The sequence below is a fragment of the Nannobrachium achirus genome (genome assembly GCF_963921795.1).
Source record: "Nannobrachium achirus genome assembly, chromosome: 13".
Classification (NCBI taxonomy): Eukaryota; Metazoa; Chordata; class Actinopteri; order Myctophiformes; family Myctophidae; genus Nannobrachium; species Nannobrachium achirus.
Window position 1 is genome coordinate 52,548,331 of NC_137833.1, and position 127,068 is coordinate 52,675,398.

Here is a 127,068-nt window from a genome sequence, read left to right on the forward strand (position 1 = left end):
TCAAAGTGGATTCCAGGGACTCTGTGGGTTCCTATAGGGGGGTCATAATGGACCCATACAAGTCTGTAACAAATGGAACCAAATGAACCTGTTAGGGTTCATTTGGTTCAGAGTTAAGGGGAGACCTTGACATTTGAAAGTTTGAGAAACACTGAATTAAATTGAAGGCCTGTTACTCTACGCTTATTTTACCCCCCCTCCCGCGGTACATGCACAAACATTTTGCAACTGGATGGAAAGCATGGCTTGACTTTCACTGGCGAAACTGAGTCAGGAACCAGGAGGGGAGGGGAGGGGAGGTGGAGGGTGGGTGAGACACCACCAGTGCTGACAGACGCTGCTCCGCTTGTGAGAGCGAAGTCAGCCCTCTTCACTCCCCTCCTCGTAATGACTTTATCCCTCCCTCCCCTTCACTGTCATTCTACTCCAGGGACGTGCAGAGAATGTTAGAGAGGCAGGGTCTGACGTTTCTAAAAGGGCCTTTTGGTGAAAATATCAAAAAGAGCAGACCTCCAAGCTTGGAGGTCAGCTCTTTTTGATGCTTTATTTCTACACAGAGAGGTACCTAAGGTACGCACTTTTAAACTGTACACTGTTACACTGTATGGTATTGTATGTTGTATTGTTGGGACTTGTCTTGGGTGGCCTGCATGGTATGTGGGTCCACACTCTTGTCGGTCACTGTGACCATGTATTTGTGTAATAAGGCTGAGAGTGCTCCTGGCACAAGCATTTCACTGTCTGTATCTGTACCTGTTATGGATATGTTGTGACAATAAACCTGAACTGAACTGAACTGAACTGAGAGGGCAATTCTTTCAACATATGATGCTGCGTTCAAGTTCAGGAGAGTTTGGACAAGGCAATCTCTTGAATGCTGCCTTCGGGTATGGCATGGAAAGAGGGCATTTGCATTTCTTTCACCATAATAAAAACTGCTTTCATGGTCTGGAGAGGGCACTTTTTACAGGTGGATAAAAGGGCAGGGGCTCAAGCCCCGTTTGGTGTCTATGTGTGCATGTGCCTGTTCTCCTCTCTCTCTCTCTCTCTCTCTCTCTCTCTCTCTCTCTCTCTCTCTCTCTCTCCATGTCTTTCCCCCGCTTGTCGTCCATCCCCCCCCCCCCCCACCACGAAGTAGAATTAACTGCCCGGGCCGTCCTCGTTGAATGGCCCCTTAATGGCTGCCTCTAGTTTGATATTTTTGCCTGTAAGGGCATGTAATTGCGTTTATAGCCCACGGTGTACATGCACTCATTAAGCCGGTCGGCGGTGTGTCAGGGCCCATTACATTCCAGCGCCGAGCAGACAGGGGTACCTGAGGGCCCTCTCTCTCTCGCTCCGCTTTAAAACAATTCCGGGGGACAGGAAAATGAACTGCATGTAATAAAGTCTGTTATTTCTGGGAGAGGGGGGACTTTCCTCCGCAAACTAAAACGAGTCACTTATTATTCTGATGATCACAATAGGGAGAAATAAATGTGTATTCAGTATCATTCCATCGTGTAATTGGATATTATTAGGCAAACATGGGGCAGGCAATGAACTGTTGATCAAATACGGCCAAATAGACCCGTAGCAGCAACAGGATGGTGCACAGTAAATCCTGAGTGCTATAATGCAGTGTTTCTCAAACTTTCACCTTTCAAGGTGTAGTATAAAAATAACAAAGTATAAATTAAGTCAGTGTTTCTCAAAGTGGATTCCAGGCAATCCAGGGACTCTGTGGGTTCCTTTCGGGGGGTCTAAATGGACTCTGACTCTGACTCTGAAATGTAACTCTGACAGTGTACAAATGGAACCAAATGACCCTGTTAGGGTTCATTTGGTTCCATGTGTACACTGCCAGAGTTACAGACTTGTATGGGTCAATTTAGACCCCCGTAAAGGAACCCACAGAGTCCCTGGAATCCACTTTGAGAACCACTGCTATAATGTAACCAGTAGTGCAGAGTAACTAAGTAGTAAGTACATTTACTTAAGTAATGTACTTGAGTAAATCTTTGAGGTATTTGTACTTGACTTAAGTATATCCAATTTCCAATACTTTTACTTCTACTCCACTGCAGATCCAAATATTGTACTTTTACTCCACTACAATTATTTGAACACTTTAGTTACTAGTCACTTTGCAGATATAAACTATAACATCATAAAACATACATTAACCACTTTAGTCCTATTTTATACCTAAGCTTTTTGAAAACAGCCGATCTACAAGCTCGTTGTGAGCTTGTAGATCCGCTATTTTCAAACATGTTGTACTTCTACTTTTGGTACAGTATACTTCAAGCATATTGATGCCAATACTTTTGTACTTTTACTCAAGTGCATTTTGAATCCTGGACTTTTACTTGTAACAGAGTATTTCTATGTTGCAGTATTGATACTTTACTTATGTAAAGAATGTTACACTCTCTGCGTTACATTAACACTCAGGGCTTGACAGAGTGGGCCGGGTTAGCTAGTCCTAGTGTTGCACCTCAGGGGATATAAGATCTGCTATGTTGGGACCTGATCCATGCCGGGATCAGATGCAGAATTCCAGAAATGCCCATGATGCGCGCACGCCAAGATCCAAGTGTTTTGGGCCCCGCTTTTTGGTTTGGTTTTCTTATCTGTTCTGCGTTTTGTTCCGGTATTTCTGGCCTATGATTATGAGGATATAACTTTTTTTTTTACATTTTTTTATTAAAGCAGGGGTCTTCAACGGGGGGTCTGGGACCCCTAGGGGGTCCTCAGAGTTACTACAGGGGGTCCTTCAAATCTCTGTGTGATTGAATTTGTTTTCTACTTTTTATATTAACCACTTGAACCCTTGTGTCAATATTCTGAGAACTTTAGCCAAAATGTTTTGGCAAAGACCTTTGTTGTAGAAGGGAAAAAGAGCAGACTAAGTACAGAGTGAAAGGTCAAGTTTATTAAGTATTGACGGTTCAAGTGGTTAAATATCTGAAAACACAAATCGACATGAATCCAAAATACATGATGATCGTGCTGTCAAACGATTAAACTATATGTAGGCTAATCTATGAAAAGTTTGTGGGGGGTCCCTGCTTCATCTCTCTCTCAGTAAGGGGTCCTTGGCCTGAAAACATTGAAGACCCCTGTATTAAAGGGATAGCTTACCCCCAAAATGATCTTTTTTCTACCGATTACACACCCCACAGAGATTTGAATTCATGGATGTTGTTTTATATATTTATCACATTCCTAAGCCAATAATGTGATGATAATAATAAAGAACCTCAATTATCTGGTAGGAGACACAAAGAGTCTCCCTTGTGTCTCCTACCGGATTGCCTACATGAGGGTCTTTAGGTTATAAAAACAAAACATATCCATGAAAAGAAATACGTATTTTTTGGGTGAACTACTCCTTTAAAGTGCTGTAGACCTACAGTAACTCAAACTGGATGGAGTGGCGTTGGTTGGTTGGTTGGTTGGGGGAACATGGGGGTTGTGTGTGTCATGCAAGCTGAGTTCAAGTGGGGGAAAAAAGAAAGGAAAAAAAAAAAACTATACAGATTCCTTGAAACCACAAAAACAGGCCTAATGTTCTCAGGGTTTCTTTCAGGTCCAATCTCCATCAGTCATTGTGATAAGTTACGGTCATGCTGGGTCCATTGTTATGACTGGACCCTTCTCTCTGCTGGCTGAGACCAACCAACAGCCCCTGGTAGGTGGACCTGTGTGCTTTGATTGTTAGACAAAAAGAGAGATTTTACCGGACGGACATTGCACTGCTTGTTCCTCGTAAACTTTTACTGACACACCAGTAAAAACATTTATTTTTATTTTTATGGGATCAAATATAACAGCTATTATTATTCTACTGGTGATTCAATTGTCATTGTCCAATTCCATGTGCAACTGTTTGGAGCGCTGCCTGATGCTGGCTGATGAACTGAAGGTAAGGTCTGACACCTAGTGCTCAAACTACATTGCTACACTACACATGCTAGCTAGATCAGTGGTTCTCTAACTTTTGGGGGTCTCAAAAGGACCCCCAAATTGACACTTATGCCAGGGACCCCATAACAGCAGATTTTTGCGGCTCTAGCAGTGATTCCCTTTTCCCAACCATTTTAATTTCAAGAAGGACCCCCAGTTTGACATGCATTAGGCTAGTACGGATCCCCATTTAATGGCATTTATATGTCTGGGTCCCCAATTTATATTGTGTTACGGGTCCATTTGGTTCCATTTATATACTCTCTGAGTAAGAGTTACATACCCACTAGTAAGACAGGCGTCTGAAGCCGGCATCATAGTCGCCTGGGCGGTGGAAGGCTTTACACCGCGGTGTAGTCTTTTCGAGTCTTTTTGAGTCATGAAACTACAACGTTACATCATTCCTCACGGTGTAGAGCTTTCCACCGCGAGTTCCAACACATCTCTCTGTTTTTACTATCAGACAGACAGGCTCTACACCCCGTTCACTGATTGGTCAATCTAGACTAGTCAGTCACGGTGAATAGGTCTCCACCGTGGCGTACTATGATGGCCTGCACTTATTTTCTGACTTGAGGTGGAAAGCTATCCACCTCAAATTTGCGGTGGATAGCTCTCCACCGTACACTCTGATACGGGCTTTATAGTGGGGGGCGACATTGGCGATCTGGCCAGTGATCTATATCGGACCATCTGGCCAGTGATGTATATCGGACCAGTTACCCATATAAGGAGACTGCATGATAGTCAACAATGTTCTGTCAAAACATGCCCATATATGGACATTACCAATGCCCATATATGGACATTACCAAATATGGGCATTCCCAGATGTGTCCTTAATATTGATGACATTGGGACAGGGATCTCCATGTATGGGCATAAATGTTTGTTATTTAGTAAAGCCAAGCAGGGCCTTGGCGAGTTAGGGCCTGGGTTTGATGCCTGGGGATCTCGATATAATGGCATATAGTAGGGCAGGAGAGAGGGGTCTACCAGCACCCCAATGACATGTTTTCGAAACCTGTTTTTTTTGGACCGTTATGATGTCTAGTTATGATTTCTGCTTGTTGCCGTCGCCAACTAATACCCCATGGGGTTCATTTTTAACCTTTTCTCACAACTATTCCCGATCTGAACCATACAATGGTCATAACAGAAAATGCCATAACGCTTGATGTAAACAACCTACAGGGACAAATGAACACACTTTTCTATATGATTTTGACCCAGGGAATTCATTAAAGTGGTTATTTTTAACATGTATGCACATCTTGACCCTATTTCAGGACAGAAACGGTGAAAAATAACCCAAAAATGTTCAAAACACGTCTATACTTCTCTTTGTACAGATAAATTAAGGTGTATTCTTTTGATACCACAGGTTTTTTAGGACCCTTATGATGTCTAGTTATGATTTCTGCTTGTTGCCGTGGTCAACTAATGTCCCATGGGGTTCATTTTTAACATTTTCTCACATATCCCCAATTAGTGTGGGGATTTAGGGGAGCAAATGCTAATTTCGTGCAATTTTGACTTAAAGCGCGAAATTTTGCACAGATGTAGCCCAGGGCTTGCTCTAATGATTTAGCTAGGGCGCCCGAGTCTGCGACCTTCGGGGTCGCCACAGCGGTCAAATCAAGTTGGGCTTCCATTGACTTTCTATACAGGAGGAAAATACCCAGAAAAAGATTTTTTTTCTGGGTATTTAAGGAGGATCTGAGGGGTCTAACTAGGGGTTTGTCATGATGCTGAATCCATTGCAGGCATTTGTTTTGCACAAAAAACATTCTGTGGGCTAGAAATGGCCTCAGAAAACAATACACGTATGGGTGAGTATTCATGTTAGTCGGAGGCCTTAGGGTTTTTTTTTCTTGTGCTAATCAGTCTAAAAGTTCAAAATTTTGCACAGATGTAGCTCAGGGCATGTTCTAATGATTTAGCTAGGGCGCCCGAGTCTGCGACCTTCGGGGTCGCCACAGCACCCACACAACTCTGAAAAGTGATGACTCATCACTTTTCATCACTAAAGTCGATGGGAGCCCAACTTGATTTGGCCGCTGTGGCAACCCCGAATGTCGCAGACTCGGGCGCCCTAGTTAAATCATTAGAGCATGCCCTGAGCTACATCTGTGCAAAATCTTGAACTTTTAGACTGATTAGCACGAGAAAAAAAAACCCTAAGGCCTCCGACTAACATGAATACTCACCCATACGTGTATTGTTTTCTAAGGCCATTTCTAGCCCACTGAATGTTTTTTGTGCAAAACAAATGCCTGCAATGGATTCAGCATCATGACAAACCCCTAGTTAGACCCCTCAGATCCTCCTTAAATACCCAGAAAAAAAATCTTTTTCTGGGTATTTTCCTCCTGTATAGAAAGTCAATGGAAGCCCAACTTGATTTGACCGCTGTGGAGACCCCGAAGGTCGCAGACTCGGGCGCCCTAGCTAAATCATTAGAGCAAGCCCTGGGCTACATTTGTGCAAAATTTCGCGCTTTAAGTCAAAATTGCACGAATTTAGCATTTGCTCCCCTAAATCCCCACACTAATTGGGGATATGTGAGAAAAGGTTAAAAATTAACCCCATGGGACATTAGTTGACCACGGCAACAAGCAGAAATCATAACTAGACATCATAAGGGTCCTAAAAAACCTGTGGTATCAAAAGAATACACCTTAATTCATCTGTACAAAGAGAAGTATAGACGTCTTTTGAACATTTTTGGGTTATTCTTCGCCGTTTCTGTCCTGAAATAGGGTCAAGATGTGCTTAAATGTAAAAAATAACCACTTTAATGAATTCCCTGGGTCAAAATCATATAGAAAAGTGTGTTCATTTGTCCCTGTAGGTTGTTTACATCAAGCGTTATGGCATTTTCTGTTATGACCATTGTATGGTTCAGATTGGGAATAGTTGTGAGAAAAGGTTAAAAATGAACCCCATGGGGTATTAGTTGGCGACGGCAACAAGCAGAAATCATAACTAGACATCATAACGGTCCAAAAAAAACAGGTTTCGAAAACATGTCATTGGGGTGCTGGTAGACCCCTCTCTCCTGCCCTACTAATAAGGGGTACCCTAACAGGGCATCATCTGGGAATGCCCATAATTTATATGGACATTTTATTTATTTTATCCTTTATATCCATATACATGGACTTAATATTAATGTTTTCGGGGAAGGTAGGGTGTAAATCAGATTAAAGCAGGTTCTTGGGTGAGTTAGGGCCTGGGATTGATGACATCAGAAATCTCCATATATGAGCATAAAACGGATTTTGCTTTTGGGAATGCCCATATATGGATTTTATTTTATCCTTTATTAATAATAATAATATGTATCCACATGCATACAATATATGTTATGCCCATACATGGAGGTCCCTATCTGAACCAGCCACACAGATATGGGCCATGGCTTGGCCATCTGGCCAGTGATATATCGATGACATCAGGGATCTTCATATATGGGCATTAAAGAAAGTCTGGGGAATACCCATATATGGACTTTTACATAGGTGATATCACCTGTGATGTCACAGTGACGCCACGTATCACGCTCTGGCTTGATCTCTCTTTTATGCCCATATATAGTCGACAAGGTGATGTCAGAACATGCCTATATATGGGCATAAAACGAACAAGGACGTAATTAATTTGCAAGTGTGATATGGGAATGCCCATATATGGGCATGTTCTGACATCACATTGTCACACTATATATAATACAGTATCTGGCTTAAAGTCCTGTTCGCAATTTGGTGTTAGGGGAGTTTCTCACCTGAACTGAGTCAGTGGGTCCCTAGACATTAAAAATCACAGAGGTGCTCGTCCGCCATAGTGCCACGAATGGCGCAAATGGCCAAATCAAATATGGCTGCCATCGGCTATGATGAAAATCCAACTTTTCTGTTTCTGGGTGTATATGCACATGTAATACCTCTATTTGGACCAATTGTGGTGTGGGGAATTCATTTCCGATATTGTTTTGACCATTTTGGGTGATTAGGACCTCAAAAAGTCATGGTCAAGGTCATTTTGCTATTCCGAAGACTGTGGGCCATAACTTGGCCATTGTTAGGAGTAAAAACAGGTGCAGTAGGTCTAAATCAACTAATGCTGACATGTATAATTCATTTCTGACATTGTTTTGACCATTAAGGATCATCTTGTCTTTGAAATATCAATGTCAATGCCATTTTTCAAAAACGATTTTGTTCATTACTTGCCCCTTTATTGTATTTTGTGTAAGTTTGTTACTATTTTATAGTAAGTTTGTTTTGTTTATAACAAAAGACATACTAGTGAGAAATACAACAAGTAAGCATCCACGTTTAACTTTAAATTGGGGTTTAAAATGGGTGTTTAAATGAGCAAATAAGACTATTTACGAATAAAAGTGACAAACAAAATCACACACAAATTAAATAACAATTTCCGTCAAAGTGCACCATATTGGGATTGTGTGCATGCAAGTTAGTATGAGGTGTTTTTACAGGATGGATTTGGCATTGTTCCATGGCAAAATATGATGCACAGAACTCCATCAGTGTCGAGTGTCTTGCTTCAGACATGGCAGGAGTGTACTAAAGTCAAAGTGCTCCTTCCATCCATCAGAGCTTGACATTGACTTTTTGAGGCAGTTGTCCTTTGGACAAGTATATTTCCCATTCACTTGTCCGGAGACAAAAGTCACTTGTCCGGATAAAAAAATTCATACATTGAAATAATAACAAAAGGACGGCTAATGACCCCCCTTGCTCCCTCCACTCCATAGTATGGGCACTTGTCCCGGACAACAGGACAAGCCTTTATGTCATGCCCTGTTCCATGTTCCATTGGTTCTAGTCTTTCCTCAGGTTCCTTGGCTGTTCAAGCAGGTGGCAAGAAATGCGCTAGAAAGGTGCCTTGTTGGTCTCAGCAGTTGTACTTCTCTGCTACCAATACTGTGTCTTGTTCTGTCAAGGTCTTTGCCTCTCCAAAGTTTGTTAGACATTGTACTCGGTCAGAAGCCATAACTACATGTTTAATCCTCACCTGGCCCATGCAGTCATCTCCTGTCTCCAAGGCATATGTGCCTTGATCACTGTCTTGGCTAGTGGTGCTCCAAGATGAGACTGCTTGATGCAGTGCAAGTGAGTCTCACCAGTGCTGCCAGATCTCCTTCATCCCCAGTGCTTGGAAATATGGGGTGTAGTATAGCAGTAATGTGAAGGAGACAACAACTCTCTGGGGTCCGCTCATAGTTCCGACATCCCATTATTCTGACCATTAGGTTAGTGAAGGTTAGGGATATACTTAGTTATAATGGAGGCTGTGTCAGCCTCCTCAATCCTATTCAAGATGTCTGGGATCTCTTCTCCACTAGCGACATCATCAACAGAGACAACAGAGCTGATAATGGTAAATGGACTGCATTTACAGTATATAGCGCTCTTCTCCAAAGCGCTGTACAATGTATTTCACATTCACCCATTAACACACACATTCACACATACATTCACACCAAGAAACCATGCAAGGTGCTCACAGGGAGCAGTTAGGGGTTCAGTGTCTTGCTTAAGGACACTTCGACAAATAAGCAGGAGGAGACATAAATTTGGCTCGACCCTGGAACCTTCAGATTCCAAGGCAGCCGTTCTACCTACATCGCCACAAGCTTGAATGGACACCATATTCCGAACACACAGCTGGAGAGCTGGTTGTTCTCCTCAGACACCCAGGATTTGTAAAGTTGATGAGGGATGGGTGCGTCTATCGACTCTGTTATCTCTGATGATGATGAGTGGCTCCCTGCAAAAGGGGCTGGAGGTGAAGAGATCCCAAAGATTGAACTAGATTGAGGAGGCTGTCACCAAGCTGCTGGTACATGTGGAGTCAACTGGCCCTATTATAACTAAACCTACCCATAACCCTAACCTAATGGAGTGAATAATGGGTCGCCAGGATTATGAGTGGACCCCAGAGAGTTGTCGTAGTGATACTTCCAAGCACTGGGGATTAAGTAGATCTGGTAGCAGTATGGCACTGTGTGCAGCGGCACATGCTTCTACAGCATCAAGCAGTCTCTCATCTTGGAGCACCACTAGCCAAGACAGTGATCAGGGGACATATGCCTTGGAAACTGGAGATGACTGCATGGGCCAGGTGGGGACTAAGCATGCAGCTATGGCTTCTGACCGAATACAATATCTAAAAAACTTTGGAGAGGCAAAGACCTTGACAGAACAAGACAGCATTGGTAGCAGAGAAGTACAACTGCTGCCTGAGACCAACAAGGCACCTTTCTAGTGCATGTCTTGCCACCTGCTTGCAACAGCCAAGGAACCTGAGGAAAGATGGAACATGGAACATGGACGGATGCAAGGAACACTTCGACTCTCGAGGATATGGCTGCCTTGCTGAATACATCCTGTAAAAACACATCATACTAACTTGGATGCACACAATCCCAATATGGTGCACTTTGAGGGAAATTGTTATTTAATTTTGTGTGATTTTATTTGTCACTTTTATTCGTAAATAGTCTTATTTGCTCATTTAAACACCCATTTAAAACCCCCCTTTAAAGTTAAATGTGGATGTTTACTTGTTGTATTTCCCACTAGTATGTCTTTTGTTATAAACAAAACAAACTTACTATAAAATAGTAACAAACTTACAAAAAATACTATAAAAGTGCAAGTAATGAACAAAATCGTTTTTAGAAAATGGCATTGACATTGATATTTCAAAGACAAGATGATCCTTAATGGTCAAAACAATGTCAGAAATGAATTATACATGTCAGCATTAGTTGATTTAGACCTACTGCACCTGTTTTTACTCCTAACAATGGCCAAGTTATGGCCCACGGTCTTCGGAATAGCAAAATGACCTTGACCATGACCTTTTGAGGTCCAAATCGCCCAAAATGGTCAAAACAATATCAGAAATGAATTCCCCACACCACAATTAGTCCAATAGAGGTATTACATGTGCATATACACCCAGAAACAGAAAAGTTGGATTTTCATCATAGCCGATGGCAGCCATATTTGATTTGGCCATTGCGCCATTCCTGGCACTATGGCGGACGAGCACCTCTGTGATTTTTCATGTCTAGGGACCCACTGACTCAGTTCAGGTGAGAAACTCCCCTAACACCAAATTGCGAACAGGACTTTAAGCCAGATACTGTATTAATATGGGCATAAAATATATGGGCATAAAAGGGACATCAACTCAGAGCGTGATGTTGTGTTATCCTTTTAGCCTTGCCTTATTAATGCCTGACTGTACCAAGTTGCTGTTTACATTTCTGACTAATAAATAATCAATCAATCAATCAATCAATCAATCAATCAACCAACCCCGTTTCCGTTTGGGCACCAAACCTCATACAGAAATCTACTGTCATGCTGGTTGAAACAAACATTGTAATACCACGACCATCCAACAGATGGCAGAGTCTACTCAATCATGAGGACTCCTGAGACCTGGATGGTACATGTTATGCAGCCCTGTGTGCAAAACTGTAAACAACACTGGCACCCTTACACGCCCTATTCATGAGACACGACTTTATCAATTACTAATTATACTAATAAATAAATAAATAAATCATAATATCCATTTCTTGTTTTATTAGAGAGAGACAGAGAGAGAGAGAGAGAGAGAGAGAGAGAGAGAGAGAGAGAGAGAGAGAGAGAGAGAGAGAGAGAGAGAACCATCCATCCCTCCCTCCATCCATTCCATCCTTCCTGTGTGAGCTCGTTCCCGTGCGTATGGACGGAGAGATGCGCCGTATAGCGCTGCGCCGCACTCAAACACACACTGCGCTGCGCAGCAGAGTCAGACACGTCCGTCCGTTCCTCTGGCGGTGAATGTGGTGTGAACACGTTCCCGTTCCTCCCGACACATCCTCCTCCTCCCAGTGGCGTCAGTTCAGAAAAAGGTAAGGTATGGCAACATGACTGGTGTCTTGCACGCGCGCCTTCACCAGTCATGTTGTCATACCTTAGCAGCAGGCATGATACATTTATTTTAAGAAGTAGGCCCACATTTTATTTTTTCCCCCAAAAAATGTCTATGGTTTCTTGGGCTGGATATGGCAGTCTGGAACAGTTGTTCAAGTGCAGCAAACTTGACATATAAACGTGCCACAATTAACAATAATGCATTGCACCTGTGCAGCTGACCTGCGGAACCTGGGAATTCTGTCAAGATGGAGAATATAGTCTAATTATAATACCATTAGTAGTTATTTTACTGTAATGTAACAACATAATAACCAGCACAGATAGACAAAGAAACATTCATGGATTTATATTTTAAAGTAACTTGTATTCTCCCCCCCAGGCCAGGACCCACCCAGCCAGGTTATGGTGTACCCCTGCCATACCCAATTGACGCCCCTGCCTGCCTCCTCCTCCTCTCCCGGCCTACTGCCAGTGCTACCCTTCCTCTCTTCTCTCCTTGTAGGGCTTTCATCCACACACATAGAACGCAGCCCCGCCGGTACCAACCAACCGACCTGAAGCCAGGCAGGCCGGCCAGGGCGTCACGTTCAGGGACCACACCGACCGAAGACAGTTCGGTTCCCTCCTCTCCTCTCCGCATCCACCACCGGGCCCTGGGCAGCTACTATGCCGCGGTGAACAGGCCCACTGGTTGGCGGTTACAGACTGGGGGATGTAGACGGAGCTCCTCTGTTGCTCTGCCCTGCGCGCTGCTGCATCGCTGAGCGGCCTACACCACACAACACAGACAGCACAAGATGTCGACCAGAACGCCATTGCCGACGGTGAACGAGCGTGACACGGAGAATGTGAGTGTTTATTGTGTGAAGAAGACGGTAGTCTAATGTCCGTGTGTGCCCCCCCCTTCTCCCTCCATTCGGTTCAATTAGGCTGGACACAATGTAGCGGAATTCTCTCTTCCAAGAGGAGGAGGAGGGGTTCATTCAGGTTGTTTTATATCGCAGGACGTGTTTTAGTGGGCCGCCGCTTGTAGAGAAAGAAGCCCTGGTTACAGTGTTGCAGAAGGACCACATAAACCAAGATAAAGCGGTGGTGGTTGTGTTGTGTGTGTTAGCTTGGATGTGCAGGTTTCGTCATGGTTTCACCTTAGCTTGTGTTGCTGCACAGCAGCAGCAGCTAGGGTAGGTTAGGTTAGGTTGTGTCCAACGCATTGCGTCAGCAGCAGCGGTGGTGCTCGAGAAAAAAGTACTCAATAGAGGTGGGAAAAGTACTCACATTTTGTACTTGAGTAAAAGTATCAATAGATGTACTCCGTTGCAAGTAAAATGTCCAGAATTCAAAATGTACTTGAGTAAAATTATGAAAGTATTTTGGCATCAAAATGTAGTTAAAGTACCAAAAGTAAAAGTACAAAATGTTTGAAAATAGCCTAGGTATAAAATAGGGCTAAAGTGGTTTATGTATGTTTTATAATAGGCTATATATCTGCAAAGTAACTAGTAGCCTAACTAAAGTTTCAAATAAATATAGTGGAGTAAAAGTACAATATTTGGAGCCGAGATGTAGTGCAGTAGAAGTAAAGGTATTGGAAATTGGAAATACTCAAGTAAAGTACAAATACCTCAAAATTGTACTTAAGTAAATGTACTTAGTTACTTTACGCCACAGTAAAAGTGAAATACTCTGTTTTACGAATAGAAGTCTGTCTGGTATTCTTGAGTAAAATTATTGTATCAGAATGTAGGCTACTTAAAGTACCATAAGTAAAAGTACCCATGTTCCCATTTCATATTTTCAAAAATGTTTAAAATGACTTGACAATAGCAGATCCATATAGCCGAAGTCCGTATAGGGCTGAAGTATGTTTGTGATATTTAAAAATCTGCTAAGTAACTAGTATCTAAAGTTTTCAAATAAATGTAGAGGAATAAAAGTATTGGAAATACTCAAGTGAAGTACAAATACCTCAATTATACTCAAGTACAGTACTCGAGTAAATGTACTTAGTTACTTTCCACCACTGTGCAGCAGTTCATGCTGGCTGGCTGCTCTCTCCCTCTCAGAGCATTTAGAAGGAAGGGTACAGCCTCCACCAGTGGCCCTTGTGTGTGTGTGTGTGTGTGTGTGGGGGGGGGGGGGGGGGCTGGCTGTGAGAAAATGGTGTTGCTCCGCTTTTTGACTGCAAGAAGTGGGGGCATCTTTTCTAGTCCAGAGACTGAGCGTCAATATTTGGGGGATGGGGACTAGTAGTGAGGATGTTGTCCTACTTTTTCAAAGGCAAAGCAACAAACGCTGCCTGTGTGCCTGCACGAGCCACACAGCATCGCAATGTGACATCACAGAGAGGAGGATGATGATGATCCACCGTTTAATTGGCCCCGGTTGTAGCGGCATAGAGCATAGCATAGAGGCTATTCTCTAGCTTCTGTTTGTGTCTGTCGACCGTTCTTTGTTTGTTCGGCGCAATGATACAGCAAAGCAGCGTGACATTAATTAATGAATAGGGCAAACTGGATGACTTGCGGCATTTCCTTGATTTCCTCTGTGTGATGGAATGTTTATGAATGAACCAGCCCCTCCTTTTTCCACACACACACACACACACACACACACACACACACACACACACACACACACACACACACACACACACACACACACACACACAGGAACAGCCAGCCATTCTCTCCTCCCTCCCCCCACCTGTCTCCCTTTATATCTTTCTCTCTCCCAACCAACCCTCGCCCCCCCCACACACACAAACACACAGCGAGAATAAAAAAAGCCTCATTTGAGAACAGACTGCATGTTGACAGGGTCTGACATATCTAGGGTTTTCTCATTTTCCTGGAGAGAAGAGGAAACGGCACACAGATTGAAACTACATCATTATAAATCAGGCTCCATGTACGTATTATTGTGCCGTGTGCCTAGTGCCTATAAACCCACCATGTAAACAACCAGAATGCACTGTCTGTGTGGTTCACAAGCAAAACATTTACTTCTAAATTATATTAGATTTATAAATGACGGTGCTGCCATGTCGTTTCTTACTGAATTATATTAGATTTAAATGATGGTGCTGTCATGTCCCATGATCGTTTCCTACTGAATTAGATTAGATCGAAGTGATGGGTGCTATGATCATGTCCCATCATTTCTGCTATATTATCAGGAATGGCAGTTTGTTCTCACATCAAGTTTCATACAAAACAGGTCATTTTATGTTATGTGTTCTTTTTGTCATTGGATAAAAAAGTAATGTTTATGGTATAGCCAATTAGCCATATATCTCATACTAGCTACTGGCAGAAGTGCGGAACTGTGGAACCATAGATATCTGTTAGTGGAACTGTGGAAGGCACTCTGCCCCCAGCGCTGGGAAAGAGGGATTGTCCAGCGCCAGTTCCACATCTGATTGGCCTACCGAGCATTCTGTGACACCCAAGGAAGCGTCCTTCAGAATTCCTGAAGCTTGCCAGTCCTCTATTACCAACGCCCCAGAGCCGAGGAGGCGTCTACCTTTCTATGTCTATGCTAGCTACAATACCACTGTAGCCACAGGATAGCGGCTAACTCATCATTACCGGTATATACCATGAACGCTAGCCAACATTGAGTGAAAATGGCAGATCCACAACTCACAGCGTGATGCTTTGTCCGCTTTTTGATTTCCAGCGACGGGGGAGAAAAAGTAAGGGCACCTAGTGTAGAGCCCTGGAGGACTCCGGTCAACGGAACTTAAGTTTTAATTGGTTAAAGGGGTAGTTCACCCAAAAAAGTACTATTGTTCAATTAATTTCACACCCCCTGAGGCCCCTGAAGCCCTGAATTCATAAGCCAATAATTTGATGCTGGTCATCAAATTATTGGCTAGTCAAAAACAATCAAACAAACAAACCAAAAAAATCTCCATGAATTCAAGGCTTCATGGGGTGTGTAACTGATGGGAAATAAGTGGAAAATAAGTGGTAGAACTACTCCTTTAAGCACAGTCAAATCCTCCTGGGTCCCTTTATATTAGTCTCATGGTGCGTTCAAATCTGGATAGTTGGCGCAATTACATACAAAGTCAATGCAAAGACGAGACGACGCGCGACTGGGCCAAACGGTCGCCTCTGTATCTTCGCCCCAGCTGGAAAGATCCAACTGAAGCGACCTTCTCCCCACTCCACCCATCGCGTCTTTCTTGACAGCCAATCGGCGTTGATGTTGTCCGGAGACACTGAAATATTTTGGGTGTTTGGTTTTGGGACTTTGGGTGTTTCGCCTTGATTCTGAAGTGACATTTCTTTCTTCAAAACTGACCGGCGCGACCAAAGTGAAGCGATTGAAGCGACTAGAAAGAAATACAATTATACTGTATCAATTCAGGTTTGAATGCACCATTAGAGTTTCATCAACACCCATTGATTTTACTGTGAGGGACTGCCACTGTATTCATAACTCCTTCTAAATAGCTTTAGGTGTCACATACCGTACACATCGATTTTGCTTCTCTTTATAGAAGTTAGTATTAAAGGGGAAGACCACCCATTTTCAGTATTGAACTATGTCATTTATATAACTTAGAGGAGTGGTGTGGAAATAGAAAAAAGTCCCCCCTCCCCCCCCCCTTCTGTGTTGCCTAGAACTGGAAGATTGATTTTGGGGTTTGTATTGTAAAGTACAACGGTGTGATGTCATCAAGTTGTACTTTACAATACAAACCTCCAAATCAATCCTAAAAAAAAAAAAAAAACTCCAAATCAATCCTCCATTTCTAGGCAACACAGAAGGGGGGGAACTTTTTTTTCTATTTCCACACAACTCCTCTAAGGTATATTAATGACATAGTTCAATATTGAAAATGGGTGGTCTTCCCCTTTAAGTAAAGAAGTACTAGTAAAGTAAAGTACAGTATCCGTTTAGCATTCCCACAGCAGGACTGGCAGGGCAGTCGTCAACGAGCCCTAGCTAGCATCCCTCTCCGTTCCACTATAGCACACAGCCCTAGGGTCCACTGACGAACTGCATTGCATAACAGCTTATTACGGCAAAAGAAGAGAGCCTTTCAGAGTGCAGTAAAAAAAACAGGCTCTCTCTCTACGCTTCCTGATTTGTATGCCAAGTGTGTATTGTATCTTTGTGTGCTTCCTGAAGGTGAGGAGGAAGCAACGTTTTTGTTTATTAATCGAGAGCCTTTTTAAGTGACACTCTTAAGATGACCCGCGTGTCCCAGATATGCGCTCCTCCTCAGATAAGTGTGATGAGTTGAACGTGGAACCATCACCAGTGCCAGCGGCGTGTAATCGTGTCAAGTATGTGGGTGTGTGAGAACAGTCCGGTACGTCGGATGACGCGGTCATTATGAGTTTATGACAGATCTGATCTTCAAGCTGATGAAAAAAATAGGCAAAAGCTTCTTGGATTATTATTTTTTTATTTGATTTATTTGAAAAGCAGTAAAAAAAAAAGTAAAAAACACATGGTTACAGCAATTTGAGGATTACACAAGTAAGTCGTGAGACTTATTTCCGTTGAGGTCCTCAACTGTTATTTTTCAGGATAAAAAAACGAAAAAAAAAAAAAAAAAAAGTAGCAGATCTGCAAGATCGAAACCCGTCGCTTAGCGCCATGTTTTGTGCTTGTGGATCTGCTACTTTGTGTGACGCTGTAGTGTGATCAAGTAGGGTGTGATTTACAAAAAAAACACAAAAGGTTAGATATGGAGGTTTCTGCTCGATTGCGATGATATGTTACAGGCCCATAACTCAAGAAATTGCTCTTAATGTAACCAAATGGGTCCTTGAAAATAAAAGGTTTGACTAACACTTCTTTATCACAGCAAATAATGGGTAAAGGAAGGCAGTTGCTTCAATCAGAGCACTGGAAGCTGTAGCAAGCTCCTGGCTGGCAACGTGTCTGACCAGGACACAGCAGGCTCAGGGCTGCATTCAGTCGCAATCCCTCTCCACTGGAGCTTGACCGATGTAACGGTCTGGCATATATATATTTTGGAGTTGGTTTCTCATATCGACCTTATGTATGCAGTCAATGTGTCCCAATCTTTTTACCTTTAAAGGAGTAGTTCACCCCCAAAATTACTTTTTTTATTGATTAGTCACGCCATGGAGACTGGAGTAAATTTACCCCCATTGATTCCGGATGGGGACCCATTTCGAAACTGGTCCCCATCCGGAACGAATGGGGGTAAATTTATTGTTATCACGTTTTTGTCTTAGGAATGCGACAAAAAACTAAAAATATTATTGAACTCTAGTCTCCATGGCGTGACTAATCAATAAAAAAAAAGTCATTTTGGGTTGAACTACTCCTTTAATAATGGGTCTGCTGCTCTCACACTCTGGCTTCACTGTGATGTCACACTAACAGAATCCCTTTTATGGCCATATATGGAGTTCCCTGATGTCATCAATATTAAGCCCATATCTAACAGGACTTCATATGGGAATGCCCATATATGGAGGCCACATCGACCACATACCACACTAACAGAATCCATTATGGCCAAGACAGCCCATATCTGTGTGGCTGGTTCTACAGACAGGGATCTCATGTATGGGCATACAAGGGGTAAGGGTATGATGTCAGATGTTATAGACGTCATAGGACTTTCACATAACAAAATAACTCAGTAAGCATGTTTGGGCTCTCACAGCATATCTCCATATACAGTACATGGATCTCCATATATGGGTACCAGGGTGCTCCATAGATGGCCAAGAATGATGTTGCCCTGAGGCGTCTTACTAGTACAAATACATTATTGCGACAGAAGGTTGCATATACTCTGAAGAACCGTGTCGCTTGAGTGACCTTCCTTCCGTAACCTCTGTGATGTCAGTGTGATGTCAGCAAGTTGTGACATCACTTCCTGTACAGGGCGGCTACACGAATTGTGGATAACACTATATATGGAGATAGTCCAGTCCATCATGTCATATGGGATTACCGTCATAGAAAGTAGCCATTGTTAGGCCGGAGTCAATGGCTGTCTGTCTGACTGTCTGTACAGGAAGTGATGTCACATGACATACTTTTTATATATATATATGTAAATATGAGGGCGTCTGTGTTAAGAACGTTTCGTTGTCAAGCTCAACGTTGGGCATTTGGACCTATACATGGAGAAATGGAGCGAATCTGTTTGGCCTAAACATGGAGATGTGGAGAACACTATATATGGAGATAGTCTAGTCCAATATGTCATATGGGACTACCGTCATAGACAGTAGCCATTGTTAATCCGGAGTCAATGGCTGACTGTCTGTACAGGAAGTGATGTCACATGACATACTTTTTATGCCCATATATGAGTCCTAACATGGAGATGTGGATAACACTATATATGGAGATAGTCTAGTCCAATATGTCATATGGAACTACCGTCATAGACAGTAGCCATTGTTAGGTCGGAGTCAATGGCTGTCTGTCTGACTGTCTGTACAGGAAGTGATGTCACATGACATACCTTTTATGCCCATATATGAGTCCTTCTGTACCACATCTCCATGTTTAGGCAAACTCCACACAGAAAGGCCCTATCGCCAACCCAACCTAGGGTGTGAGCGATAGGGCCTTTCTGTGTGGAGTTTGCATGTTCTCCCCGTGTCTCCTAGGGTTGATACCCTCACAAAAACATGAACAAACTCCCCCCAGAATGACAACAACTAGAATCGTCAGAGAAACGCTGTGGTTGGCCAGATGGTCAAGAATTGGCGCGACCTCGCCCTTTAGGGCGAGGTTGCATGTCACCCTGAGGTCGCATTCCACCCTCAGGTGGAATGCGACTGTGCAGTGTGCACTGTGCACACCCCATAACCCAAACTGCACATAATTCGGAGCACATATGTTCGAACGTGCAATGACTAGTTTATATTTATTATATCAACAGCTATTACTGTTGATTATAAATAGCTATAGCTGATCACATAGTTATTTACATTTAAATCAAATAGAAACTTTAGCCAAGTCAAATTCTTTTCAAACTGATTTTTAGATTTTGCCCCTATTTTTTCTCTTTTACAAAATATGGTTCCAAAACATGGGTAACTGGTGGTATAGGCATTCCAAAATCAGGATTGGCTTCGGACCCCAAAAAACGTGGCATCGCCATCGGTCAGGCTCAACTCTCGATTTCCCTCTCCCTTTCTCCTCTCACTCCCGTATGCCCCCCCCCCCCCTCCTTCTCTCCCTCTCCCTCCTATTTTTCTCCTTGCTGTCTGTCTGTCTCTGGCTGTCCCTGCCTCTCTCTGTGCCTCTCAGCCATGCTCACTGTGGATCATGTGCTCTGGGCCGGTCCCTGCCAGGATGTAGGCTAGCTGATATGACGCGCACCCTGCTGGGTGTAGCGTTACCTCTGCTGAAAGCGGAGAGCAGGGGAGCCTGGGTAACCAGACCGACGCTTTATTCTCCAGGCTTTTGGGTGTGGCAAAGCGCCAGAGCAATGGATCATGGGATCTTTGACCCAGAGTGACATCAGCAGCTGTTATAGCGACGGGACGATGAGCCAGACCTTTATATTGTACGCGTACTTGTCCTCTTATTGCGATGATGCGTCCGCTGCAAACCTGCTCCAAATTTCCACCCGTGTGTGCCCGCTCATTACGCCCAGGCCATGACGCATGCATTGCACGCATTATTGCCAATCGGTTACAAGTTGAATTGGCTAGCAAATGTCGTCATGTGCTTCATTGTGGAAATTGAGGGACTGAATCACTTCTGCAGGTCCTGTGAATGCAGACAGAGAGCACAAAGAGTTCAGTGTGTCTTGTGCTGGTCTCACGTAGCTTTGTGGATGATAATGTCTTTAGGCTAACAGCAGATAAAGATACCATGCAGGGAAGGATGGGAACTTGATTCCCTTTCTACTGATGTGGATATGGCTTAGATTCAAGGTATAGCCGTGTGTGTGGTAAAGCTTTGTGTGTTTAAGTCTTTGTGTGTATGTGTGTGCACACATGCACGTCCGCGTGCACCCCACACACAAAGAACACACTGGATCATCTTTCTGGATGTTGAGCCCAGTTAACAGGTTCCCCTCTGATTGCAGCAGGGAATACCTTCCCAGTCTCACCACGCTCATAGTCTAGCAGAACCGTTGCAGTCCTTTTGTATACTATTATTCTTATATTATTCTGTGTGCCCTGGTCGGCTTCAGAGGGGGCTTTGTGCCAACGTGCAGCGTGTGCGTCTTCTGCTCTTGAGCGTCAGGCGGGGCAAGTGAGGAATGTTCCTAATCTCTGCACGTGTGACTCTCCCGCAGCACTCGTCGGTGGACGCCTTCGTGGAACCGCCCGCCCCTCCGACCAAGTCGGCGAGCCGCCACAGCCTGGCGCGATGCCGCAACTCCTTCACCTCCACGGAGGAGCACCCCCACATCGGCAACTACCGCCTTCTCAAGACCATCGGCAAGGGGAACTTTGCCAAAGTCAAGCTGGCACGGCACGTCCTGACCGGGCGAGAGGTGGGTCCGGCTTCGCTTCTACTAAAGCCATTTAGGCCTAGAACTATTGAACGCTCTAACCATTGAAGAATAGCAGATATACAAGCTCAACAGCCGCGCTGCGAGCTTGTAGATCTGCTATTTTTGAAAAAGTGTGCAAATCTTTGAATATATGTATTTTCAAAGCGAACGTTTGTAACAAAAAAATTGCTTCTGAGGGGTCCCAAGAAAATCATTTTTTGAGATGGGGGTCCGTGGCCAAATACATAACATTTTGGGGGTCCTTGACATGAAAAAGTTTGAATACCACTGACATAGAAACATACGTTTTTCAAAAAACCTTAGAAGGATTTAGAAGACACATCTGGTCAAAATATCCAACGACTTGCACAAATGTTCACGATTTTTCAAAGATAGCAGACCTACAAGCTCGCAGCGCGGCACCGAGTGCTGCGCTGTGAGCTTGCATATCTGCTATATTTCAATAGTTAAAGCATTCAATAATTCTATGCCTAAATGGGTTGATATTTTAATGTTGTTTTTTCTTTTTTTTCTTTTTCTTTTTGGCTATTTGTCAGTTTAATTCCAAAATAAGCTCCACTCAGGTATTTCACCTCAGTTTATGCTTTAGTAGCAGTACATATTTCCAAAATTGGGATTTTGAGACATCATAAAAAGGGAAATTTGAGTGAGTGACTAAATGCTTCCAATACAGGGGTACTACATGGCTTTAACTTGAGGCATTCTGTGGCTTGAGGTGATAGCTTTTAAATGGTAAACTTACTATGTACAATTTAGGCATTTAGACACTCTTATTCAGTGTGGCTCCTTGATTTTCCTTGTCCACAAATTAGTTAGAATGTAAAGTTATGGTTTTTGGTTTGACGTGGCCTCATTTACCAGGAAAGCGGTTGATGGAAACCCGGTTCGACCCGCCCTGCTCTGAAACAAGGGAGACCGACAGATCTCCTGTCGTGTTCATAATGTACTTGACCGTGTAAGTTGTCCCAGTAAGGTCAAATCACAGTGCTGCGTGTCCATCTCTTTTGTGTCTTTAACACACACACACACACTCACACACACAGCTGACCTGTCAGTGTGATAGACGCCCTGCATTGGCGGTGTCAGTAATTAAAGCTTGTGTTTCCCCGGGGAAGAGGGCGGTCACCTGTGATCTCTTAACCATCTCTCACTCACTCAGCCAGACTCTGTACACATCAGGTCCCTGACAGCGTTGGTACTGCAAACCGTCCTCTTCTCACCAGTTTTCTGAAGAAACAAAAAACAAACATGTTGCGATATTATCAGTGGTGCTCAAACCAAAGGACCCCTAAAACGATATGCGTTTCGCCATGGACCCCCCCGTCTCAAAATATCTTGTGCCAGGGACCCCCAGAAGCATCAAATATTGTACAAATGTAACAACAACATGTAACAAAAATAGCAGATCTATAAGCTCATAGCACGAAGTGATGGCTTATATCGATTATTTCATGATTAATTGATACTTGATAACCTTATCAGTCGATTAATCAATTAATTGATAAGTGGCGTTTTTTTTAGGACCAAAAAGCCTTGATGCATATACTGTAACATTAACGAACACCAACGACCATCAGCTGAACGCACACACACACACACACACACACACACACACACACACACACACACACACACACACACACACACACACACACACACACACACCCCTCCTCCCCTCTGCAGTGTTTTATGGAGTTTGTCTCATTTCTCTCCAAAAAGCCCTTGAATATGATGGAATGTGATTAAGGATTACTGTGATTATGATAAGCTCACGTTTGATATCACACACACCATACCTGTAACTTTCACTAGCCCAAAAAAGTTATTTTTTCCAAATAACTATAATGATTTTGTAAGTAAGTAACCTTGGTAACCATGTGGCCCACAGGGTCTAACGAGATTTGGCATAGACAAAAAAAAGGGGGCCCAGTAACTAGTATAGACCCCCTGGGGGGACTCTGGTCAAAAAAAAGTATTTAGGGTTTAAGTGGTTAATCTCGAATCACGGCACATAATGAATAAGCCTTTTGAGAAAAATTGGCTTTAATCTTCTTTGATCCGTTCGATTTCCTGCAAGGCAAATGTTTGAGCAGATGTATTAGGTATGCGAGCCGCTGCTTGCTGTGATGCTTGCTCGGGCACCGCTCTGTGCTGCTGGTTCATCAGAATGCACAGGCAGGGGTCAGAGAGAGAGCGAGAGAGAGAGGGTGAACAGGTGGAAAACAACACGCCTGACTAGAACCGATGCTATCTTCACTTCAACACTTTCACCTAACGGCTAATACATGGAACTGTCGGCTCTCAGGCGCGACCTAAACCTCTTAAATCCCTGTTTTATTCTTCGTTGGAACGATTGAATGCCCAAAGTCGGGACACCAGGTTTGAACGTGCGTAACTAGGGATGGGAAGATATGAAAATTTCACATCACGATTATTGTGACAAAAGGAAATTGCGATTTACAATATTATCGCGATAATAATCAAAATCCATTATCCTGGGGCGGAACATTAATTTGCCTAAAAAATTGCAGATCTGCGTTGTGAGCTTGTAGATCGGCTATTTTTTGGCAAAGACATTTGATACAAAAAAGACTGTATCAAGTACATACAGTATTATAAGCGCCTTTTACCAATTATAGAGGGTTTAAGTGGTACCGGATTTGCAGCTCGGCAAATAAAAGGTGTATTGATCCCAGTGCATGACGGAGGACGATATCACGATAAATGAAATCTCCACGATACGATTATCGTGAGTGTTTTTTATCACGATAAACGATAATATCGCTTATCGTCCCATCCCTAGTATGTAACACTGAGTAGGGGTTACAGTAGCCCCAGAGCGCACACACACACAAGGCACCGGTCACCTTTAGATCAGTGGGTCTCAAACATTTACTTGTCAAGGAAAGAACAAATTTATGCAGTATGCATTTGTCCACAGGGAGGGAAGCACCCTGGCCTGCACACAACGTGCATCACAGCCATACACAAACGCGCTGACATTCACCTTCACCGGTGGTGACATTGGTGGCCATCATATTACTGTATAGACCTTGCTCTGCTAACCTGCCCGACGACAGAGCAGAGCGTCCTCGCGTTGCACGCCATGACCTTGTGTTGTAGAGTCTGTTCCCTGCAGGATGCTGAGATCATAGTAACCCCATTATGTCATAAAGAAAGACAGTAATTAATACGTAAATAAATTGTGTAGTGACTCACCTAGTCCCCCTGTGAAATTGCAGTTGGAAAGTGACGTGATTTTTTTTTGGTTTTTCATATAACTGCTGTCGACAATACGTGGCACGTTGGCATACAAAACGGAGGAAGAGATTTTTAAGATGCCGAAGACCACCTAGAAGCGGAAATCAATAAGTGTGCGTCTGTGTGTGTGTGTTGTGTCCATAATCTATGCGTGGATTGAACAGCAGCACATGCAACAGCAGTGTGTTACAAATCTAGTGAATAATTAACAGTAAATGTTAACCCTCTTGTCACCACAGAGTTGAATTATTCACCTTTAAAGCCATTAGTAGGGGGAACACACACACACACACACACACACACACACACACACACACACACACACACACACACACACACACACACACACACACAGATGTATCTGATCAGTGCTGAGATATCCACGCATTCATCACATTTCACAATATTATTTGAGAACAGTGCTCTAGTAGAGGAAATTGAGTAGTGTTTTATAACGGTGATTCCCAAGGGCCGTGAGGATATTGCGAGTGGACCTTCAAATAAAAAAAAAACATAACTGTGACATGTGATGTCACAGTGATGTGTCAGGGGAACCACAGTGTCAGGCGTGGTCTGAGGGTTTGCTGCTCTGACATCACACTTTGACATCACTGTGATGTCATGGGAACCACTCTAACAGAATCTCTTTTATGTCCATATATGGAGATCCCTGATGTCATCAATATTAAGCCCATATCTAACAGGACCTCATATGTGAGGTCAAGACATGGCGCGACCTCGCCCTTCCCTGAGGCATCTTACTAGTTATATCAAAGAACGAGTGGTACAGGTGAAAAATTACATAACTCCATCCCAAGCCCACTGTAGCTCCTATCGTCCGCTGGAGTTTAACTTTAAATCGCTTACTTGGTTTATTATAAAACAAAATGCCAGACGCCAAAGTCTTAAAATAAAATTGGTCCCACCCATCTGACCGCTTAACATGGCAACCGTGCGTTAAGTGGTCGGGTGAGTGGTGTGCGAACGCTTTTCAAGGTTTTCAAGTGGTCCTTGTTGGAGAAAAGGTTACCTGGAACCCAACGGAGTAGAGTTTAAAATACAGTGTACAGGAGCGGATATAAACAGAAACTCACCAGTGCAAACGGGCTCGGGAATTTATATGTTCACCAACGCGACCACGCGTGCACACACACACACACACACACACACACACACACACACACACACACACACACACACACACACACACACACACACACACATACACATACACATACACACACGTGCACATGCGTACACAAATGCTTCCCCTTGAGCAGTGTACAGGACAGCAGGAAACTGAAGGGAGGCCTGTCTATGCACCTGCCCACCTAAGACAGGCCGCAAATAGCTCCCACCTGCCTTGTGCATGCGTCTACACACACACACACACACACACACTGTGCAGTGTGCATCCCTCTCTGTTCAGCTTTCTGCTGGCTATTCCTCACCCTCGGCCATGGCTGAATGGGTAGTCTCTCTACACCAGTGGTATTAACTAGATTAGGCAGGGGCCCACAGTTGTAAAATTACTTGAAGCCGGGGCACCATACAAAAAATAATAATAGAAGAAATAAATAAAAAACATCATGGTTGACCGGTTAACTGGAAAATGTTAACACTTAACCCATTCAATATTTTATATTATATATTTTAAGTGCAAGAATGATGGCTGATATTATAGCTAACATTCCAGTTAGCCAATTCTGCCTTACATGTTATACATAGAGAAATAAACAATCATTTATAAAGTACTTGAAAGCCACACTTTAGTATAAGAACATATGTCTTGCTTTAAAAATATTAAATAGATTTTCAGAATATGGAATGTGTTCCAGTTGGAATGTATTACAGGGCCACAAGAAAACTCCACAGGGGCTGAATTTGGCCCACGGGCCTCCAGTTAAATATCACTGCTCTACACCCTCGGCCATAGCTGAATGGATGGAGTCTCTACACCCTCTGGTTCCAATCTCGGGTTAGATTCCCGGCCCCGGTAATGCGTAGAGGTGTCCTAGAGCAAGATAAACCCTAACTGCACCCCAACCCCCTCTGCGCTCAGCCGGGTCAAGCTGAAAACTGCATTTTCCTTGTGGGGCGAAATAGGTCTAATTCATCATTATGTATTATTGCCCTCCTCCACGCGCGGGTTCATCCAGTCTAGTGATGCTACAAAAGAAATTAGTACTTCTTCCAGCAGTGCTTCCTTCCCTGGCCGTGACACACACAGTGCCACTTAGTGTCCAGATTGTGGTTAAAAGGAGCCGATCTCAGCAGGTCAGAGAGAGTGCAGGTCTCTGGGAAAACCCTGATTGGGATGAATAATAATTGCGTTTAGCCCAGGCCTTCCCGTTATGATGACCCAGCGTTGGACCGCCGCCATGCATGGCTTGCGTTTGCTGAAAAGTCACACTAGAGTAGTGCACACACTTATTTTATATGTCTTTTCCAACAATATATTTGCTTTGGCATTGTTCAGTAAATGTATGCTTTCTCAGGTAACAGGTAGAGTCGCCGAAATGAAGCTCGCCGAGAAACGGGGGGTGCGTTCGGAAATGCACACCGGGTGGGGCAACGGTGCACTTTTTCAGCCTGAACTCTGAAGGTAAACTTTCTGAAAAGCAGCAGTTGCTAACCTAACGTTGCTATTGATGTTTATAAACTAGGGTAAATTATAATAGAATATCAGAATATTAATTCATGTTGATACTGAAGAAGGCATACTGTGATTGTGTGTCCTACTTTACATCTTTGTTGTTGCTAGCATTAACATTTATGATACTGTGAGATTAAGACGATAACCATAATTTACCCTAGTTTATAAACATCAATAGCAACATTAGGTTAGCAACTGCTGCTTTTCAGAAAGTTTACCTTCAGAGTTCAGACTGAAAAAGCGCACCGTTGCCCCACCCGGTGTGCATTTCCGAACGCACCCCCCGTTTCTCGGCGAGCTTCATTTCGGCGACTTTACTGGTATTCCTTTCTCATGCCAATATAGCTCCTTTGAATTGGTTAATGCTATTACTCTTTTAGCTTGTAAAAGACGGATACAGTTGTGATCAAAAGTTTACATACACTTGTAAACAACTTTTCTGAGATAGGTTGATTAGAGCAAATACTTCTTTGCCACCAAAAACATCTTAATCACTTAGTTGCCTTAATCATTTTTTGTTTCATCTGACCACAGAAGTCCTCTAGATAGAAGACCTTGTCTTTGTCCATGTGATAAGTTGCAAACTTCAGTCGAGCCTTAAGGTGCCACTTCTGGAGCAAGGGCTTCCATCTTGCATGGCAGGCTCTTACCTCATGGTGATGTAAAACACGTTTGACTGTGGGCACTTGACTCCTGCGTTCCAGCAGCTTCTAATTCATTTCAGACCTGCTTTTTGATGGTTCTAGGTTTACTCTTGATCATCCTGACCAATTTTCTCTCAGCAGTAGGTGATAGACTGCGCTTTCTTACTGATCATGGCAGTGACACAACTGTGCCATCCATCCATCCATCCATCCATCTTCAACTGCTTATCCGGAGTCGGGTCGCAGCAACTTCATCCTGGGGGGTCCCAAGGCGTTTCCAGGCCAGTGTGGAGATGTAATGGCTTCATCTGGCCCTCGGTCTGCCCCGGGATCGCTTCCCAGTGGGACATGCAGTTTATACTTAAAAACAATTGCTGCACAGTTGCTTATTTGATTGACACAACTTTCTACATGGCCAAGGGACATTAGCATTGCTGTACAGTGTATATATTTTCGACCCAGCAGATTTGGTCAAATCTTCAGAAAACCCAATTAATTAAAATAAAAACCTGGTGGTTTATTTTGTGTGACAAAGAAGTCAGTCTCAGAAAAATGCCATAACATACACGTTCTTTACAAGTGTATGTAAACTTTTGATTGCAACTGCATCTATAAAAAGTTGTTCATTGTGCTTTATTCCGTGTCCAACTGTACAGTATATAGGCCAAGCAGAGCACACACTTTGTCATACTGAACACTGTATAGTGGCCACGTTATTGACGTTAATCACATTATCTTATTTGAGTAAGTGTGATTATTTATACACCAAGTGGTTTCTAATACTTCTGAGATCTAGTCAGACAAATTCCATAATTTGGCTTGACATGGCTGTAATTCTATTTTGTCCAATCTACAAGCTCATAATTAACAATGAATCGATTCATAATGTATTTTTGAGCGGTGGTTTCACCGTCTCCTATACGTGGCCGTGTGTGTATGCGTGCGTGCGTGTCTGTATGTAGCCTGAAGTACCTTTTTTGACCACACATGTTAAGGGAGGGGCGCTGTTGTTCAGGCCAGGCCAGACACACACACACACACACACACACACACACACACACACACACACACACACACACACACACACACACCCCACACACACAGGCACCCCCCCCCCCCCCCCCCCCCCCCACGACCACCGCTCAGTTCACACGGGTGTGATTTTTCTAACTCAGGGGAGACGCCAAAAATCTTTTGGCTCTCGGCTGACATGTTTTGGGAACCTGTGGTGTAGTCCTGTGACATTGGGTCTCCCTGTGACCTAAACAAGTGGAAAACAAATTACAGATCTACAAGCTCGCAACGCGTTGCAGAGTTTAAAGGTTAACAGTTGTGGAATTCACTTTAATTGTTTTTATTTGAATTATGAAATTATTTTGAAAATGTATGAAAACTATAAAATGAAATAAAAATGGGGGATATACTTGCGAACCTCAAAACATAATCTGCTACCCACAATGGTTCCCGATTGTTTGGGAAGCCGTGGTGTTGTGTAGACAACCTCTTGGAGGACGTAACGCATGTGGTCAAACACCACAGGTCTCTGCTCCCTGCTGAAGTGGCATCCAGTCCGATCCCTAGGACGTGTTTTTTTTACTAACCATATTTTATACTTCTGCTATTCAAAAATAGCAGATATACAAGCTTGTAGATCTGATATTTTTGAGAAAAAAAAAGCTAATCTTTGAATATTCTTTTGAAAAAGCCAACATTTCTAAATAGGGATGAGACGATATGAAAACGTCATATTGCGATTATTGTGACAAAATACATTTTGTCGATATTATCGCGATAATCGAAATCCATTATCCTGGGGCGGAACTTTTGCCAAAAAATAGCCCATCTACAAGCTCACAACGCGCCACGACGCGTTGTGAGCTTGTAGATCGGCTATTTTTTGGCAAAGACATTTGATAGAGAGTGGAAAAAAAGACCAAGTACCAAGTACGTATATTATTGGTACCTTTTACCAATTATAGAGGGTTTAAGTGGTACCGGATATGCAGCTCGCCAAATAAAAAGGTGAATTGATCCCAGTGCATGACGGAGGGTCCTTGGGCTTGGCACAAAACTTTAGATTGGACCACGGCCAAATACATATCAATTTGGGGGTCCTCGACATGAAAAGGTTTGATAACCACTGCCCTTGGCTAGGAATCGCTAGTGCAGCAACAGAGACCATCATACCCTGTCAGCTCCCCGGCCGCAAGCGCGGCTCGTTCATTGTGTTGCGTCGGATTGTACCTCTCCAGTCTCCATGCTGGTGGGCAGGAACTTTACCCCTTGCGTCTGTGTCTTGAGCAACACTCTAAAAGCTGATCCACGGTGTATTGTGAAAGCGTAATGGAATGTTTTATAAATGACTTTGTAGGCATAATGTGTGCACACCGCACAGTTTTACAGGGGCATGGCAGCGGCCAGCCGGTGGCCTTGTGTTCTTTTTAGACTGTAAAAGGACACACAGGTCTGTTCTCTGTGTGATTCCATAATCAACTGTGGGTTGATTATAGTAATGGATGGATCTGGCTTTAGTCCAGTTTCATTGGGGGGTCCCGGCCTGCCAACGGTAAATTACCAGACCATCTAGGCCAGTGGTTCTAAATCTTTTCAGGCCGCGAACCCCAAAATAATCATGTTTTAACTGGGGACCCCCCCCCCCCCCCCACCCTGATGAGCACTAAGAGTTGAGGAATTACATTATGTATAACACTGTTCTATTGTGAACATAGCACATCTACATGCTCACAACGCCTTGCAACGCATGTGAGCATGTAGATCTGCTATTTTCACAATTTCTTCCTCTAATATTTGAGAATTTGTCCAATGTTTAAATGCTCACTTTAGAGGTGTTAAAAAAGTCCTTAGATTGTCGTTTTAGAAATGTGCAGATACCCTCTATACACTTAAACTTTATGTTGGTTTGTTTACTGTTGAGTGAGAAAACAATGTTGCACATTAAGTTAATCATCTGGAGACCCCGCCAAAATAATTTAGCGACCCCCCCCCCCCCCCCCCCCAGGGTGTCCGACCCACAGGTTAAGAACCACTGATCTAGGCCAGTGGTTCTCAACCTGTGGGTCGGGACCCACATGATTTTTGGGGGTCCCCAGATGACAGCGAAAGACCTTTTTAATACCTTTTTTAAAAACAAAAGACAAGAAAGAGGTAAACATTGTGGAAAATACCCGCTCTACAAGCTCACAACGCCTCGGAACACAAGGTGCTGTGAGCTTGTAGATCTGCTGTTTTCACAATATTTAGTTTGACTCTGTGGGAGTCAAACTGTTTGTAATACCTCAACTCCTACAATTCCAAGTGTTTTTCAGTTCAAATATGATTATTTTGGGGGATCACGGCCTGAAAAGGTTGAGAACCACTGATCTAGGCCATACTTTGGGATAGCCATGACCAATCCTAGTAGCTCATAGCACTGGTTCTCCAAGTGGAGTCTGCAGACCTCCAAGGGCCCTTGAGGGGGTTCCGGGGGGTCTCCAGCAAAATGAGGATAAAAAAAAAACACAATTTCACCTATTTATTTTCTTACAGCATATGAAGTTTACAAGTCATATTGTCTGTATTCCGTGTGTGTGCGCACAAACACTGGTTTGCATGGGAAAGTGTGTAAACAGTGGGCTGTACCGTTTTGACTGAGGCCAATTAAAGCCCTTTTATTCATAAATGACCAAATAAAGACATTCAGCTATGAAATGTTTTGACCAGGGGGGCAGGCATCAGGATTTAAAATGAAGCAGCACGGAACTAAAAGTTTCTATGATTGGCTGCTAGTTGCGCTGTTCTGGCACCAGAAGCAACATGTTCTCCATAGGATTCCATTCTATTCCCCCGAACTTTTACATTCGATTTTCTTACCTTAATAAACATTGTCATAAATACTTTATGGTTCCTGTGGTGAGTTTAAAGCCTCGTTTCAATCACCATGATATGCATTTTGTGCACTGGTTGTGATCATAGGCTTGTGATGGTTCTTCGTGTGCTTTATTTGGCAAGCGGTTGCATGTGACCGTTGGCAGCCAATAGCATTCGAGATGGTACCATTTCTACCAATAAACGTTGATTTCTACAATGATGGCGGCGGTAACATGTCATTAGGTCGAACAACCTTTGGTCCGACCACCAAAAACTAACCTTGACCCTAACCACAGTAAAACTATGCCTAAACCTAACCCTGGTGCCATGGCATTGGTCCGAAGGTTCATTAGTCCGATGGTTCATTAGTCCGAATTTGTTAAGAATACTATGCCTAACTCTAACCCTAACCTCAGTAACCCTAACTAAATTCGGACTAATGAACCTTCGGACTAATGAACCTTCGGACTAATGGGCAGTCCCCCCTAACCCTAACCTCAGTAACCGTGACGCGGATGATTATCTAATCTGCCGACGCTGGTGATTGATTATCTAACCTGCCGACGCTGTTCGACCCAACGGGAGTTTGACCTATGGGGCAGTCCCCGATGGCGGCACCCGTACAAGGGACAAAAAAAGCGTCATTTTCGATGCATGGAAACCAATGGCACCGTCCATATTTCTTTTGATCGAAAATCGAAACTGAATATGCAATTTCAAATGTGCATTTTATCTCCCATCTATGGACATAATGTTTCTCTCTAATAATGTACGACTCTCCCTCTCTCTCCCTTTCCCTCTCTCTCTACCGCCCCCCCCCCCCCCCCCCCCCTCTAGGTTGCTGTGAAGATTATTGACAAAACCCAGCTGAACCCAACCAGTCTACAGAAGGTAAAGGACTTTTCCTCCCTAATGACAGACATCCTGTGTCTCAGTCTACTCTACATCTTCCTGTTACCAGTAGAGTTCTCAAATTCGAGCCGAGTCAGAATCTATTACCCCCAAAAGAGAAATTTCAACTGCCCTTAGGGGCCTAACGATAAGGCCGGCGGAAATGGCAGTGAGTGGATGTGTTGGATGCAGCTCCAAGTGAACTTAACTCGGGTATCTTGTCGTCGCTGTCCGTAAAGAAAGGCGGGCGACAACGTGATCAGATGTAGTCGGGAGAGAGTAGTTGGTTCTCAACCTTTTTTTTAGCTCTGTCTGGAACACTAGCATAACCGTCGCTGTCGTGCAGAAACATCTGCATAACATATTTTCTTCATTTTCTAATATTCTTTTGTGTTTTTATAACTACTCCTTTAACTCGGTTTCCCCCCCGCCTCCACCACTTGTTAATGCATGGAATAAGGTTACCATAAGAAAAGCACTTCCCCCGGAATTCCCCTTTAATGATTTGAAAGCTGGATTCATACATGGTTGTACGTGGTGCCGTGCTCCACAAATAGCAGAGCTACAAGCTCACAATGCATCACACAGTCGTCTGCCAATTTGGTGTCTGACAAACTACACGCAACAAAGTATATCAAGCCCGTAACGGACACTGCATGTCTAATGTCAAGCAATACATTTATTATACATTTAACATTTTAAGTACAATAATATATCTCTGCTGTCGGGGCGAAACTCCAATATGTTCTTTTTTGGGAAAATGAGCTCAGTGGAGGTTTTGACCGAAGGGCTTTTTACTACTTTTCATTGGTCCAATATTATTTTAACCAACACACAGACGTAAAGGGTGTTCAATAGCACATATTTATGAAAAAAAAGAGAGGGCCAATCGGGTGGAGTTAGCTGGTTTGGCAGAAAGTGTGGAGTTAGGGCGTTTTGTCCCAAGCACTTTTTACTACTTTCCATTGGTTCAATATTATTTTAATCAACACTCAGCTGTAAAGGGTGTTCAATAGCCCTGATTTATGCCAAAAAAATCTAAAACCTCAAAAGTGGAGTTAAGAGGTTTTGGCCAGACAGTGATGATATATTTCTAAACACTTCAAAACATTTTCCCACAGACCACCTGTAATTATGCTGTGGTCCACTAGTGGTCTGTGGACCACTGGTTGAGAAACAGACAATGCTCTCTCTCTCTCTCTCTCTCTCTCTCTCTCTCTCTCTCTCTCTCTCTCTCTCTCTCTCTCTCTCTCTCTCTCTCTTTCTCTCTATCTACATCTCTATCTCTCTATTGGTCTGTGGTTAAGAGCAGCCAAAAATACTCCATACCCCCCCCCCACACACACACACACTCACACATGTTCCTTGCTCCTTGTCTGGCAGTCCTAACCAATCACAACAGAGGGTTTGGGCCAGTTTCCCGATTACAGAGTTCAAATCCAGCTCATTGTGCTGATTAAGCACGTACACTCTCTCATACTCTCCTCATGGGGGAGATAAGACCTGGGGGAGCCTGTGGGGAGTTGCTGCTGTGTGTCTGCATCACCCACTGCTATGCAGGCTTTTAATGGGATTTAAGCTCATTCCCAGTAGGGCTGGGATCCTCTAGGATTTAAACCGTTCCGGGAGGTTCCTTAATGATTCCCTCTTAACCGTCCCATTCATAAACAATATTCATAAATAATAATATCCTCGTTGTCGGGTGGAAACCTTGTATGTCCAAAACCGTTCCATTTGTGTTTATCATTTTAGAAATGATTGAAACTAGTGAAAATAGCCGATTTACAAGCATCTGCTGTTTTCACTAGTTTTGTGCGACAGTCTTGTGTGATGAAGCAGGGCTTTACTTTACGAAGAAACATACAAATTTGAAACTTGGAGATGCAAGGTTTCTGCCCGACAGTGACGATATATATATATTAAAGGTGATGCCATGTTTTGTATGTGTATATGGAGTAACATGACTCTATAGACCCCCAGGTGTGGTTATAATATGCAAATATACCAGAAATGGTTCTAAATGGGATGGAACTGATTCCGGTTCCTAAACGTTGGACCTGGTTCCTCTGATTTCTCTGGTTCCGGATCTAATTCTCAGTAAAACTTAAAGAGAATGTTCCAATCATCCGCACAGAAGTAGACGCACATCTCACACTTTCATACAGACTGTAGCCTGAGAGTGAAGTTGAGTCTTTTACAGCAGTGGTTCTCAACCTGTGGGTCAAGACCCCCCACATGCTTTAGGGGGGGTCCCAAGATGATCGCGAAGTAACCCTAACCCTAAAAGAAAAAGACCATGACAAGAGTAATCAACAAACTATACTACAACATCTAGTCAAAAATTGGCTAAATCACATATGTCAAACTCAAGGCCCGGGGGCCAAATCAGGCCTGTGAATGAATTATCTTTGGCCCACGGGATGATATATATATATATATTTTTTTTTTTAAGATTTGTTTTTGGGCTTTTTATGCCTTTATTTGACAGGACAGTAGACTGACAGGAAATGTGGAGCGAGAGGGGGAATGACATGTGGCAAATGTTGTCCGGATCGGGAATCGAACCGGCGACGCCAGCAGGCATCATAGCCTAGTATGTGGTATGCGCCTTGACCACTAGGCCAGCAGACGCCCCCACGGGATGATATTTAATTACTATTAGAACTGTCCCACTGGTATAATGCACGTGAAATGCCTGGGATTCTTATGAAAGTCCAACATCTTAACCATCAGACCAAAGGGATATCCCTATGGACTGGAGGAGATATTAGACTTTTGAGGCCAACCGGCTGAGGCAGTGAGTCACTATGCTACACATGCACCACCTAGGGCTGTCACAATTATTACGTAATCGTCTAATCGTGATTATTTGACATTATCGCAATTATTTTGTCATAATCGTCATAATCGTGAATGTTGAAAAATGTCAGAAATAGTGGAGATAGCAGATCTACAAGCTCGCGTTGTGAGCTTGTAGATCGGCTATTTCCACTATCAATGTAATTTTTTTAAGTAGTAAGTTGTCAAATATGTCAGTAATGTATTTGTATATTTAGGTTATGTGTCATATCTACCATATGCAACTTCAAAGCCTAAAAGCCAAACAGAAATGTAATTATCAACAACAAAAACACAATTAAATCGTTAATCGCCAATTATTTGAGTGACAATTAATCGTCATGTAAAATGTCATATATTGACAGCCCTAGCACCACCATAATACTACAAGTCCCACAATGGCGCGTATCGAGGGCCCGCATTTAAATAAACATTAAACCAGTCCGGCCCTCGACTTTGTACCATTTTTAAAAATGTGGCCCACTGTGTTTGAGTTTGAAATCCCTGGGATAAATTGACAATTAATATGAGAAAGAGAAAAACTTTTTGAAAATAGCAAATTATCTGTGGAACAATTTCCAAGTGCTTGTCAGTTCAAATATGATTAATTTGGGGGATCACGGCCTGAAAAGGTTGAGAACCACTGGGCTACTAGGGCTGTCACAATTATTGCATAATCGTCTAATCGTGATTATTTGACATTATCGCAATTATTTTGTCATAATCGTCATAATCGTGAATGTTGAAAAATGTCCGAAATAGTGGAAATAGCAGATCTACAAGCTCACAACGCGTCGCATCGCGACGCGTTGTGAGCTTGTAGATCGGCTATTTCCACTATCAAAGTTATTTTTTAAGTAGTAAGTTGTCAAATGTCAGTAATTTCTTTGTATATTTAGGTTATGTGTCATATCTACCATGTACAACTTCAAAGCCTAAAAGCCGAACGACAAAAACACAATTAAATCGTTAATCGCCAATTATTTGAGTGACAATTAATCGTCATGTAAAATGTCATATCGTGACAGCCCCTAGCTACAGCAGCATAATAGCTACAGTACCATCATTTGACCATCTCATAGCAGCAGGTCTGCCTTGGATTGTTACGACATCATTATTCCTAACAATCACAATCCTCTGTTCCGTGTGAATGAGTGGGATTTTCTCACTTCCGGTAGAGCCACTGTTGAGCTCCATAGCTGTGGTTATTATAGTTACATAACGGCCGGTGGTAACGTCAAACACAGGCACACAACTCTCTCTTGACCGCTCAGTGGTTGCAGGGTGCAACAATACTTGTTCCGGTATCGAACCGTTCAATACGAGGGTGTACCGAACTGAATGACCCTGTACTGAACAATACAATACAATACCACTCCACATTCACATGTCTTTAGTAAAAAACACATGTTAACGTCTGGGAGCCAATCGGAATAACTTTTATTATTTGTATTAGTATTTTAACCATGATCTAATTCAGGTTCTTGACTAAATCGGGGTCAATCGTGCATAAGAGCGGACATGCTCTCACACTTCTGTGGCGGTTTTAATCTGAGCCAGATGAATTTCGGTTGTGCAAGTCTTTGTGTGTTCTCTTCTATTGTGCGGTTCGCGCTGTAATCTGTGCGTCTAATCTGTGCACACAATGGGACCTGTACGTCCAGTCAGTGTCATGGAGCAGGTTGAAAGTGCACTCTCTCTCTCTCTCTCTCTCTCTCTCTCTCTCTCTCTCTCTCTCTCTCTCTCTCTCTCTCTCTCTCTCTCGTCACAAGGGGGGGGGGGGGGTGGGAGTAGCCTGACTGCAAGCGTCAGACTCTGGTGGTGTTGTGCAGTCTGGTTTATTAACCAGGCTAGGGTGGGAGTGGGACTGAGTTACCCGAGGTGGAGGGGCCTTCATTATTTTATACTTTAGTTTAACTATTGAAAAATAGCAGATCTACAAGCTCACAGCGCGGCACCGAGTGCCGCGCTGCGAGCTTGTAGATCTGCTATTTTTGAAAAGTCGTAAAAATGTGTGCAAATCTCTGAAAATATGTATTTTTTAAGCGAACATTTGTAACAAAAAATGTGCTTCTGGGGGGTCCCTGGAACTAAATGTTTTGAGATGGGGGTCCGTGGCCAAATACATATCATTTTGGGGGTCCTTACCATGAAAAAGTTTGAGCACCACTGACATAGAAACATAGGTTTTTCAAAAAAACCTTAGAAGGATTTGAAAGACTTGCACAGATTTTCACGATTTTTCAAAAATAGCAGATCTACAACCTTGCAGCGCGCGCTGTGAGCTTGTATACCTGCTATTTTCCTATGGTTAAAGCACAAAATAATGCGTTCAAAGTCTAAATGGGTTAAACCCCTCCCCCTATGAAGAACATTCATGGGGGGCCCGCAGTGAATCCTTGTACCCAGGGCCCAGAATTTGGTGTGACACCCCTGTCTTCTGTCTCTCTCTCTCTCTCTCTCTCAGCGAGTAATATTGGCAGCACAGACGCCTAGACGGAGAGCAGACAGATTGGGTCTCCTGTAGTTAATTATTCATTCTTCCCTTCAGATGTCAGCCACAGCTACAGTAGCCTGTGGGGACAGCGCGTAGTCAAGTGTGGGCTTTTTGTCACGGGTGGCCTAATATTCACGTGTGTAATACTTTTGCACGCATGTACGGTATGTGTGTGCGCACGTGCATGCTGTTGCGCGCGCGCGTGTGTGTGTGTGTGTGTGATCTTAGTATGGATGCATGTAGGGCTGTCACGATTATGACATTTTACATGATTAATTGTCACTCAAATAATTGCGATTAACGATTTAATTGTGTTTTTGTCGTTGACAATTACATTTCTGTTTGGCTTTTAGGCTTTGAAGTTGCACATGGCAGATATGACACATAACCTAAATAAACAAAGAAATTACTGACATATTTGACAACTTTACACTTTAAAAAGAACATTGATAGTGGAAATGGCAGATCTACAAGCTCACAATGCATCACATTGCGACGCGTTGTGAGCTTGTAGATCTGCCATTTCCACTATTTTTTAATTGTTTGAACATATATAAACATTTTTCAACATGTAAACGATTATGACGATTATCTCGAAATAATTGTGTTTATGTCAAATAATTGCGATTAGACGATTATGTAATAATTGTGACGGCCCTATCTGTTGTGCTTGTGTGTGTGTGTATGAATGCATGTGCAATAGTAAAATATTGACCCAAATGAACCTGTAAGAATGTATGCTCATGCCATGTCTCTGTGCATATTATTATGTACAGTGCAGCCCAATGCCCTCTGATCAGCACTATAGGTTGCTGTAACGGGATATGGAAGAGCCATCTGCAATGCAGAAGCTTGTCTTTAATGCAGCACGGCAGACGTCTCCTGGATCCTATCGATCGTGTGATCGACTCTCCCGTGTCCTCTCCTTGTAAAAGTTCCAGTATGGATGCATTAAAAGGGAAAAAGAAAAGAGAAGAAATCTGCCATATAACACACAATTCAAACGTTTAGTACTTCTGTGAACACCAGAAGTATTTCCCCGAATCTTGAAACCAGAGAAGCGGGGCGGGCATTAAAAGATTATGGCGACGTTCCAACATGAATGGAACATCAGCTCGACTGTGCTTATGTGCAAGAAGGATGTTGAAAATTCTGTTCTCGTATGAACTCGATTGGATTGTGCCAGAAATAATCGAGAGGCAGAAATATGAAAAGTATTGATGCTCCCCCTGTAAACCCCCAGCGATCATTCCTTCCACAGTGTCCACAAAGACAGCCTGTCTTCCTTGATTAACCCATTTAGGCCTAGAATTATTGACTGCTTTAACCAGTGAAAAATAGCAGATATACAAGCTCACAGCGCGGCACCGAGTGCCGCGCTGCGAGCTTGTAGATCTGCTATTTTTGGAAAAAGTCGTGAAAATGTGTGCAAATCTTTGAATATATGTATTTTCAAAGCGAACGTCTGTAACTCAAATTTTGCTTCTGGGTGGTCCCTGGAACTAGATATTTTGAAATGGGGGGCCGTGGCCAAATAAATATCATTTTGGGGGTCCTTCACATGAAAAGGTTTGAGCACCACTGACATGGTAGTCTCTCAAGAACAGACTAACTGAGTGAATTAAGTGAAAAGGACCTTTTATTTGACGATGGCTGGCCAGATTGCTGACATAGAAACATAGTTTTTTTTTTCAAAAATCTTAGAAGGATTCAAAAGACACTTATAGAATCGGGTCAAAATTCAAATTTTCACGATTTTTCAAAAATAGCAGATCTACAAGCTTGCAGCGCGGCACTCGGTGCCGCGCTGTGAGCTTGTATATCTGCTATTTTTTTATATTTAAAGCATAAAATATTGCGTCATAATGTGTTCAGGCCTAAATGGGTTAAATTCATTAAGTAGCTTATGACACAGATTAAGTGCGGGCACTGTTGGTTTGAGATGAGTAGGCCTAGAGACCTTTTAAATACAGTCTAGACCGAGCAACAACAACTTAACAATTATTGTACAAGACTATTTTTCGGTCCCTTTGAATTTTCACAAATATTCGTTTTGATGAGGTACAGTTACAAAATTGAGGTTTTGGCCAAGGATATTCCATTTTATCGGCCACACTACCAGTGTACATGTTCATAGTCAAAAGGTACCATATTAACTTTAACTAGCTTAGTAGGCACAGGGCTCGAAATTGCGACCATTTTGGTCACAAATGCGCCTAAATTGTAATCTGTGCGACCTAAAATTATAATTGGGAGCACCTGTATGACTACAAATTATTGCTGTGATGCGACCAAAACGGCCGGTCGAGTCGACCAAAACTGCTGCACGATATGAACCAAATTTCATATCTCGATATTTATGCCAAATATTCTGATACGATATTACCGTACACATTTCATATTCAATAAAGAGTTGCAAAAGTGAACACTAAACATTATTAAAAAAAAACTGCATAATAAGTCAATATCGCTCTTGATTTTAAAAGCTATACTTTGTAAGTTGCTCACCTAGAGGTCAGTAAGCTCTATAGCAAACCGCGGTCGCGTCCGCGTATTTCGGCCGTTTTTCGCCGCGGACCACCCCCCGCGTCTGCCTCCACCTCGCCGAGATCTATCTTTAGAGGGGTCCCTGGTTCCTGTGCGTTCAGGCATTCCGGAGAAACTGACTCCTTCGCCGAGTAAATGCTGTTGTTATGTTGAGGCAAGCTACACGGGCGCCTACAAATATGGCCGCCGTATTGTGATAGCGACCCCACTTCAAGATGCGCTGTGATTGGCCGGTAGTGTATGATGACGCAATTTTGCCGCGAAATTCTCCCCCCCTCACGGCTCATAGAAAACATATAAAGAGAAGGCTTCAGAAGCTGAAAATAACGGAGTGGGTGTTCTAAAACTTTTAGTCCAGTAAAAATAAAGCTGAGGTTGGAAAAAATTTGTGTTATTTAGTTTTTTCAACTGATTCTGACAGGAAATTAGGTCTACTAGCCAGGATAAAAAATCTACCATAATCTGCTCACTGCAAATACCCACAGTGGCCAAATCAAAGTTGGGGCTCCCATCGACGTTCTATACAGGAGGAAAATACCCAGAAAAAAAATCTGCTTTAAGTAGGATGTGAGGGGTCTAACTAGGGGTTTGTCATGATGCTGAATCCATTGCAAGCATTTGTTTTGCACAAAAAACATTCATTGGCCCCAGAAAACGCCCCACCAAAACTGATGAAAAGTGATGACTCATCACTTTTCATCACTAAACCATCATTTTTCTGGGGCCATTTGTAGCCCAAGGAATGTTTTTTTGTGCCAAACAAATACTTGCAATGGATTCAGCATCATGACAAACCCCTACTTAGACCCCTCACATCCTACTTAAAGCAGATTTTTTTTCTGGGTATTATCCTCCTGTATAGAAAGTCGATGGGAGCCCAACTTGATTTGGCCACTGTGGGTATTTGCAGTGAGCAGATTATGGTAGATTTTTTATCCTGGCTAGTAGACCTAATTTCCTGTCAGAATCAGTTGAGAAACTAAATAACACAATTTTTTCCAACCTGAGTGGATTTTTTTTCCTAGAATTACTAGACTATTTAGCGATTTAACAGTTAGGACAATTTTAAGATTTGTTTTATAAAAAAGGTTACATGGTATAACTTTAAGTGCTATTGGGTTCCCACACTTGTTATTTTGATATTCGAAGTGTAGCAAAAGGCAAAAGGACGATATGGGCAACGATATAGGCGATATGTGCAACAATATGGATGATATATTGCCCCAGGGCGATGTATCGCGATATAGTTGCCTTTCGCGATACATGATCATACCTCGATAACGATACAATAAAGATATATTGTGCAGCCCCTACTCCCTGCCACCGGAGAAAACAAATGTGCCGTATGGCCGTCCCCTCTGAGCTGCAGTGGCTCTAGAAGCTAATCTAATAGCATGTAGCGTATTGGTTTACTCATTACAACGGAGCAATGCGGGGGCATCGCTGATCGGTTATTCCAGCGCTTTTTATGTGGCGCTTGTCAGAAAGCAGCCTAGTTTATTAGAAGTATCTGTAAGTTGAGAAACAATCCAGCTGCACCACGGCACAGAGAGGAGTAAACTATTTCTCCCTGTGTGGCTGTGAGACAGATGCGAGTCCTGTCTTTGTGTGTGAATGAGAAGAGGCGGGGCTGACCTGTGTGGGTGTGTGTATGAGCATCATGGCAAGTTACTTTATTGGGGCAAATGAGTTCAAAACGGTTGTGAATATTCTTAAGAAATGTATACTGCCAACACAAAAAACCTGATCAGTGGGCATTGTCCACATTTGATATGAGTAGGCTCTTGTAATGCATTATAATGGCATACACCCTCATTAAACCATGTTAAATTTACGTTGCAATTATTTTATAGCTACGAGTGTGAATTAGAGCTGGGATCGGGCCCATTTTTTTCTGTCCGTTCCGAACCCGTGTCCAACCGTTTTTTGTCCGACCCGAATCGACGTCCGAGCATTAATCATTAAAATGCGTCCGACCCGTGCCGAGGCCCGAACCTTATGTTTCCAACGCTTTTTTCCCCTCCTTTCTTTTTCTTTGAGGAAGCCACTGATTTACACTCACTAGCAAACTTGTTCTAATGTGCAGTGCATGCAGCCTGCCTGCTTGTTACCCTTAATGTGAATATTAAGCCACACTGTGGCTTGTGAAATTGTTTAAATAGTAGGCTATGTCGATTACTAAATAATACAAATAATAACGTGCGCTGAGCTGCACTGGACGTCTGACTGCAAGTTTCTGCGCCTGGAAAATAGCAGATCTACAAGCTCACAACGCGTTGCGGATGCGAGGCGTTGTGAGCTTGCAGATCAGCCACATTTTGTCACGGAACACGCCGTGATGAAGAAGTATAAGCCAGGATTTACTTGAGTGATGTGATGTGTGTTGAACGGAACGGACGGACGGACGGACGGACGAGGCTGGCACAGTGCACTGCGACTCCACACAACAGCGCCGAAAAATAAACATCCAATGCAAGGGACAGTAGTGGAACACAAGCTAGGAGCTCCATTCAGCGGCACGCCACTTCCAAACCACTACAGCGCGTTTACCTCAGCGTAGGACTTTTCTCCGTGGTCAGAGATGTCTCCGTGGCTGCAGCACCAGTGCAGCATTAGCGCGAGCCACACACACACACACACACACACACACACACACACACACACACACACACACACACACACTCACAGTGCCACACAGGAGTTGCACGATGCGTGCAATCAGAGAGAGTGCATGATGCATGTCATAGGTAGGCATAGGCTATATCAAAAATCGAATCGACGTCCGACAATTTAATATGAAAATGCGTCCGACCCGAGCCCGTACCCTCGGTTACCGACGGGCCCTGTCGGTTTTCGGTCGGGTATCCCAGCTCTAGTGTGAATTATATTATCCATATTAAGGCTATGAAGGTTAACAAAAAACAGATGAATATGTGATTGGAATCAATGGAAGGGTCTCCTCTGGAATTATTTTATACCTCTGTCAGTGGGTCTCTGACGTGGATGGATGGATGAGGGACTATAGAGTTTAAATTCTGGACCCGGATGATTGCATAAAGCCCCAGAGGTTAACAATTTCACATTATATTGTTTTTTATTCATTTAAAACGCTGTAGATAAATATCAAGTCTCAATCTTTACCCATCATGTAAAATTCCCTGAGTCACCAGTGACTCAGTCACCAGTGAGGTTTGTTTACTGTTGAGTGAGAAAACAATGTTGCACATTAAGTTAATCATCTGGGGAACCCCCAACGAACCCTGGACCTTCTAGCTGTGAGGTGACAGCGCTACCTACTGCGCCATCGTGCTCCAAAAATAAGATCGTTATAATGGTGTGTAAAAACTAAATCTCAAATTTGCCATGGACGAGGCCAAGTCTTGCATGCTGACCCCTGGTCGTCTAGTGTTGTGTTTCTCAACCTTTTTTCTGCATGGGTACACTTTTCATGTCCCAAGAATCCATGGGCACACCAACATAATACGGGGGTGTAAATATTGTCACTGTCGGGAAGAAACCTTGTATCTCCAAGTATGAAATGTGTACGTTTCTTCGCAAAGTAAAGCCCTGCTTCATCATACAAGGCTGTCGCACAACACTAGTGAAAACAGCCGATCTACAAGCACACAACGCCTTGCACCGCGAGGTGTTGTGTGCTTGTAGATCGGCTGTTTTCACTAGTTTAAATCATTTTTAAAATGATGAATACAATACTGGCTTTCGAGCGGTTTCAAGGGGCACACTTGACCCTTCTCAGTTGAGAAACACTGGTCTAGTGTTGTTCAATGTGTTCCGGGGCACAGGTTTCATTGCCCAGTATTGTTGTGGTGTATGAACTGTGTGTGTGAGTGTGGTTTATGGGTTGTGTTGTGATGGCATCACTCCTCTCCTCTCTCTCCCTGTCTGTTACTGGCAGCTCTCTTTCATGTTGTTTCACCCTGTCAACTCAAAATGTCACCCATGTCTCTGTTTATGGGCTTAGAAGAGGCAGGCTGGTGGGCGCACCATCTGGCGCGATGCACACGCACACTAGTGCATCACATACACAGTTACGCACTCGTACACACACACACACACACATGCACGTGCGTGCACCATTAAATGTGTGGCATCAGGTAGGGCTGGGCAGTTAACTGAATATATATGGAATTGGAAACTGACATTTAGAATAGCCAGTAACTGACTTAATCTTTGCTCATGTAGGTTAATCGAAAGATCTACCGTATACATATTTTTCGATATATCAACGAATCGACGTGCAACGGTTTGAATAGATCATTTATAATCGACTAAATGGATTGGTCTCATTTACCACTTGACCCTGTATTGTACAGAACTAGTGAAAATACCCAATCATTAGGTTCCTTTTTAAATAATGAAAATGGCTATTTAGATGGCCTTTTTCACAATTTAAAAATCTCTCTTTAGCCTAAACATAATCGAGGCACTGCTTTGAAGTAATTGTGACACTAGGGCATCACACATAAAGGAATGCAAACAAAACAAATTCCGTCAGTATAAAAACAAAAACAACTACTGGTATGTATTTATTTATTTTTTGCCTACTGGTCTGGCGCCGTAGTCGCTCATGTTACACCAATATTGATGACCTATTGATTTCTGTGGCACTGTAGGGAACTTCCTGTGTAACATGAATACTTTTATCTTCACCAACACTAATTGCAGACTAATTTGTTTATATAATTGCGTTTGCATTTGTTTATGTGCTAAATCTTGAGTCCTGTCACAATTACTACTGTACCTATAATTGCCTGATCAAATTTGTTATTTACATAATCGTCAAAATTCTTTCCATTCATCTGTATAAATTAATCTGCTAATAGATAACGTCAATAACTGATCTAAGTTCGCTGTAAAAACATTTATAATTGAACGTATACTATTTTTATTATTGGTACCGGTCATTGTCAGTCATTTCTTTACGTATATTTAACCACCTAACCCATGTGCTTGAGCGGAGTTCCTCGGGGCTTGTCGATCTGCTGTTTTACTGTGAAAGCTTTCCCCACAATACAGTTGCTGTGGTTATTTGTCATAGACGCACTCCGCAAGTTTAGTTTACAAAGCCCACAAGGCAAACAGAAATGTCATTTTGAATTATGTTCCAATGTTCAATGACAAAGACAAAATTAATTAACACAGTTATTTTTATGACAATTAATCGTCAACTAAAATGTCATGCTGATGGTGGTAGGCCTAGCTACCTGTACCACTGGTTTTGTGTGTGTGCTTGCGCGTGCGTGTGAGCGTGTGTGTGCCCGAGGCACTCCAAAGGTCAAGTCAAAAGTCAAATCTCAAGGCACAATTGTATTCATAGCGAAAATAGCCGATCTTCAAGCTCACAACGTTTTGGACATATGAGGTTTCCACCTGACGGATACGATACCTGTATATTTTTTGTTTACGGAATACACCTCTGTATAGGGGAATAGTGCACACAAAGTACATAATGTAATGTATAGTGTTTATATTTATAATTAAGCCATTTAGACTGGGTACACATTGTTGCGTATTATTATTTTGTGCTTAACTATTGAAACATAGCAGATCTACAAGCTCACAGCGTGGCATAGAGTGCTATTTTGCAATAGTTAAAGCATTCAATAATTCTAGGCCTAAATGGGCTGAATAATATTTGTGATTCTCACCCTGATCTTGTCTCAGGGCACAGCAGTGTGCCTCCACACACCATCTGGGAACCACTGATCTGTACAAACCCCCAAATCCACTTAAACCCTCAGTCTGTGTCTGCATCTGTGCTGTACAATGCAACACCTTTGGGTGCTTGTAGATCTGCTTTTCCCCCCTCTATAATAGGGATGCTGGGCTTCAAGTGGTTAAAGATGCTGTTGTTGTGCACATGCAGCATCTCAGCACCACAACATACTCTGTGTGTGTGTGTGTGTGTGTGTGTGTGTGTGTGTGTGTGTGTGTGTGTGTGTGTGTGTGTGTGTGTGTGTGTGTGTGTGTGTGTGTGTGTGTGTGTGTGTGTGTGTGTGTGTGTGTGTGTGTGTGTGTGTGTGTGCGTGTGTGTGCGCGTGCGCGCGTGTGTGTGTGGCTGGCCTGCACACAACACATGCACACAATTTACAATTTAGGCATTTAGCCAATGCTCTTTATCCAAAGTGACTTAGGGTAAACACGGTAAATAACTACATCAAATGCAGAGAGAAGGTGTAGTACCTCAGTAACAGGTAAACCGAGAACCTAGCATCAGTAAAAAAAACATGAAAACGATATATCCAAAAACGTATAGTCTGTACATTGAAACTATTCACGAAACTATTAACTTCATGTTTTAACCTTTGCATAAGACTGCATGGTCGTCAATGCCAGGTCAAGTTCTAACAGGCTATAGTGGAAGGAGGCAGGTCTTCAGATTACAGCGGAACACTGGGAGTGAATCTGCAGTTCTAATGGACAGATTTCGAACACACACACACGCACGCACGCACGCACGCACGCACGCACGCACGCACGCACGCACGCACGCACGCACGCACGCACGCACGCACGCACGCACACACACACACACACACACACACACACACACACACACACACACACACACACACACACACACACACACACACACACACACACACACCTCCTCACTCCTGATAAGGTTGACAGCAGGGTGTTGAATAGCACCCTGCAGGACAGAACGCAGAGACAGACTGTGTGTTAGAGGTGGGACGTTTGCGAACAAATTGAGTCTTTTGAACGGCTCTTTGAAATGAACGATGGGATCCGGTTTGCAGTGGCTGGGAGACGTTCCTTTCTAATGAACAGTGGTGTAAAAAGTACTCAAATGCTTTTAAGTAAAAGTATCAATACTGCAATGTTGAAATACTCTGCCACAAGTAGAAGTTGGGAATTCAAAATGTACGTTGAGTAAAAGTACAAAAGTATTGGTATCAAAATGTACTTAAAGCACCAATACAGATTGTCCCATTTCACAAGTTTTCCAATGAATACAATTTTGAAAAATCATTAGAAATAATAGCCGATCTAGAGCTTGTAGATCGGGTATTTTCAAATGGCAGAAATGTATATCCACAAGTTTCCGTGGGAGTTTACTGGAGACCATCGGGACCAAACTTCCGGGTTTAACAGCAGACATACAAGCTCACGTCGCGTCGCCGATGCAACCCGTTGTGAGCTTGTAAATCGGCGCCGGAAGCTCGGTACAGACGTCTGCGCAATGCACTATGGGGCGTTGGAAACTCGTGGATAGGGTTTAAGTATTTTGTAATCATAATCAAAATCTACAAAGTAAGTATATTAGCTAGTAACTAAAATGAGACAGTCTTTTGAACGGCTCTTTGAAAGGAACGGATCCCAGAGATCCAGCTCACTTCAAAGAACCATAAATTCCATCTCTACTGTGTGTCCAAAGTAGTATTTATATTTTTAGCCTTTGAGTGAGAGAGAGAGATTAGAATTTTAACACTACCGGTATACACATGGTGGTAGAGAGAGGTTAGGGATTTCCCCCTCATTAATGAACCATGAGTGAAGTTGCCAGAAGATTGCGTTATAATGACTTATACATACAGGGTTATGTCTAATTCATGCTGCATCATCGCATGCTGGAAATAGAAATCACAGCACATCACTGGATGCGTGAACTTATAGGTCTATTTTTGGCGTGCTCATGCGCCCGTTGAGCGTACGAGTACGAATCGTGCATCAGAACTGTGGTTCCCAAACGTTTTCATGTCAAGGACCCCCGAACTGATATTTATTTGGCTGCGGACCCCTATTTGAAAAGATTGTGTAGAGACCACCAAGCAAGATTTGTGTAAAAAAAAAAGATATCGTCGTCGTTGGCTGGAAACCTTGTATGTCCAAAACCGTTAATTTTGTATTTATCATTTTAAAAATGGTTTAAACTAGTGAAAACAGCGGATCTACAATCACACAACGCCTCGCAGTGCGAGGCGTTGTGTGATTGTAGATCTGCTGTTTTCACTACTTTTGTGCGACGGCCTTGTATGATGAAGCAAATTTGAAACTTGGAGATACAAGGTTTCTGCCCGACAGTGATGATATATCTATCCGAAGACCGAAGTATAGAATAGGTTTAAAGTAGTTTTAAACTGATTATGATGCTAATAATGCTATATTAACTAATTTCTGCTGGGGACCCCCCCTTTCAAGGATCCCCTGGCCAGGGGAGGGGGACCCCAGACCCCACTTTGAGAACCACAGCTTTAGCGTGGGCAGAAATGAGGTCAGCTGAGCTTCCTGGGCGCCCCATGAGAGCCACACCGCCACAGGAAGTGCATCACATGTCACCCGTGGCCACATGCTCTGACGTCATGGTGGTTTTTCAAGGCATTTCAGGACAGAAATAGAACCTCTCTCTCTCTCTGTTAATCCCCGCTTTCACCCACCAAACTCTGATCCCAGCCCCCCTCTCCCCTAATCGGTAAAAAAAAGAATATTGTCCTTTCATTGCCCAGAAACACAATAGAGTAGAGAAATGGCAAGAGTTGAGATAGGCCTACCTAAGTCAGGGGTGCTTCAACGTTTTTCAAGTACTAAGGACCCCTCTCTTCACTCAAGTTGAAATATTGCTCACTTCGCTAGTTTGGCGGAATATATCTTCGACCCTTCAGTGAAAGCAGCTTTATAAGTTCAGTGTATTGCTCAGTGTGTTGGTGGAAGGGAAACCGAGAGAGGGGTCTCTTGAAAATCTTTAACTCTTTTTTTTCCCGCGATTTTTGGAAACCTTTTTTTCACCCGGTTCCAATTGCCTAAGCGGTAATCCTGGGCGCTACTCCCCCTCTGCCTAACCTGGGGAGAGTCCCGAACTTAGCCAAAGCTTCCTTTAATGCATGAGGAGTGAGCAGGCCGCTTCTTATCACCTGACAGGCGTTCGGTGTATTGCTCAAGGGCACGGGTCCTAGGGTGGTGCAGGACTAGGGGGTCAAGTTCCACAAGGCCGCTGCTTATAGGGTGTTGTTGTCTGTCTTATAATAAGTTGTCATGCTTATAATAAGCATGTCTGCTTATTATAAGCGACCTTGGGCTTGTTTTTTTCTCTAAAGTTGCTTGAAATGTTGTTTTTGTGGGCTTGCTTCTAAAGTGTAGTTGCTTATTTGGGCTTGTTTCCTACTGTTGTTTAAACCAGTGGTTCATGGCAAATACCCCCAGATTAATGTCCGCAGAACCCCCATCTGAAAATATAAGGCAGGCAGGGACCCCCTCTCCCGCTATACCATCAACATGTGGAACGCCCTTCCACAAGCCTTAAAGGAGAGCAAATCCCTAGCCTCCTTCAAAATTGGTATGAAAAGTCACCTTCAGACAGCTGCTACCCGTGACTTGTAAATAGACTAAGCCCCCATGCCCCCCCCTTTTCTTTTTTCTGCCTTTGTATTTGATGTTATGCTTTTGAAACAGATATTATCCTAGATAAAGTACTGTAAATGGTAAATGGTGCATTTATATAGCACTTTTAATCCAAAGCGCTTTACATAGATTGTGCATTACATTCACCCATTCACACACACATTCATACACCGGTGGCGGAGGAAGCCATGCAAGGCACCAACCTACTCACCGGAGGCAATTAGGGGTTCAGAGTCTTGCCCAAGGACCCTTCGACATTAACTCAGGGGGAGCCCGGATTCGAACTGGGAACCCTTCGGGATTTATACCCTTCGTGCTCTAATACCAGTTTCTCTACCCCTGAGCTATGCCGCCCCCGGCGTATGTTCTATCCGTCTGTCTTTCAATGTTATATGAGATACTTAAAGTGTGGTTCCTGTGGAAATAAGCCTTGGCTTTCTAGGATCTCCTTTTAGTTGACCTTGTACCAGTGATTTGTACTGTCATGAAACTTTTTTCTATTGCAAACTTCTAATAAATTCTTCAATCAATCCCATAAAGATTTGTGGTGTTAGAATGTGTAAAAACAATGTGTCCCATTGTGTACATCTGCTATTTACAAAAGATTGTTATACATTTTAATACTGTACTTGAACAGTCTGCATAATGAGTACTTTCTGCTTTTGGTAATTTAACTACATTATTGATTCCAATATCTTTCTGCTTTTACTCAAGTACATTTTGAATTTCAGAAATATACTTGTATCAGAGTATTTCTACATGGCGGTATTGATATTTTTGCTCAAGTAAAAACCAGTGCTGTCAGGGGAAAAGAAGGGCCAATAGAGGTCAGCTTGAAGATCAGCTCTCGTCAGCAAGCCGCACTATCGTGAGATGACTATAAATTTAACTTGGGATAAGCTAAAACTCTAGTCGATAGGACTGAACAGGCTTTAACCCCAATTTGCTTACACGTTGGTCTGTGTTTTCATTGTACATATTTGAATGCATTTAATGCATTCAGAATAATGCCCCTATGAGGATTTCTTTCCGTGGTCGCTCGCTGTACCACTTGCTGTTATGGACCAGTAATGGTGGGGTGAGGCTCTCCTAATGGCGGCTGTTTACATCTGTCTTGTGGCAGCAGCAGCAGCCGCACACACTGCCTGTTGCCAATGAAATGCCGCCATGGCCGCAGGCGAGCACAGCGTTGGTCCACGTTCAGATGAGCAGAATGTGATTAAACAGACAAACACTGTTTGTCTGAGAGGTGTGTGAGTCACGAAATAGAACCGCATTCTGATTCACATTGACAGGAAGAGGAGAACACTTTCAGAGAGCATTGATGCAGAGTGTGATGCTTAAGTGGTTAATGTTACCTTAAATGTAACAACACTTATTGCACCTCTTATCAAAAAGCGCTTTACAAAATTGAATTGAATTGATTGGAGATCCCACCCTCCCTCCCCGGGACCTTCTAGCTGTGAGGCGACAGCTACCGACGGTGCCACCGTGCTCCCCCTCTTGAAAATCGTGAAAGCATTCGTGGCCCACCCATCTGACCACCTGTGGTCATTTGGATTCTATCCACCTGTTTCCGCGAGAATTTTCTGTAGAATTATGCGTGGGACACAACCGGAGAACAGCAGACATACAAGCTCACGTCGCGTTGCAGATGCAACCGTTGTGAGCTTGTAGATCACTCTCGGCTGCGACGCCGGAAACCTGCACATACCTTCTGCGCAATGCACGATGGGACGTTGGAAACTTATGGATAGATTCCTGAAGATTAGTGGTTTGAAGTGTTCAAATTAGAAATATGTTCCATCAAATCGTAATAGTCTGGGATATTTCATAGAAAAGCAAAGGTTAAATGGAATCCTCAACCTGTGACTAACTCATCTGGTTGGCTGTATTTGGAACAGCAGGAAATATTAGGAAACGGCGCTAGTGTGCAGGGCTCCTTTTCACACTTGAATTTCACTTTAATCTATGCGTACCCTTTGTACGAGGAGCCGTGTCCATTGTTGTTGGTAGTATAGGAACCAAACAGCGGGTCATTTGAACCAAGAGGGGGGGGGGGGGGGTGGCAGAAGAGAGAGAGAGAGCGAGAGAGAGAGAGACGGAAGAGGTGGCTTTTATTTTCGTCACACCATGCCATGTGCGTCACGGCACATGGTGGCAGCGTGAGGGAAAGCCACCTCTCTGTCTCTGGGTGGATTGTCTCTCTCTCTCTCTCTCTCTCTCTCAATCTCTTTGTTTCTCCTCTTTTCTCTTTCTCTGCCTCTTTATTTTTTCTTTCTTCCTTCCTTTAACATTCTTCCTATTCTTTTCTTTCTTTCTTTCTTTCTTTCTTTCTTTCTTTCTTTCTTTTCTCGTTCTTTTTTTATTTTGCTTTCTTCCTCTCTTTCTCTCCTTTCTTCCTGTCTTTCCTTCTTCATTTATTCTTTAAGATTTTCTCAGTTCTCTTTGTGTACGTGCGTGTATGTGTGTCTGTGAGAGAGATGCAATTTACAATTACAATTTAGCCATTTAAGCAGGCGCTTTTAATCCAAAGCTACTTACAATAAGCAGATAATACATCAATATAATAAGCAAGATAATATGTCAGTGCATCAACAACAATATAACAAGGCATAGGAATGTCAATCTAGAAAAAAGACCACGCACCTAATCAGTAAAACACGTTTCTAAAACCTAAAAATGCTATCTTCATGTGTGGTCATTGAGGGAAGGGGAGTGCTACAGTAGTGCTATGGGTTTAGGTGGAGTCTGAAGAGGTGAGTCTTCAGTCCACGGCGGAAGCTAGGGAGTGAGTCTGTAGTTCTAAGTGCGACAGGGAGTTTAATCCACAGTTTGGGGGCCAGGAGGGCAACTGTCTAGGACGAGTAGAGATGGTTGTTTTATGAAGACGTCTGGAGGCTTTTTCCATGTCAATTTCATATGATGTTTGAATGAAGAACAACAAGTCATCAAGTCTTTCTTACTGCATATTCTTCCTCCCTTTCTTTTTTCGTCCTTTCTGTCATTCCCTATCAAAAAAAAGGCTTGTTTATCGGCAAAGAGGGTTAGGGTAAGTGAGCATCAAAAATACACTTTTAGAGGGCACAACCCTCCCTCTCTCTCTCGCTCTCTCTCTCTCTCTCTCTCTCTCTCTCTCTTCCCCCCCCCCCCCCCATTAACCCATTTAGGCCTGAACACATTATGACGCAATAGTTTATGCTTTAACTATTGAAAAATAGCAGATATACAAGCTCACAGCGCGGCACCGAGTGCCGCGCTGCGAGCTTGTAGATCTGCTATTTTTGAAGAATCGTGAAAATTAGATTTTTGACCCGATTACATAAGTGTCTTTTGAATCCTTCTAAGATTTTTTGAAAAACCGATGTTTGTATGTCAACAATCTGGCCAGCCATCGTCAAAGAAAAGGTCCTTTTCATTTAACTGGAGCTCACTTAGTCTGTTCTTGAGAGACTACTATGTCAGTGGTTCTCAAACCTTTTCATGTGAAGGACCCCCAAAATGATATCTATTTGGCCACGGACCCCCATCTCAAAATATTTAGTTCCAGGGACCACCCAGAAGCAAAATTTGAGTTACAAACGTTCGCTTTCAAAATACATATATTCAAAGATTTGCACACATTTTCACGACTTTTTTTCAAAAATAGCAGATCTACAAGCTCGCAGCGCGGCACTCGGTGCCGCGCTGTGAGCTTGTATATCTGCTATTTTTCACTGGTTAAAGCATTCAATAATTCTAGGCCTAAATGGGTTAATAAACCCCATAGTGAATGAGCAGCTGGGTTTCTGCATGGGACTGAAGTGGTTCCGTCCAGCTTTTATCGTTGCTGTCGGGCAGAAACCTCATATCTCTGCGTTTCAACATTTTACGCTGTTTCCGCGAATTACGTTATCTCACAAGAGTGGCACAAAAGTAGTGAAAATAGTAGATTATTGTCACTATTCTAATGCTAATAAAAAAGGAAACGGCAGTGGTGTAAAGTAACTAAGTACATTTACTCAAGTTCTGGACTTTAAGTACACTTTCACTGGAGCGCTTCCAATTTTGTGTACTTTTACTTTTACTCCACTACAGCTCAGAGGCAAATAGTGTACTTTTACTCCACTACAATTATTTGAAATCTTTAGTTACTACTTACTTTGGAGATTTTGGTTATTATTACAAAATGTACATTAACCACGTCAGCTCTATGTACATTTTGGTTATTTTCAAAAGATGTTTATACAGTTTTATACATTTTAAAACTTTACTTTACATTTAGGTGCCAATACTTTTTTGTACTTTTATACTTTTCTTTTTTTAAAGATATTTTTGGGGCTTTTTGCCTTTACTGAAAGTACAGTACAGGTAGACAGGAAACAGGGAGAAATAGATGGAGATTGACACGCAGCAAAGGCTGTCGGGATCGGGACTCGAACCCACAACGGGCTGTCAGCCATCAGAGCTTATGTGGTATGCACCTGGACCGCTAGCCCAGCGGCCGCCCCTCTCAAACACATTTTTATTACCGGACCTTTACTTGTAAGAGAGTATTTCTACATTGCAGTATTGGTACTTGTATCTAAAGGTAGGGTAAGTGATTTCATTTAAGTTTCAGTTTTCATGTAGGTGACAGGCAGGGGCCTTCCTCCAATCATGATCAAGTGGGGGTAGGCCTTGGTGCGCGTAAGGCCCGCCCCCACTATCCTGATTGGAGGAAAATCTGTCTCCTCCACCAAAACTGAAACAGCATTTTTCTCCTCACAGGGGATAAGGATGAAGTCCAAATATGGACCAAACACTATAGTAACTAGTACTATCAGAACATAGACCCATTTTGTTATTTTAATTTTATGAAATTACCCTTTAACTAACTAAATAAATAAACAAGTGTACTTTTACCACCACTGGGAAACGATTTCTGGACATACAGGGTTTTCCATCCAACGGCCGCGATACAGTTCCATCCAGGAGCTGCTATCTGCTCCTCTCCTGCTGTTGCATGATGGGACGCTGGCTGGCAGGCTGTAATTAGTGGAAGGCCAGTTTGGAAGTCTGGCCGGCGCCCCTGGGTGGCCGCAAGTAGGTCACTGGCACACACACACGCGTTGGGCCCCTTAGACACAACATGTTTACATGTATGAGATACACAATTTTATATACATTTATTAGAATCTACACGTATTATATATGGATTCTACAGTATATTGTTGCTGCTGGGCAGGTTTGAACCTTTTGTGTTTTTCTCATAAATTAGCTCCCTTCTTGATTATACTGCAGTGTCACACAAAAGCATCAAAAGTAGCAAGCTTCACGCTGCGTTTTGAGCTTGTAGATCTGTTACCTTTCATTGACGCTTCTGAATTTGAATCCTGAAAAGTTACAGTTTTGGATATGTGAGGTTTCGTATTTGTGAGATGTGCGGAGACAATATAATATTGTAATAGTAAGACGCCTCAGGGCAACATGCGACCTCGCCCAAAAGGGTGAGGTCGCGCCAATTCTTGGCCATCTGGCCAGTGATGTATATCGGACCAGCTAACCATATATGGAGACCCCTGGTACCCATATATGGAGATCCATGTACTGTATATGGAGATATGCTGTGAGAGCCCAAACATGCTTACTCAGTTATTTGTTATGTGAAAGTCCTATGATGTCTATGACATCTGACATCATACCCTTTTATGCCCATACATGGAGATCCCTGTACTACTGTCTGTAGAACCAGCCGTTAGTGTGGTATGTGGCCGATGTGGCCTCCATATATGGGCATTCCCATATGAAGTCCTGTTAGATATGGGCTTAATATTGATGACAGGGGTGATAGCGCATGCACAAATCCACTCTAGCCCAGGTGCTGGACAAACGGCAATACAAGAGAAGAATAGAGTCCGCAACACTGGTGAATACTCAACTCTGTTTTATTGCTTCAACGTCAACGTTTTTAATAAAAAGTTACCTTCTTAAATCCCAGCGATGCTGACTTTTATGCTTGGTGCCAAAATAATTATTTATTTTAGCAGAGTGGAAGACTTTCACTAGATGGTTCAAGTTTTATATGCATTATAGTCTGGTGTTTGCTTGTCTTATTGTTGTCTCGTTATGTCTTATAAAAAATATATAAAAACAAACATATAAAAAATTAAAGGAAGAGATTAAAAATGTAAAAAAAACAGCGACGGGCTGTGAGCTTGCTGATTTGCTATTTTCCTGCTTCCCCACAACAACAGAAAACAGAACATACCCTAGCATAGCACCCTGAGGGACTGGGCTCAACCATATTATGGGCTGTAAGTGGTTAAGTGGTTGTTGGCCGGAGTGCCTCCGGGTCACGCCCGTATGCCTGCCTGGATGCAGCGTGGCCGCCGTGGCTGCTGTTGTCATGGTTACATTGACACCGCCGTTCCTCCCATCCTCGGCTCTGCTCTCCTCTCGTCCCATCTGCTTTCCGATTGGCTGAACACGTGCTTCCCCTGTGAGCAATGACGCACATGAGAGAGGAAGAGAGAGCCGAACAGAGAGGGAGAGAAGCAGGGAGGAGAGAGGGGGAGAGAGAAGGAAAGAGAGAGATAAGAAAAGAGATACTGTAAAGAGGAGGGAAAGATGGAGAAGAAAAGATGATGCAGGCCTTATTTTTCCCGCAGGTACTGTTCTCAATCTTTGTCTAATAAAATAATCAATCAAAAAACACCCTGCTGATGACTGCTCCGATAGTCGAATTGAGTTTTTGCTGAGGGGGTGGGGTGATTGATTATTTTATTAGACAAAAATTGAGAACATTACTAGTCGATACAATAGAAATGGAGTAGGGTACAAGTACAGTAAAACACCCTGCCTAAAAGGGAACATCCCAAATAAGACCTTTTACGGTATTTCTTACGTTGGAAGTATTGGTGTTTTGCTCACAGTCGTGACTTCGACACAATCGAAGGGAATCGGACCCGTGACCTTCCGTTTCCCCAGGCGGTCTCTCTCTACCCATTTAGCTGTGAGAGAAAATAGAGACGGCGAGGAAAAAAAAAAAGTCCTGCTGAATGATATTTCCTCTATCTATAAGCTCCACATCACAACACGGTAGTAATTGGCAATAGATCAGCAGTTCTTCTGGTGTGAGACAATTTATACTTCATCAAACCAGGGTGATACTTGCCGACAAGAGTGAGAGATGGAAGAGATGGAGAAAGAGCAATAAGCGTTAAGGCCATGAGGAGACGGAAGTGTTCATTGAGGAGAACAAATAATAGTAATTTTGCACACCTACTGAAATGCACAGGTGCACGGGAGTAATGCACTAGAGAAGAGCAAAAAAGGGGAGTCCCGCACACAGTCTTCACTTCACTCTCCCCCAGGGATGGGACGATATGAAAAATTCATATCACGATTATATTGTGACAAAAGAAATTTACGATATTATCACGATAATCAAAATCCATTATCCTGGGGGGGAACATTTGCCAAAAAATAGCCGATCTACAAGCTCACAACGCGTCACGTTGTGGCGCGTTGTGGCGTTGTGAGCTTGTAGATCGTCTATTTTTTGGCAAAGACATTTGATCGAGTGAAAAAAAAGACTATCAAGTACGTATATTATAAGCACCTTTTACCAGTTATAGAGAGTTTAAGTGGTACCGGATATGCAGCTCGGCAAATAAAAGGTGAATTGATCCCAGTGCATGACGGAAGAAGACGATATCACGATAAATTAAATCTCCACGATACTATTATCGTGTTTTTTATCACGATAAACGATAATATTGCGTATCGTCCCATCCCTACTCTCCCCCCTTTTTTTGCTGGACTCATTGAGGAGAAGGCGGGGTCGCTGGAGACGGTGCACCCACTGCAGTCAGAAGTGCAGACTCACTCTCAATTCTCCACCGTAATCTCTTCAGACTCACCTCTTCAGACTCAACCTCAGCCCTCCTCAGCACTTGACCTAGATACCGTATGAGGACCATGCAGACGCATTCTTGACCACAGTGTTAAAAATGAAACTTAGATAGCACGCTATATTTAGACAAAGGCTAGCTTCATTGTTTGCCTGTAGTTATGAATCCACAGATACATTTTTTAATAGTACTACTGTGTATTGTTTGGATTTACGTGAGTTCACTGAGGCACTACATTTGTCTCTGTAGTTGATGTATGCATGTGTTTACCTTGCTTATTGTAAGTCGCGTCTGCTACAGTAAATGCATTTTGTAAATTGCGTATGTGATCAAGGTTATAATAGTTTTGGATTTTTCATTATAGTTTGGTTTTAGTTATTATTTTTCCTTTCTAATTCAGTTTGTTCAATTTGTGACAACGCTTAGTTTTAGTTTAGTTTTATACGTTTTAGTGTTAGTTTTAGTTTTTTTCATACTTTGGGTTAAGTGCAGAATTCAAATAGGTCAGAGTAAGTATCGTGTAATAAAAAAAGTCAACAAAAGATACCATTAAAAATATATATACAGTTTGGCCTACTGCACAATGAGAAAAATTTGAACTAAGGTTATTTTGTCTATAACTTGAGTTTGTTTTACTTTTGTAAACACACAATACCGTTTCAATTAGTAATTTATAAAAAAGAATATTCTAGTTTTCATTTAGTTCAGTTAACGATTCATGTTCATGTGTGCTGTGAGCAGGGGCGTCACAAGGGGGGTGGGGGGGGGGGGGGGGGGTAGTGGGACTGAGTTACTAGGGACCTTAGTTATTTTATATTACGAGCTTGTAGATCTGCTATTTTTGAAAAGTTGTGAAACTGAAAATGTGTGCTCGCAGTGCGGCACTCGGTGCCGCGCTGTGAGTTTGTATATCTGCTATTTTTCAATAGCTAAAGCACAGAATAATGCGTAATAATGCGTTCCCAGTCTAAATGGGTTAAACCCCCTCCCCCTATGAAGAACATGCATGGGGGGCCCGCAGTGAATCCTTGTACCCCAGGGCCCATAATTTGGTGCGACACCCCTGTCTGTGAGATCATCTGGTTTTTGTGTCGGCGTGTTTTTCCACTCTAGTTGACTCTGGTCCCACACACGGGATCAGCGGCGGAACCACAAGGGGAACCTCTTAGGCCGTTGTTTCCGGATGAGAAACATGCTCGCCTGAACACCCTCAGGAACATGGTGTGTGTGCGCGCGTGTGTGTGTTAACTTACGCTTCTAGAAAAATAACAGTGTCTCAAAAATCGACAAAATGCACCGCAAAATCAGGAGTGTTCATTGAGTTCTGAAGGTGGATCAGGGTCAATTTCTACACACTTGAGTTCAGTTAACGCTCTGGTTGTTGCGATGTTTGTGTGAGCGGTAGTAGAATTATGTTGCTTTCGGGCAGAAACCGCTCATCTCCATTTTCTTCTCGTAAATTAATGCCCTGATTGATCATACTACAGTGTCACACAAGCTTGGCTAATTTTTTAATCCTGAATATGACATATGAGGTCTCAACCTGACAAACTATAATATTATAGGGCAGGGGTCTTCAACGTTTTCAGGCCAAGGACCCCTTAGTGGAGAGAGAGATGAAGCAGGGACCCCCACAACCGGTTTGGTTGTGTTTTCAGATATTTAACCACTTGAACCGTCAATACTTAATAAACCTGACCTTTCACTCTGTATTTAGTCTGTTCTTTTTCCCATCTACACCAAACCTTTGCCAAAAAATACCAGATCTACAGCTGCGAGGCGTTGTGAGCTTGTAGATCTGCTATTTTTGTGCAGAATATTGACACTAGGGTTCAAGTGGTTAATATAAATTAAAAAGGTTTCTATCACACAAAGATTTGGAGGACCCCTTGTAGTAACTCTGAGGACCCCCTAGGACTCCCAGACCCCCTGTTGAAGACCCTTGGTTTAAGCATATAAACCCTATGTACTTCACTGACCGGGGTCCCCCAGGCTTCCATACTAGGCAGACTCCTTATCCTCCCGATCTACAAGCTCACAGCGTGTCACAGCGCGTTGTGAGCTTGTCCGCCCCAGAATATAGGTATGCACGGGATGAAGTGGTTCAGTGGAGAGTTTAAAGGAGCACAGCAGCTTTGTTCGTACGCTAGAGTACTTTGTCACTCTTACTTCTGTAGGATTTGGTTAATCAAAGCCGTTTGTTGCAGTATGCCGGCCTATTCATGATCGTTATTGATGCCTCTACAAACATAATCGCTGCGTTTGGGCAGAAACCTTTTATCTCCATATTTTATTATATTTATTTTCGTAAATGAACGCCCCATACTTGATCACATGAGGTTTCCACCCCGCAGCCAGAGATCATATCTTAAAACAGTGTTTCTCAAACTTTCACATTTCAAGGTCTCCCCTTAACTCTGACAAGTGTACAAATGGAACCAAATGAACCAAATGTTCCATTTGTACACTGTCAGAGTTACAGACTTGTATGGGTCAATTTAGACCTCCCTAAAGGAACCCACTGAGTTCCTGGAATCCACTTTGACAAACACTGTCTTAAAACACCTCGAAACTACAAGAAACTTAGGCCATGGCTACATGGAGCTGGATATTTCTGAAGCTAGACCTTTTTTTGTGCTGTTGGGGCTTGCAGCCACATGAAGCTGGATATTTCGGCCGCGAAGCTGGATATTTTTTAAACCGGATAGATAAGTGGAGACATTGAAAAATATCCGATTCACTGGATCCGTGTAGACATGGAACCCGGATATCTCTGAAGACTTTACTGTGTGTGTGCTTGTCGGACCTAGATATCTTTGTCATGTGGACCTAGATATTTTTCTATGTGGATATCTGAAAAACCGGGATATATGAAAAATCCAGCTCCATGTAGCCATGGCCTTAGATTACTACACGTCATTAATGTTATTCTGAGTGTGTGTGTTCTCGCTTACATGTCATAATTTAGGTCCATAGGACCACAGCCCAACCCCCCACCCCAGTCCCATGCATATACAGTACATGGCATGCATGGGCTTACTTATGGATTATTGCACAATGGACAGGAATGATGCAATCTAAGTGAGAAACGCCAGCATGGCAATATCAGTTTAATGCAGTATTACGTTGTTGTTTTTCTTAGGCCTTTAAATTTAATTTGGAAAGAGCAGTTACTGCTTGCTTCCAGGGCTCAACCAGGTCTAATCCAGTAATTGTACAGTGTCGTCGATTTGGGTAATGTACGTTTTATTTTGGCGACACACTCATTAAAGCTGACGTTAAATCGGGTTTTGTTGTAGTTCTTTGATCCTGAACTCAGATTGGCTTCGTTCCCTGCAGCGTGACAAAGCATCGGCTTTTGAACTCTGCAGCAACTCTCTCTCTCTCTCTCTCTGTCTGTCTGTGTGTGTGTGTGTGTGTGTGTGTGTGTGTGTGTGTGTGTGTGTGTGTGTGTGTGTGTGTGTGTGTGTGTGTGTGTGTGTGTGTGTGTGTGTGTGTGTGTGTGTGTGTGTGTGTGTGTGTGTGTGTGTCCACAAGTATAATAGAATTTGAGAAAATGTACATTGTGAGGACCATCCTCCTCACTAGCAAAATTGTTGTTTCATGGTAAAAAAAAAAATGCACATTTTTAGAGATTGGAAAAGATTAAGGATCGGACATCTAGAGTTTAGGTTTATATTAGAGGTTAGAGTTACTTTTCCCTATCTTATACTCTTTTCTAAAACTGGCAATGCTTTTGTACTTTTACTCAAGCAAAAATTAGACTTACTTGTAACTACATTGTAGTACATAGACATACACTACATTGTGGTATTGCTACTTTAACTTACCACCACTGACAACCACGAGACAGAGAGAGAGAGACACACACAGAGAGAGAGAAAGAGATGGCGCCACCTCCGTTGCTATTGAATTTAGCGCAGTGAGAGATGGACATTAGCCGATCTACAAGCTCAGGTCGTGTGGCAGCGCGATGTGTGCGCGAGCTTGTAGATCGGCTATTTTCGGTGTGCAACTAAGTATAAATCAGGCTTAATGGTTGTGTCTAATGACCTAGAAAGTAACTCTCGACTGCCACGGCACTTATGTAAGGCCTGAAAGCCATTAAAAAAAGCTCCCCCTCTTTCCCTCTACACGCACACACACACACACACACACACACACACAGGGGCGTTACAAGGGGGGGGGGGGAGTGGGACTGAGTTACTAGGGCTCAAGGTGGAGGGGCCTTCATTATTTTATACTTTAGCTATTGAAAAATAGCAGATATACAAGCTCACAGCGCAGCACCGAGTGCCGTGCTGCAAGCTTGTAGATCTGCTATTTTTTAAAAGTTGTGAAAATGTGTGCAAATCTTTGAATATATGTATTTTTTAAGCGAACATTTGTAACTCAAATTTTGCCTCTGGGGGGTCCCTGGAACTAAATATTTTGAGATGGGGCCAAATACATTTGGGGGTCCTTCACATGAAAAAGTTTGAGCACCACTGACATAGAGACATTTGTTTGCACAAATTTGCATGATTTTTCAAAAATAGCAGATCTACAAGCTTGCAGCGTGGCACTCGGTGCCGCACTGTGAGCTTGTAGTTCTGCTATTTTTCAATAGTTAAAGCAAAGAATGGGTTCCCAGTCTAAATGAGTTAAACCCACTCCCCCTATGAAGAACATTCATGGGGGGCCCGCAGTGAATCCTTGTACCCAGGGCCCAGGATTTGGTGCGACCCCACACACACACACACACACACACACACACACACACACACACACAATTATTTTCCCATACTTTGTGCGGACATCAACATTTTAGGACGGCAATTTGATGAAAACCTTTTAATTGGCATCTTTAAACGTAAGCCTAAGGCCGAAAACAGCACATCTGTGAGCTTGTAGATTGATTATGTTTCGATGCACAACATCAGCGTGCACAGCTAAGTATTAATCAGTCAAAACCCCAACCCCTGGACCTAACCTCTAAAGACTGATCCTAATCTCCACCTGAATGTTTTTCTAGATGTAAGGCTAAATCTTTTTTTCATAAAACAACCATTTATCATGTAAATCAGGGATGTCAAACTCAAATAGACAGTGGGCCAAAATAAACAAATTGGTACAAGTCAAGGGCCGGACGTGGTTCAATGTTTATTTAAAACGTATTGAAATTATTGCACATGTTGAACCTGGCCCTAACACCGCCTATATTATTGCTCTTTTAATCATTAAATGAAAATTAAGTAACAGTGCAAGTGAAAACGTATAGGCAAAGAGGAAAAGGTATAAATGTCCTTTTCCTTCAAAAATCATATATATGTCCCTTAACACTTATGTTGCAATGATTTTTTCTCTTCAATGTCTCGCGTTGCCATGGTTACCATAGACTTCCATGTAATTGTGCAAGTGTGTAAAAAGTGCACGCCCATGCTTAGATGATGCACCACGTGTGTAGATGCTGTTCACAGCTTTCAAACAAAAAAATCCGCTTGGAAATCCGTTCAGGCATTCATGATTTATCAGCCATTATGTTTTCTACAGATGTAAACAAACATGGCTGCCATGTTTGAAAGAATGGGTTGGTATGGGGGTTAAACATGCAATTTCGCGATCGCGATCATGCCTAATACATTTCTGGAGGTCCAAAAAAAAAAATTGAAAAAAAAAATTTTGAAATTTTTTTTTTTTTTTTTTTTTTCAAAAACCGCCCAAACTCGGGAAACTCGGGGTTGGCACAGCACTAGTACCAATACAAACTCGGGAAACTCGGGGTTGGCACCATATGTGTTAATAGCAAGATAAATGCATGCATTAAAGATGGAAAATGCATTATTAAAGCTCAGTTTGCTTTTCTATGATCCTCACCAATCACTGCTTTCATATTGTAAAATGAGAAAGTAAATCAAATCAGTTGGGTTAATTTCTTATGGCTCTGTCTGCAACCTTTCCTGAGTCCATTCAACTGAAAAGAATGGACTCAGTACTGGAATTGCAAACTGCGGGAATACTATTAGAACTTGCGGGCCAGTTCTAATAGTAATTAAATATCATTCCGCGGGCCAAAGATAATTCATTCACGGGCCTGATTTGGCCCCCGGGTCTTGAGTTTGACATATAGGATGTAAATGGTCCTCACAATGTGTATTTATTAAATTCTGCTGTACTTGTGTGGACGTTTGGCCCTCACAGGTATAGTCACACACGCATACACGCACACACACGCACACGCACACACACACGCACGCACGCACGCACGCACGCACGCACGCACACAGAGAGAGAGAGGACTCGCTCTCCCGTTCAGGTTCCAACATGTGTAGCGGTGATGTTTCGTCTTCCCTTTTTCTCCTCGTGTTGAACTACACATGAGGTGGTGACGGACTGCGTTACCCATAAAGCCTTTTGTTAATCGAGTCAGGGAAGTGAGTTTGTGGGCGGTCAAGCGATACAGTAACTGCTACTGTGCGGCGCAGCTGTGGTTCTCAAAGTGGGGTCTCTGGGCACAAAATATTTTCACATGGGGGTCCACTGCCATTGGGATCAAATGCAAATTAACTTAGGGGTCCTTGACATGAAAACGTTTGAGACAAATACAGAAGCTGCTTCTGTACTGGGGGTTGAAATCTGATGCCATGGTTGAGGTTAACTGGAGAGCAGCAGCTCTCATGGGGATGACTGAACAGCGCCTCTCAGTGGCCACTGAGAGGTCATTTAACTAAACCAGTAGTTGTCAAATATTTTTCATTTCAAGGACACCCAAATAGACGTGTATTTAGGCCATGGATGCCCATTTGAAAAAGAGTTTGTGCCAGTGAGGGAGAGGAGATTTTTACCATTTGACAACTTTGTGTTTTTTCATAAATGATCGCCCTACTTGATCATAAAAAGTAGCAAAATTAGTTGAGCTTGGAGATCTGTGACTTTGGTGATTTAGAATTTGGAAAAGTAACCATTTTAGACATGAGGTTTCCACCCAACAGAGACTATTTTAAAACTACAAGGTTGTGTCTGAATAGTTCATGTTGGACTCCATGTACTGTATCTATGTTAATGTTTCATGTTGGCGGAGTAGATGTTTCTGCGCTGATGTCTTGCTGCCTGGAGCTCAACTGTTCATGTTGTTCCAATCTGGCTAGCCATCGTCAAAGAAAAGGGAAAAACAGCGCCCTCTCCGCTTTCTTCCGAGAATCTGTTCTTGAGAGATTAATGAGAGATTAATGTTGTTCTGACACCTTTATGTTGAGCAGCAGTTCACTGGCAGCCTGTGTGTGTGTGTGTGTGTGTGTACTTGTATTACTATGATTAGGGCGAGTTAGGCATACGATTTGGACAAGATTCGGGTTGAGTTTAGGGTTCGGATTAGACATTTAAGCTGGTTGCACACTGCTGTGTTTTTCATTTGCGTTTTGGAAATAATTTCTCAGGCCAAGGAGAGATGGAGAGGAGACCCAGTGGCGACCCTGTTCCGAAAATAAATACGAAACGGGCGACAGTGTGCAAACGTGATGATGCAGATTTTTATTTTATTTACATGCTCCGAAATTAGCTAAAAGACCTTTAGAGCAGGGGTAAATGGTAAATGGTGCATTTATATAGCGCTTTTATCCAAGGCGCTTTACATAGATTGTGCATTACATTCACCCATTCACGCACACATTCATACACCGGTGGCGGAGGAAACCATGCAAGGCACCAACCTACTCACCGGGAGCAATTAGGGGTTCAGAGTCTTGCTCAAGGACTCTTCGACATTGACTCAGGGGGAGCCCGGATTCGAACTGGGAACCCTTCGTGCTCTAATAACGGTTTCTCTACCCCTGAGCTATGCAACAGGGGGTCCGGGACCCCTAGGGGGTCCTCAGAGTTACTACAGTGGGTCCTCCAAATCTTTGAGTGATATACAGTATATATTTGTATATTACCCCTTGAACGCTAGCGTCCATAATATTCGGAGAACTTTAACCAAAAATAGCAGATCTACGTGCTCACTGTGAGCTTGTAGATCGGCTATTTTCGGCAAAGAGGTTTGGTGTAGAGGGGGAAAAGAGCAGACTAAAACAGAGTGAAAGCTCAAGTTTATTAAGTATTGACAGAAGTTGACATGAATCCAAAATACACTGATGATTGTGCCGTCAAACAATGAAACTATATGGTATCTATGGGTTGTGGGGGTCCCTGGCTCATCTCTCTCTCTCGACTGAACACGTTGAAGACCCCTGCTTTAGAGGTTAGGTTGTCCCCTGGGTAGGGTTGGAGTTATGATTCCTGCGTTGTGAGGTTGTACTGTACATCGGCTATTTTCCGCTTAATTCACCCTTTGTCAAGTCCCGCCCGTTGTCCCGCCCCTCTTCACACTGTGTCTTGGTGGGACACTCGGTGAGACACTCCGTCCACTACCATTTTAATTAACTTGCTTCGTATTGTTATTCTGTGTGTTCAATTCTAATTTCAAACTTGGTTTCAGTAAAATCGAGCTGCTCAATATGCAGTATAGTGACTCAGCATGTTTTTAAATGTTTGTATTTCTCCAAAAATTATGTTTTAGCAAATTCAACATAAAAAAAGGCGGAACCAGGGCGGGACAAGGCAGATAGAGCCTGCTGGTTGGTCAGTCAGGGACCAACCAGTCCAGAAGGCTAACAAAGGGTCAATTAGGGCTAAAAATCTCAAAGATTTGCTTAAATGTTGATGTCCTCACAAGTAATACAAGTGTCTCTGTGTGTGTGTTGCTGATGTTGCACTGCTGGATGGATGGATGGATGTCTGGCTCACTGGGTCACAGTGTGTCAGTGGAGTTATGGCTGGGCTCCTTATCTGTGCAGGGCAGGATTTAATGACTGCACACTGCCAACACACACACACACACACACACACACACACACACACACACACAGAGGAGGTGTATAATGCTGGTTTATCCCTGCAAGACCCGAATTAATTTCTACTGGCCAATTTTTTTTTTTTAAATCAGATGGTGTTGTAGGAGTCCTAATCACAGGAAAATGTAGTGTTAAAAATGTATAATGTTTTTGTAAGGTTTTATAGCCATAAATCATAAATCATGCTCTAATTTGCCTTTTGGGGATATTTTTCACAATAATAACATATGTACATGTTCTAGACATTCTAATGATCACGAAAAGAATATTACAGGCATTCAATAGCTTCAGTTAAAAAAGTGAGATGTTGTTCGTCCAGACGCTGGAATTTCAACTTCTCTGGGCGGTGTGAATGTCAGCCTCTGTGGGGGGTATTTATATGCAAATGTCGTGGCCAATGGCATTGCAATACTAAACAATAGGATTTAATGGTGATGTTAATGTGAAAAATGAACAAGAAAACTAATTATAACATTTTTTTTAAAATGATTTAAAAAATGTTGCCAAAAAGCAACGCTGGGCCTTGCAGGGTTATACACCGGGCCTGAAGCAACACACACAGCTCAGTTGTCCCCCCATGTCCCCCCCGTGTCCTCATGTCCTCTTTACAGCCCGTCTTGCTTGATTCGTTTTGGCTGGGCTGAGTCGGCTCCCTCTTAGGCCTGTCACACTTATTACATAATCGTCTAACTGACGATTATGACAAAACAATCACGATTATTTGACATAATCGTGATTATTTTGTCATAATCGTCAATCGTTTCCATGTTGAAAATGTTTCATATATTTCCAAACCTTTTCAAAAATAGTGGAAATAGCCGATCTACAAGCACACAATGCATCGCGACGCCTTGTGAGCTTGTAAATCGTCTATTTCCACTATCATTGTTATTTTTTTACGTTTAAAGTTGTCAAATATGCCAGTATTTTTGTAGGTTATGTGTCATATCTGCCACGTGCAATTCAAAGTCTACAAGCCAAACAGAAATGTAATTGTCAACAACAAAAACACAATCGCAATTATTTGAGTGACAATTAATCGTCATGTTAAAATGTCATATTGTGACAGACCTAACTCCCTCGATCGACCTGTAACGGTGCACAGGAAAAGGCCTCGCAGTTCGCCACAGATGTGCAGATCACGACGACATTTGTTTTTGGGCAGACATTTTGATGTCTATATAGTAAAAGGTCTACAGTTCTCCTTAGACAAGACTAGACTAGAGGCTTTAAGAATGGTAAAGAATCAACAATCAACAAGGTTTTATAAGGACATGCTCCTCAGAGGCTGTGTTAACAATATAAAGAAGAGAATGAAAATCAAATGGAACAAATAATATTCCTGGATGTTGTGAAGTAATATAACAAAAACATAATTATAGATAAGATTAGAAGTGGCCCGGGCGGCTGGTGTGGCGGTCCGGGCACTTTGCGTGTCGTGGATTTGAATCCCGGTCCCGACGACCTTTGCTGCACATCAGCGGCGTCGCACCAAATTCTGGACTTAAGGCTTCTAGGATTCACTGCGATATTTTGTGCTTTAGCTATTGAAAGATAGCAGATATACAAGCTCACAACGCGTAGATCTGCTGTTTTTTTTAAATCTTTGTGTACTTTGTGTAAGTCTTTTTTGAAATTTCAAACCTCGGTTCGAAGTGAAGCGGTGAACCTTTATTCTATGTGTTCTAGAGTTATGAACTCTGTGATCTATACATCTATACAGTTATGGACTCTGTGATCTATTCATTCTTTACATATTCTGAATTCTACATTCTTTATATATTCTGAATGAATATATAAAGAATGGAGGGCTGAATTATCATGTGAAGCTTGACCAATCCTCAAAGTATCCATTCATCTGACCGGGAGGGACACTACACACATATTCTGGACGTACAGGACAGATAAAACCTGTTCATTCTGAACTGAAATGGCCATATATGGACATGGGACTTTTTGAAAAAGCCTATTCATTCTGGACTGATATTCTGGACGTACGGGACAGAAAAAACCTATTCATTCTGGACTGGAGTGACCATATATGGACATGAGGTGACATACATTGTGTTTTTGAAAAACCCTGTTCATTCTGGACTGAGATCACCATATATGGTAATTAAACGGACATTCTGTTTTTGAAAAAGCCTGTTCATTCTGGACTGAAATGACCATATATGGGCGTGATACACACAAAGCCACTCATAGGAAGCGGTTTTCACCGCTTCAAAAACCTATGTTTCTATGTCAGTGGTGTTCAAACTTTTTCATGTCAAGGACCCCAAAATGATATGTATTTTCTCCACGGATCTAAAAATATTTTGTTCCAGGGACCCCCCAAGCAAAATTTAAGTTACAAATGTTTGCTTAAAAAATACATGTAGCCTATTCAAAGATTTGCACACATTTTCACGACCTTTCAAAAATAGCAGATCTATAAGTTTGCAAGTTTGAGCTTGTATATCTGCTATTTTTTCAATAGCTAAAGTATAAAATAATGAAGGCCTCTCCACCTTGGGCCCTAGTAACTCAGTCCCACTCCAGATCTCTCTCCCGTCCTATCAATTAAAGACATTAAAAAAAGCCCTTATACAGTAGGTCTGTGTGCATTCTAACTCTGGAGAGTGTAAAACACAGACCCTAATTATGGATCCATAATGGGGAGCTATAAGGATTAAGCATCCATTTGAAATGAACAGAGTATGTTCTTGTGTACTCTTCTCTCTGGGCTGAAGAGAAGCACTCAGTGACCGTATGGCTGCTCAGTGACTGCTGCTGCTGCTGCTGATGATGTCATCATGCTGCACGTTTAAATGATGTCATCATGCTGCACGTTTAAATGATGTCACCTGACATTTGGAACTGGCTTCTCATCCACGCTGTCTCTCTGTTATGTGTCTCCACAGCTCTTCAGGGAAGTTCGAATAATGAAGATATTAAATCATCCAAATATAGGTAAGTGAGATCATGACATTTCTCTCTTCATGACATGTAATGGCAGGACAGTGTGTTATTGCGCTTTTATGGGTTTATCCTGTTTAAAGGATTCACCAATAGTCACCACCAGTATCTCTAAAGTCATGTCAGCAACATGGATCTGTCCCATTTCCCATATTCCCTGCTGATTGGCTGCCATTGCCTTCTAAAGTTTGTGTATACAACCTGATGGTTGCTTATCTCCCGATTAGGGAGTCTTGGTATATTTGTTATATTATGATTACTTGTATTTCTTCTACCAAAGTCAAATCAGGTCTACACAATAATATGATAACATTCAAAGAATACCACCCCAATATCAAGTCCTCCTGCTGCAGTGTCTTACACTGGCTATTGGGCGTTTAGTCCAGTACATTTACTGGCATGGGCCCAGTCACAGTCAGTTCTCCATAAGAGAACAGGGCACATTGTAATCCTAATGAGCCATGATGCATCGTGACTTTAAGGAATGGGATTGGTCTTTTTTTTTTCTGGATGACGTCATCGCCAAAAAGTTGTGTGTCACACTGTCAAAAACATTTGAAGACCACCGCGATAATATCTGCTATCCGTCTTTTTTTTTCTCCTAATAACGGAATGTATTCTGATCTCGATCTTTTAAATCACAAAATGTCAACATTCGTCATTGGTGTGGGAATGTCTCCATTCAGACGTAACATTTTCCACCGTCATTGTAAACCCGGGCGGATCCATGCAATCGAGTCGGCATCATAACGTTAGTCGCTATGACGATAATTGAGATGGGTGGACTAATGCAGTGGTTCTCAACCTGTGGGTCGGGACCCCTAGGGGGGACCCCAAATTATTTTGGGGGGTCCCAAAGATGATTGACTTAATTTGCAACATTGTTTTCTCACTCAGCAGTAAACAAACCAACATAAACTTTAAGTGTATAGAGGGTATCTGCACGTTTCTAAAGTGACAATAATACCTCTAAAATGACAAATTAAACATTGGACAAATTGTCAAATATTAGAGGCAGAAATTGTGAAAACAGCCGATCTACACACTCACAACGCCTTGTGAGCGTGTAGATCGGCTATTTTCACGATAGAACCGTGTTATACAAAATGTTATGACTCAACTCTTAGTGCTCATCAGGGTGGGGGCTCCCCAGTCAAAATATGATTATTTTGGGGGTCACGGCCTGAAAAGGTTGAGAACCACTGGACTAATGGACCGTCGGAAAAAGAAGTAAGATATGGTCTGTCGAGTGGAAACCTCACAAGTCCAAAACTGTTTATTTTCTGGATTTGAATTCAAAAAACGCAAAAGTAGCAGATATAAAAGCTCAAAACGTGTCACTAAGCGATGCGTTTCGAGCTTGTAGATCTGCTATTTTTGACACTTTTGTGACACTGTAGTATGATCAAGCTAGCCGTTAATTTATGAAAAAACACAAACAAGTTTTAATATCGATTAGAGGTTTCTGCCTGACAGTGACGATATGCAACACCTAAGTTATTGGAACAAAACAAAACAGTGCTGGGCTAAAAACTAATCTAATTAATGAAGGTAATGTCCACACATAGTATGATGCTGCTGGGATGGTCTCTAACGCAATGGTTATAAACCAAATTATTTTGGGGGGTCCCCAGATGATTGACTTCATTTGCAACATTGTTTTCTCACTCAACAGTAAACAAACCAATATAAAGTTTGAGTGTATCATGGGTACATTTCTAAAGTGACAATTTAAGGACTTTTTTACCCTTTTTGTGCCTATCCCGAACAAGTTCGGCTTTATTTCAATCCAATACAATGTTTTTTTTTGCTATTTTACTTACCCTGAGCTGCTTGTAGAGATGTGGGTGGTCTTGGCTCGTCCTACGCTTTCCAACGACCGAGTCTAGATGGTCCGACGATTTATTCCATTGAAAATGGTTTAAAATAAAGTTTAGAGCCCCCCAAAAAAAACTCAATCTATACTGTCGGCGGCGCGACGTATTCCGACGTGCCTATCCCGGACTAGTCCGGGATATTTAATAAAATGAATTAATTAATCAGAGGCCTCAACGAAGCCCCGGCCTAATTTTCCATCCATGGCCGGGCCCGCGACTCTGTTTACATCGGCCCGTAATCGGGCAACGCTGCCCACTTCAATACAAACTCACATCTTTAGAGACCTTTTTCTCTGAACTGTGTTCCCAGTGCAGCGACATAGTTTTTTTGCGACTAAAATAGCTTCAGATGGGGCTTCTAAAAAATAAAGAAGCTAATAGCTAACTGTTAGCTAACTTCCTCCTCTCGTCATCCATAACAGTGGGTGCAGTGAAATCACAAGGCACTACTGCCTCTGTAGACGGATGTTAGAGCGAAGGCCTATTCACGATATTCCTGGCCCCGCCCCCGGCTTCCTGTTCATATCCTGAAAGAGGCGGAGGCTGAAAAAACTGGCCTAAAAAACATCATTTGGTTTCCTGTTGTCCTTGCATTAAAGTGTCAGTAGGTGGCGTTCTGGGCTCTGAATGTACCTGGGTTGCCATGTCTGCTTATAATAAGCAATGTGTGTCTTTTAAAAAATAGTATAGTTGCTTATTGGGCTTACTTTCTAATATTTCTTAAACCAGTGGTTCCCAAATCTTTTCATATCAAGGACCCCAGATTAATTAAGATTTTTACAACAAGGGTTCATATTTTAGATTGTAATTAGATGAGTGTCAAAATTATTTCATTTACTTCTTTCTATTGTTTTAGAGATTCTTATTTCAGTGTTTGGGGGCATGGGTACAAGTGGCTAAATAAGCCCATTCCCAAGATACAACACAACCTTTCATGGTTGGATGTGACTTATGGGGGCTAGAAGTGTTACTGTAAATAGCATTAAGAAACTGCTGGCTTATTGTGTCTAAAAATACATATTAAGCCACTTGTACACATGCCCCCATGCGTACGCATGCCCCACATTTTAGCATGGTAAACACAATAAAACAATAGAATAAAGCAAATGAAAACATTTTAACATTCACTTTTTCTTTTCTCTAATGACAATCTAAAATATGAACCTTTGTTGTAAAAAAACAAAGTTGTCCTTCAACATATTTGTCTACAGTCGCAGAGCCCCATCTGAAAATATGTGGTCAATATTGTTTAAATAGCAAACATGCAAGCTCACAATGTGTCACATTGTGAGCTTGCCGATCTGCTATTTTCAAATGTAAATGTAAAGTATTATAGCCTATAGTTGCTTCTGTTGGGCTTATTTCTTTGGCAAAATCTGGCAACAGACAATTCCCTGTCACTTCCTTTTTGGGAGGAAGTGAAAAGATGTTTTTGAAGCTGTAAAGAAAATGGCAGCCTTCATAGAGAGGGCCAGGAATAACGTGAATACAGAAATGTCTGGCACTCTAGCGGCACCTTGTGGCCCGGGCACAGTTAATACCTCTAATTGTCAAATATTAGAGGCAGAAATTGTGAAAATAGACGCGTTGCGAGGTGTTGTGAGCATGTAGATCTTCTATTTTCACAATAGAACTGTTATACAAAATGTAATGCCTCAACTCTTAGTGCTCGTCAGGGTGGGGGGTCCCCAGTTAAAATATGCTTATTTTGGGGCTCACGGCCTGAAAAGGTTGAGAACCACTGCTCTAACCAACAGGGTTACAACCCCCCGCCAATGGCAAGAAAAGCAACCAGTGCTTTCCAATCACTGTCTTGACACTGATGTTTCTTTCATTTGGTCACTTTAGGTTATATATCGTCATGACTTTCGGGCAGAAACCTCTTTCTCCTTTTGCTATTTTGGAGTTTGAATCCTAAAAAGTAACACTTTTGGACATACTGTTTAGGGTTTCCATCCGACAGAGACGATATCCTGTATGCGGCATGTTCCAAAACTCTTGCTGTTTGCAACCTTTTTGAAATTAAGTGCCATGTTTTTTATTTTCTGGATAGTCAGTGTGCATTGTCATTGTCAACGTAATTTAATGACACCCCATTAAAAATTCCGACATATTTTGATTGTCTGGACATTGTTATAACAATCATTAGACTCTGAGAAATAACCCACCTATCTCCCCGATTCCGTCCCCATGTCAAAGATCTGAATTTTAATGAACGTGGAATTATTTGCACAATGTAATTTGTTGCAAATTAGGTGACTTAATTGAATTGACCATGTTTAAAACCATATTTTATTTAAAAATAAAAATCCTCTCTCTCAGACTTCTGCCAGAGTGCCAGTGATCACCCTCCCCCATGCCAATGTTGGCACCTGTGCCCAAGGTTGCCTACCCCTGCTCCAAACCAAGACAAGTGTTTTTTTGGTTTCCCGAACCGAACAAAGTTTGGCGTTTAAGAGCATAACTGTTTTATACTCGACTGGGTTCTGAATGTAACACTCTTCGCATGGTTATAGAACTCAGTTGGGAAGTCAGTGTGTTTCTGGTTGACAAGTTTCAGTCCCATACTGGTTGTCAGGGCAGGCCAAACTGCACTGGTCTGGTGGGATGAGTTTACTCAGAGCTGTTTAAACTCATTGACTGCGGCAATTAAAAATCGTCTTATCTTTTACGCAGCGTGCGTGCGTGTAGATCAGTGGTTCTCAACCTTTTCAGGCCGCGACCCCCAAAAGAATCATATTTTAACTGGGGACCCCCCACCCTGACGAGTACTAAGAGTTGAGGCATTACATTTTGTATAACACGGTTCTATTGTGAAAATAGCAGATCGCGTTGCGAGGCGTTGTCAGCATATAGATCGGCTATTTTCACAATTTCTGCCTCTAATATTTGACAATTTGGCCAATGTTTAATTTGTCAGTTTAGAGGTATATTAAAAAGTCCTTAAATTGTCACTTTAGGAATGTGCACATACCCTTCACCCCCTTCACAAACTTTGTGCTGGTTTGTTTCCTGTTGAGTGAGAAAACAATGTTGCACATTAAGGTAATCATCTGGGGACCCCCCAAAATAATTTGTGGACCCCTCTGGGGGTCTCGATCCAGTGGTTTTGTGTGAATATTTTTTCACATTTGGTGAATTTTATTAATTTTGTATCTTAATTCAATTGTTCTGCTTTCCTCCTTGTCCATTTCTCCTGCTGCAGTGAAATTATTTGAAGTGATCGAGACGGAGAAAACGCTCTACTTGGTGATGGAGTACGCCAGTGGTGGTGAGTGCTTCTACAGTATAGAGCTGCTAAGTTTGACGTCATTTACACATCCTACCTGGTTCTTGTTTTTTTCCCTCCGTTCTGAATTCCCATAGACTTTTTTTCATATTGTGTCATATAAGATCTGTGTTCCAAACAAATACGGATATGAAGAATCAACTGATGGTGAGAAAACGGTCTTGTTACTGTCGCCGAATTAGTTAAATTTTCACCAGAAACAGACTGTATCAAATATGAGTGACTGACTATCATAAACCATACAGAGCCACCTCACTGACAATATCGCCGAGACGGTTTGTTTATTTTTGTACCACAATGCTTATATGAGACGATTTTAAGATGACTCAATGTTATTCTCCATAGAGAAATTACTTCAGTGGAACTGGGGGATCAGCGAATCACGTCTATACTCTTCGTTACTCTATAGCCTACTAACTAGGACTGGAGTAATGGGAGTAGAGCCATTAGTAACAGTAGTAATAGTTGCAACCGTCAGGTCGCAGTTACTATCATAACCTCCACCGGCTGTCAGTCAGTCTGTCGCGTCATGTCACGCCACAATTTTCCCCTACTCATATCTCCGCCACCGTTGCCCCGATCCATGCCAAATTTTGCACACACACTCCTTGGCTGCCAAACCACCCCTCGTTTCTCAGTGCCGCCATGAGGCCAATTCTTGCAAGACACATTTTTGGACACCGCTTCTACAGATTTTGTCCTAAAATCATGCAAAGCGGTACACAGTATCTCTAAAGTCATGTCATCAACATGGATCTGTCCCATTTCCCATATTCCCTCCTGATTGGCTACCATTGCCTTATAAAGATTGTGTATGCAACCTGACGGTCGCTTATCTCCAGATTTAGGGAGTCTTACTGGTAACAGTAGTAATAGTAGTAGTAGTGTGATGGAGTACACCAGTGGTGATGAGTGTTTCTGTAGCCTACTAAACGACTTAGGCCTGCAACTATTGATTCATTTTCTCAGCCATTATTCTATATTGATTACGTTTTCGATGAATCGAATAATTGAGAAGCGCATTCAAACCGACCTCGCCATGACCACAGTATGGATTCAAGGAGGAGGAGGAGCCGTTCGTACACATTTACATGTGTTTACAGGAAGCAACCGTAAAAGACAGAAAACAATGCTGAATGCAGCGTGGAGGCCATATGGGTCCAAGCAGCAGCAAGCTCCCTCCCAGCAGGGGCGTCACAAGGGGGGGGGGAGTGGGACTGAGTTACTAGGGCCCAAGGCGGAGGGGCCTTGATTTATTTAGCTATTGGAAAATAGCAGATCTACAAGCTCACAGCGCGGCACCGAGTGCCGCGCTGCGAGCTTGTAGATCTGCTATTTTTTAAGAAGTCGTGAAAATGTGTGCAAATCTTTGAATACATGCATTTTCAAAGCGAACATTTGTAACTAAAACTTTGCTTCTGGGAGGTCCCTGGAACTAAATATTTTGAGATGGGAAACGTAGGTTTTTCAAAAAAAACCTTAGAAGGATTTGAAATATTCAAAGACTTGCACAGTTGTTCACGATTTCTCAAAAATAGCAGATCTACAAGCTCGCAGCGCGGCACTCGGTGCCGCGCTGTGAGCTATATATATATCTGCTATTTTTCAATAGTTAAAGCACAAAATAATGACTAATATTGTAAGGGGGCCCGCAGTGAATCCTTGTACCCAGGGCCCAGAATTTGGTGCGACACCCCTGCCTCCCAGGCTCCTCATCTAATGTAATATTCAACACATAAAGCATTTGATCTGCCAGAGAGACGCAGTAAAATGATTGTAGCTGCTCAGCAGCACGGCTGAGTGCAGGTGGTGCTGGTGATGATGATGGAAATATCCTCTTCGCTGGATGCTTTTATCTAAAGTGCCTCGACGTTAAAGAAACAACAGCGTATGGGGCTGCATGCATGCGGCTGCTCCTTTATTGATATCAGCAGTGGTGTAAAGTAGTCAAGTACTTTTACTTAAGTACTGTACTTACAGTAAGTACAGTTTTGAGGTATTTGTACTTTACTTGAGTATTTCCTATTTCCAATACTTTCACTTCTACATCTGGGATCCACATATTGTACTTTTTACTCCACTACATTTATTTGAAAACTATAGTTACTAGTTACTTTGCTGATATAAATTATAATTATGTTAAAACATACATAAACCACTTTAGCCCTATTTTATACCTTGGCTATTTGAAAATAGCCTATCTACAAGCTCACAACGCGACTCGTTGTGAGCTTGTAGATCTGCTATTTTCAAACATTTTGTACTTTTACTTTTTGTAAGTACATTTTGATGCCAATACTTTTGTACTTTTACTCAAGTAAATTTTGAATTCTGGACTTCTACTTGTAACAGAGTACTTCTACAGTGCAGTATTGGTACTTTTACTTAATTAGAAGATGTGAGTACTTTTTCCACCACTGGATATCAGATCTAAAGCCAGAGTACTGTATGTACGTGGGTGGTGTTCGGTTGAAGTCACATCTACCGCGACGCTTACGATATTCACTGTGATGTTCTGTGGATGAATAGCCGTTCGCAATGTAGTTTTTCATGTATCTAAGGTAGAGGAGTGCTCCTTTTCATCCTGCGTGTGGGCAGGGTTTTGTACATCACGTGAAAACAAGGCAGTCGCCACGTCCGTGTTTATAATGTTAGAATTTTTATGTATGCCAATGGTAGCTTTCAGGTGGAAATCTCGATTCAAATTTGAAAGCGTGGATCTGCTACTGTGATCAAGTAGGACGTTAATTTACATAAAAACACAAAAGGTTAACATATCCTGTCACAATTATTACATAATCATCTAATCGCAATTATTTGAGGTAATCGCAATTATTTTGCATAATCGTCATGATCATCATCCATGTTGAGAAATGTTCATATAGTTTCAAACACTTAAGTTGTGGAAATAGCAGATCTACCTGTACAAGCTCACAACGCATCACGATGCGATGTGTTGGGAGCTTGTAGATTGCCTATTTCCACTATAAATGTATAAGGAATAGTTATTAAATATGCCAGTCATTACTTTGTATATTTAGGTTATTTGTCATATCTGCCCTGTGCAACTCCAAAGCCAAACAGAAATGTAATTTTTATTCATATGCTCCAGTGTTCAGCGGACAAAAACACAATTGAATCGTTAACCGCAATTATTTGTGTGACAATTAATCGTCGCGTAAAATGTCCTAATTGTGACAGCCCTAGCGGAGATGGGAGTTTTCTGAATAATATTTTGTTGTTGTTGGGTGGAAATCTTGTATGTATGTATGTTTTGTATTTATCGTTTTTAAAATGATTTAAACTAGTGAAAACAGCCGATCTACAAGCACACAACGCCTCGCAGTGCGAGGCGTTGTGTGCTTGTAGATCGGCTGTTTTCACTACTTTTGTGCGACAGCCTTGTATGATGAAGCAGTGCTTTACTTTGCGAAAAAAAAAGTACACATTTGAAACATGGAGATACAAGGTTTCTGCCCGACAGTGACGATGTGTCTCTCTCCTCTCCAGGGGAGGTGTTTGACTACCTGGTGGCCCATGGCAGGATGAAGGAGAAGGAAGCCAGGGCCAAGTTCAGACAGGTGAGTGACTGCCGACCCCCTTCCCCACTGTTTACACACCCTGTAAAGCAGTGTTTCTCAAACTTTCACATTTCAAGGTCTCCCCTTAACTCTGGTTCCATTTGTACACTGTCAGAGTTACAGAATTGTATGGGTCAATTTAGACCCCCCTAAAGGAACCCACAAAGTCCCTAGAATCCACTTTGAGAACCACTGCCGTAAAGGGTTCATTTTTGGACCCCTGGTGGTCCCACTGGTCCCCGGACATGACACTGAGACTCGGCTGTGTAAGCCCACCCACCCGGACCTAGCTTAGGCACTGACGGCCATGGCGGTCAGGGGATGGAGAGCAGGCCGCCGCCATGGTCCTAGAGAGTGCCATGCGAGGACAACCCTTCTCTTAGATGCTGCACTGACACCTGGTGGCCTTGGAGCAACACTGCAGCATCTACAGGCCAGCTGGGGGAACCTGTAACCACTTAGACCAGGGGTGGGCAACTTTGATGATGGAGAGGGCCACTATATTTTCATACTCACTCCAGAGGCCCACATTGCATATACAGTCAAAAATAGCAGATCTACAAGCTCATAACGCGTTGCAGTGTGACACGTTTTGAGCTTGTAGATCTGCTATTTTTGCTATTTTTTATTGGAATCCTGAATTATTTTCATCTGTTTTTGAATTGGAATCCTAAAAAAAAAAAAAATCCTTTCAATTTCAAATGCATTCTTATGTTAAAGTTGTACTATGTAACTTTTTTTATAAAACAAATCTTAAAATTCTCCTAACTATTAAATCACAAAAGTTTTAGAAGATCCGCGCCGTGAATTTCAGCCTGTAAAGCCTTCTCTGTATGTAAACTGAGATCCTTGCCGTGGACCGGATCTCGCGCCAAAATTGCGTCATCACACTACCGGCCAATCACAGCGAGGGTTATACAACTGCCGGCCAATCACAGCGCATCTTGAAGTGGGGTCGCTATGGCAGCCATATTTGTTGTCGCCCGTTTGTACCATCCCTTCTCTAGGTAATTTCGCCTACCAGGCAGGGTGAAGGAGTCCGTATCTCTGGAATTACTGAACGCACAGGAACAAGGGACCCCTTAAAAGATAGATCTCAGCGAGGTGGAGGCAGACGCGGGGGTCTGAAGGTACGAAAAACGTCCGAAAGACGCGGACGCGACCACGGTTTGCTATAGGGCTAATGACCACTAGTTGGGCATCTTACACAGTATGGCTTTAACTTCATAAACTTAAATAAAAACACATTGGACATAAAAAGACTAGTACTAGTCATAATATATACTAATATAGAAGTAATTAAAGCGGGTCATGTTTGCGTGTTGGGAATTGTAACCGCTGAAATCAACCTGCAGGCCGCATTAAGTGAAGTTGGGGGCCGCATGTGGCCGCCAGTTGCCCATGTATGACTTAAGCCCTGCATACTTAGTTGAGCCTCAGCCCTCAGGGCTCTATACTTGGTCCACTCCTTTTTCTTCTTTTTTTGCCACTGCATTTTTTTTGACAAAAATAGCTTATGTACAAAAATAGCTTATATACAAGCTCACGATGCGTAATAACGAGCTTGTTGGATAGTGGTTATTTTCGCCAAATGTTTGTCCAAGAATATACTGGCACTGTGGTTCATGTGGTTTAATATCAGATTTATGAAGCGTGGCAACATGCCATGAGCTTGTAGATCGGCTATTTCCGCTGCATTCTATAGGGCTTAAGTGATGAACTGCAGCTGGTCAGTGCTGACAGATCACTGCCAACAAATGCACTAACAGAATGTGTCAGGGCTTGGTTCCTGCGGTGGAAAAAGTATTCACATTTTTATCCTAAGTAAAAGTATCAATACTGCAGAAATGGGCTGCTACAAGTAGGCTAAAAGTCCATAACAAATATCTGGGCTCTGAGGACGCGGCACGAAGTGACACGCTATGAGCTTGTATATCTGCTATTTTTGTATAGCCAAAGAATAAAATAATGTTTTTTTTTAGCTAACATCTAAAATGTGCTTTCCCGGTCTTAAAGGAGTAGTTCACTTCCAAAATGACCTATTTTTTCTATTGATTACTCACCCCATGGAGACTTGAGTTCAATAATATTTTTAGTTTTTTGCTGCATTCCTAAGACAAAAATGTTATAACAAACCCAAATCCATTTGGGTCCCCATCCGGAATCAATGGGGGTACATTTACAGTACTATAATCATTTTTTTGACTTGGGGATGCAACAAATACAGGAGTAATCAATAGAAAAAAGGTCATTTTGAGGGTGAACTACTCCTTTAATGGGTCGTCTTCAAGTCTGAACTTCACAGCAGCCTGGGAATAAATGAAGCCGGCACCCCATTCTGTTCTCTCTCTCTCTCTCTCTCTCTCTCTCTCTCTCTCTCTCTCTCTCTCTCTCGTTCTCTCTCTCTCTCTCTCTCTCTCTCTCTCTCTCTCTCTCGTCGGGCAGAAACCTTGTATCTCCATATTTCCTTGTTTTTTCATTCATTATAATGCCCCATACTTTGTCCTATAACAGTGCCACACAAAAGTAGTGATACCAGGCGATCTGCAAGCTCCAAACACAAGCTTGATGTCTATCTGTTATTTTCACTACTTTTGAAAACTGAAAGTGGTTAAGTGTGTCTGTGGATTTTATAAACTAGTCCTGTGCCCGGGGGTGTGCACACTATCTTTAAGGGATTGAATGTAGGTGTTTCAGAAATAATTTTGGAGTGCCCGTTTGGCAGATCTTTATGCCCATACATGGTGTTCCGTGTCCAGGCCAGTCTGTGATGTTAATACTTTTCATTGGTTAAACATCTAACTATTAATTTAGCAAATGTGTCTGTCCGTGTCTGACATCACTGATAATACACAGTTTCGCTGCCATGGTAACCGTCTGTCTGTCTCTGACGTCATAGTACTGACATCACAGACTGGCTTGGATTGGTTCCCCTGACACATCACTGTGACATCACCTATGTAAAAGTCCATATATGTGTGTGTATTCCCCAGAATCCCTTTTATGCCCATATATGAAGATCCCTGATGTCATCGATATACATCACTGGCCAGATGGCCAAGAGATGGCCCATATCTGTGTGGCTGGTTCAGATAGGGATCTCCATGTATGGGCATAAAAGGGATGTACCCATATACAGTACATGGATCTCCATATATCGGTACCAGCTGTCTGTCTCCATATAACTGCTCCGATATACATCACTGGCCAGATGGCCAAGAATGTCGCCCTGAGGCGTCTTACTAGTGACTAAAACTATGACTAAATGGGACTAACAATTTCATCAACAAATTACACTTGACTAAACACTTGATTAATGTTAGGGAGAGACTAGTGGAGAAGAGACTGACTAAAACTACATCAAGATTTTGCTGTCAACACTGATACGAGGTTCCCACATGACGGCAGCGATGCAAGGTGACAATGACTCACAGGATGTGTGTTTGTTACTGTGTGGGCAGTGAGAACTGGAGCATAGATGGCTGAACGCGTGCGTGCGTGCGTGCGTGTGTGATGGCCGCGCGCGCAGGCTTGTAATACACTTGTGATGGCCAAACCAAATGCCCCCACAAGTATAGTCGAATTTGAGAAAAATACATTTTGAGGACAATTTTCCTGGTCCTATCAAAAGCCGAAAATGGCTGCTGATCTACAAGCTCACAATGTGTTGCACTCTGGCACTCCGTGAGTTTGTAGATCTGCTATTTTAGGGCCTTTTAGGTTTAGCTTTTGAAATGGCAAAAATAAAGGGCATTCATTGAATTGTGTAAAATCCTTGATGTCCTCACAAATACAGTTATGTCTGTGTGTGTGTGTGTGGTATGAATGAAGGGGTGCTGTGTGTGTGTGTTTGCCTGAGTGCCAGTGTTTGATTGATGGCCTTTTTTTGGCCATACGTCGGTGAGATTTCCCTGCCATCTGTCATGGCAACTGCTTATTGAGTGCTGTCTAATTGGCCTGGATGGCATTTCAGGCTGAAAAAGCACATTTTCATTTCGCTCGCTTGCACGCGCGCGGGCGCAGACACACACATAAGAATGGAAGGTCATGAACCTCAGAGAACGTGTTATATCGGGGTTGTAGCCTTGCATATACAGTATGAACTTCAAATGTATCCAAACCCGCATTTAGAACCGATAAGAAGCTTTTTCCTTTCTTTTTATTCTCTTTTTTTACCTCAACGAATCGAGTAGATTTTTTAAAAGTTAGTCGATTCATACTGAATCGACTAATTGGTTTAGTCTGATTAACCACTTAACCCTGTGGTTAATGGTGGTGTACAAAAAGAGCAAACATGCTGGAAATTGTGTGTTATTGTGGGGTATAATTAGTGTGGTTTCCCCCACGCTAAACGGTACTTTTCGACTTTATTATTCTTTCCATCCATGTAGATCAACTTTATTTTGCCGCGCTACACCATTTTGAGAAAGATGCAATTTCCAATTGCAAGGAATCGCAAGGAGTGTCTGTCTACCATTCATGTCATCAACATGACATCAGGGATCCCTGTGTTTCCATATTTAGTCGATCAGTGGCATGGTAGTGGGTACTGCACTGGGTACTCGGTACAACAGGGTAATGTTTACCTGGGTGGGACATGCATTGCATTCCCAACTGTCATCCTTCCCGACAGTATTATGTCCGAGTCGAGTGAACAAACACAGTGGCGTCAATTGGGTATGGCAAGGTATGGCAGCTGCCATACCTTGGCTACAGGGGAAACAATACTGTAATGTACTTCTTAAAATAAATGCATCATACCTGTTGCTAAGGTATGGCAACATGACTGGTGTCTTGCACCAGTCATGTTGCCATACCTTAAAGGCCCACTTCAACTCTGGGACAACCAGATCTTATTTTATTGTTGTTTGGGACAAGATCAACACAATCCTAGATTATCTTTTGTGTTCAATCTGTTTTGAGATATTTTAGTATTTCAGAATGAATGATGATGCATCATGCTGCATCATGTGGAAACCTCATATGCCCAAATGTATGTTCACTTTTCAGGATTCAAAATTCTGAAATCGCAAAAGTAGCAGCTCTACAATTGCTACTTTTGTGCAGTGGTGTAAAGTAACCAAGTACATTTACTTAAAAGGATCCCTGGCTAATATGACAAATATGCCTTAATACATTATAATTGTCCTCTATAACTACAATGTAAAATTTAAAACACTGTAAATATTATATTTCTTCTAGAAATAGCTAATCTTTCACTCAATAGGGGACATGCCTGTCGCAAGTTGATGATGTCATAAATGTCATGTGTAATTTTTATGGCATGCATGTGCAAAAAAAACAAAACACAAACACATTTGAAATATTGATTTAATGCTCATATTAACCATAGGAAGTATTACGTTGTTTTTTATTTGCACATGCATGCCATAAATTCCATAGGGATAGATCACACATGACATTTATGACATCATCAACTTGCGACAGGCATTTCTCCTATTGAGTGAAAGATTAGCTATTTCTAGAAGAAACAAAATATTTAAGGTGTTTTTAATTTTACATTGTATTTACAGTACAAATATACAAATATAATGTATTAAGCCATATTTGTCGTATTAGCCAGGGATCCTTTTAAGTTCTGTACTAATTTTGAGGTATTTTATTTGGACTTGAGTATTTCCAATTTCCAATACTTTCTACTCACTGCATCTCGGATACAAAAAACTTTGTAGATTTTGATTATTATTACAAAACTTACATTTAACCACTTCAGCCCTATATAAATTACATTTTGGCCATTTGAAAATAGACGATCTACAAGCTCACAATGCATCGTGATGCATATTAGTACTTTCACTTAGGTACTTTAAGTACATTTAGATGCTAATACTTTTGTACTTTTACTATACCTTTAAAAAAAATGTTACGGTGTGGCTGTACCCTAACACAGTATGTTTACATTTGCAGTATTCATACTTTTACTTAAGTACACAATTTGAGAGAGAGAGAGAGAGAGAGAGAGAGAGAGAGAGAGAGAGAGAGAGAGAGAGAGAGAGAGAGAGAGAGAGAGAGAGAGAGAGAGAGAGAGAGAGAGAGAGAGAGAGAGAGAGAGAGAGAGAGAGAGAGAGAGAGAGGATCAAGTTGCGGGATATGGCTGTATAGGTATCTGTCACTGAGCACCTTACTTACTGTTGTTCTCTATGTACTGTAGTTTTGTATTCTTGTATGCTGCTGGTTGCCCATGTGTCCAAGACAAAAAAAAACTAACCTTGTAACTTTGTTGCCAACTCGCCACAATTGATTTCAGTCATTTTGGAAATAATAGACCTTGATGTGAAAAGGGTTGAAAATCACTGCTTTATTCCATTTGTATGTATTCCATGTGTGTGTTTCAGATCGTGTCAGCGGTGCAGTACTGCCACCAGAGGAGGATCGTGCACAGGGATCTGAAAGTAAGAGTCACTGCAGTGCAGAGCTTTAACCGTCCGTGGATCAATGTCTGCCTTAGAAAAGCTGCTGTCACTGCTCCCCGGAGTATGGTCCAACCACGTCCCTGTTCAACTGTAAAGGCTTTTCTGGCTGCCGATCCGCCTTCAGGTTCAGGGTCTGATTTTCCACCAGGTCGATCTACATGCACGCCGAAAATAGTGAGATCTACAAGCTCACAAGCTTCTAGAGCTCCCTATTTTCGGAGAGTGGGCACGTCATACAACAGAGCATTCTATCCATCTTGACGTAGTCCTATGTTGTTGCGTCGACACCGCAGGATGAATGCGCTATTCTGATCACCTGCAAATAACAGTGTGGACGGTCAGTCCTAAAGATCACGTTTAAGCCATTAGGCCTGAACACTTTAACCATTATTTTATGCTTTAACTATTGAAAAATAGCAGATATACAAGCTCACAGCACGGCACCGAGTGCCGCGCTGCGAGCTTGTAGATCTGCTATTTTTGAAAGATCGTGAAAATGTGTGGACCCCCCAAAATGATATGTATTTGGCCACGGATCCCCATATCAAAATATTTCCCCATATCAAAATATTTAGGTTCAGGGACCACCCAGAAGCAAAATTTGAGTTACAAAGCTTTAAAAATACATATATTCAAATATTTGTACACATTTTTACGTCTTTTCCAAAATAGCAGATATACAAGCTCGCAGCACGGCACTCGGTGCCGAGCTGTGAGCTTGTATATCTGCTAATTTTCAATAGTTAATGCATTCAATAATTGTAGGCCTAAATGGGTTATTAAGAGTGTGGGCAGTCAGTCTTTAAAGGACAACTCCGCCCTAAATAACATCTAGGCTTATTTTCCTACTTATATTGAATCCCAAATGACTGTCCCATTGGGTTTATTAGGCAGAAATGCCCCTGTCGTCCAGTTTCCTCAGAAGAACCCAGCAGCTCTCATAGCATAGAGTGGAGCCCATAAGCCTATCTCTTTTACACTAATTGTTGCGGTCAAAAGTGTTTATTTTTTCATGAATGTGCTAGTTGTCATTACGAACACATGGATGTGCCTTGGTTGTTCCACACAAGCCACCAGTCTCATAAATCATGTTTTGGAATGAGCCTTCTCAGCCAATCACAGCGTGTCTTTTCGTAGCACAACTTGGCAAAACGCAAATAGTAACCGCTAAAACATCTGTTTAGTAGAGTTTGGCCGCTCGTGTGGGCCAACGATGGCATGAATGCATGTGTAATGGCGACTAACAATGGATTGATAAAAGAAAAACACACTTTTGACCACAACAAATAGCATAAAAGGGATAGGCTTATGGGCTCCAGAGATCTTGAAGTTGTGTGAATGTCAGCCTCTGTGGGGGGTATTTATATGCAAATATCCTGGCCAATGGCATTGTAATACTATACAATAGGATCCAATGGTGATGTTTAGGTGGTAGGGGGAGCAAAAATAAAATCATTTAAACCTTTTTTTTTTTTATAAAATCCAAATGTTGTAATATTGCATCAATGGGTTAAGATTCGATTTAAAGTTATACCATGTAACTTTTTTATAAATCGCTAAAGTTTTAGAACACCCACTCCGTTATTTTCAGCTTCTAAAGCCTTCTCTTTATATGTTTTCTGTGATCCTCGCCGGGGTCCGGTTTTCGCGGAAAAATTACGTCATCATACACTACCGGCCAATCACAGCGAGGGTTATACACTGCCGGCCAATCACAGCGCATCTTGCTGACTTCTCAGGAAGTAGCTTGCCTCAACAAAACAACAGCATATCCTCGGGTGAAGGAGTCCGTTTCTCCGGAATGCCTGAACGCACAGGAACCAGGGACCCATCTAAAGATAGATCTCGGCGAGGTGGAGGCAGACGCGGGGGTGTGAGGCCCGGTCCGCGGCGAAAAACGGCCGAAAGACGCGGACGTGACCGCGGTTTGCTATAGAGCTACTGACCACTAGATGAGCAACTTACACAGTATAGCTTTAATAACGGTGTGTAAAAAAGAACCAGTGGTGCCCTTATAAACAAGGCCCGAGAAGAGATCCACGTTCTCCTCTCCTGATCGGCTGATTCCAGTCTCTTCTCTCTCTCTCTCCCTCCCAAAAACCCAACAGGCGGAGAACCTTCTGCTCGACGCCGACATGAACATCAAGATCGCCGACTTTGGCTTCAGCAACGAGTTCACCATCGGCAGCAAGCTGGACACGTTCTGCGGCTCGCCGCCCTACGCCGCGCCCGAGCTCTTCCAGGGGAAGAAGTACGACGGGCCCGAGGTGGACGTGTGGAGCCTGGGCGTCATCCTCTACACGCTGGTCAGCGGATCACTGCCCTTCGATGGACAGAACCTCAAGGTGAGAGCACCTTGTTGGGCTTGGTGTCTTATTACGTGGGCCGTGGGAGTGGGACCTCGATAGCTGGTCTGGAATTTAACCCATTTAGGGCCTAGAATTATTGACTGCTTTAACCAGTGAAAAAATAGTAGATATACAAGCTCACAGCGCGGCACCGAGTGCCGCGCTGCGAGCTTGTATATCTGCTATTTTTTGAAAAAGTCGTGAAAATGTGTGCAAATCTTTGAATATTATGTATTTTCAAAGCGAACGTTTGTAACTCAAATATTGCTTCTGGGTGGTCCCTGGAACTAAATATTTTGAGATGGGGGGTCCGTGGCCAAATAAATATCAGTTTGGGGGTCCTTCACATGAAAAGGAACAGACTAACTGAGCTCCAGTTAAGTGAAAAGGACATTTTCTTTGACGATGGCTGGCCAGATTGCTGACATGGAAACATAGGTTTTTCAAAAGATCTTAGAAGGACTCAAAAGACACTTATAGAATCGGGTCAAAATTCAAATTTTCACGATTTTTCAAAAATAGCAGATCTTCAAGCTCGCAGCGCGGCACTCGGTGCCGCGCTGTGAGCTTGTATATCTGCTATTTTTCAATAGTTAAAGCATAAAATAATGATACGCAATAATGTGTACCCGTTCTGAATGGGTGAATCATTAGTGGGAGGTCCAGTGGCAAGGAAGACCACACTTTTTTTCCCCCCCCATGGAAATTATGAGTAGAATTTTAAGTGTCAATACATGGTTAATTTAAAATACATAGCATAGCAATGAGTGAAATGAGTGAAATAAGTAAATTCAGTATTTGTTGGTATTTACAAATTACCAATATATTTATAGAAAACTGAATCTCTGCCCCGGACTAATCAGAGTCACTGGACTCTTTTGATGGGGGTCAAGAATTCAGAATCTAATCAAAAAGAGAGGATAAAACTGTACAATCAGTTGGGGCATTGCGGACAATGTCCGCTGTGGCCTCAGTGTATGCAGTCTATCATCTTGAGGATCACGGGGGCCATGGCGTCCGTGAAATTACTGCCCTGCTCTCGATACACATGGGGAGAACCGGTGACGACTGAAAAACGTACTCCTACGGGCCGGGGGCGGCACCTGTCAGCAGGGAGTGTTGGGCGGGAGGAGTAGTCCTCCCGGTGGGGGCTCCTCACTGGCAGGTTAGTCAGTAGGATACAACGGCATTGACAACACAGAAATATCTGTGGGGAGGAATTGGTTGGCCTAACGCATGGGGTCTTCAACGTTTTCAGGCCAAGCCTTGGCCGCCAAGGACCCCTTAGCTGAGAGAGATAAAGCAGGGACCCCCACAGCCTTTTCATAGATTCCATATAGTTTAATTGTTTGACAGCACAATCATCAGTGTATTTTGGATTCATGTCAATTTGTGTTTTCAGATATTTAACCACTTGAACTGTCAATACTTAATACTTTTGACCTTTCACTCTGTACTTGGTCTGCTCTTTTTAACCTCTACACCAAACCTCTTTGCCGAAAATAGCCGATCTACAAGCTCACAACGCCTCGCAAGCTTGTAGATCTGCTATTTTTGGCTAAAGTTCTCATAATATTGACGCTAGGGTTCATATCGTTAATTTAAAAAAGGAGAAAAAAGTTTTTATCACTCAAAGATTTGGAGGACCCCCTGTAGTAACTCTGTGGACCCCCTAGGGGTCCCGGACCCCCTGTTGAAGACCCCTGGCCTAACAACTACATTGGGGAGAAAAGGCGGGTCAAAATAATTGTCTACTCTAAATAAAAAAAAAAAAAAAGAATTTGCAACGTTGAGAAATGCAGATTTTAAAATATTTGTTGTTTCTACAGCTGCCTCATCTCTGGTAAATAACTGTGTGTGTGTGTGTGTGTGTGTGTGTGTGTGTGTAGGAGCTGAGAGAGAGGGTCCTCCGGGGGAAGTATCGCATTCCTTTCTACATGTCCACAGACTGTGAAAACCTGCTCAAGAAGCTGCTGGTCCTCAACCCGGTCAAACGAGGCAGTTTAGAGGTAACCACCAAACCTAGCCGTCTATAAGAGGGGAGGGCGTGTGTGTGCGTGTCCTGAACTAATCTCACAGTCTCTGGACCGGTCGGCGCAAATCTTCTTGTGCGCGCTGCCAGCAGTGCCAACGCAGTACCACCTCCCCCACAAAGTGGTATTATTTTATTGTTTTATGCTTTTCATTTTTATTTTAAATGTAAATCTCTTTCATAAAACTCAACGAAACGCAGTGTACCAAAGGACAGTAATCAAACAAAAAGCTAGAATATCACATTTACGACCACACGCGCAATGTGGCGTGTGGTCGGCCCTAACTGGGCCGGCCTGAGGCCCGGCCCGGCCCGACTAATTAGCATACATTTTAGGCCCTACCCGACCCGAAAATATCGGGTATGGTCCGGGAAGAATTTGAGAACTATCATCACAGAGTAAAAGTAATATAAAATAAAAAATATATATATATCCTTTCTTTTTTCATTGAGCCCGAGGCCCTACCCGGCTCGACGAATTAGTATACATTTTAGGCCCTAATTGTCGGGTCGGGTTTGGAAATGTCGGGTTTTGGCAGAATTTGAGAAGTACAACGCTAAAGGTATGGAGTCACCTTTTTTTCCCCTTTCCTTTTCTTAGTTATTAACCGTTTTGTGTTGATTACCAGCTCAGTGTCCTTGTGGTTAGATTGTTCGCCCTGAGACCAGGATGTTAGGGTTAGAGATGGACCGATTGCAAAATTCTTGGCCGATACCGATCCACCGGTTTTATGAAGGTCTGACCTGCCAAAACCGATTTTTCCGATACAGATTTCTTTAGCTAAGAACTAGAAAATAGGGTTGCTCCAATACCCCTTTTTTCAGGCCAAGTAGGCCTACAAGACATACTTCAATTTGAGTACCAATAAGCTAGAAGAACACTAATGCCAAATCAATCACAATAATACAACATCCAAAATCACAGGCAATATCCAGTCTAATATGAATGTCTGGACTAGGCAGGAGGAAAGCAGGTGACGCATGCTTTTTTTCCCCTTCTTTTTGGAGACGACATTGACACAGGATTATGGAATATATCCTTACATTGCAAAGGTAATCAGCACCATCTGTATTCTGTAGGCTGCCACTAAGTAGACTGGCTGCTACTTGCTAATGTTTACTTTAGTCACAGGACCGAGCATCATGCTGCGCAGTGCCATAGACACAATTGGCATGAAACCGGTATTTATGTCAGTGACCTGCCGGTCACCGATTCGGCCGGTTTGATATCATACCTGCCGATTTTTTATATTGGCCGAATTCCGATTTCCATCCCTAGTTGGGGTTTAATCCCCAGACAGACGGGTCATACCAAAGCCTAATAAAAAATAGGACTCGGTGCCTCCCTGCTGGGCACTCTGCATCAAGGGTTGGATTGGGGTGAAAGTCCCTGTGACATTACTAGCGTCATGTCCAGTGGGTGTTGTACATCATGACTGCCTGGGGTATATTCTTGTACTTCAAACCGCCTCACTCTACAGAAACATGGGAAAGGACCCTTAGCCCTGTGGGCCAAAGGCTGTTTAATTATTTTGTGATGAAGAAAACTTGGAGGGATAAGGGAGCTTCTTCTTCATTGTGCAGGAGTTTTTCCTCTTAACTGTAATCTTCGTACGCGCACATCTATGCATCGTCATCATGACTTTGTTTTTTTTTGAGCGGTGCTCCTGGAAGGGTCTAAGCTCCAACAGCTGGCTTAGTCTGGGTTCTGAAGTGTGACTTACATCTGGCCTACACCTTTTTTGTACGCCCAGGTCACTTTGGCCTAGCTTCACGGGAAGCTAACTCATGAATATCACTGCTCATTTCACACTAGGTGTGATTTCTTATTTTTACCTACTCTTGTCTACAGCAGTGTTTCTCAAATGGGGGTATGTGTACCCCTAGGGGTACGCAGGGGTACCGCAGGGGGTAAGTGAGGAAAACTACAAAATGGGAATATGTATTTTACTATTATGGTTAATGATAAAACATTGACAGAGTTCGTGTGAACCTGCTCATCTGTAAATTTAAACCAAATGACATCAATGACGTGATTAATAGTAACAGTTATTGAATAGAAAGCAATGTTTATTTGCGATTATGCTGTTTTATTTTGAACATATTGGAACTGGACTTTTTAAATCAATTTTGCTTAGTCAGGGGAAGCTTCGGAAATCAATATAAGGGGGTTGAACTCCAGCCAAAAAAGATTGAGAACCACTGGTCTACAGTGAAGGGAGTGGGAGACGATTGATTTGCGGCTTTCCGTTACTTGTACAAGATGTCATAATGTCCCGGTCTGTAGAGGAGGAAGACGCGCGGCTGGCTCCCCTCGGGGAACACGTGGTGGTTGACCGTGCCGCCCTCGCCCCGGTCCATGTACTCCACCAGGACGGGCACGTCCAGCGCCTGGGCCAGGGCGATGATGTGGATGTGGTCGCTCTCCCGGCACATGGGCTCCACCTCCTGCGAGCAGAAGGTCTTCACGGAGCGGCCGCCGTCGATGAAGTGCTCGAAGAAGCCGCTCTCCTTCTTGAGGTAGTGCGACGTGAGCAGACGCAGGAAGCACACCACGAAGTCCGACGTGCCCTGCTCGTTGAAGTAGCCCAGGAGCTCACGGAGGCGCGCTCCTCCTCCCGGCTGCTGCTGCTGCTGCTCCCGCTTCTCGCACAGCTCGATGGCGTCCATGTAGCACTGGTGGAAGTCCTCGATGGTGTACAAGGTGTAGCCCTGGTCGACCAGCGCCTGTTTGCTCTGCGCTGCCACCGCCTTCAGCCGCTGGAGGTCCTCGGCGGCGGCGGCGTCCATCAGGGCCTCGAGGTGCGCGAAGCCGAAGGCCCGGTAGAAGCAGTTCCCGTCGGGCCGCGTCTTGCGGATGTGGGAGTACTTCCCGTGCAGGTCCTGGATCTTCAGCTGGTAGACGGTGTCGTCCTGGGCGTACTCCCCCTGCAGCACGGACAGCTCCAGCCGCTCCGACACAAACGGTTTGGTGTTGCGGATGTCGTCCTCGATTCCCTTCTCCTGCGCGGCGACGGCCTCGTCGTACGCGGCGTCCGGGAGCCCCTCCAGCTCCACGTGCAACGGTTCTTGCTGCTCCTCGGCCATCTTTAGATCATTTTGTGCTCACGCTCGCTATTATTTATACATATATATACTTTCTGACTGATGTCACAGGCTGGCCACGTGAAGTTCCCGAATGCACGTAATCCCTACGTGGATCCTGAAGTCCACATGATTCGATTTTTTTTCTAAATAATGGTGGGATTGGGAAATGTCTGGCAAATAATCTCAGTTAAATCATTTAGGAATGAAAGTTACAAAATGCATATAAATGAGTTTGGTTGTCATGAACGTGTTGATGATGACGTGGACATGTTATCAGAACGCAGGGTGATTCTCATGGATGACAATGGCTGTTGGCGTTGGTTGAAACCTTGCCTAAATATGGAGTCACACATCACAAACATGTCATAGATGAATGATGTCATAGAATGGGCTCATGAAGTCACGGTTCTACACGGGAGCCACGCGGTTGTCGGGTCCCCCGTCCCTTTTGAATATGATGTGCTTGTTGGTTCCATGTGCAGTGTACAGTGTAGTATAGAACCTGGGTTACACCATGTTACTCTTTACACTCACAGTGCCAAGCTGGAATTCAATAGTAATATTTCTCCAGTCATCAGCATAAGAATTTGTTCATGCCATTGTTTGTCACGGTGTCGACTGAAACTATGACGAAGAATGTTGGTTGACTAAGTTTTTTCACTGACGAATACTAAATAAAAACTTGAGCTATGATGACTAAAACTAAGACTAAATATTTGGTCAATAAAAGCTGGACTTAAATGTCAGGGAGGGACTAGTGATCCTGTAGAATAAAAGACAAGTCCTTTTATGTTTGGTTGCACTCCGGCGTTTACGCTCCGACGCATTGTGAGCTTGTAGATCGACTATTTTCAGCCAAGTGTTACATCAGTCATTAACACGGCCAAAATACATACATTTTAAAATCTAATATTTAGTCGACTAAAACTTTTCAGTTGACTAAATTATGACTAAAACTAAAAGACGTTGTATACAAAAGACTAACTAAAACTAAATCAAGTTTGTGCTGTCAAACACCTCGCTGACCTCACGTGCTGTGTCTGTGCGCACGTGTGTGTGTATACTTGTTGTATACTTGTTGTTTTACGACATACCTTTCGTTTCACGCCTTCACCTTTCAAGTATTTTACTTAACTGCTGTTATCAATTCAGTTTGCTGCTATTAAATTCTTGTATATTTAGTTTTTTTGTGATTCAAAGCCTTGGAGCCAAATTTTTTTTTTTTTTATTCATATGTCGCAGTATTCAATGACAAAAAAACACAATTAAATCGTTAATCGCAATTATTTGTTCGACAATTAATCATCAAGTAAGTAAAATGTCATAATCGTGACAGCCCTACCATAAATCTATATTTCATAACTTTATTATGTTTTTTAATTTTTCTTGTTTTAGCAAATCATGAAAGACCACTGGATGAACGTGGGCCACGAAGAGGATGACCTAAAACCCTACGTGGAGCCTGAGACAGACTTCAATGATACCTCCAGAATAGGTGAGACAGACTTCAATGATACCTCCAGAATAGGTGAGACAGACTTCAATGATACCTCCAGAATAGGTGAGACAGACTTCAATGATACCTCCAGAATAGGTGAGACAGACTTCAATGATACCTCCAGAATAGGTGAGACAGACTTCAATGATACCTCCAGAATAGGTGAGACAGACTTCAATGATACCTCCAGAATAGGTGAGACAGACTTCAATGATACCTCCAGAATAGGTGAGACAGACTTCAATGATACCTCCAGAATAGGTGAGACAGACTTCAATGATACCTCCAGAATAGGTGAGACGGGTGTATATGTGGTGTGAGTCAAACTAAATGTAATGCCTCGACTCCTACACTCCAGGTCTTCAGACCACGGCGGAAGCTAGGGAGTGAGTCTGCCGTTCTAAGTGCGACAGGGAGTTTATTCCACAGTTCGGGGGCCAGGAGGGCGAATTGTCAGGTCCTAGACAATTCACCCTCCTGCTATCCACTTAGAGTTCTCAACGGGCCTGGAAATTAAGGCCCGGCCCTAACTGGGCCCGAGTGGGCCGGCCCGAAACCCGGCCCGACCCTAACAATTATCATCATTTTCGGCCCTAAAACCCGAAAGCCCGAGTGAGAGAGAGAAAAAAAAAGAAACGTCGCCAGCAGGCACTAGGCAGCACCAGTGTCTCAAATTACAACAGTGAGAGAATGGACATAATTAATATTTGGCGAAATGGCAACTTCACATGTTAAATTGCTCATGAAACATGCAAGGTTCTGCACAAAATGTGCTAACGTTAAATCCCTGTTGTCGTCAACAGTCAATCTCAATCATACAGCTCTCATCCTCTCTCTCCCTCCGTTGTCGCTGCCTGCGTGATTATGTTTCGTCCTTTCAACGGTCACGCATCAAACACAGGCATCTGGCTCGGCAGATCTATAAACCCAAAACGTGTTCATCTGGCTTGCATTCTAGGCTTGCAGATCTGTTCTTTAGTGCGCGACACCTCCTAACCATCATGCTTAAAACATACACACCTCAGGCACGTAATAAATGGTGCGCTACGGCTGTAACCCCTTTAATATAAATGCACACAGCAGCAGCAAAGGACACTTGATTAACCAGAAAGCATAATGGAATCTTACCGGACGAGATGAGGTAAGGCTGTCAACGTATGGTGCTTTTAGGTTGATCATGTTGAGGTTGTTGTAATACAATCCTTTTAAGTCCTTGTCAATTTATCCAGGTTGGTTCCGCTTTGAAGGTAGGCTAGTTTTCTTGGATTTATACTTATTACAAACTTGTGCAATTGCCTGCTGCCTTTTAATTTAACATGCAGCTCGAAACTTTCACCGTAGCCGCTCCACACAGAGCTAACGCTGACTCGCTAGTCGCTGCTGTGGCCGAATTTCCGTATATCCAAAGGTTTCGATTGTGACGTCATCACAACAACCAGACTGCTCTATGAGACTGATAGACTATACTTCCGTATGCGTCACAGATTATCCTTGGATCATTGGTTAGGAACTTAGACAGGTTTCAGTGCTGCGCTAAAGACAGGCAGACAGCGATATGCGCCTTTTCTCTGTTACTTGAGTGACGGAGCCCGGCTGGGCTCGGGCAGAATTTGAGAACTCTATATCCACTATCCTAGACTCTAGGACCTGGGGTTCTTACTCGAGGGTTCTTTCAGCATCCCTGTGTTAGCTGATCTGAGTGAACGGGTGGGGCTGTAGAGGTCGATCAGGTTATGGGGTTATGCAGGTGCCATACCTTTGGTTACTCAAGTAAATTTAGAATTCTGGACTTTTACTTGTAACGGAGTATGAGGCCGATTCTTGCAATGTTGGACACTGCTCCTACAGATAGATGATTGACTCAAACCTGGTGGGTTTAGGAAACACGCTTCAATTACGTGTGCTCATCAAATGCCATTTCTTGTCTTTGTGTATCTGACAGAGCTCATGGTGACCATGGGCTTCCCGAAGGCTGAGATCACAGAGTCTCTGCTGGGTCAGAAGTATGACGAGGTCATGGCCACGTACCTGCTGCTGGGAAGAAAATCTCCAGAGGTCAGCATCTCCCAGCGACGCTTTAATGGAACCCTGATAGCATTACCGCTAATGTTACATCACCACACGCCTCGTCATCACATTCCCCTGTGTGTGTGTGTGTGTGTGTGTGTGTGTGTGTGTGTGTGTGTGTGTGTGTGTGTGTGTGTGTGTGTGTGTGTGTGTGTGTGTGTGTGTGTGTGTGTGTGTGTGTGTGTGTGTGTGTGTGTGTGTGTGTGTGTGTGTGCGTGCAGTGGTGTAAAGCAGTGGTTCTCAACCTGTGGGTCTGGACCCCCAGGGGGCTTCCCCAAATTATTTTGGGGGGTCCCCAGATGATTAACTTAGTGTGCATCACTGTTTTCTCTCTCAACAGTAAACAAACCAGCATACAGTTTAAGTGTATAGAGGGTATCTGCACATTTCTAAAGTGACAATTTAAGGACTTTTTAATACCTCTAAAATGACAAATTAAACATTGATCAAATTGTCAAATATTAGCGGCAGAAATGTGAGCATGTAGATCTGCTATTTTCACAATAGAACTGTGTTATACAAAATGTTAATGCCTCAACTCTTAGTGCGTCAGGTTGGGGGGGGGGGGGGGGTCCACAGTTAAAATATGATTATTTTGGGGGTCACGGCCTGAAAAGGTTGAGAACCACTAGTGTAAAGTAACTTAAGTACATTTTGAGATAATTTTACTTTACTGGAGTATTTCCAATTTTCAATACTTTTACTTCTACTCCACTACACCTCAGAGACACATATTGTACTTTTTACTCCACTGCAATGATTTGAAAACTTTAGTTACTAGTTACTTTCTATATATTTATTTTAAAACAGATCTATTACAATACATACAAAATATACATTACATAACAAGATTGTAGATCTGCTCTTTTCAAAAGATCTTTAGATATTTTATCATTTTTAAATTAAAATTTTGAATTCTGGACTTTCACTTGCAATCAGTGTTGCTAAATTGCGGTATTGATACTTTTACTGAAGTGAAATATGTGAGTAAATTTTCCAGGTATCCGGTCACCTCGCCAAAAATCCAACTCATCAAATTGTCCACGCTCATTGGGCAGGCTTGTCAATGCTCCTGGATTTACCAGGATGATTGGCAATTACATCTACTATGTTAAAGCTATACTGTGTAAGTTGCTAAACTAGTGGCTGCGGTGGTTTTGCGCCGCAAACCACCGCAACCGATACGAATCCATGGAGTGGTAGAACGTAATTTTCTGAGCAGGATTTGGGGAATAAGAGGTTAAGAATCCTTCACCATCGTAAACACTGGTTGCTGAGGGAAGCTACTTCCTGAAGAGTCGGTTATTGGCCGGTAGTGTATCATGTGTGTATGATCTGCGATGTGATTGGCCAACGTATACAGATGATGCAGATTACGTCATTTTGCCGCGAAATCCCGCCCCTGTCACTGCTAAGAAGAAAACATATAAAGAGAAGGCTTCAGAAGCTGAAATTAACGGAGTGGGGGTTCTAAAACTTTAGCGATTTAACAGTTAGGACAATTTTAAGATTTGTTTTATAAAAAAAGTTACATAGTATAACTTTAATTTGTTTTCTGGGGGAGGACCCCCAAATGAGAAGTCATTATTAAGGATGTCTTACTTTGCTTCAGTCATCAAATCTGTACACCTACATTTGGCATTTTAAGGCTGAAATTGTACCCATGCTAGTAGCAAGTCTGATAAAAGTATCAAACATGCACAAAATTCAACAGAACACAGGAAAATATATATCTGTTAAGAAGTTTTGGGGGGAGGACCACCAGACCCCGGTTGGGGAGTTCCGCGCACCCCTTAAAAAATAAATCTCCTGGAATTTCCTGACTGACAGTCCAATGTAGACAACCCTGCTCATTGGCGAGGTGTCCTAGCAAGTTGATTTGGCGAGTTGGATTTTTGGTGAAGTGACCTGTATTCCATTTTCCACAACTCAGTTTGTGTGTGTGTGTGTGCGTGCGTGCGTGCGTGCGTGTGTGCGTGCATGCGCGTGTGTGCGTGCTTGTCGCAGTTCGAGGGCAGCGACCCCTTGCCCACCAGCGGCCTGGGCCAGCGCCAGAGGCCCAACAGCGACATCAACAACAGCTCCAGCGTGTCGCCGGCCCACCCCAAGGTGACGCGCAGTGTCTCCGCCAGCCAGAAGCAGCGGCGCTACAGTGATCATGGTGGGGATGATGGTGGTGATGGTGATGGTGGTGGTGGTGTCGTAGAGAAGCCAAGTAAAGTAACCCTCCCGTACCTTCCCAGAGCGTCTTGAGAGTGCTGTTGGGGTGCCTCGCACGCAGCCGTAGGGGGGAGTTGTTGCTGCCCTCCTCAAGTTCAACCCTGGGAGGCAGGGGTGTCACACCAAATTCTGTGCCCTGGCCTGGGTGCAAGGATTCACTCACATTTTGTGCTTTGACTATTGAAAAATTGCAGATATACTGTGGTACATAAATATTAATATCCAGTCAGGGTGAAGTCAACCATTTATTGAAGAAGATTCAGCAACAGAGAAACAGCATACACAGAATCAGAGCTCTGGCCTGACCTCCTGAAGTGTCATATGGGACACCTCTTATACACTAGATGCTCTCCACAAAAGGAGATAGAACAGAAACAGCTATACTAGTACCATACAGTATATAATAAGGCTGACTGGTTAATTTGCAATGACCATGTATATAGCATCACTTAGTACAGATTTTATGCTGACACAGAGTAGCAGTAGAAGTCACAGTCCATGGATGTCAGCTGTTGGATTGACAGCTGCAGGCACCTCTAAATGACTTTGGCTTGTGAGATTTTCTTTAGACTACATACACATATTTGTTACTCTATAAATATTTCTACCACAATACAAGCTCACAGCGCGGCGCCGAGTGCCACGCTGTGAGCTTGTAGATCTGCTATTTTTGAAAAATCGTGAAAATGTGTGCGGAGTCTGAAAAACCTATGTTTCTATGTCAGTGGTGCTCAAATATTTTCATGTGAAGGACCCCAAAAATGATATGTATTTGGCCACAGACCTCACCTCAAAATATTTAGTTCCTGGGACCCCCCCAGAAGCAAAATTGGAGTTACAAGTGTTCACTTAAAAAACACATATATTCAAAGATTTGCACACATTTTCACGACTTTTCAAAAATAGCAGATCTACAAGCTCGCAGCGCGGCACTCTGTGCCGCGCTGTGAGCTTGCATATCTGCTATTTTTCAATAGTTAAAGTATAAAATACCACCTTGGGCCCTACTGTCGTAATTCAGTCCCACTTTCCCCCACCTTGTGACGCCCCTGCCTGGGAGGAATTCCTGGGGTGTTTTTCCTTTGGTCACGGAGGAAAAAAGGGGGAGTCTGATTTAAAAACACAGATAAGAACACTTCTTGGCTTGTGACAAAAGCACATTTGTTTAACCAAAAATCTAAATTTGTACTTACCTGTCTATTTACATTAGGGCTGCAACTGTCGATAATGTTCTTAGCAATTAACTTATTGGTTACTTATCGAGTAATCGAAAATGTGAACAAGACATGCGCGTTTTTTTAACTAATTCACTGCCAACGTTGTTTTTTGACTTTGGTCGTTCTAATAATTGATGACCCAGGCATTGCCACTAAGGGTTGCCCACCTGCCCTCGGCAGGTAAATAAAACTTTCGGGCAGGTAGAGTTTGTTTTCAGGTTGCCTGACCGGGCAAGTGTGCATTTGAGAGGGGAAGTAACTGTCTATAAACAACACGAGATGTCTAAACACTTAAACGTGGCCAGAGCACTCTGTCTTCTGGTCTGTGGAATGTAAAATAAGAGAACCATTTGCCTATACTGTGCTGTTTACTGTTGCTACACTTAAAAAATATAAAACCATAGCTATGTAGGTTTTTCGTATTTGGATTTGGAGGTATTGAAGTATGAATTTTTTATCGCACATCCCCAGAAAGTAAAGAAATGGGTGTTAAATTGAGAGGTAATTCAGTGGACAATTTACTTTTAGGGCAAGTGGGCATGACCTTTGGGCAAGTAGAACATGACCTGTACTTGCCCGATGGGCAAGTGCCTCTGAGACCTTAGTGTCAACCCATGTGACCCATAAAGCTAGTGAACAAGCGTCAAAATAAGGATAGGTCGCCAAATTCAACGGTGGCGGCCTGGACCATAGGCAATAATGTCGTCAAAGTTGTCACGCGGCACTATCTGAGTTAATTATTTCGTATCTGTTGCACCCCTAATTCACACGTAAAAAGCAGTGATCCATTCTCTGCACTCTACTAGTCCTCCTGCTGCAACTTCCTCCTATTTCATGTGAGCTCACTGTGTTTGGCGCCATCTGCTGGCTTGCTGCCTCCCTTGCAGCTTCTTAAAAGGACCGCACCTCAAGCATGATGGGGAAATAATACGCAAGCCTTGCTTTGTACATGCTTGCCTTGAGCTCTGCCCTTTAGGAGTGTTTGACAAACTCCTGCTGCATAGTGTCTCTAAAAATAGTTTAGACATAATATGTACTGACTTGTGAAATCTGGCTTGGACTGGAGTGGCTTGGCATGATGCATTTGGTTTATCAGGCTAACCAGGGACACTGTTTAAAGGTGCTCTAAGTGATGCATTTGTTGTTAAAGTAAGTGTTGAACAGCTCTGTATTCTGATAGTAATCATGTAAGGGATAATGTCTGGCTGAGCGGTCGTTATCGAGAATTAAAAGTCCTGACAGCCTGATAACCCTCGAGGCGAAGCCGAGGGGTTATCAGGCTGAATAACGACCGATCTGCCAGTCATTATCCCGCTTATTACACGGCTACTCAATAAAATTAATAATTTGACTCAAGCTAAAAACAAAACAAAGTATTTCCTTGCTCACAGTAATGAAAGTAGGCTATTCCACAAGGGTTCCCCAAAACCCCCAGCGCACCACAGTCGCCTTGGAAAACAAGGAAGTGTCGGTCAAATCGAATCCATTTTCTGTTACTGCATAGTCTATTTCTCGTCTTTTTTTTTACATTCTTGAGAGCAACGTTTAGTTGTAAATGACACTGTGTTTGTTTACATGGCTGTCATGTTGGATACGGCATAAAATTCAGTGCAGCAGGTGCTCCGAGCCATTGATTAGGCATCGGCCCGTTATAGAGCGTAGCGGTCATTATACAGAAATAATTCACCGCTGATCGACCAATCAGAATCAAGCGTTCAACCAAGCTGTGTATTAATGCTATAGGCAGTGGTTGTTCAGTAATGGGGATAAACAGACAATACATGGGTTCTCTCTCCTAATTGGTTGAAATTGGCGGTTTTCGGTTTACTAAAGAGCTGGAGAGACAGAGACCCCAGTCACTGAAAAACAAGTCGATGGGTTTGCAACTCACTTTTAACCCATTCAGAACGGGTACACATTATTGTGTATCATTATTTTATGCTTTAACTATTGAAAAATAGCAGATATACAAGCTCACAGCGCGGCACTGAGTGCCGCGCTGCAAGCTTGTAGATCTGCTATTTTTGAAAAATCTTGAAAATTTGATTCTATAAGTGTCTTTTGAATCTTTTGAAGGTTTTTTGAAAAACCTATGTTTCTATATGTCAGCAATCTGGCCAGCCATCGTCAAAGAAAAGGTCCTTTTCACTTAACTGGAGCTCAGTTAGTCTGTTCTTGAGAGACTGCTATGTCAGTGGTTCTCAAACGTTTTCATGTGAAGGACCCCCAAAATGATATGTATTTGGCCATGGACCCCCATCTCAAAATATTTACTTCCAGGGACCACCCAGAAGCAAAATTTGAGTTACAAACATCCGCTTAAAAAATATTTTTTTACAAAATGAGATACAAAATACAGATTTGCACACATTTTCACGACTTTTTCAAAAATAGCAGATCTACAAGCTTGCAGCGCGGCACTCGGTACCGCGCTGTGAGCTTGTATATCTGCTATTTTTCAATAGTTAAAGCATTCAATAATTCTAGACCTAAATGGAATGTTATTTACCACTAACAGTTTTTGACCCTTTCTGTCTTTTTCAAGTATGACCCCAGTTACTGAACAAACACCGGAGAGACAGGGAGACCCCTGTTACTGAACAAACACTCTTATCAATTATTACTATCAGAATATAGAGCTGTGACTTTTTAACCTAACACATTTATTTTTAACCCAAAACAAATATCACTTACACCTTAGCACCTTTAATTCCTTTGCAGTTTGTTTTCTAATCTATCGCTTTCTCTCTCTTGACTGGGAAAGCTGTAGTGTTGTTGATGTGCTGAAATTGTTGACATGGACGTTTACCTAGCAGTGTTAATTTTGACAGCAAATGTTGATTTAGTTTAGTCAGTGCTTTGAAAAAAATATAATTTAGTTTGAGTAATATTTTATTCATCAGAAAAGTTTTAGTTTTAGACGACTAAATATACGTTTTTAGTTGACTGAATCTCCAGTTGATTTGGTCGACAAAGTGTATTTTGGTGTCTTAATGGCAGATTTTACTATTGGTTGCATGCTGAAAATAGCCATTCTACAAGCTCACAACTGCGATGCGTTGTGAGCTTGTGGATCTGTTATTTTCAGAGCACAACCAAACATAAAATGACTTGTCTTTTAGTTCTACAGGATCTCTTCTCCACCTGTCCCTCCCAAACATTTTAGTCTAGCTTTTATTTGTTGACGAAATTGTCAATAATATTAAGTCATAGTTTTAGCCATCATTGCTTAGTTTTTATTCCGGTTCTTATTTGGTCTTCGTCAGTTTCTCGTCGTAGTTTTGGTCTACGAAATTAACACTGTTAAAAAGCGTGCGCCCGTGGTTCGGGTTTTTAACGTGCCATGTGCGTGTTGTGCGTGTGTCCCCTCCTCCCGCAGTGGGTCCGTCGGTGCCGCCCACCGTGTCGTACTCGAAGCGCGGCCAGGCCCTGAGCGTGGAGAGCGACCACCGCGAGGAGTGGGAGGGAGCCCGCCGCCTGGAGCTCAACACCTCCAAGGGAGACGTCCCCGCCTCGCCAATAGGGGGCGTGCAGGAGAGGAAGAAGACCGCCAGCACCGTGGGGGTGAGGAGCAAGTAGCGTTGGGCTCAGTTGTGTCACGATTAGGACATTTTACATGACGATTAATTGTCACTCAAATAACTGCGATTAACAATTTAATTGTTTATTTGTCATTGACAATTACATTTCTGTTTAGCTTTTAAGCTTTGAAGTTGCACATGATGATTAACTTATTGTGCAACATTATTTTCTCACTCAACAGTAAACAAACCAACATAAAGTTTGAGTCTATAGAGGGTACATGCACATTTCTAAAGTGACAATTTAAGGACTTTTTAATACCTCTAAAGTGACACTTTAAACATTGGCCAAATTGTCAAATATTAGAGGCAGAAATTGTGAAAAATATCTACATGCTCACAACGCCTCGCAACAATAGAACCGTGTTATACAAAACATCTTTCTAGTGCTCATAGGGTGGGGGGGGGGGGGGGTCCCCAGTTAAAATATGATTATTTTGGGGGTCACGGCCTGAAAAGGTTGAGAACCACTGCTATATTTTACCGTCAAAATGTTAGGCCCGGTCAAACCTCCAGTTCAAGTGAGGATAGAGGAGTGAGGAAATATCAGGACAGAGATCTGGGATGCAGCGGAAACGAGACAATCTGTGTTGTCCTTTTCCTCTGAAGTGACATGTGAAAACAGACATGTCTGTTTCTGATTATGGCAGGACAGCTTGACCTGTGGCTGCCTGACATTCACCAGGACACAAACATTACACCCCTGTCTTTCAGGATTCAAATTCAAAAATAAAAAAATGCAAAAGTAGCAGATCTACAGTACAAGCTCGAGCTTGTGAATCTGCTAGTTTTGTGTGTCGCCGTAGGATGACCAAGTACGGCGATGATTTGCGAAAAAACATAAAATGTTAGAATATGGAGATAAGAGGAAGGGCTGTCACAATTATGACATTGTATATGATGATGATAATATTGTCACTCAAATAATTGCGATTAACGATTTAATTGTGTTTTTGTCGTTGACAATTACATTTCTGTTTTGCTTTTAGGCTTTGAAGTTGCACATGGTAGATATGACAGATAACCTAAATATACAAAGAAATTACTGACATATTTGACAACTTTATACTTAAAAAATAACATTGATAGTGGAAATAGCCGATCTACAAGCTCACAACGCGTCGCATCACTATTTTAGACTTATTTTAAATATATATGAACATTTTTCAACATGGAAACGATTATGACGATTATGAAAAATAATCGCGATTATGTCAAATAATTTCGATTAGACGATTATGTAATAATTGTGACAGCCCTAATAAGAGGTTTCTGCCCGCCGGCAACAATATCAAAAAGCATTAAATAATGACCACTTCTCTGCCACCTTGTTACATTTTGTCAGATGCAGGGCCAGAGAAATTCACCTCATTGCCATTCTGCTGAAAGTCTTCCACAAAGTCTGCCCTCATGTAGGCACTGGGCACGACCGTAGTTCCGGTTTACCAAACGTGGTGTACCTGTTTTCTGGTTCCTGTTCAGTTCAGCAGCAGCAGATTTAAACCAAAAACACAGACGTGTGTGTCATTCAAAAGAGACTCTTGTCGATCTGCAATGTGAAGACAAATGTAAAAATTGTACGTTTCTGAGAACTAAACCAGAATGAAATATGCCTCACAATTTGACACGGCCCTCTTAGTTCTTGTTGTGGAAAGGATTCTATACTGTTTGGTCCCAAGAGATCTCTCCTCCTCACCACTCTGAGTAGAAAGAAGAGATTTGAAAATGGCAGACTGAGAACAACTTCCAGTTCACAGGAGGAGTGAGCAAATGTCAAAATGTGGGAGACTTGAGATGTGCCCTCCACGAACGCACACACACAGTTTTACCGGGTACCACCCATTTAGACCGGGTACACATTATTGCACGTAATGTTTTGCTTTAACTATTAAAAAATTGCATATATACAAGCTTGTAGAACATTTGAATTTTGACCCGATTCTATAAATGTCTTCTAAACCCTCTCAAGGTTTTTTTGAAAAACATGTTTCTACGTCAGTGGTTCTCAAACTCTTTCATGTCAAGGCGCGCTGTGAGCTTGTATATCTGCTATTTTTCAATAGTTAAAGCATTAAATAATTCTAGGCCTAAATGTGATTAAAATGACTCTGTGATGTTATGTTAATCAGTGCTCTCCCTCTCTCAAGCAGACGAATGGATCGATGACTCGTAGGAACACGTACGTGTGTGAGCGAACCTCCACCGAACGCTACTCTGCTATTCCCAATGGCAAAGACAGCAGGTAAATGCACACATTCACACATCTAGCACTGTACTTTAATCTAATAAATGAGTAGTTAAAGGTAGTGTAAATAATTTTCTTTGGTCAAAATAAGTGTTATTGTGACCGTCAGGTCCCAGTTGCTATCAAAACCCCCACATTTTTGAACACTGCTCCTTCAGATTTTGGCCTAAAAACATGCAAATTGGATGGCAAATCACAACCTCCGCCCCAGATTTCTCACACGCCCCTAACACATTTTTTAACACTGCTCCTACAGATTTTGCACTAAAATCACGCAAAGCGGTACACAGTATCTCTAAAGTCATGTCATCAATATGGAACTGTCCCATTTCCCATATTCCCTCCTGATTGCCTACCATTGCCTTCTAAAGTTTGTGTATGCGACCTGACAGTCGCTTATCTCCCGATTAGGGAGTCTTACTGGTAAATGCTATTCGGATTGTACTATATTGCGTATGTTCAGTAACAGGAGTCTCAGACAGGATACAGATTAAACAAGTGAAATTAGCCAGTAGCTATGCCACTCCCCTAAAAGCTTTTGTCCAATGCTAGCTTAGCAACCGGCAGCTTGCCAAGGCTGTTGCCAAGGCAAACCTTGGCAAGCAGGAAGTTATTCTAAGCTAGCATTGGACAAAAGCTTTTAAGGAGGGGCATAGCTACTGGCTAATTGGAATTGATGACAAAGAATGGAGAGACAGGGAGACTCATGTTACTGAAAAAACACTAGTATATACTGTAGCAATGATTACTATCAGAATAGTGCTTTAACCTTTTAATAAGAAAAACATTTTATTTGATCCCAAAAATATATCCCTTACCCTACATTTAACCACTGCAGTCCATCATTTTATTTTAATGTATACGCCTCTGTGGTGGTTTAGTTTAGTTTCGTTTATTGATCATCTCACATCCATTAAATACAAGTCATACATCCACAAAAGCTCAATCACTGTTTGAGGTGATCAAAAGGAATAGGCTGAAGCTATAAAAGTTATGAATGCCTATCCTACGTCTTCATGGTTTAAAATACATTGGTATGTTATAAAAGTGTTCTAATTTACCATATAAAGAGAATGTAAATACAAATAAACTGAAATTACATGCCCAAATACATCGGCATAATAACAGATCAAGCCCGCCTGTCCTTCAGTACATATTCATGGTTTAGGATGCAGTAATATGTTTAAGGAGTGTAAATGTTCACCATGTAAAGAAAAGAAAATATAAAGGAAACTTAATAAAGGGAAAAACACATACATCAACAATAGCAAATCAGAATGCCTATCCTACATTTTCATGTTGTGAGTATACAAGTTCACCTTCTAAAGCAGATTTTTATTTATTTTTTTAATCATTTGAGGGATCTAATTGTTGCTCTTCTAATTGAGACATTGTTACTCTTTGTTCAGGTAGAACCACTACTGGTTGTTGAGATACAGAATATGTTATAGGAGTATACAAGTTCACCTTCTAAAGCTACCAGTAGTGGTAGAACCACTACTGGTTGTTATTGCCTGACGGTCCAAATTCACTTTGAACTCCTGCTCTGCTTGGTGACAGAGACAACCTTGTTCGTGTATCATTTAATGTTATCTCGGACGAACAGGCCTGGTCTTTATTTGACGGACGTTGGATCAGATAAACCCTGGAGGATTAAAGTTGCAACCGCTGTGGGCAGATGTTTGGATACTGTATGTCAGGCTTTGTAAACAAACACGCAGTGCAGTGTCAGTGAAATCTGATGTCGTCCTCCTTGTTTACCGGTCAGCTCACCCCAGTCCCTTCTCTGGTTCTTCTTTTTGCATGTTTTTTTGTGTGTTCGCTGTTCGGTGTGTACAAGTGTAACAGCCACAAGCTGTAGTACTTTGTGCTTTAAACACAATATTCACTATTATATCACCAGTAACACTCCCTAATCGGGAGATAAGCGACCGTCAGTTCACGGGCATCAGTGGCAGAGATATGAGTAGGGAGCAGTGTCCAAAAATGTGTGGCCTGATGGTGGCGCTAAATGGGACAGTTCCATGTTGATGACATGAGTGTAGATATACTGTGTACCGCTTTGCGTGATTTTAGGGCAAAAACTGTAGGAGCAGGTTTTTGCAGCCAAGGAGTGTGTGCAAGGTTTGGCATGGATAGGGGCAACGGTGGCGGAGATATGAGTAGGGGAAAAGTGTGACGTGACGGACAGAATGACTGACAGACATACAGCCGGTGGAGGTTTTGATTGTAACTGCAACTTGACGGTCGCAATAATAATGCCTAGTCGCCTACAGAGCCCTCCACAGTGCAACGTTATGTGATGTCAATTTCCAACGTCCAAGTCGGGCGCACGGCTCCGTTTGGAAGCCAACGATGAATCACGTTGTCATATTGCTTAATGCAATACAGGATCAATTTAGCATTGTTGTCTGCGATGTTGCTGCTGTAGGCTATTTTATTTTATTTTATTTTATTGGCAGCGCGTCTCATAATGACATTTAATGCTTGTACACCAGACCGGACCAGACCAGACCGGGTGCACCAGAAGTCCACCCAACGCTAGATCTACAAGATCAAAAATGCCTTTCCAGTGTTGGGAATAGCGTTGTTACTTGTAACGGCGTTACGTAATGAAACTACTTTTGTCGGTAACTAATAACGTAACTTGTTACCTTTCCCATTCAATAACGCTGTTCTAGTTACTGTGGTGTAAAGTGGCTGGTTACTCGTTACTTTCTGTGGTCCAAATGAACTGTTTCTCTCCGCAGCGGAGAGCAGACTGAGAGCGGCACCGGAGCCTGTCTGCTGCCTATCATAAACTGCCTGTGGTAACTCTCATAGTCAAATGAAAGACATGCCTGGCCTCGCACACTAACATGATGCGCTGAAGAGGAGCGATGATTGGTTGACTTAGGTTAAAACTTCAGGCTAAGCCAATCAGAGACGGCCTTGGTCCGGTCTTAAAAGAATACACACAAACTGAAAGCCAACGCACACACAGACGGAGAGGAGAGTACTCGTGTCTCCAAATGCTGGCGAGAGCTCGAGACAACAGCAGCTTTGCAACTTTGCAACATATTTTAACTTTGTGGAGATGAATGGCGCTAAAATCTACTCCACCAAAATCGCCACAGCATGTCACCCAGAGTCAACCAAACAGATTTATTGCCAAGCCACGTAATGCAAGTGCTAGCTAGATATGAAACATGCTTGATCAATGATGCTTTCCATCGCAAACCTTTGAGTTGCCTTCAGAGAACTAGTCAGTGTTGCACAGCACTACGATAAGTGCACAACTTGGTTTGAAGAAGGCTACAATGAATATATGCCAACATATGTCAACATTTCTAAACATATCTTTAGCTTTATTATTCCACTTCATTGTTCCACTGCTACAATGACAGGGAGTTGTCTTTTCTCTTTATAAGGTAATTAATTGAAGCCCCCTAAAAAAAAAGTGTAACTGACTTTTTCCAGAATGCTTCGTTTTGATTTTATATATATATATATTTAAAGTAAAGTAAACTAACTAGTAACTAGTTACTTTTATAATTTAGTAACTAGTAACGTAACTAGTTACTTTTTCAGAGCAGTAACTAGTAAAGTAACTAATTACTTTTTAAAAGTAACTTTCCCAACACTGTGCCTTTCATTGCATGATGAGAGACATAATTTTGACCATTTTTGAATGGTCATAATAGGGACGCCATGTTGAAAATGGTTAACCCATTTAGAACGGGTACACATTTTGTGTATCATTATTTTATGCTTTAACTATTGAAAAATAGCAGATATACAAGCTCACAGCGCGGCACCGAGTGCCGCGCTGCGAGCTCGTAGATCTGCTATTTTTGAAAAGTCGTGAACATTAGAATTTTGACCCGATTCTATAAGTGTCTTTTGAATCCTTCTAATTCTAGGCCTAAATGGGTTAAATAAACTATATTCACAATTTTTTTTTTTTGTAGGATTGTCTGGACTGTGTGAGTTGCTATCTTTTAACGTTCCCCCGCTTTGTCCTTCCCTCTGCCCTGTCTGTCTGTCTGCCTGTCTGTCTGCCTGTCTGTCTGTCTGTCTGTCTGTCTGTCTGTCTGTCTGTCTGTCCGTCCAGTCTAACAGAGGTGTCCGGTAGCACCACGTCCACTGCACTGACCTCCACGCGACCTCGTCACACCAAGTCCATGTCGGCGTCAGGGCATCCCTCCAAGAGCACACTGCCCCCCATAGATGACAACACAGAGCTCAAGTCCAGGTACGGAACCGCCTAGTGCAGGGGGTTTCAACGTTTTCAGGCCAAGGACCCCTTAGCTGAGAGAGAGAGCTGAAGCAGGGACCCCCACAACCCATAGATGCCATATAGTTTCATTGTTTGACAGCACAATCATCAGTGTATTTTGGATTCATGTCAATTTGTGTCTTCAGATATTTAACCACTTGAACCGTCAATATTTAATAAACTTGACCTTTCACTCTGTACTTGCTCTTTTCCCCCTCTACACCGAACCTCTTTGCCGAAGATAGCCGATCTACAAGCTCACAACGCCTCGCAGCGTGAGTCGCTGCGAGATTGTAGATCTGCTATTTTTGGCTAAAGTTCTCAGATTACAGAGGGCTTTCAACGTAAAAAAGACCGTTAAAATGTCTTATTTGAGATGTTCCTTTTAGGCAGGGTGTTTAACTGTACTTGTACTGTACTACGTTTAAATTGTATTGACTATACTTGTACTGTTCTCCATTTTCTTCAGTGTTGTTTTTGACAGCAAATTTAGATTTAGTTTTAGTCAGTCTTTTGAATAAAATGTCTTAGTTTTAGTCATAATTTAGTCACCTGAAAAGTTTTAGTTTTAGTCTAATTTTAGTCAACTAAATATCATAAGATTTTAGGCGACTAAATCTACAATTGATTTAGTCGACTGAAATGTATTTTGGCAGGCCTTGATGACATCGTAATGACTGATTTTACACTTGGTTGAGTTGCTGAAAATAGCCGATCTACAAGCTCACAACGCGTCGCGCTGCGACGCGTTGTGAGCTTGTAGATCTGCTATTTTCAGCACGCAACACCTGAGAGCAACCAAACAAAATGACTCTCTTCAGCACTAGTCCCTCCCTAACGTTTTAGTCTAGTTTTTATTTTGTTGACGAAATTGTCAATATATTTAGTCTTAGTTTTAGTTATCACAGCTTACTTTTTATTTAGTTTTCATTTTGTTTTCATCGGTGAAAAAACGCAACGTCGACAAACAGTTTTCGTCATAGTTTTAGTCGACGAAATCAACACTGATTTTCTCACAACGTCTGTCCTCCCCTGTTTGTCTCAGCTCGTCTCCGCGAGGCCCGTCCACGTCCCCGTCGGCCCACAGCATCAGCACGCCGGAGAAGAACCGCTTCCCGCGCGGGACCACCAGTCGGAGCACGTTCCACGGGGCGCAGCTCCGCGACCGCCGCAGTGCCACGTACAACGGCCCGCCCGCCTCGCCCACGCTGTCCCACGACACGGGGGCCCTGGCCCAGCAGCGCAGGGGCACCTCCACCGGCATCATCAGCAAGATCACCTCCAAGTTTGTGCGCAGGTCAGTGGGGTTGGAACCGTCCTGACACCACACAAGGTCTTACTCTGGTCTCGACCTGGGGTTTTCAAAGTGGGTGACGGGGCACCCTGGGGTGCCGCGACGGCAGTCCAGGGGTGCCGCGAGATCATTTGATAATATTTTGAATTTATTTGGACACTTGATGAAATATTTAGTATCATTTTAAACTTGAAGTACAAAGTTATTTTCAGTCAGTTCTAACCAAAATGGCTATTATCTCAACGTTTTCCTCCAACATAATCACTCAAATATCGTCACTGTCGGGCAGAAGCCTCATATCTCCAAGTTTCAAATGTGTACGTCTTTTGGTAAAGCAAAGCCATTGCTTCATCATACAAGACTGTCGCACAAAACTAGTGATAACAGCCGATCTACAAGCACACAACATCGCAAGGCGTTGTGTGCTTGTAGATCTGCTGTTTTCACTAGTTTAGTACATTTTATAGATGATAAATACAAAACAGTTTTGGACATACAAGGTTTCCACCCGACAACAACAATATGCTATAAATATAAGGTGCTGGGAGTGAAAATTATAATCGTAGAGGTGCCTCGGATTAAAACAAATATTTATGGGGTGCCCTGAGACAAAAAAGTTTGGGAACCCCTGCTCTAGTCTAGACCAGTGGTTCTCAAACTTTGACATTTGAAAGTCTCCCCTTAACATTGACAGTGTACAAATGGGGTACATTTGGTTGTGAGGGTTTGGTTGTGAGACTTGTGAGGGTCAATTTAGACCCCCATAAAGGAACCTAGAGAGTCCCTGAAATCCACTTTGAGAACCAATGCTCTAGACCGTTTCCTGTGCACTCTGCACTATACAACACCACATGTCCATAAGGACACACTCGTTATACCGCAGAAGGTGCACTAAGTCTGTGGTTTGGTCGTCACTTAAAGTACTGTGACACTTTGGTAGAGGCTTGGGTTGTGATAGTTACGTTGACGTGATGTTACTGCAAATATTGGTGAGATTTTCCTTCTGTAGTCTCCAGTGACCCAAATATTTGAATGTCTCAAAGTCACTCTTTTAGCACACATCAATTTCTAGTCAACAGAGCTACTATTAAAGACATTTCACTAATATTTGGAGTTCACTGTAAGGTACACAACCCAAACCTCTACCACAGTGGCAATGTGACATAGACCACATGGACTACAGCCTCTGACACTAGAAGGCCACTAGGGGGCAATGGTCTCCAGAACTCCTAAGAACCAAGCCGTTGCAGGGAACTCTGGGTATTGTAGGTCAGACAGCAAAGCCCCACTTTCAGATTTGGACCAAAACACAACAACATATTTTTACAGTCGTATATTCGTTTAAGGAATTCAAATATTGTTGTTACGGCCAACTGTCTCTGCGTGCCGTATTGTTATTCTTTAGAAGAACATGTTTCTATCACCCAGTGTTAATTTTGTCGCTTAAGACTAAAAGACTACAATATTTTGCTATTTTGTCGATATACTAGGCTAGACTAAAACAATTTTAGAAGACTAAGACTATTATTTGTGTTATTCAAAAGACTAAGACTAATGGCTGTAAAAAATAACACAATGATAGGTATATAGGTATATAACATCAATGAAATTAAAGCCAAATTCTTCTTTTATATATGGTTTATTTTGACCAAGTAACAGGCAGTAGAAGACAATGACTTGTTCAGAGTTATGTGGTTACATTTAGCCCAAAAGACTTGGCCTAAAAGATGAAGACTAAAAGACTAAGACGTTTTGATATTTAGTCGACTAAGACTAGACTATACTAAAACAATTTCAGAAGACTAAGACAGGACTAAGACTAAATGGTGTGTTATTCAAAAGACTAAATCACAATTTGCTGAAAATATTAACACCGTTATCACCTACTTTGTGGATTGTGAGACAGCTCAGGTAATAGATTCAGCCAATAATGATGGGAGCGTTCTTGTTTTGAACCAAGTAATGTAAAGGGCAGCATTACTGTCCCTCCCACTCTGTCTCTCTGTCTGTCTGCAACACATTCTCCACTGGCTCCGTTTCCACATTAACACTGCTACTCTTTGCAGCAGTGAGATAAAGACGTCTGTTATTCATAACATAGGCGGTTCTTTGTGTGGCGCTCATGCCCTCCAGTAGAACAGTGCTTCTCTCAAATATTTTCGCGGTCGAGGACCCCCGAATTGATCATGTGTTTTGCCCGTGGACCCCCATCTGAAAATTGTTGCTGTCGCGCAGAAACCTCCATGTTTTTACTTTTTTGTGTTTTGTTCGTTTTAATTTTTAATTTTTCTTCGTAAGCTTGTCTTACTGCTACTTTTGTTACTTTTGAATTTGAATCCTGAAAAGTAACAGTTTTGGACCCCACACCCCCTGAAAGATTCGGCGGTGTCAAAACGATGTGTCAAAGATATTTGACAATATTTGTCAAGATGGGACGAGATTTTATTTTTGAGTGGTGCTTCAGTGCTCCAGTGCTTGACTGTGTGTGTAATGTGTATGTCTGTATGTAGGCCTACAGTAGTGTGTGTAGGGATGCCTCGGCACCGCTCACGTTTTTTTATAGCTGATCAATAAGCTCACATTGTGTTGTCGTAGATCGGCCATTTTTCAATTGAACAAAGTATAAAACAGGGCTAAAGTGGTTCAACTCATTTCGATGCAACGTTAACGTATTTTGCCGGGGACCCCCCCCTGGCTCCACCCCACCCAAGCATAAAACAGGGCTCAAGTTCAACTCACCTCACCCTTTCAGAACCACTGCTGGTTTAGAAGCTGACAGTGACTCTTGCTCTGCTTCTCTCCCTCCCTGCATTAGAGCTCTGTCTTTCAGGTCGACTCAGAGGTAGGCCATCACAACGCTTGCTGCACCTGACTGCAAGTCTTGCCCTTTAACCCCCCATTTACGTACCTCACGCCCCATTTACACCCCCCTGTCTAACTGACACCCTGGATGTGCGGCGTGTTCCCCCTGTCTCGCCACCGCTCCAACCCACCCCATCCCCAAAGCCAAACCACAGTTAGAATCACCCACCTCTCACACTACACAAGCTTGTCCCGTTGTTGCCACTAAGCCAGGTTGTTGTCCTTACTCTCCTTACTCCTCCCCCTCCTCTCTGACCCTCTGTGCGTCTTGAAGGGACCAAGTAGATTTCGGGGTTCCTCTCAGACCTGTGGGGGATTTAAGGAAAGGTGGCATGGAGAAGGGGAATGGTTGTGCACTGACCTTTGAGCCCGCCCTCCCTGACACCCAAGGAGTGTGGATTATTTTCCTGGCATGACGCCTGTTTGACCGCCCTGTGCTGTGTCCGGTCATGAGGATGGGGGGGGTTGGCGTTGAGGGGTGGTGGGGTGGAGTAATTACTTAGGCCAGCAGAGGGCGCAAATACTGCATTCGGTGTATCTGTGCTCTCCGGTGCCTATGTCCCGGTCCCAGTGCGTCTGTTGAAAGACATGAATGTTCACGATCTTTCAAAAATAGCAGATCTACAAGCTCGCAGCGCGGCACTCGGTGCTGCGCTGCGAGCTTGTATATCTGCTATTTGTCAACAGTTAAAGCATAAAATAATGGTTAAAGTCAAACCGCAAGTTGGCACCTCGGCAAGAGTGCCAAACTGCCCGCCCACAATACATATACAGACAGCACTGAACAGCACCGACGCAGTACTTGCGGGCTCTGCTGGCGCACAAGTAGGCCATATATGGCCATGAGTGCACAAGACACAAGTTGGCACCGGGACCGAGTGCAGTCTAGTTTTGGTTTTGTGGGTGTTAACGGTGTATTTTTTCCTGGTTTTCCCCAGGGTGCCTAGTGAGGGAGAGGCCAGTGCCAGGACAGACACTCCAAGGTGAGAACTTTTCAAGCGGGATGAGCAACCCCCAGTGCTTCCCAAACTGGGGGTCCACACATTATTTTTGGGGGTGTCCCCAGATTGTTTTAATGTGCAACATTGTTTTCTCAGCAATAAACAAACAGACATACAGGTTTTGGCCAGACACTGTCTGGCCAAAACCTCTTAACTCCATTTTTGAGGTTTTAGTTTTTTGGGGCATAAATCAGGGCTATTGAACACCTTTTACATCTGAGTGTTGGTTAAAATAATATTGAACTAATGGAAAGTAGTTGGGACAAAACCTCCTAACTCCACACTGTCTGCCAAACCAGCTAACTCCACCCGATTGGCCCTCTGTTTTTTCATTAATATGTGCTATTGAACACCCTTTACGTCTGTGTGTTGGTTTAAATAATATTGAACCAATGAAAAGTAGTAAAAAGCCCGACAGCAGAGATATGTGCATAATAAGACATTTTGTATTGCAAAATTGTCTAACATTGCGTAAGAAAGAGGCAAAACATTGTGAAAAACGGCCTATCTACAGGCTCCGGAAGACGTTGTGAGCTTGTAGTTTGGCCATTTTCACAATGTTCTGTGGAACCGAGTCAAACTAAAATGCAATGCCTAAAGTTCCAAGTGCCTGTGAGGGTGTTGTCCCCATTTCAACCAGTCAGTGTTGATTTCGTCGACTAAAACTATGACGAAAAAATGTTTGTCGACTATGTTTTTTTTCACTGACGAAAACGAAATAAAAACTAAACAAAAACTACGCTGTGGTGACTAAAACTAAGACTAAATATATTGACAATTTCGTCAACAAAATAAAAACTAGACTAAAACGTTAGGGAGGGACTAGCGATGTTATGTTTGGTTGCTCTCAGGTGTTTTGCGTGCTCGCTGCGACGCGTTGTGAGCTTGTAGATCTGCTATTTTCAGCACACAAAAAAGTGTAAAATCAATCATTACGATGACATCAAGGGCTGCAAAAATACATTTTGGTCGACTAAAACAACTGTAGATTTAGTCGCCTAAAATCGTATGATATTTAGTCGACTAAAATTAGACTAAAACTAATACTTTTCAGGTGACTAAATTATGACTAAAACTAAATGACATTTTGCTGTCAAAAACAACACTGCAACCAGTAACATCTCTCTCTTCCCTCCTCTTTCTCTCTATCTACCATTTTCCCCTCTCTTTCCCATTCCCTGGGATGTCCTCTCTCTCTCTCTCTCTCTCTCTCTCCGTAAACCCATCGCAGGAGCGCGTCGGGCGACGCCAAGGACGAGGGCGGCCGCGACTCCAAGCCGCGCTCGCTGCGCTTCACCTGGAGCATGAAGACCACGTCGTCCATGGAGCCCTCGGAGATGATGCGCGAGATCCGCAAGGTCCTGGACGCCAACAGCTGCGACTACGAGCAGCGCGAACGCTTCTTGCTCTTCTGCGTGCACGGCGACGCGCGCCAGGACAACCTGGTGCAGTGGGAGATGGAGGTGTGCAAGCTGCCGCGCCTCTCGCTCAACGGCGTGCGCTTCAAGAGGATATCGGGCACGTCCATCGCCTTTAAGAATATTGCCTGCAAAATTGCCAACGAGCTCAAACTGTGACGGCGGATTGGATTGGAAGGGGGGGAAGAAGAAGAGCCTCTCTTGGGGTGAGCTCTGGCCTTTTGGGTTTGGCGACATCCACCGGGTTTTAGTGTTTTTTGACGTGCGAGGTCGAGGGAGATTTCGGCAACCGGAGAACGGACCTCGACCGAGCAGAATCAGGGTTGGAAACTGTGGCTGGTAGCGTGCAATACTGGCCATGAATGTCAATGTACTGTACTGTACGGGACAGGGTAGTTGTGGGAGCGGACCGACTGGAGAGATAGTTAACGTTACTGCTAGGTTTAAACCTCTACACGGCGGAGAGATAGATAGCAAAAACAACTTGACCCCATCTTCTCTCTTTTCTCTTCCGTCCAGAACCCTCTCCTCTTCTCTCACTCTCTCTCTCTCTCGAACCCGTTCATGCCTCTTCATATGGTGGCGTCGCGGACTGAATAATAGACGGATCTTACAGCAGTTGTTTCTCAAAGTGAGGGTTCCTTTAGGGCAGTGGTTCTCAAAGTGGATTCCAGGGACTCTGTGGGTTCCTTTAGGGCGGTCTAAATTGACCCATACAAGTCTGTAACTCTGACAGTGTACAAATGGAACCAAATGAACCCTGACGGGTTCATTTGGTTCCATTTGTACACTGTCAGAGTTAAGGGGAGACCTTGACATTTGAAAGTGTGAGAAACACTGCTGTAGGAGGGGCCTAAATTGACCCATACAAGGCAGTAACTCTGACAGTACAATGTCAGAGTTAAGGACGTTTAAATTTAAATGTAAAAGTTTGAGAAAGACTGATCAGTACGGTATAAGCTCACAACGCGTCACACCAGCGACACGTTGTGAGCTTATAGATCGTCTATCTTACGTCAGACGCTGTCTTGCATCGGAGCATAAATTAGGCTTTCTTTCTCTCTCTCTCTCCCCCTCTATCTCAGCCTGTCTCCCCCCTTCTCTCTCTCTCTCTCATTAAGCGCTGCTCGTTGGCATAAAGACTCATTCATGTAACACAATGCAGTATGCAACTGGAAAGACCATCCTCCCGGCAATAAGGTTTTTGCATCTCTTTTTACTACCAGACCTACTCTCTCCTCCTCGCTGAATTATCTCATTAAAGAAATAACTGAAAGCTAAACTTAAAAAAAAATTAAAAATAGCCCGCTTTTCCACCTGTGTTAAGTCCATATATAGATCAGGCTGGATCTCATAACTAGAGCTATGTAAAAAAGAAAAAAAGAAATTCCAACAAAAAAAAAGAAAAGAATTGTACTGTATGCATTAACATCTGCAGGTACTGTATTGTATATTGGTTTTGAGTTGTGTACATAATTTTATTGTCAATACTGTGTCTTTATTTTTTTTCTTCAGATTCGAGTTTTCTTTTTTCGTTCCTAATATAATTGATGTCTCTTTAGAACATTATCCTTTTGCTCTGTGAGTTTTCCTTTTTTAATTCCTTTTTTTTAAGAGTCACCTTTATTGAAAATAGTGTTTTAATTTTTTTATTTAAGGAGCACTAAATTATTTTGTGGCACATCGAGGGATGTGTTCAAACTTCCCTTTTTGCCTTTTTTTCTTTTCTCTCTCTCGTCATATTGCTCTTTGTTTTATTTTTGCCTAAAGAAAAGAAAGAAGATTAAAAAAAAAAGAAAAACCCACACTAAGTTGCACCGTGTAGACCTGAGTAGTAAAAGTTCAGTTAAAACTGAAAATGTTCACTTTATTTTGTATTCTTGTTTTATTTTCTCCCCTCTCGCAGCGGCGGGTCGGCGACACGGAGACCCCTGCTGCCGTTGCACAAAGTTTCCAGGGCGATGAGAGCGCGCACACACACACACACACACACACACACACTATGTTGTTAGTTTCAAAGGTTCGAAATGACATTAAAAGCAGGGTTTGAATTGGAAACCTTACGAGCCTGTCCTGTGTACGAAAATATCCGGTCCGCGAGCCATTTCCGATTCCAGTCAACATTCACAACCATAACACTATTCATTGTTGTAACACCCGGAGTGGAGGCTTGGGGGTTTTTAACAACGGAAACCATGATGGACACGGCACTGAATCTGCGTCATTTATATGATCAGTTAATCGCACAGATTAATGCCCTCAACAGTGAGAACATCCAATCCCGGCCCACTTCATTCAGATGGTGCTGAACTTTGAAGAGTGCCGTAAGAAGTGGTTGAAAGTAGAGCAGATGTTTTTTGTCGCGTGACACTGTGGTACGCCGGCGTGTAAAGCCCGATTTATACTTTGTCGTAAGAAGGCATCGTGCGCAGCAATTGGCCTACCTACAAGCTAAAAGTGCTGCTTTGTGAGCTTGTACGTCGGCCAATTGCTGCGCGCTCGACACCATCGCACGACGGAGCGCAAATCCGGCTTAAAGGACCACTTCGCCCATTTTCCACCGTTTCTTCATAATAATTGGTCCTCATCAACTCTCATAACATGGCACCGTTTCTGGCTATTCAGTTTGTGTCAGAGGAGGGCTGTGAAACCTGCTTATACCAGTGAAAGGCAGGTTTGGTTCATTGCGAGATTTAAACCTTCTTTTTACTGTTTTATCTGCTATTAATGCAAGAGCATCATTTTCTGTATCCATAGACGAATCCGCGGAGCGCTGCCGCGTAGCTGCAGTGTCGTGGTGCGACGCGGTGGCCGTTGACACCGCAGTTATGATCGCTGCTCTCTGGATTCGTTTAAAAAATTCAATCAAATGAAAGGTTGAAATGTCAGATTTCTGACCCTCCTCTGAGACGCGGAGCGAGCAAACAGAAATGGTATCGGTGAGTGAGGACCAATCGTGTGAAGAAGAGAATTGAAAATGGCCGAAGCGACCCTTTATTTTTTTGGAGAGGGAGCGGACAGGACCCGAACCGGCGGTGCAGCAGGTTGTCGGGAAAGAAAGGCGTGGCTTGCGTTTCCAGACCGAGGCTTTCTACTGAAACTAAATGTAGTCCTGGCAATGGTGTGAGTGTGCAGGTACTTGTAATATCTCCTCGCTTGTTTGTGTTCCTTCTTTTTATTTCCATTTTTTGTTTTGTTTTATTTTTTTTTAGCTGATTTTATTGTATTTATTCCATTACATTGTAATGTGCTGCTTTGTAGAATTGAGGCGTGCACTTTGTTGGAGAAAAATAAAAGGATTTTATTTGTTTGTATTAATTAGATTTTTTTATTTTTTATTTTTTTGGCATGTCAAATGCATTATTTATGCATTAAGTTCAAAGCTGCGGGTCCTCAAAAGCCCGGGTCCCCTGCGTCTACTGTTGAGCTAATGCAGAAAGCCTGTTTGGGCAGAGGATATTTTGCATTTTGAGCTCCATGCAATACTTCACGTCAAGCAGTCCTACCCGACCGCATGTCTCAACTACAACCACCACAGTTGGTGCTAGTTATATTGCATTAATGATTTCTATTTTCAAGGCGTTCAGGTGTTGCGGTGGTAAAGTAGCTGGCTACCACTGTGGAGTCGAATCCACCGCAGTGCATCCGCTTTTGTCGAACGTCCACAACTGGCCCGAGTTTAGAGGAAAAGAATCCAGGCAGGGAGGGTGATCTATGTCATTATATATACTAGTCCTTACCCGTTCAAAGATATGAGCTCCGAAATGATGTGCAGTCTGTGGGTTATGGGGTGTGCACTGTGCACACAGTATATGAGGGATGGAAAGTAACTTTAACTGGTGCTTGCATGATAATATGTAGGAGCATCAATGTAAGAAATACCCGTTTCGTTTAATGGCTACAGAGATACTGAGTACCGATCTGCATGATTTTTGGACAACATCTGTAACCCCCCCCCCCGCCTACACACACACGCACGCACACGCGCACACACACAGAGCTGGTTAAACATGTTGCCCCATGCTAGATGCAGAATAGATATGCCTCATGCTAGATGCAGAATAGATAGTAGTTACACCATAAAAATGCTAATTGCGACCGTCAGGGAGCAGTTTACTATGAAAACCTCCACCGGCCGTCCGTCCGTCCGTCCGTCCGTCACACCTTTGTGACCATCAACAAACGTCACACCTTTGTTGATGTTTAAATCGAAGAGTCTTGGTCAAATACTTCTGTTGGTTTCTGCACTGATCATTTATACAATTCAGCTGTTTGCTCGTGTCATCATGATGAGGTCATAAATCAGCCATGCCCAAATATAGATTTTACAGGTTTACATGCTTACTCAGTTATTCGTTATGTGAAAGTCCTATGACGTCTATGATATCTGACATCATCATACATACATTCCCTTTTATGCCCATAAATGGAGATCCCCTCTGTTGAACCAGCCACTGACATCACTGTAATGTCAGGGGAACCAAATCCCTTTTATGCCCATATATGGAGATCCCTGTGATGCCAGGGGAACCAAATCCCTTTTATGCCCATATATGGAGATATGGAGATCCCCGTGTTGCCAGGGTAACCAAATCCATTTTATGCCCATATATGGAGATCCCTGTGATGCCAGGGGAACCAAATCCCTTTTACGCCCATATATGGAGATCCCTTATGTCATCAATATTAAGCCCATATCTGTGAATATCTTTGGGTACCAGATGTCTCCATATATGGTTAAATGGTCCGATATACATCACTGGCCAGAAGACCAAGAAATGGTGCAACCTCGCCCTTTGCTTTTCTCCCTATAGGCATCTTACTGGTAGGTAGTTTAATGAGGAATGCAGTATGGTGGTAGGTAGGTAGTTATGGCCTTTGATGTAAGATTTTCACTTTCTAGGATAACTATATTTGCTATTCCCAGATGATGCCCTTTTAGGGTACCCCTCATGCCCATATATGGAGATCCCCAGGCTTTACTAATTAACATAAGTTTTATGCCCATATATGGAGATCAGTGTCCCAATGTCATCAGATATATGGGCATAAATGGACACAGGCAAACTAGATGGGCTGTATGGATATCCAGATGTGTGATGTAAGTGTTTTATTCCAAATGTGGCACCCCACAGACATATTTCCAGAAACAAAATCCCTTTCATGCCCATATATGGAGATTTCTGATGTCATCAATCCCAGGCCCTGTAAAAAACATGGTTGCTATGGTATGAGCAACTTATGTCTCCATATATGGAGATTCAACTTCAATGAGTAACCATGGCAAACTGTCAACTGCCCGTATGTCTTGATAATTGGTAAAACAAACTTTTGGCCTATTTGTGGAGATAAGCGACCAACGGTCGCTTATCTCCCGATTAGGGAGTCTTACTGGTATACAGCATATGATTTGTGAAAGTGACAAACGGGCTTCACAGTTATGTCAGGTGTGTTCATATGCTAATGGTGATGCGATTTCAGATCAATTGCTCCAGCCACTGAGGAGAAACGCTGTGACAGACACTCAGACAGACAGACATTCGGAAAATTATATGTTTGATACTCAAGCTATTGAAAAATAGCAAATATACAAGCTCACACTTGATCTGCTATTTTTTGAAAAGTTATGAAAATGTGTGCAAATCTTTGAATATTTTTTAAGCAAACATTTGTAACTCAAACTTTGCTTCTGGGTGGTCCCTGGAACTAAATACTTTGAGATGGGGGTCCGTGGCCAAATACATATCATTTTGCGGGTCCTTCACATGAAAACGTTTGAACACCACTGACAGAAACATTTAAAAAAGACTCACACATTTTCACCATTTTTCAAAAATAGCAGATCTACCAGCTCGCAGCGCGGCACTAAGCGCAAAATGGGTTTAACCCCTTCCCCCTATGAAGAACATTCCTGGGGGGCCCGCAGTGAATCCTTGTACCCAGGGCCCAGAATTTAGTGTGACACCCCTGCTACTCGTACTCCTACCCCACCCCTCAGCAGGGAGTGTTGGTTGCATGGGCCGGAGGAGTAATCTTCCCGGTGGGGGCTCCTCACTGGCAGGTGAGTCGGTAGGGTACTAGCCTGGAAACCAGACAAATCTGCCATTGCAAAAAATATTTTGATAAAAAGATTTGGTCTGGCACCGCTCGGTTTTGATTGGATTTCATTCACTCCGAAATAGAGAGGGACCAATCGGGGCCCAATATGCAAATATGCGTCGGGTTTATGACATTTTATCCGCCCCTTGGAAATGCAGGTTCCATACGAAGATTCCATACTAATATCTACGCAGTGATATTAGTCTCCCCATCCCAGCCTAGTACGGTGCAACAGTGACAGCTGGGAGGAATGGGCTGAATGCATATACGCCATTTTGTTCTACTTCCGGGTTTCTTTCGACTTCCTTCACAGGTGTTACCGATGATACTAATGAAGGGTCTGTTCCATTTATTGTACAGTGTTGTTTTTAATTTTATTTCCAGGACCCCCATAACTCTGAGAGTGTACAAATGGAAGCAAATGGACCCGCATTGGTACACTGTCAGAGTTACACACCCATATGGGGACATTTGGAACCCCCTCAAGGACACTTTGAGACCCACTGGTGTAGCAGTGTTTCCAGTGAGCCAACATGCACAACAGCAGCACCCTGACTCTGTTTGACCAGAATGGAACAGACCCTTCATTAGTATCATCAGTAACACCTGTGAAGGAAGTCGAAAGAAACCCGGAAGTAGAACAAAATGGCACTAAATTGGGGAGAAAAACAGAATGCCAAATGCAAAAAAAAATAATGATTTGTACACTAAAACGGATGCATTGCAGCTTTAAACGATGAGATCTTTGCTCTGGGGTAAAAATGGCTGGCGAGTGCTTGCCTGGCTCCAGCCAATAGACCCGCCCACTCTCTGAGTGGACTGCTTCTCTTGGTCTGGAGTTGGCATATGACGCGCCTCTTTCTGTCGGTGTCTTGGCGCACCAACCAATGAAATCAATGCAAGACGGAGGAGGGGTGGGTCTAACTTTTGAAAATCGACAGAAACAGTGGAGGGAGGGGTGGCTCACCAGAGTTCTTAATTGCCTCCTTTGAACGTCAAAAGAGCTACAACTACAAGTGTCAATAGCTCATTAGTGATTCTCTCTAATCAATGAAACATCAAAGACAATGACCTGTTTGATGCATGTCATAGAGGGGAGGGGGAGGAGGGAATGTTTTGTGTACACAAGTCAAACACAACCCCTCCCACCAGATCTCTTGTGATTGGGAATTTCACATTTTAAATCCCCTCCCCTTTGAGATCTCTTACAATGTATGGGGACAATGTCAGACTCAAGCTCCAGCGCAGAGTCTGAAATCAGGCTAGGTGAGTGCTGCCAACATATTTGCTTTGAGGTTTTGGGCTTGTTGGGTTTGATACATTGATTGTACCATGAGAAATGTCACAGCTTGTCTCCGTGTGTGTACACATTTTTACAGTCCCTTGACACATCACAGGTGACATCACCTATGTAAAAGTCCATTTATGGGTATTCCCCAGAATCCCTTTTACGCCCATATATGAAGATCCCTGATGTCATCGATGTATATCACTGGCCAGATGTCCAAGACATGCCCCAAATCCGTGTGGCTGGTTCAGATAGGGATCTCCATGTATGGGCATAAAATATATTGTATGTTGTGATGTCATGGGAACCCCTCTAACAGAATCCCTTTTATGCCCATATATGAAGATCCCTGATGTCATCAATATTAAGCCCATATCTAACAGGACTTCATATGGGAATGCCCATATATGGAGGAAGACAGCCCATATCTGTGCGGCTGGTTCTTCAGACAGGGATCTCCATGTATGGGAATAAAAGGGATGTACTATATACAGTACATGGATCTCCATATATGGGTAACTGGTCCGATATACATCACTGGCCAGTCGCTTGTCGCCCTGAAGTGTCTTACTAGTATAGTAGTGAATCTTTGGCCAGTGATATAAGTATATTTACTCTTCATAACCCTGCAAGACCCGAATTAATTTCTACAGGCCCGATTTATTTTTATTTTTTTAAATCAGATGGTGTTGTAGGAGTCCTAATCACAGGAAAATGTAATGTTAAAAAAATAATAATGTTTTTGTAAGGTTTTATAGCCATAAATCATGCTCTAATTTGCATTTTGGGGATATTTTTCACAATAATAACATATGTACATGTTCTAGACATTCTAATGATCACGAAAAACAATATTGCAGGCATTTTACTTATGTTTTAGTGAGGAATAGCTTCAGTTAAAAAGTGAGATGTTGTCCGTCCAGACGCTGGAATTTCAACTTCTCTGGGAGGTGTGAATGTCCCTCTCTGTGGGGGGTATTTATATGCAAATATCGTGGCCAATGGCATTGTAATACTAAACAATAGGATTTAATGGTGATGTTAATGTGAAAAAAGAACAGGAAAACGAATTATAACATTTTTTTTTAAAATGATTTAAAAAATGTTGCCAAAAAGCAACGCTGGGCCTTGCAGGGTTAAGTACTGTACTTACTGTAAGCACAACTTTGAAGTACTTTACATACGTCTAATGTATTGTCTATTAGAGGCAAGATGAGAGGTAACAGCCACCCTAACACGATGCAATGGTGTAAGCCTTTATTCAGTCTAAATAGCATGGAATTATTAAATCACTTTCCCCCAAAAAGATGACACAATTCAATTTTGCATACACACATGTTAGTCAAAGTCAGCGGTTGTCGTCGGTTAGTATTTCCGTTTCACTTGATTCTCTTTAAGTCGTGTGAAAATATTTCCAAATAACGTCCCCAAAAGTTTGTATTTTTCTTACATTATGAAAAAACAGTGTTAATTTGTAACTTTGAATACTTTAAAATGTTGTAAAAACCATTGACAATAGAAATGTAAGCTGCAAGGATATTTCTGTTGGTATTTTTCCAAACTTACAAACATAATTTTAAAACCATAGCAATAGCCTCAACGGATATATCGAACTGGTCTGGTCCCTCTTTAGACTTACAAAATCTTCATTTTACAAATCACTTATAGCTTAACAAGTGGAAAGACAGAAAATGTAAACATTTCATTTTGGCAGGTTTTCCCTCATCTAAACATGTTAATAAATAGATTAAAAAGTACCTTTTTTGTATTTATTATCTTCCCTTGAGAAATATAATGAGACTGCAAATGTATAAACCGTTGTTAAATCACAAAAAGAAAAAAGAACTACTGGCCAATGGCTATATTGAATGGATTCTATTGGAAAATAGCAGATATACAAGCTCACAGCTTGTAGATCTGCTATTTTTTGAGGTCCTCAACCTTTTCTGGATCTCAGGGCCCGCTTGAGAATCTTGAAGAAGGAACTCGCTGCCCACCCATCTGACCACTTAAAGTGATAGTTCACCTATTTTTGACATAAAGCTGTGTGAAATACTTGCCATTAAAACAGTGGTTAAAAATGTATTAATTGATTGCCAGAGTCCCGTGGTCAGAGTTCTGGTCAGTTTCTAATGAATATTAAGTAGTTCCAATGGGGTGGGGGCCATTTGGCGTGGCCCAATCATTGAAAATAGATTAATCCACAAAACTAGCGTCATTTGTATCGTTGGCAGAGGGGTCAAAGTTGAACGAAAGTTGGTCTATTTGGTAGAATTAGGTCAACAATACAATTGACGCTAGCTTTGTGGATTCATTTATTTTTAATGATTGGGCCATGAGCCCCTGCCAAATCACCGGAACTACTTTATATTCATCTAAAACTGACCAGAACTCTGACCACGGGACTCTGGTAATCAATTAATACATTTTTAACCACTATTTTAATGGCAAGTATTTCACAAAGCTTTATGTCAAAAATAGGTGAACTATCACTTTAATGGGTGGGGGGAGGGGGACTATGGAGGTTATTTTGTGTCTATCAACCAAACAAAAAAATTATCATTGAGAGCAAAAACATATTTTGAAAGGAAATGAATCAAAACCGCAAGCAAAAAAATATATATATATTTTCAAGCTAAAAAAATATATAAACAGCATTCAAAAAAAGAATAGTTACAAGCAATATATATATATATATATTTAAAGAAAGAAAGAAAAAAAATTAGAACAAAACTTTTAAAACTCAAGAGTAACATTTTTTTAAAATAAGCAAACATTTAAAAAGAAATCAAGCAAATTCTTTTTAAACTTCAACTTTAAAAAAAAAACTTTTTTCAACTTTTGAAGTTATTTTTCTTGCAACTATTATTTTGTTGACACAAAATAACCTCCATAGGGGGCGTGTGCATTTTCCTAGCATGTTCATTTTGATTTCCAATCAGTTGATTGTGTTTGAGTGCTTCGGCAATCATTTTGAAATATCCTCATGGCCTGCCAGTGGGCCCCCGGCCCATAGGTTGAGAACCGCTGGATTAGATGAACCATGGACGTGTCGTGTGTTGCATTCATCAGGATGGGACGGCCTGGAGGCCTTGGTCATGCAAGTCCAAACATCTGACCGCAGAAACAGGGTCTAATCCTAACTTGAGATCCACACGTTTGAACATGCATCGATATTACTGGAAACGTATGAGAGGTAATTATCCCATTTAGGCCCAGGATTATTGAATGCTTTAACTATTGAAAAATAGCAGATCTACAAGCTCACAGCGCAGCACAGAGTGCCGCGCTGCGAGCTTGTATATCTGCTATTTTTGAAAAAGTCATGAAAATGTGTGCAAATCTTTGAATATATGTATTTTTAAAGTGAACGTTTGTAACCCAAATTTTGCTTCTGGGTGGTCCCTGGAACTAAATATTTTGAGATGGCGGTCCGTGGCCAAATACAGGTCATTTTGGGGGTCTTTCACATGAAAAAGTTTGAGAACCACACTGACATAGAAACATAGGTTTTTTTCAAAAAAGCTTAGAAGGATTCAAAAGACACTTAGAGAATCGGGTCAAAATTCAAATTTTCACGATTTTTCAAAAATAGCAGATCTACAAGCTCGCAGCACGGCACAGAGTGAGCTTGTATATCTGCTATTTTTTAATAGTTAAAGCATCAAATAACAATACGC

The 127,068-nt window shown here is 42.6% G+C and overlaps 2 protein-coding genes across 5 annotated transcripts; one reads left to right on the forward strand and one right to left on the reverse strand.

The window, feature by feature from the left end:
- Nucleotides 1-12,715: 12,715 nt before the first annotated feature.
- Nucleotides 12,716-116,160, forward strand: mark1 (MAP/microtubule affinity-regulating kinase 1; the record flags this gene model as incomplete). 4 transcript variants are annotated; one of them, XM_080740339.1, is made up of 19 exons in its annotated part: nucleotides 12,716-12,766; nucleotides 21,187-21,387; nucleotides 32,674-32,727; nucleotides 69,638-69,686; nucleotides 74,775-74,840; nucleotides 78,369-78,439; nucleotides 84,796-84,852; nucleotides 86,982-87,218; nucleotides 89,111-89,230; nucleotides 93,736-93,835; nucleotides 95,781-95,893; nucleotides 97,913-98,120; nucleotides 102,722-102,906; nucleotides 105,074-105,165; nucleotides 109,262-109,402; nucleotides 110,472-110,723; nucleotides 113,536-113,562; nucleotides 114,521-114,565; nucleotides 115,815-116,160. In XM_080740339.1, 19 exons carry the CDS (start codon nucleotides 12,716-12,718, stop codon nucleotides 116,158-116,160), a joined length of 2,415 nt encoding a protein of 804 aa, XP_080596465.1. The 4 variants fall into 4 exon arrangements, with proteins under 4 accessions (XP_080596465.1, XP_080596468.1, XP_080596466.1 ...); XM_080740342.1 differs by having other exon boundaries at nucleotides 97,913-98,066; XM_080740340.1 differs by lacking the exon at nucleotides 113,536-113,562.
- LOC308296711 (ubiquitin thioesterase OTUB1-like) lies at nucleotides 91,504-92,340 on the reverse strand (the record flags this gene model as incomplete). Its single annotated transcript, XM_080740039.1, has 1 exon — nucleotides 91,504-92,340. One exon carries the CDS (start codon nucleotides 92,338-92,340, stop codon nucleotides 91,504-91,506), a length of 837 nt encoding a protein of 278 aa, XP_080596165.1.
- Nucleotides 116,161-127,068: the final 10,908 nt, after the last annotated feature.